This window comes from Gavia stellata, chromosome 7, assembly GCF_030936135.1.
Source record: "Gavia stellata isolate bGavSte3 chromosome 7, bGavSte3.hap2, whole genome shotgun sequence".
Taxonomy (NCBI): Eukaryota; Metazoa; Chordata; class Aves; order Gaviiformes; family Gaviidae; genus Gavia; species Gavia stellata.
This window is the reverse complement of record NC_082600.1, coordinates 25453502-25557820: the sequence shown is the minus strand read 5'-3', so window position 1 is coordinate 25557820 and position 104319 is coordinate 25453502. Positions and strand designations below refer to the sequence as shown.

General features: G+C 47.2%; 1 protein-coding gene across 7 annotated transcripts; it reads left to right on the top strand.

Annotated features, from left to right (window-relative positions):
- Positions 1 to 9549: 9549 nt before the first annotated feature.
- Positions 9550 to 89096, top strand: ADCK1 (aarF domain containing kinase 1). 7 transcript variants are annotated; one of them, XM_059819650.1, is made up of 12 exons: positions 9550 to 9675; positions 14093 to 14176; positions 40599 to 40802; positions 44299 to 44306; positions 54413 to 54501; positions 64228 to 64388; positions 68151 to 68309; positions 71647 to 71763; positions 83013 to 83162; positions 83413 to 83610; positions 87283 to 87476; positions 88921 to 89096. In XM_059819650.1, the coding sequence occupies exons 1-12, from the start codon at positions 9550 to 9552 to the stop codon at positions 89090 to 89092; spliced, it is 1662 nt and encodes a 553-aa protein (XP_059675633.1). In that variant the 3' UTR covers positions 89093 to 89096. The 7 variants fall into 7 exon arrangements, with proteins under 7 accessions (XP_059675633.1, XP_059675634.1, XP_059675637.1 ...); XM_059819651.1 differs by lacking the exons at positions 44299 to 44306; positions 54413 to 54501 and having other exon boundaries at positions 64230 to 64388; XM_059819654.1 differs by lacking the exons at positions 40599 to 40802; positions 44299 to 44306; positions 54413 to 54501 and having other exon boundaries at positions 64230 to 64388.
- The last annotated feature ends 15223 nt before the right edge of the window (positions 89097 to 104319 follow it).

The window sequence follows — 104319 nt, the reverse complement described above, 5'->3', positions numbered from 1 at the left end:
CCTGACCCATGTGCAGGACCTTGCGCTTGGCCTTGTTGAACTTCATGACATTTGCACGGGCCCACCTCTCAAGCCTGTCAAAGTCCCTCTGGATGGCATCCCTTCCCTCCAGTGTGTCAACCGCAGCACACAGCTTGGTGTTGTTGGTAAACTTCCTGAGGGTGCACTCAATCCTACTGTCCATGTCGCTGACAAAGATGTTAAACAGCGTGGGTCCCAATACCGACCCCTGAGGAACACCACTCGTCACTGGTCTCCACTTGGACATGGAGCCGTTGACCACAACTCTTTCAGTGCGACCATCCAGCCAATTTCTTATCCTCTGAGTAGTCCATCCGTCAAATCCATGTCTCTCCAATTTAGAGACAAGGATGTCATGCGGGACAGTGTCAAATGCCTTGCACCAGTCCAGGTAGATGACGTCAGTTGCTGTTCGCTTATCCACCAATGCTGTAACCCTGTCATAGAAGGCCACCAAATATGTTCAGGCATGATCTGCCCTTAGGGAAGCCATGTTGGCTGTCACCAATCACCTCCTTGTTTTCCATGTGCCTTAGTATAGTTTCCAGGTGGATCTGCTCCATGATCATGCTGGGCACAGAGGTGAGACTGACTGGCCTGTAGTTCCCTGGGTCTTCCTTTTTTCCCTTTTTAAAAATGGGGATTATGTTCCCCCTTTTCCAGTCAGTGGGAACTTCACCAGACTGCCATGACTTCTCAGATATGATGGATAGTGGCTTAGCAACTTCATCCACCAGTTCCCTCAGGACCCGCGGATGCATCTCATCAGGTCCCATGGACTTGTGCACCTTCAGATTCCTTAGACAGTCTCAAACCTGATCTTCTCCTACAGTGGGTGGTTCTTCATTCTCCCAGTCCCTGACTTTGCCTCCTGCGACTTGGGCGGTGTCGTCTTCACTTGCTGGTGAAGACTAAGGCAAAAAAGTCATTGAGTACCTCAGCCCTCTCCATATCCCGCGTAACCAGGTTTCCCATTTCCTTCCAGAGAGGGCCCGCTGTTTCCCTAGTCTTCCTTTTATCATCAACATACCTACAGAAGTTTTTCTTGTTGCCCTTAATGTCCCTGGCCAGATTTAATTCTATCAGGGCTTTAGCTTTCCTAACGTGGTCCCTGGCTGCTTGGACAATTTCTCTGTATTCCTCCCGGGTTACCTGTCCTTGCTTCCACCCCCTGTATGCTTCCTTTTTGTGTTTGAGTTTGTCCAGAAGCTCCTTGTTCATCCGTGCAGGCCTCCTGTCATTTTTGCCTGACTTCCTCTTTGTTGGGATGCATCACTCCTGAGTTTAGAGGATGTAATCCTTGAATATTAATCAGCTTTCTTGGGCCCCTCTTCCCTCCAGGGCTTTATCCCATGGTACTGTACCAAGCAAATCCCTGAAGAGGCCAAAGGCTGCTCTCCTGAAGTCCAGGGTAGTGAGCTTGCTGTGTGCCCTCCTCGCTGCCCTAAGGTTCTTAAACTCCACCATTTCATGGTCACTGCAGCCAAGGCTGCCCTTGAGCTTCACATTCCCCACCAGCCCCTCCTTGTTGGTGAGGAAAAGGTCCAGCATAGCACCTCTCCTCATTGGCTTCTCTATCACTTGGAGAAGCAAGTTATCATCAACACATTCCAGGAATCTCCCGGATTGCTTATGCTCTGCTGTGTTGTCCCTCCAACAGATATCAGGGTGGTTGAAGTCCCCCATGAGGACCAGGGCTTGTGAATGTGAGGCTGCTCCTATCTGTCTATAGAGGGCCTCATCTGCTCGGTCTTCCTGGTCGGGTGGCCTGTAGCAAACCCCCACTATAATGTCACCTGTCCCTGCCCTCCCTTTAATCCTGTCCCATAAGCTCTGGGTCAGCTCCTCATCCATCCCCAGGCGGAGCGCCATGTACTCCAGGTGGTCATTGACATAAAGGGCAACACACCCTCCTCATCTCCCCTGCCTGTCCTTCCTAAAGAGCCTGTATCCTTCTATTCCAACACTCCAGTCATAGGAGCCATCCCACCACATCTCCGTGATGCCAGTAGGATCATAGCCCTGCAGGTGTGTACATGTCTCTAACTCCTCTTGTTTATGTGCGGTAGCACAATAGCTTTAAATGGATACCCTACTATTATGCCCAGTATCAGTCTGAGTCATAGAGTTCATGAATTTGCAAACACAAAAATCTATAGCAAAACTTCCACAGGCTGTAGTAGATACAGGAGTAGATATTTTCCCCATATTTCTAAGCTTATTTTATTCTGTGATTCAGAGTGGTTACTTCATGTTCAGCCTGCACTCATTTCTCCCTCATTTTCTCAGTAGTACATCATGTGCACATCTCCCTCACTTTTTATTTTCTTCTTTTAACATCATGTTCTAAACTGTAAAGCTTTCTTTCAACAAATAGTCTTTCCTACACTATTTGTAATGGTCCAAGACTAAGCTGGGATGCTTCACTGCACCCCATCAGTTCAAAAGCTCCCATCTGTCCAAGAAGGGAACGAAACTTATGGGGTTGTAGTCAGTTTTGCCATCATATGGCTGAGGCAGCAACTGGCCATGTGGGCCCTGTGTCCTCAATGTGCTGGCACGGTAATCACCCTTAACTCTGCCCTTCATAACTTGTAGCTGCTTTGTCAGGAAGCCTACCTTGTGCAGGCATTTATGTTAATGTCTGCCACAGGGGACAAGCCCGATGGAAACAAAAGGGGTACCCAGCACAGAATCACAGAATCATTAAGGTTGGAAAAGACCTATAAGATCATCAAGTCCAATCACCAACCCAACACCACCATGCCCACTAAACCACGTCCCACAATGCCATGTCCACATGTTCCTTGAACACCTCCAGTGATGGTGACTTCACCACTTCCCTGGGCAGCCTGTTCCAGTGTTTCACCACTCCCTCAGTAAAGACATTTTTCCTGATATCCAGCCTGAACCTCCCCTGGTGCAACTTGAGGCCATTTCCTCTTGTCCTGTCACTAGTCACTTGGGAGAAGAGACCAACACCCACCTCTCTGCAGCCCCCTTTCAGGTAACTGTAGAGAGTGATGAGGTCTCCCCTCAGCCTCCTCTTCTCCAGACTGAACAACCCCAGTTCCCTCAGCCACTCCTCATAAGACTTGTGCTCCAGACCCCTCACCAGCTTCATCGCCCTTCTCTGGACACACTCCAGCACCTCAATGTCCTTCTTCTAGTGAGGGGCCCAAAACTAAACACAGGATTTGAGGTACGGCCTCACCAGCACCGAGTACAGGGGCACAATCACCTCCCTACTCCTGCTGGCCACACTATTTCTGATACAGGCCAGGATGCCGTTGGCCTTCTTGGCCACCTGGGCACACTGCTGGCTCATCTTCAGCCGGCTGTCAATCAACACCCCCAGGTCCTTTTCTGTGGGGCAGCTTTCCAGCCACTCTTCCCCAAGCCTGTAGTGTTGCCTGGGGTTGTTGTGACCGAAGTGCAGGACCCGGCACTTGGCCTTGTTGAACCGCATACAATTGGCCTCGGCCTATCAATCCAGCCTGTCCAGATCTCTCTGCAGAGCCTTCCTACCCTCGAGCAGATCAATGGTCCTGCCCAACCTGGTGTTGTCTGCAAACTTAATGAGGGAGCACTCAATCCCCTCATCCAGATCACCGCTAAAGATATTAAACAAGACCAGCCCCAAACCTGAGCCCTGGGGGACTCCACTTGTGACCGGCCACCAACTGGATTTGACTCCATTCACCACAACTCTCTGGGCTCGGCCGTCCAGCCAGATTTTACCCAGCAAAGAGTAGACCTGTCTGAGCCACGAGCCGCCAGCTTCTCCAGGAGAATACTGTGGGAGACAGTGCTGAAGGTTTTACTAAAGTCCAGGTAGACAACATCCACAGCCTTTCCCTCACCCACTAAGTGGGTCACCTTGTCATAGAAGGAGATCAGGTTGGTCAAGCAGGACCTGCCTTTCATGAACCCGTGCTGGCTGGGCCTGATCCCTCGGTTGTCCTGCACGTGCCCTGTGAGCGCCCTCAAGATGAACCTCTCCATAATCTTCCCCGGCACCGAGGTCAGGCTGACAGGCCTGTAGTTCCCTGGATCCTCCTTCTGGCCCTTCCTGTAGATGGGCGTCACGTTGGCAAGCCTCCAGTCGTCCAGGACCTTCCCCATTAACCAGGACTGTTGATAAATGATGGAGAGTGGCTTGGCAAGCTCTTCTGTCAGCTCCCTCAGCACCCTTGGGTGGATGCCATCAGGCCCCATAGACTTGTGAGTGTCCAGGTGGCATAGCAGGTCATTAGCTGCTTCCTCCTGGATCATGGGGAGTTTGTTTTGCTCTCCATCCTTGTCTTCCAGCTCAGGGAGCTGAATACCCTGAGGATACCTGGTCTGGCTGTTAAAGACTGAGGCAAAGAAGGCATTAAGTACCTCAGCCTTTTCCTCATCCTCGGTGACAATGTTCCCCCCCCATCCAGTAAAGGATGGAGATTCTCCTTGTCTCTCTTTATTGGCAGATATTCCCAATATTATTTTGATCTTTTAGGAAAACCTTTAATATACCAGTGTCCCACAGCAAGGGAAAAGGTGGAGAGGTTACCTTTACAGCACTTTCTGCAGGGGCTTGGATGAAAAACGTGGACATCCTGGAAGAGAGGCTGGTCATCAGGACCTTTCTTTGAGCACAATGTCCTAGTTTATTATTCCTTCTTCTAGAAGCTGAGACCTTTTGCTTCATAACCTGAGTATTTCTAGGTCGCTTTTTGCCCTGTCTCTACCTTTTTGGGTGCAATTGTATCCCTGCAAATATGAATGGAAACACAGCGTGGTGATGCTTTCCTGGATTTGGTCAGTGTTTCCTGAATCCTGTTGGAAACTTTAACTCTCAAAGAACTACTAAGATCTTTTTGGTCTCATTCTGGTTTTGGTCTCTGGCATCCTTTTAGTGTATTAAGGATTAATTGTGGTAGCTGCGTCCTCAACGTTGTCCCAGATACTTAAAATTTTCCACTATGTGTTCCCTGGTGGTGTTGAATTGCAGGTTCTCTTTATCAGAAAGATACTGACTTGAAAACAACACTGAGTTTCCTTCTGTTCACAATAGGAGAAAAGTTCAACCAGAAAAGCTAAGTTTCAAGTGGGTGACTATCAAACCAGGTATTTGCTCCAGGGAATATGAATCTGTTACATTATTTGTGATGATTCAGCAACATTTTTTCATTCTCTGCTTTGTTCTTTCTCTATTTTGTCATAATCTTTATTGCAAGAAGACTTTGGTGAAGAGATTGGTTTTGCATTGTACCTTGAATACGATAAAATTTATTATAATTTTCATTTCTTATAGTAAGGAGCTAAAGGTTAGCTGCAGAGAAAGCTTTTTTTTCATTCTGCAATTATTTTCCTTGTTGCCAACAGCTCTTTTAGTCTTGATGAACACGGTTGTTGTACTGGATCATTCTCTTGGATGGACAAGAGCAGTTTCTGAGATACTTATGATACACACCTCTTTGGCCTTTGGAATTATACCCTTAAATACAAGCTGATATTAGGCAGCCATGTGTGGATTTCACCGAATGATAAAAGCTAAGTATAGCTGCATCGTTTACGCTATCAATTTAGGCTGCTTGAGGATCTGTCCATCTGTCCATCTGTCCACATGATGGACAGCATTGTTTCATGTTCAACAGGAGCAGGACAAAAGTGTTCAGCTCTATTGCCAAAGTCACTCTGGTGAGAGCATTCCCTTAGCACTGGGAACAGGCACAGTGTTGCCAGCCCGCGTGCTACGGCTGCGTAGGTGGCTGTGCTCACACCTAATCCTGACGTGTTGCAATAGCCATATTCACAAGGTAAAATGTTCATAGTGCCCTGGCCAAACCCACACCCTTCACTAAAGAGCAGTTCTGATTTCTAGTCGATAAAAGCATCTGTACCCCTCCAGCACCTCTCCTAGGTATAGAAAGGGAATGCCCTGAGATCTGAGTTTAGTCTTTCTACCCTCTCTCATAATTTCTGGTATATATATGTATATACACATACATAGATACATATCTTCTCCCTGCTGCAGGGCTTTCAGTGAGCAAGCATTGAAAACCAATTAAAATATAAAGTCTGAGATTTTTTTTTTTGAAAGCACAGAAGATGGCTTTTCTGGGCACTTGGGCCAGGTTGGGAGCCTCACTGATGCAGTGGAGATTGGGTTACCCTGTTGTACACTGAACTGGAGGGTGCTGCCTGTCGACATCCTCTTCTGTAACTCCGAGGGGGAGCAGCGCGCACCCCTGCGGCTGGGGCACAGGCGTTAGAGCAGCCCAGGGGCCGTTGGTGCGGCAGCGCCCGCCCGGCTGCCCCCCCGCCGCTCCCCGGTGGGCTCGCCCAGGGGCCGCCCCTCGCAGTCCCGCCGTGCCCCCGCAGCGCCGAGCGGCCGCAGCCGGAGACTACATGTCCCAGCATGCCGCGCGGGGCAGGACTGTACCACGTGCGAGGCGAAGGGGGAGCAGGCGGCTGGGCGCGCGGGAGTTGAAGTGCCGCGGTGCCGGCGAGGCGGTAAGTGCCGGCTCCCTGCCCCGCTGGAGGGGCCGACGCGGTGCTGGAGGCTGGGGAGCGTCCGGCGGGGAGGGACCCGGACTCTCGCTGCCCTCCCACCCCCCTGCTACGGTTTCGGGCGCCTCGGCCCGGTTCGGCCTTCCCGCGCCCCGGCTGGTGCCGCCGGGTGGGGGGTCCGGGCCCAGGCGGCGGTTGCCCGCCGCGGGCGCAGGCCCCGGGGGCGGAGGCCTGGTTGCCGCAGGGCTCGGCGGGCCGGGGTTGTTTCTGAAGGCGGGAGCGGCGGGGGGCGCGGGCGCTGCTCCGGGAGGCACGGCACGGCACGGCACGCCTGAAGGAGAACCGAAGGCAGCCGGAGCCGGCCCCTCGCGTCCTGCCCAGGGAGACCTCGGGCCCCGCTGGGGCTTTGCGGCGGCGCTCGGGGGTGGTCAGCGCTCCCTGCCGCTCCCTGGGCCTCGGGAGAGCGCGATCTCCCGGGCAGCGCTGCCGCGCCGGGGCGCGGGCCCGGGCAGGTGGCGGTGGTGGGCCTCGAGGGAGTCACCTCCCGGGCGCTGGGAGAAAACTAGTGGCCTCCTGTCCGTCCCGGCTCCCCCGAGTGGGATTCGGAGGGGCATGGCGCCCGCCTGCAAGGAAAGGGCACCTTGCGTGTGCGGAGTCCTGTGAAAGGCAAAGAAGCCAGCTCACCTAGGCAAAAGAAGAGCGGGAGGTGATTCATCAACGCGGGCCTTAATAACGAGAGGCAGTGACACCGTGAAGGCGTATTTCACAGCTGGTAGGGTCTTTGAGATGCCCCTAGGGGTGTTGTAATGGCTCATTTACATGGAAAAGGCTCCTCTACACCTTATGCAAAACGGTGAAATACAGTTGATTTCTGACAATTCCATTTCTGTACCTTATATTGGAGGGGTTTTAACTCTTCCCTTTTTATTGGTACAATGCATTAAGCATGAAAGCAGGACTTTGTTGCTGAAGAGCTCAGCTGCTCTGCCTGTTTATTTGCTGCCTAAAGTTCCCATCTTTTGTTGGTGACATACAACTGATGGATACGGCAATAGATGTGATGTCACGAACTGCAGATTATAGCTTCAGGTAGGAATAAGATGCAAGAACAGATGGACTTGCATCCTGCTTTCGAGAAAATATATTTTTTGTAATAAAGAAGGTGAAGGAAAAAATAATGAAAAAATGAGGCATATTTTCTGTGTTAAAAAATGTCAGTGTTTGCACCTGTCACTTTCCAATAAATGAAATTTTACAAAAACATACAAGGAGCAGAAATGGTTTAATTAAAACACTTCGCAGAAAATGTTTTTTGAAGGTGACAGAGGATACAAGAGATTTCTGTACAAAAGAGATCAGTCCACCAAGAAGAAGCCCCAAAATTCCTAGAATTTCAGTGAGGCAGGGGGAAGAGGGCAGCATTTTTTTGGGAAGCGTAAGTTCATTTGGCCAGGGGGGCAGGTTTATTTTCTCTTGGGTTTGATTGTAGGTTCAGAGGAGTCCTGATCAGCCAGCTACCTCTTCTGACAGGAGAAGTAGGTGGGGTGCTGCAGGCAGCTCTGACTGGCACTAGCACAATATATCTTTGCTTCTGTGCCTCAAAGTTACCTAGGGCTTATAAGGAAATAAAAGGAAATAATAAAGTTTAGCAAAGGTTCATGTACAGAGGTCTCTTGAGTTATATTAGCCTATTTCATTGATGTTGTTCTTGTGAACTGTTTTTGAAAGGTTTGACCTGTGTCACTGCATGTGTTTTTTGGTTACAAGGCTTCCAAGACAAGAGGCACGAACCAGACTGACCCTGTTTAAGGTTCACAGAGAGAAGTAGGAAAGTTTCTCAATCAAGCCTAAGAGTAGGCGGATTAGTGGACTCCCATCTTGATGGGGTAAAAGCCCGTGCTCTGTCACGGGTGCTCCTGAGCGCTCGCAGAATAGGTGAACCATGCCTCTTGATTCGTGGTGTAAGCAGAAAGAATGGTCAATCATATTTTCTATCCAATACCAGACAAAGGGAAAGGAAAGAAAAATATACCTGATTTGTAATTTTTTTTTCAGGTCTGAATCCTCTAAGGTGACATAAAGAATCATAATATGTATATCACATGTAATGAATTACATGTTTCCACTACTTTATATACTGTAAGCAATGAATGCAGTGCTGCAAAGTGCTTAGTGTGGGAAATGCATTTGTTCCCTACCCTAGTCTTCCAGAGGAAAAGTGAGCGAGGAGAGAAGTGTCTCACCCCAGGCCTGTGCTGGGCCTGTGACAGAGCCAGGATTAGGCTGTTGATACTTGCAGATGTCCGTTCTGCCACTGCAGTCCCTGCCTGGCACTTGAACAGGATGGCGATGATGAGAAAACAAGTCTTACTTGGTGATTCTTACAGGTCCCCCATCCCCTACATTGTATGCGGCTGTCTGCCACCAGCCGCTGGAGTTGCACACAGCCTCCAGGGATACATTGCTTCTTCTCCCACCACTCATCAGCAGTGAGGCACTTTCACAACTAGTCTGGATGAGTTTCCAACAAGTTTTGGGTGCTCTTGGTGTTGCAAGAGCTCTTTTTAAACCCCGCTTGTTTGTATCTTCTATTATCCCCTTGCAATCTGCGTATGCTGTGATATCTTCAAAACATTTTCAGTGAAGAGGCAGCCTGTTGCTGTGATCAGAATTGACTTTTGGTGAGCATGTGCTTCCTTGTCTCTGTCCACCTGTTTTTTCTCCTTGTAAAGCCTTTGGGACCATGAACAAATATTTTGCTGTGGGTGCCCAAGGTCTTGCACAGTGAGTTACTTCTCGATTTGTGGCCCGTAGACACTATTGAGTTAGAAATAGCAATGGGGTCAGAGCTTGCGTTCGGTTGCTGAGTGATTGCTTGAGCTCTTGGCTGGGGGCAGTGCTAGCAATGCATCATTAGCAAAGCAGCAATTAAAACTTGGATTGTCAGGTCCCTTGGGGCTGTAGGCATTGGATCACTCTGTCCTTCTCAGATGTTACAGTTACTGTTTTGTGTCTCAGCAGGGTTCATCAGTCATGGCACGAAGGGCCTTGAAACTTGCCTCGTTGGCAGCAGCCACTTCTGGCATCTATCTGTATGGTAACAAGTTCCTGGATCCCAATGATTTTGGAGTTGTTCGTGTGGGACGAGCCATTACTACAGTAAGTTTCATCCTCGTAATGTGCAGGAAGATTCCTAGGTGGGTAAGGGAATTGGAGTTCAGAAGAACTTGGGGTTTCCTGCATTCCCTCTCTTCATTTCCAGTTGGCGGCTGGCTCTGGGAGTCAGAAGCTCAATAGGGAGCTCTTCAGGTTGTTGACAACTGTGTCAGCAGAAAAGAGGAGAAAGCATAGAAGGAATAGAGGTGTCATTCGTATGTTTTGGAAGAAACAGAGATACTCAGCTGCAGAGAACTGTCTCTGCTTCCCTGGATAGGATGGGACCTTCAGAGCAAGGGCTTACTTTGGGCCCACATCTTCATCAGCCACCCTTCAAGGTCAGTCACCCGGGTACGGTATCCTGCTGCCTTTAACAGTGACCTAGTTCAAACTATCTTGTCTGCATATGCCATTTTTTTTGAACATTTTGTTTTAAGGATCGTGGTTGTTGTATTGATATGCTATGGTAGCCATTGCCCTGTGAGCCTTAGTATGAGAGATTTGGGGAGAGGAGGGCAGGTGTTTTGAGGATCGTTCTCAAAGCAAGCATAAAGTGAGGATGGGAGAGGATGTACTTCTGAGATTGGATTGGTTTCCAGATTCGTAAAATAAATGCTACATCTGCCTGGCATCACCGCTATTTGACCCTTGCATTGATCACCGCTCCAGAAAACCTGAGAATGGAGACTGCCAGCCAACCAGGTTGCTGCCTTCTCCTTGAGGATATTCACTGATGAATCCATGAGCAGCCAGGAACAAGGAGAGCAGAGACTCTGGAGGGGGTGTCAGTCTCCCTGTACCTCACTTGCATTCTACATCTGTCACTTCAGGCTACGATGTCCATCATTTACAGACCCCCAGTGGTAAGCAGCTGTCTGTCTGCATATTCTATGACTGTTAAGCACTTCATTAATGAGTTTTACAGGGAGTCAGCTCCTGAGGGCAGATGCAATAAGAAACAAGCTCTGTGGGTTGGCTCAGGTGCCATGCCGTTTATATGTGCAAGTTGCACCATGAACTATTGTGAAAAATGAGTGTTTATTTTGAAAGGGTGAGGGCAGAAATACAAACTGTAATCTTTCCTTCTTAGCTAATAGGTGCTAAATAAGTGCTAAGCTTCGTGCTCTGTCCCTGACCGTAAGGCAGTGCTGCCTGGTGGCAGGGAGCAGCTCTTTTCCTTCTACTGCACAGGAAACTGAGGCATGGAGAGGGAACACAGCTTAGTGGCTGGAGAGGAATCTGCTATCCAGGCTGTTTGGGGTCTCCAGTCTGCCCTTGAGTTCTGCCTGTGTGACCAATGTTTCTCAATCTTAAAGCCAGTGTTTTTAGTGGCTATCTTCTGTTTAAGACAAGAGTAAGTGAGAACTGTGCAGTGATGAAGCTGTGCAGTTGGTCCGTGTTTTGAGCGACGGTGAGAGATTACTTTCCTGATTAATAGGAAGTAGGGGAAAGGAGATTTTCTTTGCTTTAGATGTTGGCAAATCTAAAGACATGCTTGACTTTCACATCCTCTGCCTTCAGGGAAGTCACAAGTCATGGGCTGTAAAGCACTTCACTGGCCCTGCTCTTAAATGCATTAGAGGGTTCTGCACCCATAGCTGCAAGCAGTGACTCCCAAAAACATGCTGCCAGTGTTCTGTGTTTTGTAGGTAATGGCAGCATGTGTTTATATCTGTGTGTCTGTATACGTTTCAAACACAAATTTTCTATCTCTTTGAGTTCTCTGTTCCCTCTGCTATATAGAACTGCATATGGTTCGGTTGCTCCTTTAGTGCTGCACCAGTGACCTCTGCCTTCCTAGCTGGGACCAGGGTCTGCTTCTTGTTGGAAAGCCAGAGGTCAGCTCTCATCTGAGCACTGGCATCCCAGACTGCTCATTCCTTAGCCATAGACTGGGTGAAGCCAATAGAGCAATTAGACGTGTTCATTTCTAAGAAGCTCAGTTTCTTGGGCTTGCTCTTCTTGTAAATGAAAGCTGAGACTCTGTAGCAAACAAGCGACTTTTTGGATATTGGTGTCATTACGTGGACCCAAAGCATCTGTCCTTCAATCTAGCCCTGCCCAGGCTTCTTATCTGGATGCTTGATTCAATCATTGGACCCTAGCCAGGCAAAAGCAGGCTGTAATTAAGAGGCTGTAATCCTTAAGAACTAAGTTCAGCAGCAGCAGACACGAAAATTTAAGACAAGTTATGGTGTAATGAACAAAAAAAAAACCAAAAGAAAAGCCTGGAGAGAAGAACACATGGAGATCAAGAAACCCGACCTAGAACTATAGGACTCTGGACAGATTTAATCCTGAGTTTGATTAGAAAGATTTGAGTCTGCTTGTATTTTAAGCATACTGGTTCAGTAGTCCTTTGCAGACTTTCCTAAGAAACTGGATGAAGGGCACTAGCAGAAAATTTCTTCTTGAGCCTCAGTTTAGGGAACTGGTTCTTGCTTATGTGTGGATAGACACATCCATTCAGATGGAACATTGTGCCATGACCTGGTGAGATCTGAGGATAGTTTAGGCCTGGTGGAAGAGTGTAAGGTGTTGAGAATTCAGTAACACAAAGTGGAAGCCCAAGTCTTTGGGACATTTAACACTGGACTGGATACAAGATCAGTTAAAGAAGTAATCTGGCATTTGTAAGGGGAGGGACTGGTTGATCTTGTAGGTCTTTTTATGTCTCTGAGATTCAGCCTCACACTGTAACATGAATGACAGCACTAGTCTTGGTTGAGAATGAAGTCAGTGGCCTGAACAGCATCATGTTTCAGACTGTTTCTATGTTCTGGTAAAGTTAGAAACCTGGCAGAGCAGTTGTTCATTTGCCGTATTTCTTTGAGGGTATCCCAGTTGTTTTGGGTATGTGGAAGTAATGTTCCGTGCAGTAGCTGGAATACATCTCAGACACTAGCAGGGATTTGGCAGTGTCAGAGTTGCTTATCAGGATCATCATAGTACTAATTTAGTGTTTAAGATTACAATGTAATTAGCAATCGTTTAATTAATTCCCCCTTCCTCTGTAATACAGGCCAATCTGTTAGCTGCTTCTTTTCAAGTTGGAGGTGATAATTACCCTCGTGGACTAGAGATAAAATAAGAACCAACTCAAGCCTTCATGCAAGGCTGATTTGAACCTCCTCCACTTCAAAGTTGTTCTTTGAGGTTGGGAGGATGCTTTGAAAATTTTTCTTCTGAATGTGACTCTGTGTAGCTGTGGAGCTTCTGAGTTCACCAGGGGCAAGAGAGCCTGAAAAGCTCAATTTCCAATCTGGAAAACAGGAAATGTGAGAAACCTAACCTCCAGAAGGAAGGAGCGTGTCCATCTGTAACTGATTCCCAGGCTGATCCCCTCTTTGATGCAAGTCTGAGCTTTTGACTGTTTCCCTATTGTCAGTTCCAGCAACTTTCTCTCAAACCGTGTTTGATCCTCTTGCCTTCCTTGCTTTCATGTTACATCGACTGTGCTTTATACCCTTACTAGGTGTGTTTGCAGTGAAAGGAGGGGGATAGTATCCTCTCCTAGAATGGGATGCTGCCCCGTCAGTAGGGAGGTTTGAGGAAACCTGATTTTAGATCTGAGTTATACAAAAGGTTCTTCATGGACAGGTTCATCTAGGTATACATTCCCTTCTCTCCTCCCAGGTAAACTTTATGAATGTGACTTGTATGTTTCTGTTCTGTTTGCTGACTGTGGAAAGAGAGGAACTTTAGTTGTAGGGTAAAATTGTGAAATACCCTAGATCCATTTTCAGAAATCATTAAGGCACTTAGGAATCCAATTCCATTGTCTGTGGCTATGTCTAGCTAATAAGCTTTAGCTGGATCCCCATATTGTTGTTTTGTAATTGGGTATCTGACCCTTTGGCCCTCTAGTCCTTTGTGCGGTTGGATAGCCCCAAAAGTACCACTGCTTGTGCTGATCGGTGAGCTTGTCTTCAGCCACTCTGCTGCCTGCTGAACCATCTGCCCAGACAGAGCTCACTGTGTACCAGTGTGGTTAGGCAGGTTGGAGGTGTGAAGATGAAGCATGGGATAACTGATGGGGCACAAACAGGGTCTTCATGGCCTCTATTACTAGCAGCAGACCTTATTGTGGAAGCTGACAGAGAATGGGAGTCCGCTGTGCAAGGTGCTGTACAGAGATTATGAAAATGCTTTGAGCTTCTTGAATGAAATATAGTAGAGGAGTGCCAAGCTATATGTCAATAATAGCTATATGTCACTGAGGTCCCTGCACTGCTTTCTATAAATGTTCATTGCGATTTAAGTCTTTTCATTTAATTTCTTATGAGTCTGTTACCATACACTCCACTGTGGAGCCAAAACTTTGGAACCTGAGCTGCATACATTCTCCCTAACAGAAGGGTGGTTGTTGTGATCTAAGATAACTGCAGAGCTTGCTCAACATTTCTGGTTTCATTTGCAGACGGCAGTTATCACCTATGACTACCTCACCTCCCTTCGGAGTGTCCCATACGGATCGGAGGAGTATGACTTCCTCAAATCACAGGTAGGTGATAGCAATGGACTGTGTTCCTTGGAAACTGTAAGGCACGGGTGTGTTGCCAAAGCCATTGCTGTATGGTAAACCATCAAGCTGTCAGCTTAATAATTAAATATGCCTTCTACCAAATTGGTAACAGCAGAGGCAAACTGTGCTGCATATGACATAAGATTCTTGCAGGACCTGCACCACCCAATGGAGAAGATCCCTCATCAAGAGTAGCCTCATGCAACCAGTGCTCACTTATGTCCATTAGAGATTCAGGTTCTCAGTGTATGGGATAAGATGCGTTTGGGCTTGGTCACCGATTCTCTGCTGCCCAGACTGGTTGTGTGGAGGTCAGCTGCTGGGAGGGGACTGGCAGTGGTTTCTTAACCTGCTTATTGGTTGGTAATGGCCATAACATGAAAGCTGATGGATATAAGTAAAAGGAGTGTGTTGGAGGGGAAATAATAGGCATGAATCAGGCTTGCAGATCTCTGAAGATATCAGAATCGGGCAAAGAAAAGTACATGTCATTGCAAAACGTATTGTTGTGTTTGGATATAACTAACATGAATAGAAAAAGTGAGAAGTAAGATAAGCACCCCTATTGCTCCTCTCAGTCCTGTGCTGTGCACCTTTCATTCCAGCCTACAGCCCTGCAATACCTTGAGCTGTGAGTGACACTGAGTTTTAGTTGAGTGCACGTGGTATATGTACGAGGGTCTCTCTGCTATTCCAGCTCAGGGCCTCTTTGGAGTGAGAAATATAGCTTGTGCTGAATTAGGCCAGTCTGCATAGTATGTTTGAAGTAAGGTCTTTTAACCTCATTTTTTTCTTAGTGCATGTAGGATTTAGGCTGCTGGTATGGTTGTGATGCATGGGGTGGTGCTCCCCAAGGACTTCCAGTCTGGGGGGACTCTAACGCTGGAAACAGCAGTGGGCCAGGTAGAAATCTGTGGCACTGGACTCCAGCATGCTTTAGTATTCCTCTGGCAGAAAATCCACATCATCATCAGTATGGTCTTAAGAGTATTTGGGATAGTTTCCAGAGAGGCTTCCTTGGGCTTGTTCTTATCCTCTCCTGTCTAAAGATGCTAAGCTGTTCTGCTGTAGCTCCTCATCCCAGGTGAGTGGCACTGATGCCCTGGCATAATCTGGAGACAGATGTGTTGGAGTCTGGAGTTTCACTTTCCATCTGCCCATGTCTCTGCCACATGCATTTGAAACTTGATTTGCCCAAGGGCTGCTTGTAGCTTTCTTGAGCAACACTCAAGTTATGGAGTTATCAGTGCTGTGGACGGCTTGTCATTTGGCAGCAGTTTGCATCAGCCCTTGCAAATTCCTGACCTTTGCTGTGTCTCTCCATGGCTTCATTAACCTCTGTCACGCAGGTTTTGATGGTTTGTCAATTCATGCCCCAGACAGCCAGAAACGGCCCTGTTTGCTGGTGCTGCACAGAGCTATGCTCTCCCGGCTTGGCAGCCAAGACTAGCTGAGTCAGCCTCTGCACATGGCAGCACCAGTGGCAAGCGCAGCATGTCAGCATGACACAAGATGACTCTGTGGTGTGGCCAGCACTAGCCTTTGGCTGCATGAAGAGGAATGAGCTGGGAGATAGAGAGGAGGAAGTAGGTGCAGGCATAGCATGAGTTAGCAAAACTCATTGGCTTGTGGAGGCCTGTCCTGCAGTTGGCAGGTGTTATGGATGGATGGCCACCATTAAGCCTGACAGTGACAGCCCTCATGGGTTCCTCAGCAACTTCCCTGTAGTGCTTGTGCTGGCAACGCATCACCTTGGCAGGGGAAAATTTTTTTTGGCCTGGGCAATTGCACACCAAACCGTTTATCTCAGTGCAGGTCTAAGTGGATGGCAACCAAGTCTTTACCGTCTTGCAGCTCTTTCAACACTGGGGGAGCTGATTTTGTTGGTCTTGGACTAGCTCAGAATGACTTTTAGGAAGTTTCTTCATCGGAGTTGGTACTAAAGGTTAACCATTGGATGGGTCCAAGAGGATATGAGTGCCCCTCCCAAGTAAGTGTTGTGTGTGAAGGATACTTATCCTGATGTTGCTTCTACTTCTACTGCCTCAGCCCTGGATAGATCTCTGGTGCTCTCAGCCATTCATTGTACTCTCTTGGCTTTCTGTCCTTCGAGTGAGGCCAGCTTAACCTCCTCTTCATATGCTGAGAGTTTGGAATTTTCTTTTAAGCATGTGTATGAATTGGTTACTGATTTCCACCCTCACTTTTGGTGCTGTGCTTAGAACAGAGATTCTGTGAGGCAAGGATTTAGTGGCCCTGGGACTGTAGATAGTGCCAGCAGGTCTGGGTGCAGCTGCTGTGACTCTGTCTTTGGTGAGGGCTTGCAGCTGGGAGTAGAAAATTACTTTTTCCGTGCATCTCCTCCTGGTACTCAACATACTGGTGGGTGCTACTCCAGTGTAAATGACAATGCTTAACTCGTTCTCCACAGTTTCCCAGTCAGCCATTAAACTGGAGCCTCTAAATTACCTGTGGCCTCAGATGAGAGATGGGAAGCCTCAGTGGCAGCACCAGTCCCTGAGCCTGTTGGGGCCAAACAGGGACATAGTCTTTAGGAAACAATTAAATGTAAAGCAGATTAATAAGGAAATGGGTTCCCCAGGGGCTTTTAGCCAGGTTCCCACTTAGCTCCAAGGAATTCTCTTCAATCTTACTCTGTTTTTCTGTCTCTCATGGGCTGCTTTTGATGCTAATGCTCTCAGCCACTCAGTTCTCAGCACCTTTTTATGGCCAGCAGATTGGGGGTGTATTTACTACTCTTCCATGAGGCAGGAAGCAGTAGCTGTAAATTCACTGTGTGTCCCATCCCTGGGGTTGGTTTGCCTCTCTCCAGTTCTCCTGTCAGCCAGGAGATACAAGAATCCGCCTTCCTGATGACACTCACAGCCCTTCCTCAGCAGCAGTCAAGAGAAAAGATGTCACATCTTTTCCATTCCTGTCCTTGCCAGGAGCAGGGATAAACCTGCTTAAGCAGTCAGTCTTTTTGTCCATCCCAGTGGTTGTATCATCTCACCACTGGTGGCTGGACCACATAGGTAACTTGGATCTTTTTCCTGAGTTAAGAATCCTTTCCTGGTGTGTCTGCCCTTTTCCTGCATATGATGATAATGCTAGTGTACTGATGTCAAGGCCAGTGGTAGCCATGGTTAGCCCCAAGATATTGGATGTCTGTAGGTCTAGTGTCAGGAGCATTAGGGGAGATACCAGCTTTCTTCACTTCATGTCTATTTCATTAAATGATTCTGGCCACCCTTGCACATGTAAGCTTGGGCATTTCTTCCCGTTTCTGCCCCTGCTTGTACTGGGTCAGAGGAGGAAGGAGGGCAGCCTGGTCAGTGCCATTTCCTTACCTATTGCTTTCTCAACAAACCATTTTATTCTGTAGAGGGCCGCATTTCTCTGACATTCTTCTGCCTCCTTGAGTGTTTGCCTCCTTGAGTGTTTGTCTCAAGTCAGCCTACCCTGTGACATTGCCAGTGTGCCTCTCATTGTAGCACCTGGATGTGTTCGTTGACACTTTCTGTATTGCTGGCAGTAATTTCTGTTGATACTCCTGTCAGTCAGGAGGTATCTCACAACATGCAGTTTGTTTAAGGGCTGGCATCAATGGGCTTCCAAGTTGTTGTCAGTGTAGTAAGAGGATTGCAGTGGGTTGGTCATCTTGCAGATTTCGGCACTAGTGGCCACAGTTGAAAATCTTGAGCAGAGCATTTTTTTGTTGTTCTGCTATGTAAGACAAAAGATTACTGCTGTGAATATGGATACAGGTACTTTTTTTAACGGAGAGGAGATAGCAAGGAGAGAAATGATCTGTGGTCAGGGTTTCTTGGGAGACTGTGGGAATCCATTCTTGAATTAACTTTTCTGGCTACAGAATTGCTGTGTCAGGGAAACGCCATTTGGGGAGGTTAATTAACTTTCCTCCTTTTGAGAGCAGAATGAGGATGTTCTCATTCAAACTCCTGGTTATTGGGCTGTGAGTATCTGGGCACATATTTGGAAGGTGTAACCTTGTGCCATCATTATACAGAATACTATTTCTTGCTCCTTGGAGGCTATTCCTGGCATTTGTTGTGTTTGCTTCTTATGGTGGGATAGGTGTTTTCAAAACGAGCTGTGTCTCATAGTGAAGTTGCCTGACTGAAGGATCCTGGAAAGAAAATGAGTGGGTGTATGTGTGCATGTGTTTTTAAAATAAACCTACAGTTTCTGGATAGTTCAGACCAACGAAATAGCCTGTGTCTTTGGACTTCCCTCTTGATTCAGTAACAGTGTGCCTTACGTAATAGGTAGTGATGTCCTAAAATAGTTTCTTTATGATGGAGGTGGACTGCATCTGCAGAGAGAAATCCCCAGGAGCTCAATGGCATTCCTTCAAAAAGGCAACTGTGAATGGAGACTGTGGGCTGTTGTACACCACAGCCAGGGCATGCGGTGGTGGCTCTCTTTGCCTGCGCTTCAATCTGTGGTGAACTGGGACAAGAAGAAGCAAATGAGCTTCCCTAGGAGACACAGAATAGCTGTTAGGTGGCAGTGACTTTCTGTCATCAAGCTAAATGGGAACCAGTAATAGAGGTGAAGAGCTTCACAGTCCATCCACAGTCCCTGAGCTGATCATGTTAGGTTGCCCTATTATGTGCTCCCCAGGATAGCTCTTCATCTAAAAGGCATGGTCGACACTAATGCAGTCTAAAAAAGCTACTGGCAGGGCCAGCTGGTGGCTTGATGACTCTGCATTTGAGCACTGCTGTCTAGCAAACTTCCTGCCAACATGTAAAGCATGAAAGCTTTGCGCTGAAAATATATAACAAGCTGTAAAATAAATCTTATAATTATAAGACGCTTCCTTTTCCTCCTTCTGCTTTCTAGAGTGGTGTCAGCTGAACATTATGGCCATAGTATCTCTAGGTTTTAATTTTGTAGCATGAGGAAGATCCATTTTTTTGGGGATGTGTGCCTATAAAACAGGACATTCTTCAGTCCTCTGCAGTGATTTATTCAGAGAGATGGGCCATCTCACTGTGACATTTTTTGAGGAGGAAGGAGGAGAGAAGTGAGGGGAAAGAGGCAGTGCCTCATTTATTGCACTTTTCTTCCTGGCTGTGCACCCTTGTCCCTGAAGTGCTTTACTCCAAGAGCATGAGTTTGAGGTGTCAGGCACACTATTTGCCTGAGTGGTCCTGCATCTTTCTTGCACCTCCCCAGCAGGAGTGAAACTGTGTGCCTTGGGAGCATTTAGCCTTTTCTCCTCCAGGTGGGGCTATCCCTTTTCATTTGAATCCCGGAAGACCTCATTACTTTGCTTCCCTATGCTGCTGTAATAGCCAGAGGAATATCTGAAGAACATCTTGACCAGTACAGTGAGGAAACCATTAGGAAGCCCTTGAAGGATGTAGGCTGCAAGGAGCCTGCACCATGAGGAGCACTATAAAAAGAGCAAATGGAAAGTGAAGAAATAATCTTGTTTTATTTAGTGTTTGGACTACGCCTTGAGTCCCAATGTGAAATGAACACTCAGCAGTGCAAAGTCAAGAAATATGACAAGGATGGTATCTTCTTTGAAGAGCTCATGGTTGAGATTTATTTATTTGCCTAGATTTTCACCCTAGATGTGGGTGGTGCAAATAGATATGTACATAGGATTTCTCAGAGGGTTGAAGGACTGTGTAAAGAGGAAAGGAAACAAAAAGAAAGTGGGAATTGCTTAGGATGCCACTGTAACTTTAGGCTGGTCCCATTGACTTTGGATCAGGCCCTAAGTAGGGATGTTTTACTAATGAAGGACTGTGTAGCCTTGAACTACTGGCCAGTTTATATGACTTGGTTGTTGGAGGTTACCTGTAAAATCAATAGAGCTGACAGGTAGCCAGCACTTTACCTATTTTAGAAATAGGAAGACAGCTGGCTTGAGAATTTAAATAATCTTATCTGAGACTAGGAAAAATAGATACCTAAAACATTCATTTGAGGATAAGGACACATCAGTACTTGCAATGCCAAACTGGGCTTCTCAGATGTTGTTTTGTTTGTCCTTTGAGTCCTTAACAAGACTCATATTGTGGATTCTGTTCCCCTTTCTAAGGTTACTGTAGTCAGCTTGCAATGAAACACCAGCTTGAAGGACCCCAAATTAGGAGTACAGAGATGTAAAAACAGGAGTGAAAAGACTGGTGCAGCGTGCAGAGGATATTTCACATTTCAGGCCAGGCTGGAATTTCAGAGCAGGACTGAATACTGTAGATTTGCTCTGCTAAACCAGTGACCTTATCACATTCTCCCCAAAGTGTATCTGATAAAAGAATGTGCTGGAGGGTAGCACACGATTATCTAACCTGTCAAGCCAGTGTCTTAATTTAGTCTGTTAAGTCAGTGTTGAGGGAATTGCTGTGGTGGGTGGTGTCCTGCAAACACTTTTCTGGACTTCTTGGCAACATTGAAGATGTCTTAGTGGGTTCCAGGCAAACCCTTTTACCTATGTGGTGACCGTTCTGTTAGCATAGTTGAGGGAAAGGTGTCTGTGACGGAAACTATGCTGTCTTCCTCCATCCGGTGCCCGAGGGCCAGACAGGACTCTGCCAGGCTGAGGAAGCCCTGGGGACTAGGAAAAAAGGAAGCTATGTTTCTCTTGAGTTGGAACAGTAGCTGATTTAGTTGAGGAACAAAACAAAATGTAAACTTCAGTGCCAGGTTTGGAAGCTACTCCTTACTTTATTGACTAGGGTGTTAAGGTGCCCTGCCTAGAAATCTGCTCGTGTGAGCACGTCTGTGTTTTTGTACATACAGACAGGCACATCTGTCTGCCTGTAGACATGTGCCTGTGTGTTCAGCATGTGAGTGCTTCTGTTGAAATAGGCACTTCCAAGATAAAGGTTCAAAGATGGCTTTGGAGGGGTGAATCTAAGGTGGTAATCACGTTCACTGCTAGCCTAGTTAAGCCTACTTTTGGTCCCATAGCATTGATTTGGGTGGTGTGGTTTTATTTTTTTTTTTCTTTTTTTAACTTGAGAGTCCTGTCTCAATGGCTGCAAATTCTGCTGATGGTGCATCGTTCAGAGCAGCTTGCTGCTCCTTCCTCTGCAGCAGCATCATCTTGGCAGTTCTGACACCAGCAACAACTTGTTTTTGTCAGCGTACAGAGCTGATGTGACTTGGAAGGGGCCCACAGGGAGCAGATAAACATAGTGACAAGGATCATCTTTCTACAGCCTTCACTCTGTTCTTAGCTCCACTATAACAATGAGACTGCATGTGCGCCTGCACATACACACACATGCACAATGCTTTATGAAATGCCTCCTGCCAAGCCTGGATCCATTTACTGTCTTGCCAGCTTTGCTGAATTTAGAGGTAAATTCACTGAAAAGGTCACTAACAGAATTGATTTTCAAAAAAACTCCAGCTCCTAAAATGTCTTTACTGCCCCTGCAGTCTCTGTTTGAAAGTGTACTTGTTTTGAGTTGCCTGTGAACTCTGTAACTGTGGAGCCTGTTTGTTATTGCAGCGTTGCTCTGAACACAAGTTGATTTTTGCAGGATTGCTGTGGGGCAACAGGCTTTGCACTCCTATTTGTTTATCGCAGGACCATTGTGTGAAGAGAAGTAAGGAAGATACACTTTCCTCCCTTGGGCCTTTTCCTTTGTGTTCACGGTCAGGCTGCACAGCTGGGCATTTCCAGAGCCCAGCAGGAGCTGTTTCATCTCTGGAGTGCTCTGGTATCGCCTGTTCTGTCTCTTCTCTTCCCCTCCAGGACAGCTTTCCTGCTTCTATTTCTTGCAGTAAGCTGAGGTTTTGCTGTGGCAGTCTGAATTGGGAATTATTCACTGCCAATATACAGAGTGGTGATCCTTGACTGGGGAGCATTGTTATAATGAAATGATGGCTCCTGAGCGATGGGGAGTGAGAAACAGCAAGGCTTTTAACTGGAACCGTGCTTTCCTCACTCTGAGCTGGTGCTTGTACTGGGCTATGTGCTTGAAGACAAGAGCTGTCTGCAACCTGATGCATGTGAACAGCTCCCAAGAGATATACCAGCTCCTGCCTCCCTGACTGGCAGGGTTAGATCAACTGCAACTTTCCTCAACCTCCACTGGCTCCAGAGGCCACAGGCTAGGGACTGAGTCGGTACTAGGAGTGAGGATGATGTTTGATTCTTTTAAACCTATGTTTTGATTTTAGGGTAGCAAGTGCTTGGTAATGTGGTTCAGGACTGAGCAAAATGCAGGCAGAAGCAGCGTCATGCATGCACCTCTTCTGGTATATCCCCATCTGAATGCATGCAGCTTCACTTGCTAGCTCTGCACAGCTGACCTCTCTGTTCACTTGCACTGCCATCCTGTACCAGGCCTGAATCAGCTTCCGTCTCTCCTGATTCTCCTGCAGCCTGCCCCAGCTCTGCCCTTACTTCTCCCGCTGATGCCTCAGCCATGGCTGCCACCTCCCTGGCTTCTGTCGTGCTGCTGTCAGATTGGATACAGACTTCCCCTGCCAGGTCTCACATTCATTAGCAACTCATGTGGCAAAGATTCTTGGTTTTCTGAGAAAACTGAGATGCAGGTGCTGGGTAGATTCATCGCCAGCTCCGGGCAGGACAGCTCTCCCAGGCTGTGGCTTTGCACACCTGTGTCAATGTCAGCCGAGCCAGCAGGTTTCCCCATCCCAGTCTCTTTCTGGAGTAGGATTCCCAGCACTGGCAGAGCTTGGTCGTCACCTGGAGAGACGATCTCCACATTGTGCGTGCCTTAGCTTCGTTCCTGGAAATCTCACTTTAGAAACAGATGTCGGGTTCTGTAACATGCTGAAATCCAATGAGCTCACAGCCCAAGGTATTCTTCCATTTACAAACAGCCTAGAAACCCATTATATTTCATATTAGTATTGAAAGACTAATGCAGGCATGTGGTTTTTATTTGAAGGATACTATATTTAAATAAAGCAACAGCAAAGAAGTCAAGCTGTGCCTTTTGGCAAAATCTTTGAAATGGTGGGACATATGTGTAGCTAATGAAGAAAGGTTCCTTTAAATATTTTTAAAAAGTGTTCACTGCTTATAATTGTTGGATGTATGTGTAGTAAAATAAAGAAGCAATGTATAGATAAGACCACTTCCCCACACAACCCCCATCGCAGTGGCAGATGCCCCTCCTTCCACCTGCATTGCTCAATAAATTTCATCTCAAGAGGGGAAATGAATTCTCAATTGCAACATGCCTAGTAATTAACCGCACTGTAATTCTGATGTGCAGTGCTGTCACCCGCCATCGGGTGGGAGTGGAAAAGGCACTGCATTTTGTTGATGGTTGAACATTTGTTTTCCTCATCATTTTGACACCAGAGGTAATTGCCATTCCTGAAATATTCTCTCGCTACCATTACAAAGCAACTGTTAGGGACAAATTAATTATGAAGAATCTCGTTATGACAGATTAATAGGCCAACAGAGGAGATTTCTTTTTCTTCTTTCAGACAACTGAATAGTAAAATCTAACAGCTCCTGTATAACTGCTAGAAACACGTGCTTCTCTGTAAGCCAACATATATTTTGTTGGAGATGGGGGATTTGCAAAACTAGGACTAGAGTATAGAGTGGGTTTCCAAGCTTGCTTTTACTGAGCTTTTGGTTTCCCAATATCACGTGCAAAAATGAGCTTGAGTCTGGGCATTGCCATGTGGAGGGGAGGTCTTCATGGTTGGTATTGAACCAATGTCTTTTGTCTGGGTCATGGTTGAGCAGCATCATGAAGGCTTGGAAGTGAAGAATGCTGGACTTGCGGATTTGATGGATTTTAGGACAAGACATAAAGTCATTATCTGGACTGCTTTATGGCCACTAAGGGTTCCCTGTTTCAGGGAGGTCAGATCTGATGTGCTGGTTGAGTTCCAAGTGGCCAATGATATTCTGCCTGCCTTTGTTCCCCTGGAAGTTGCAGACTAGCCGCCCCAAATTATTCTTGAGGGGTGCTCTCTGGGGACTGTTGTGATGTGGCCCATAGATCGCTGCCTTCCTGTAGTGGAGGTGATTGAGGCACCCTGTCTCCCTGTGACTGAAGCATTCTGTCAAAGCTCAGGGGAGGAGGAGTTTGATTGCTCATGGCTGTGTTTAGAAATTCACCCAACTTACAGTGTAGTCAGGACAGCAGTTTATGTAGACTTGGTAATTGTGCTTTCAAAGAGGCAGTTAGATATGTATCTCATAGTTGACTGGCTACTATGGGATGCTAGTGAATCCCAGGTGCTGGTGAGCACACTGTTAAAAAGTAGTCTATTTTAGGCTCCAGAATAGGCATAATCTAGATTTAAATAAGCCTCCTGGAGGAGGCCTGTTCACATTCTCAGCTTTACCTTCTTTGAAATCTCACTCAAGTTGTCAGGCAGACGTTTAAACAGTTTATCACCTCCAGCCAAGTGCTTGTACATACAGAGCTCTCTGTCCCTGCCCAGGAAAGGAACACATCCTCTGTGGTAATCAATGCACAGCACCCTTTCATGCCATGATCTTCTTAATGAGAGAACAGTGAAGCACCACTCTTTTCCAGAGATGAAACCAAGACCATGTTTATCCCATTTTCCATCTTCCCCTGCTTGCAGATATCAACTCCCTGTTTCACTGTGACTTTATCCTTCTTCATGGGATTTCTGTATCTCTGTGTGGAGTATGTAAATGCTTTAATAAAATAATTATATGAGGCTGGAAGTCATAGATAGCATTACTTTTGGATTATTAGCATCTGATTTCTTTTCATTGCTTTGCTTCACACTCATCTTGTGTAGTGCTAATTATCTATGGTCCTTTTTGGCGTGCAAATTTTGTCTTTGGGACTATCCACAGTGATTGCATTTTGCCAGCAAGGGCTGATTCTTTGGAGGATCTTTGTCAATATTATTTGTCTGCCAGGTTTTGTACTGATTGCCTTTGTGATAGGCCTTTAGTCTTGAGTTTACTATTTACCTTCTAGTCAACATTAGAAATTGGCTGTGTTTGACTAGCGTGTTGATGGAGATTGTCTCTTGTCTATTATCTCCACTGCAGTGTTATCTTTGTTTTCTCTTGTCCAGTGTTAGCCTCTTATACCAGATTCTCCCCCTTTTGACAAAGAACCTTGACTTTTGCTCACATGAGATTCAAACTGAAGCCTCTGGATTCCTAGATGGCACTTTCTTTTTTAAATTGCTGTAAGCACTGTCCAGTTTGCAGGTTTTTCCACAAAGAAATTGTAACTGGGTAGTGATGGACCAGGCTTTCCTTACCCTGCCCCTTAGGATACTTGCACAGGTGATCTGTGGTAATCAGCTTCTCATATATCAAGAAAAAATGCACCCTAGATTTCCACCTGATAAAGTCCATTTTCTGCTATTTGTAGTTGCTTCTCTGGAAGGGTGGGTGATAAGGGTGGGGATGTTCCTCCACAGGCAACTGAGCAGGAATCTATTTTGTAATTTCCTAGGCTGAGCCACTCTTAAAGACTATTGACTGGTCACTTTGATCCTGGATGGGATAGGTAACCTGGAGGTGGAGGCTTTCCACTCCTTTTCTTCTTGGCTCAACTCCTCCATGCACTGATAATGTTTCCTGTTGCACACAATTGCTTGTAAATAAAATAATGGCTGACAGTGAGTCTGCAGGTGGAGGGAAACTCCATTTTCTTTAAATTAGAATGAGACAAGACATCCAACAGCTTTACTGACTATTTTACTCTAGGTTCTTATAATATGTTTGACATTTACAAATGCAGCATCCCTGCCTTGTGGATGCTCATTCATCACTTAGATGAGAGGGAAAACTCAACAACTGGCAATGGAAAGGGCAAAACATTGAATATGTAATTGTAGATAAAGACGATCTCAGTTTTATTCCCTTCACAACCTTGGTGAGCCACAGCCAAGTGCAGGAGAGACATGTACAATATTGTTCAATGTGATACCAGCTGCAGTAAAGGCAATCACCTCTGGTACTGCTGGGGGAAATTCCTTCTGCTTATTGTGGGAGAAAAAGTAATCTAGTCTGGATAAACAGTCTGAATAACCAACATGTGGCCTCACCTGGGCTCTCCTTTTGTTCATCTCAGTGTGGTGCCATTCAAATATTCTTATGTTTTACTTTCTAAAACTGCTATCTCATGCTATTTTTAAGTGGCACCCTCAAAGCCAATATAGGTTCTCTCTGTTGTTTGTGTTCCTAGCAGCTGTAAGGATTCAGTAGACCAAATGCTACCTTCACTGGCACCCACATAAGCCCATTTTTTCCAAATTTTGCTTCCATTGGCACCTGCACAAACCTATTGTTTTCAGTGAGAAAGCAAAGGAGTGGCTGCAAGGAAGGATCTGACCTTCTAATTGCAGCTTAACAAGTCTGTTGATTGTGCATGAATCAGAAGAGACACCAGCTCAGTCTCCCATAGTGGTGACATTGCTGGGATGCTAATGGACACCAGCTGCCTTTCTTGGTGTGGAGCTGTGTGGTGTTAACTGGATGTAAAAGCTGGAGTAATTTTTCTATATATATATTTCACAGAAGTCAGCAACTCTGATATCCGGAAGGGAACAGACCTACTGAGTAACAAGGGGACATTTCTTTGGGTGTTGTTTTTTTTTTTTCCCCCAGCATAGGCACTTTTTAAAGTAGAACTGTACTTTGCCATTGATGATGACTAACTGGCACTGCAGCCACTCTCTATCTGTTGGATGAAGTGCTATGACAGTCACTGCAGTTTTTTGGAATTGACAGCATAATCCCATGGTTGTTATCTTTCCTGACTTCCTCGTCAATCCAATTTAATCACTTCTAGGTATTTCATGTGTACTGTCTCTCTTCTTCAGGCATCCTGTTCCTATGGGAAGACGTCTGTACTTTAAAGGTCAGAGCTTCTCAGATAAAATAAGGGGAAAGGAGTCTGCCTCTGACAGTTTGGTAAGGGGATGTATTGAGATCTCTAGAGAGACTGCAGTGGAAACCCTTCTTTTTGGGTTCTGTGACCAAGCTAAATGCTGGTGCCCATTTGCATGGCTGTAACAGAGGGAGCCTGCTTGCTCTGCTCCCCTGGCCATTGGAGTGACCTACTAGGAGAGAAGTTGCATATGTGCAAGAGGGAGAAGCTGCTGTTGCACACTTTAATTGCCTGACGTTAACTCAGATAGGTCCTGGCTGGACATCAGCTGTGACGTGCAGCTGGTGGGGTGGGATTTGACTGTTGGGAAGAGAAAAATGTCAGCTCAGATTCTTTGGCATTGACAAAGTGGATGTGACGATTTCTCCCCTCCAGCGGCAACGGCTGCCTCTGTGCTTCCTTCTTCCCTGCACACCCACACTAGGAGATCAGACTGTGTGAAGCTACCCTTTTTTGACCCTCAGCTGCTGAACTAGATGAGACTTAACATTGAGCTTTCTCCATCTTTCTGTGCTTGGGCCATGCATCCCAATAAACCTCACCTTTCAGTGTGTCTTTCAGCGTATCTTCTGTCTGGCGGTGCTTCCTGTGGACTCCATGGCTTTTCCAGTTCCCATTTTATTGCAGGATCGGGTGTGGGAACTAAGGGAAGAGACTGTCAGATGTCCATCCTCATCTCTGCTGCTAGGATCCTTCACTTTGCTTTGAAGGCCAGGAATATTCAGCATTGAACAGATTCCCTTGATACTGATTTCATCTCATCTTCCACCTCTTCACTAACTCTAGCAACACCCGGTATCTTTCCTTTCCTTTTACAGTGTCTGACCTCTTGAGTAGTTGGAAAATATTACCAGGTCTGCCTTCTTGGCACCATCTGTTTTTTTTTATTATTGAGAACAAATCATGAAACTCTCTCTCATTTATACCCTACTGGTTCATTTTTGTTGCAGTAGCTCCTGATGTACATTTCCTTGTTTTGCTCTCTCTACCCTATTTGGGACTTCGGAGCTTTTTTTAAGCGAAGAGACCATCTCTACACCCTTCCCTGATGCAAAGCCTCCCTATGCATAGCCATACCTATGTGAGCTTCAGTGACAGCTAATTCCTACTGTGGCCTTGTTTGAGCTCTTCCTCCCACCCTCCCCATGGCCCAGGACCAGCCCTCACTTCCCATGTTACTGCCTTCCCAGGGTCTCCTTACATGGACTTAGTTGTCTGGGGCGTGTTCTCCCTTCAGGTCATTTTTACTGCACAATGTCATCTCTTGCTGTTCAGTCTATAGTCTACAGTTTCTGTAGGGTGTGTCAGTAGCTCCTGCTTAGGGAACACTCGAATGTAACACAGATCTCAGTTGATCTTGTTCCTGATAGCAACTGAAAACAGCAAATAAAACAGAGCTTAATAGGACTGATGGCTGGGAGACCCTCACCAAAGCTAAACACAAGGCCATATAAGATGGTGTCTTTACAGCCCTCACCTTGTTTTCACTGCCATCCCACATGGTCTGATCCAAGCTGAACTGAATTAATTTTGTTGGCAAGATTTTGAGAGATGCTGTATCAAATTTATTATCATTTCACCTGCCTCTGTAATAGGAGCTGCAGGCACTGTGATCAATGGATCGAGACACGTGCCTAATTTCACTGCGGCTTCTGTAAAAGTCTCTGTGCCTTCTGCAGCCGTGCTATTGAATTACTTCCTATCCTCCATGGGTGCTCTGTAACAAAGCACAGGACAGATCTCTTTATATACCAACCCTATCAGGGCAACAAGGCACTGAGGGCACTTTTGGGAGCCTGCTGACTTTGCAAGTATTACACGTCTGTGTATGCATAGGTCTGGTCCTTCCTTCTCATGCAAATCTGATCTTATCTTCATGTGTAAGTACCATTCACATAAGTGTACATGCTCCAAAAGAGAGCCTGTGTGAAGTACCTGTTGTGCAGTCACAGGTATTGCCTTCTGGAGAGGTGTCCCCTCAGGGTAAAACAGCTTCAAGAGCAGAACCTTGTTCACTGGAGGTGATGACTGTAGGTGTAAAGGACTCAGCTTGACTCTCAGATTCCCATATTCAGCACTTTGATCTGGAACTGTTAGTGGGAGAGCATAGGCAGGTAATGCCATAGCCATAGAAGTGCTATGTCCCAGTTATTTTAGCATGTTATTTTCCCCTTGTCTCTGACCATCCCTTCCCTGGGCTCCTTGTTCTCCCTGCTCAGGAGACTTAGACGGAATAGTGCATTATATCACAGAGGTGTCTAGAGGGGAAACAGCTGCTCCCTTCTGATTTTTCTCCTGAACTGCCCCACAGATAACTAATTGCAGCCCAGTTGCTTCTATTAGCTATTTACCTAAAATTGAGCTGGCTAATGAAAATGTTTCTAATTAATACGAGGCAGATTAAAACTCATTACAGCAAGGTCGTCAGTAATGAGAGATAATCAGAGCACAAATGACTGAGCTTGGAGGAAAATGAAGATGGAACACGAGCAGGCTATGGGCGCTGGTTGTGCATGCACCAGCCAGCAAGGGCAGGGTTCAGCAAGGTGACTGCTGGTGCTCCACACTGCAGTCGAGGAACACTGCTTCCACCTCTCAGAGCAGCTTGGAAAGTGACTGGCTGAAGAAATGCACCTCAGCCCAGTGTAAATGTTTCCTGAATCAAGTAGCATCTCAAACTAGGGGTTTGTTGCTAGACTACCCCTTAGTCACCTGTACAGATTGTTAGGAACCATGTTGTGAATCAGGGTATTAGCAGGAAAAGCATGGGAGTACATGTAGCGTAGGTGGGAGGTCCATGTCTGTGTGTGCTTGTGCGTGAAATTCAGAGGCCTGATGGCTTGGAGGGTGGTAGCTTGCACGTCTGTTCAGCGTGAAGTGGGCTGGCCTAGGTTTGGAAAAGTCCCTCCTGATTTCCAGGGAAGATTTGCACAGATCATGAAACGTGTTTGCTTTATTTTCAGCTGTCTTTAGCACTGGTGATACAAGGCCCCAGCACCAACACCAGATTTCAGCTGTCTGATGCAGGCTCACTGTATATATCCTTCCATTTATACAGAGTTCACTGGCCATCCTGCTAGTTGTGTGACTCCTTGTTCCCGTGTTTGTGAAACTGAGAAGCTAAGAAATTGTCTCTTTAATCTAGGGGATCGTTTCCGTCCTTTATCCTTTGGAAGCTATAAAACCCTCTTTCTCACTTCCTGGCTGTCCCACTGGCAACATACTGTTGTGCCAGCATTTCTGAAGGATTTTGTTATCTGCTAGGACTATTTTGAGCTATGGAAGTCAAAACTGAGAGTTAGGGGGATGCCTTTTTAACCAGGGTTTGCACCAAGGGGAACTAACTAAAAAGTATATGTCTGAAAAGGTAACAATGTACCTGCCTAAGTGGGAACATATGGAATACCCTACTCTCATATGGGCAGGCAGAGATCCATAGGTAACTCTTTAGGAATGTTAACTTGCACAAATGGTGAATTATTAGATAGTGGGGTACATTGAACCAGGAGTTATTCCAATTCCAAAGGCATGGATCTGTCCATGATCAGCAGTATGATCAGTTAGTTTTGGTATAAGGAAGGACTTGAATGGGAAATATCCAGCGTGCATAGGAATGAGATCTTGTAGGCAGGAAAGGTAGTACAAAAAGGAGGCAATAACAATTCCATTTGGAGTTGTGTGTCTCCTTGCAGTACCCCTGCTGTCAGTCAGTTTGATTACCAGGCTGACAGTGTTACTGAAGGCTATAGTAGTTTATATTAACTGTATGCTTATTCAGATTTGTTGAAAGAGGAGGTAATAGCCCCTTGGACACAACTACACTGTCATTGCAATGGGTTGTAGGTTTTCTATTGCTGTTTTTAAAGCACCCAAGTACCCTATTCACTTCACCAGTAGCTGTATCCTCCCTAAACATCTTCACAGATCTTTTGGCCTGGCACGTGATTTCAGTTTCTCACTGTGTTAAATTGAGGTTGACATCCTTTCATTCCTCTATGGTTTGTGCTGTCCTGTGTCATCTAAAGCTGTTCCGTAGTTTTACCAGTTATGTGCATATAGTTCTGTCATTATCAGGAGTGGAAGAGGAAAGGACTGTGGGCAGATTCCTTTCCTATCTTTTCTGACATGTCTTTTCTCCCTCCCTGACTTACTGTGTTTTGGGGATACCCATTACAGAGGTGTGATGACATCCTCTCTTCCCTCTGTATGGAGTCCAAGGGACAGCCTGGTTCTTGCAGTCCAGTCTCCTGCAACTGCAGGCATCCCTGGAAGAGCTGTCTTGTCCAGGACGGCTGACAACATATATCCCTGGGACGGTCCCACACACTGTGTGCCACAAGATACTTCCCAGCATCCCAAAGGCTTAATATGAAAGACCATAAGCAGCAATTCTGCTGTGCTGTGGGAAGAAAGCAAGACTCCATCACCAATGTCCCAAGTCCTTGCAATGGCAAGTAATTTAGTAAATACAGAAGATCCTTGGGAGAAGGTTGAACCCCAGGAGAAGGGGTGACTCATTTAACTGGAAAGTGGGAGCTGGATACACCAAATAGATTATTTAAAGATTTTAATGATGCTGGGAGCATCAGTGTACCCTGTTTGCATTCTGTCTCTCACTGTGGCAAATCGATAGGGTAATTTTTGTCTTGATGCCTTGAGCAAGAGTGTTTAAAGCCCTTTAGACATTTTATTACATATAATGTTCTTATGAGTCCGTAGAATGGGGGATAGCGATCCTGAGTTTTGTAAAGAGCTTTGTAAAAGCACTTTTAGAGATGAAAAGCTCCATACAAAATCAGGTATGCTTGCTTTATCATAAATGTCTAAAGCCTTTCTGAATTCCATTAAGCTCTTGGCTTCTCTATACTCTGACAGTGAGTGCCACTGGTTAATGCCGTACTGTGCAAAATGGGATGTAAAAAAAAACTTAAAAAAGGTTGTTGCTTTGTGGAATGCCCTATTATTTGCTGTTTTGTAAGAGCTGGAAATAGGAATGGGAGATTTCCTTTTTATTATTTCATATAACTCCTCTCTTATGTATCAACTCTCTTTAATCTAAACAGTCCCCTAACATTTCAGATCTCTTTTTTTATAGACTCTTTTCAAGTCCATGATAATTTTCAAGTCCATGATAATTTTTCTCTGTCCTCTTCTTCTTCCTCTGTACCTCTTTTTGTGATGCGATGTCCAGAATCCAAGGTGAGGTTGTGCTTTCAATTTATACAATGGCATTTTGATATTTTTAATGTTTTTTCTCTCTTCCTTTCTTAAAACAGTCAAACAGTTTGTTTAGGTTTTCCTGAACCACACTGTGCATTGAGCAGGTGCCTTCACTGAGCCCTCCACAACAATGTGATGCAAATGTTGGGTGGTTACAGTTAATTTAGAGCCCATCAGTGTGTGTGGGCAGGGTAAATTGCACCTTCCAATATGTGTAACCTTGCAGCCATCTATGCAGAGGGTGATCTGCCAGTCTATTGATTGTTCACCTGTCTTTGGTAGGGACTTGGCAGGGCTTATTTTTCTGTAGTGGTCAACAATGTCTGTTGCATCTCATGGAATTTTTGTCACTGCACCGTTCTCTCCTTTGCCAGATCACTAGCAGGGAAATAAAATGTTGGTCTAAGAATGGGTGTAATGAGACACTGTGCTGTTTGTTTTTGACAGTGATGCGGGCCAACCCATTTATAGTATAGATCCCCTTCTGACTTGTGGGTGCTACCTGTACCTGTTTCCCTTTTCACCACATTTCTCAGTGTTTCCAGTGCTAGTTCAGCCTCACTGGAAGTAACAATGTTGCAGGTGCTAATGTAGACAGGACTTCCGCAGTATCACATCGTCTAAAAGAATTCAGAGCAGGTTGAAATGAAGCTGTGGGAAAAATATCACTAAATGTTGCAGCCTTGTCATAACTAGAGAGTACCCCACTGCTGCTGTCTGTAGTGCTGGGCTTGGTGTTGCAAAGAGGGAATTTTGAGTCAGGAATGGGGTAAAATGAGCAAGTGATGTAGAGGAGCATTCTTGCATCTTCTCCAATAATTACTCAGTTTTCTTTTCACTCTTTGTGAGGGAATTTATTGAAAGGCTCTTGAAAGTCCCAATAAATATCTCCTTTTTCTCTTCTATTGACCATTGCATTAACATGCTCAGAATATTTTAGTGGACTGGTGAAGAATGATTTTTTTTCCTCTCAAAATCCCTGTTGGCTTTTTTCAGTCGTATCACATTTAGCTAGATGATTTTTAGTACTCTCTATAATTATTGTCTCAACTAATTTAGTTGATACAGAGAAAAAGCTTGCAGGACTACAATTTCCCAGATTACTCTGGATTTTTCTTAAATACAGGGCAACATTTGTTTGCCTTCAGCCCTCTGGAAGCTAATGGTTTTAATGTGCAATCCCCTTTTTATTATGATTATTAGCATCTCAGCTACTTTTGAATTAATCTGTAATTTTTATATGATTGAAGTTTTCAAGGTATTTTCTGGAGACATCTTTCTTGAAATATTGTCCTGGAGAGTGTATCTCCATTGTAAGAAGTGACGGGCAGGCTCTTCCTCAGCATCCTGCCCCATGCAGGGAATTGCCTGCAGCAGGAGAAGGCACCTTCTTTCCCTTGCTCAAGTTGGGAGTAGGTGGGATGCAAATGGGCGCCAGCTGGTGTGGAGCTGTTCCCGCTCACCTGTACAAGAGTGCTCTCCAGTATGAAGGTGAGAGGAGGAGCAGCCCTTCCAGTCCTGTCCTCTGGCCGAAATCCAGCCTGAAGTCCTTTGTGAGATGTCTGTGTTTGCAGTGTTCCTGGAGGCAGCACTCATCACTAGGAGTTTCTGGTGACTTGTTTGTTATGTCTTTGACTAATTGCATTTCAAATTTTCTCTCTGCATTCCTAATCCTCATTTCACGTTTTGCCAGCTATAAGTACGCCCTTCAGGGTTGGAATGACTTTTCTGAAGAATTTTTCATATGAGGAATGGCTTCCACCACTTACCTTCTGGTCTTCAGTGGCCTTTCTGAGCCCTTTTTTTACCAGGTCTGTCACCAGATGATACCAGATACTCAAATTTTCACCAGTGTATTTTAACTTCGGTATTTATTTTCTGCTAAATTAATTCCTTTTTTTTTAAGACCAGATTAGCATTTGCCAATTTGTGACACCTTGCACATCTGATGCTCTTTGCACATCTGAGCAGTTCTTTGCCAAGGTCTCTGTGAGAAAAGGCTCCTTCAAAAGCATCAGAATTACTTGAGGTCTGCTTGTACATCAAGGGTAAATTAAAAAATGTCCCTTTGCAGCTCTGCTTGCTGAGTATGTGTTTCATCCCAGAGGTGCCTCCTCTCCATACCTGATAGTTATTACTTTCATTATGGCCCATGTGGAACAATTGTAGTAATCAGTGTTAATCCCAATCTACCCAGGATTTAGGTAAACCACAAGTCTGATAAGCACGCCGTGGTCCAGTGGAGAATTTGTCTTGCCGAAATTCAGGGAAGGGGTTTGAGACAGAAAGATGCCCATGTGGGCTGAGGAAAGAACAATATACACACTCAGACAGCATTTGTGATCTGAAGTGCTTCCTGAGTGAGGCTTATTCTTGGTAATCCTTGGTACATGAAATGCTTCCTTTCTCTGCAGTGTGCTCCTAGGCATGATGCATACAAGCAGCTCCCTGTCTAACTAGCTGCTGTTCTCAGCTGTTTTCCGTGATAAGAAGAATCTTCAAGGTATTGCTTGTGCAACAGAGGAATATCTTGTGAGATTCTTGGAAAAAAGCTCTGAGCCATTCTGGGGGTTTCCATTTACCCTGCAGTTTCTTCAAGGTAGGACAGAAACGTGGGTCAACAGTATTGGACATTGTAGTAGGAATGTGGCACTCTTACTTTGCCTATAATTAGAAGGTGGTCATCTATCAGAGAAACAAGTGCTGCACCTGGACCATGACCTAGCTTGGGGAGATCCAGGCAATTAACAGATAGCATTATGAACATTTTTCTGCTAAAAATCCTGACCTGGTTGATAAGAAAAGAGACCTTGGAAGCTGCATTCACAGTCCTGCTTCATTCTCACTGTACTTCTGCCTCTAATGTGGACTGGAGTTTTGTAAAATGTAGGGCTACAGATAGAGTTCCTTCTTCTGAGACAAGCTGCCTGGTCATATTCTGTCTCTCTAGCAGGGGCAGGAGATGGCAATCCCTGGTCTGGACAGCCAGCCAGGGCAGCTGTCTCTTAGGAGTTCTAGCCAAGCCAGTTGTGAGAGCATGGTGGAGGATGCTATGCACGGGGGTTTTGTTCTGTTTCGTTCCTGGAGCCCTCTATTAGGATGCTGTTGTCTCTCTTGGCCAGGACTGCTGTGTCCATGAAGCCAACTGGGTTCTCTACAGGGGGGTAAGTTTGGGAGGGCCAAAATTTCCTCTCTCCTTGTGCTAGAGGAAAGAGTGTCTATTTCTGCCTCCTCCTCAGCAGCGACCAAAATGAAGATACACCCTGCATCCAAGTGTGTCTACAATCAGTTGCGTTTTCAGCTACATGAGTTTTCCATCCTGTTTTTTCCATGTCCCTTGGCGATCCCTGTGGGGCAGGTAGGTGCATTGAAGCCAGCACCTCTACCCTGAGCTGGCTGCCCGGCCTCATCCCCAGCACTGTGCTACAGCCCCAGGGGTGCTGCTGCTCTGCCCTGAGCCATGCTGCAGCCTGGAGTCATTTGATGGGCTCCTGCTGTGCCTGTGGGAGGTCGCAGTGCCCTATGCTGGCCTGTGCTCAGTGCTGGGGTTTTTAGAGCACAACTGCAAGGAGCCTTGCCACTGTTTCTCGCCTGTGCCCTGGGCTATGGCTGCCTGATGCCTCGGGGCAGCGGCCGGCCAATGCTTCCCTTTCCCTTCGCTGCTGGCAGGGGGTTTCCTCCACAGCTGGAGGCAGCAGGCAGAGGATAATTATCAGAGCTGCATAAAAGCTGTTTCCCTGTAAAGGGCTGCACTCCTGGTGCTGTGACAAACTACCCAGCTGCTCTGGCTCCCTCCCTCCCACTGCCTTTCTCTTTCATCCCATTACTCCCTCACTGCTTTTCTTGCTCTCTCGTCCTCTTTCACAGCTTCCTTTCCTTGTCCCCTTCTGGCCTGCTTTTGCCCCTACTGCACACAGGGAAGGAGAACAGGGAAACAGCCAGGGCGGAGGTTGCTTGTTTCAGCAGGAGGTTTAAAGCTGGTGTGTAAAATGCAGCACAATAATGTGGGGACTTCAGGCATGCTCGTGGATGTTATTTTCTGCCTATGTATTTGCAAGTGCTTTTGAGCAGGCAGTATGCTGGGGGAAGCTCACTCTTCATCACAGAAACATGGTGGGATGACTTGCACAACTGGAGTGCTGCACTGGAAGGCTACAAACTCTTCAGAAAGGACAGGCAAGGAAGGAGAGGCGGTGGGGTAGCCCTGTATGTCAAGGAGTGATTTGATTGTCTAGAGGTTAACAAAGGTGACGATAAGGTTGAGTGTCTGTGGGTAAGAATCAGGGGGAAGGCCTACAAGGTGGATATCATGGTGTGAGTCTGTAATAAACCACCCAACTAGGTTGAGGAGGCAGACAAAATATTCTATAAGCAGCTGGGAGAAGTCTCACAATTGCTAGCCCTTGTTCTCATGGGGGACTTCAAATTACCAGATGTCTGCTGGAAATACAATATGGCAGAGAAGAAACAGTCTAGGACGTTCCTGGAGTACATGGAAGATAACTTCCTGGCATGGATGGTGAGTGAGCCAACGAGGGAAGGCGCCCCGCTGGACCTGTTGTTTGTGAACAGAGAAGGCCTTGTGGGGGATGAGACGGTGGGAGGCCGTCTTGGGCATAGTGATTGTGAAATGATAGAGTTTTTGATTCTCAGAGAAGTAAGGAGGGGGGTCAGCAGAACTGCTACCTTGGACTTCTGTAGGGCTGACTTTGGCCTGTTTAGGAACCTGGTGAACAGAGTCCCTTGGGAGGCAGTCCTGAAAGGCAAAGGAGTCCAGGAAGGCTGGACACTCTTCCAGAAGGAAGTCTTAAAGGTGCAGGAGCATGCCGTCCCCATGTGCCGGAAGATAAGCCGGCGGGGAAGAAGACCGGCCTGGCTGAACAGAGAGCTTTGGATGGAACTCAGGAAAAAAAGAAAAGGGTTTATGACCTTTGGAAGAAGGGGCAGGCGACTCAGGAGGACTACAAGGATGTTGTGAGGTTTTGCAGGGAGAAAAATTAGAAGGGCCAAAGCTCAGCCAGGGCTTAATCTGGTGACTACCATAAAAGACAACAAAAAATGTTTCTATAAATACATAGGCAACAAAAGGAGAGCTAAGGAGAATCTTCATCCCTTACTGGATGTGGAGGGAAACATAGTGACAAAGGATGAGGAAAAGGCTGAGGTACTTAATGCCTTCTTTGCCTCAGTCTTTAATAGTAAGACCAGTTTTCTCTGGGTACCCAGTGCCCTGAGCTGGAAGATAGGGATGGGGAGCAGAATGAAGCCCCACAAACCAAGGGGAAATGGTTAGTGACCTGCTACGCCACATAGACATACACAAGTCTATGGGACCAGATGGGATCCACCCCAGGGTACTGAGGGAGCTGGAGGAAGTGCTCACCAAGCCACTTTCCGTCATTTATCAGCAGTCCCAGTTGTCTGGAGGTTAGCAAATGGGATGCCTGTTCTTCAAGAAGGGCCGGAAGGAGGATCTGGGGAACTACAGGCCTGTCAGTCTGACCTTGGTGCTGGGGAAGATTATGGAGCAGATCATCTTGAGTGCCATCATGTGGCACGTACAGGAGAACCAGGCGATCAGGCCCAGTCAGCATGGGTTTATGAAAGGCAGGTCTTGCTTGACTAACCTGATCTCTTTCTATGACAAACTGACCCGCTTAGTGCATGAAGGAAGGCTGTTGATATAGCCTACCTAGACTTTACTAAAACCTTTTACACTGTTTCCCACAGCATTCTCCTGGAGAAACTGGCTGCTCATGGCTTGGACAGGTGCACTCTTTGCTGGGTAAAAAACTGGCTGGATGGCCGGGCCCAAATTGTTGTGGTGAATGGACTTAAATCCAGTTGGTGGCCGATCACAAGTGGTGTTCCCCAGGGCTCAGTATTGGGTCCAGTTCTGTTTAATATCTTTATCAATGGTCTTGACGAGGGGTTCGAGTGCACTCTCAGTAAGTTTGCAGACAACACCAAGTTGGGAGCCTGTGTTGATCTGCTTGAGGATAGGAAGGCTCTGCGGAGGGATCGGGACAGGCTGGATCGATGGGCCAAGGCCAATTGTATGAGGGTCAACAATGCCAAGTGCCGGGTCCTGCACTTGGGTCACAACAACTCCGTGCAGTGCTATAGGCCTGGGGACAAGTGGCTGGAAAGCTGCCCCGCAGAAAAGGACCTGGGGGTGTTGATCAACAGCCAGCTGAATATGAGCCAGCAGTGTGCCCAGGTGACCAAGAAGGGCAACGGCATCCTGGCCTGTATCAGAAATAGTGTGGGCAGCAGGAGTAGGGAGGTGATTGTACCTTGGTACTTGGTACTGGTGAGGCCGCACCTCGAATCCTGTGTTCAGTTTTGGGCCCCTCACTACAAGAAAGACACTGAGGTGCTGGAGCGTGTCCAGAGAAGGGCGATGAAGCTGGTGAGGGATCTAGAGTGCAAGTCGTATGAGGAGCGGTTGAGAGAGCTGGGGCTGTTTAGCCTGGAGAAGAGGATGCTGAAGGGTGACCTTATTGCTCTCTACAACTACCTGAAAGGAGGTTGTAGTGAGGTGGGTGTGGTCTCTTCTCCCAAGTGACAAGTGATAGGACAAGAGGAAATGGCCTCAAGTTGTGCCAGGGGAGGTTTAGATTGGATATTAGGAAAAAGTCTTCACTGAAAGGGCTGTCAGACATTGGAATGGGCTGCCCAGGGAGGTGGTTGAGTTACCATCCCTGGAGGTATTTAAAAGACTGTGTGGATGAGGCGTTTAGGGTCATGGTTTAATGGTGGGCTTAGCAGTGTTAGGTTAACGGTTGGACTTGATGATCTTAAAGGTCTTTTCCAACCTAAACAATTCTAAGACTCCTCGCGCGAGTTATGCTTGCCTGTGCACGCCCACTTAGGGAAGTGCATGTGTGTGTGCATGTGTGCATCAAGCTGTCAAGTCTCACATGCTGAGTATGAGACTTGCACATTAGGCTTTCTCCTAACAGTCCCCTAGGCCTGTGTTTCATGCACTTGCAGCTCAGCACCCAGTCTGTCACCGGACGTGTTCCCAAATGCAAGACACTTGCGCTGTCCTGTGATGTGACCCAGCACTGCTTTGCATGGAGGGCTAAGATAGCCACTACCTGTGGTGGGTGTGTGAGTGTGTGTGGTGTTCATGCATGTTTGTGTTGTTGTTCCTTTCTGCCACGTACTTTGAGGCTTTTGGTGGAGTCCCTCACCACAGGATCTTGGGCAGATGAGGTCTGCAGACACAGGATTTGACCTTCCATGACTTCTGACACAGAAGCCAGAGAAATTAGGAGCCTCCATGCAGATAGGTGTCAGGCATTAACAGGAGATGGGTGCGGAGTTACTTTTTGCCATTGATTTGCTTAGATGTTATTAATGTATCTGGGTAAACTTATCTGAAGTTTATTAAAGAATATTGAGTCCTTGGCAGCAGGCTTTTCTAGTGAGAGTAATAAAAGCAGAATAAATCATTGTCACTGAAGGATGTTATGGCTGGTCGGTTCTTGAGAAGTGAAATGAACCTCAGGAGCTGAAATCCAAACCAAACAAGTGGTTGGTGATGGGTTTTGTCTTTTAGTGGCTGCATTTTAGTCAATATGTGAGCAAAGCTGGCAGGTCTTCTAATTCTTAGTTTCTAAAACCACTGTCACTGTGGACGTTGGTGGCAGTGTAAACAGTAAGACCAAGAACTGCCTGGACTGGAGGGATGTAATTTCCCCTTGCGGTGTGTCAGAGTGAGCTGAGGAGGATGAAGGTCTGCCCACGTACTGTCTTTCTCACTGCCAAATAGACATCTGTAGTTTTGATTTTTAAGAGACACTTTTTCCAAGTTCCTGGAAGGTTCTGGGATGGTATCTGTAGTTTTCTTCTCACTTTAATTCGTCTCACTCACACTAAGAGTCTAACGTACATGGTTGTGATCTTGACTTTTGTCTTTCAACAGGGGTTCCTAAACTGTGTATCGTAGCGGTGGATCACAGTGACACGCTAATGCTGCTGTATGGCTAGACATCTTATTCTGTGCAAGGATGTAGCCCTGGACAAAGCCAAAAACTAATGTGCTGTCACTGATCATGATGTCTGTGCAAAGAAGTGTCAGAGCCCCTTATACTCTGGAGCATCTTGTCCTCTGGTTCAGCCCCTCTAAATCAAGATAGAATCCTAATACTTAGCTGACACATTAGATGAAGATGCCCAAAATCAAGAAGAGAAATCACTGGTCTGTTTAAATACTGGACAAATAAAAAGTATGTATGTGGGTGTGTAACAGACAGCAAAAGGGCTTGGCTGATGTTCTGGTCTATCTGCAGGTGCACCTGCGCTCTGCTGAGCGCCTCCGGGAGCTGTGCTGCGCCAACCGAGGCACCTTCATCAAGGTGGGACAGCACCTGGGAGCGCTTGACTACCTGCTGCCTGAGGAGTACACCCGCACCCTCAAAGTGCTGCACAGCCAAGCCCCACAGAGCACCAGGCAGGAGATTGAGCAAGTCATCCGCGAGGATCTGGGCAAAGAGGTAGGGGCAGCCATAGCCTGTGTTGGCTTCTCAGGCCTCAGCAAGCCCTGGGCAGCTAGAAGAAGGAGAACAGGAGCAAGGAGGTCTCTGGTGGTTCTCAGTTGCAAGACATACCAAGGGGACATATATCCTCCTTGCCCCTGGGAGAATGCCATACGAATTTTCCCTGTCCATTGATGGGCACTATTGGTAAGCTTAGGAAAGGAGAAGGTAACAGGGGATTAAGGGTGTGAGGGCTGCTAGGTGGAAATGGCAGGGCTCAGCAGAGCAGTGTACTCCAGAGGTTATGCCAAGACTAACAGGATTGCTGGAGGTCAGGATGGAGGGCTGTCTGCCACACTGAGGGGTGGGAGCTGGACGTACTGATGTTCAGGACAAAGATATATTAGCAGGGCTCTGTGAGGGATGACTGCTCTCCTCTGGCTGCACTAGACCAATTCCAGCTAGCACTGACAGCCTTTTGCTTTCTTGAGCCCCTAATTAACCCCCAAAGAAAATAATAGCATAAATCACTTTTGGTGCTTACAGTCAGGTAATACAGTAGCCCAGGAGTCTGTGTCACCATTAACCCTCAGCAGCCCACAGCACTGAGATCAGAGGTGGGTGCCTGTGTTCATTAGATAGAAGGGAAGTAACCGCAATATTTAGAGAGGGTGTTCTGCTACTTTGCATCTTGCAAGAAGAGGTCCCCTCACACTCCAGCTCGGGTTGAGGAAAGGCATTTCAAGGATCACAACTGACATGGTGAGAGGGAGGCGGGAGGCAGGAGGCAACAGTGTGCAAAGGCAGTGAAAGAGAAGGTGAGTGTGAGGGAGAGGAAGACAGGAGGCTGAAGAATGGAAGCAATGTGCACGTGTGTTTTGGAGTGTTCTGGGATGTGTGACTGTGTGGTGAGGAGGTATGGGGGTAACATGATGGGGTAAGTAAAGCATTTGCACCTAGTAGAGTATATTATGGGCAGATTTGGATGGGGTGGGTCTGCCTATGTGTAGTTTTAGGGTCTAGGTATTCTCTAGTCAGGAATGACAACCAATATTTCCCTGCAGTTTAATGGCAGGGTTAATGTCAGCCCCTGACCTGCAAGATGTTCCCTCTCTCAGTGCTGCATCTTTGTAGCATGGCTGGTACCAGCTGTGCTTCAGAGCTTAGTGGATAGATGGAACAGGGCAGGCTGGCTGCTCCCTGCAGACCCCTGCTGCTCCATGGATCTCCATCCAGCAATTTCCCCTCTGCAGAAGCCATGGAAAACCACCCTGAGGTTAGCCCCCATTAAAGGAGCACAGCCCTGGCTCAGTTTGTGTGGCATCTCTAAGGCTGAGCCAGATGCTCGGAGGTGGGCCCCCTTCTTGCTTCTCAAGTGCATGTTCAGCTGCCACTGATATGCTCTGGTTTCTTTCAGCTTTTTGGGGGGTAGATGAGCCCTCCATGCCTCATTGATTCTGAGCGAGGCAGCTCAAATCCAGTCTCCACAGCAGCCTTCCCCTTTAGCATTCACTTCACCCACATGGGCGGTGCTGGGCAATACTTAATTTTAAAGAGACAGAGAGAGGGAGAAAAAAAAGGTGGAAATGGGAAGAAAGGGATAGAGAGGAAATGGTGATGAGAGAAAGACAGCGATGATAAAAGAGAGAAATGAAGAGAATGACATGTATAAAAATAAAGCAGCTGGTGAAACTGGGCAGTATTAAAAGCAGAGGTAAATGCCCATTTCCATTAGTTACAAGGTACCAGATCAAGGTATTTAAAAGCAAAAAGGATATCGGGAACCTAATGCACCAAAGTTGTCTTTGCTGGAGCCCAGAGGATTTAATAGGGTTACTTCAGGAACAAATTTAATTCCAGTCTAGCTACGTCCTCAGTACATTTTAAATACAATATACTTAGCTGAAATATAGATGGCAGAAGGGCAAGGTGGAGTGTCAGAGCAGAGGGGAGTGCAAAGTGGGATCCTGAAACCTTTCCCCTTGGGGCCAGCATCACACCTGGGAACTTGCAGATGAATTCAAATAGAAGAGAAAATGACAGTGAGGTAACCTTCCCAGGACGCCTAGGCCTAACCCTGCTGGTCTCAGATGCAGTGGTAAAACTTCCAGTTCCCCCATCACGCACAAGAGCAGGCTCCTCGGATGAATCTCAGGTGTAGGCAAGAAGTAATTACATACAGCTTGGATAAGTGCAAAACAAATGGGGGAAATAGCAACTGGAAATACAGAAATACCTAGGGAGGAATGTGACAAGCTGACAAATTAGGCAAGAGCTTGCAAAAGGGCATGAAGATCAAAAAAAGCCAATTTCATGTGTAGATGCATTGTATCTTCGGTCAGTTAGAAATAGTCTGTCTTCTGATGTGACCTACTCCTGAGAATCTTATCAGAGGCTTGGATGTTTGACAAATGGAGATGTTTTGTGGGAAAACTGGTGTAAATGGAGAGCATGCCAATGGGACTGATCTTCGAGCAAAGGCAGAGGGCTTGTAAGGTGGGTTTACAGCAGTTCGACATAGCTCTGTTGTCATCACGCAAACTTGCATGACACCCTGCTGATGGGGGATCTCCCATTCCCGGCCAGCATCATGCCTGGAGACTGGGAGCTGCAGCATGTAGCTCTGCTGCATGAGCTAATGAACTGATTTAAAGGCAAATGGCATGTGTGCTGATCTGACACAGAAGAAGCATCATACATGCTGACTAGTGGGTTGCCCTGTCAAACCCTGTTTTAAGTCTAGGGTGAATCTATGTACCTATCAGGGATCGTTGGGATAAAAATAATGAGTAGTGAGCAGATGCTGGCTTTCTAATCTCAGCCATAGTGGTTTGGCTAAGTGATGGTGAGAGGTGATCATTCTCTTGAGTGTTGTATGCAAGAGGTTGAGGTGGGGTGGGATTCTCAGGACAACATGAGTAGTAGCAGTAGGAGAGGCTGCACAAAGAAATCTTTACAATGACTCCTGGAAACGCTAACCATAAAGATCATAGAGGAGGAGTCTTTTGGGGAGACAGTGGAGATACCACAGGTAGGGCTTGTTCTGGATGGATTCCTTGGATCAGTTGGGAAAAGCTGCGTGCATAAGAATGGGTGATGAGATATGAATGAACGAGTCTCTCCTACCTCTATTCTCATCTTCCCTGCTTGAACAAGGTTCTGAAAGTGAAAATGTGTCAGGTGTGGAAAATGAATTCAAAATGAGTATGTTCCCTACCCCACAAATGTCATTTTCTCTGCAGGGCTATTAACAACACAGGGAAAGATAGCTGGTTCAGCTAAGCTCTCTAACTCAACAAGGTGCATGCAGAGCAGAGCCAAGCAACTTCTGGTGAAATTTGGACACCAGACATTTAGGCAGAAAGACTGATGAGAGCTCTGGAAGATGAATATTTTGGAGTGGCTGCACCTTAAAAGCGCAAAATCATTGTGCTTAGAAACTAGAAATGATGGAAGAAATGTTTTGCCAGCACTGGGATTAGGGGCATTTCTTCCTTCTGGCCGGTGTGGAGAGACTGGCTCGTGGCTGTGGGATATAGGGATACTGGGGAGGTGATGCCAGTTTGGTCCCAGAGCAGAGGTGCAGAACCCAGGGCATCTCTGAGTTTGGCCAAGCCAGTTCCACCTGACAGCTCTTCGGTGTCTGTCAGAAAGGCTTCTTGTAGGTCTTTCTGTGTGTGATTTCCATGGACAAGGTGCTCAGAGGAGCTTATTGCTCATTGCTAAGACTGATTAGACTATTGTGAAACTTGCCCCTTTCAAAAATAAACCTGCTTCTCTCTGCTCTGATCAAGGCCATTCCAGAGTACCCCTCCTCACAGGACTGAGTGGCTGCAGAATGACTTGGCAGCTTTTACAACCCTGCTTTTCCACATATCCTTGGTGTCTTTCTCTTGTCTGGCTCCAATACTGTTCAGTGCGGTCCCTAATGTGGCTCTGTGGGTTGTGCTTCTCTGCCACTGGGCAATGATAACGAGTTTAGATATTATGACATCTGCTGACTTCATTGTGTACTCCTATCTATGCCAACACACCCTTTTACCTCTTTCGAGACCTAAAATACCTCCTGGTTTGCAGTCACCCATCTGATCTGCACATCCCAGTAGGCCACAGCATAGCTCTACCCACTCAGCACCACTGTAATCCCTCTCCTGTGTGCAGCAAGATGTCACTTTCCAGAGCCCATTGCTCATCAGTTCCCATCAGTTCTCATTGGCATTTTGTAATCAACTTTCTGACCTTTTCCCCAAGACTCTTTATTCTCCCTCTTGGTGTGTTTGTGTACTCCATACTCTACCCAGGCTTTTACTCATGTTGGAGGTAATTTTTCTTGGTGGGAGACATTCCCTCCCCACCCATCTCTCACCACTGTCCTTTCAGAAATATCCCAGTGCTACTTTCTGGCAGGTTCCCATCAGGCTGGTTTTCTTGCTCCTATGTCTGATCTGAGGTTGCGCAGTTAGGAGTTAGGGCAAGGATAAAGTTAGCAACCCCATGAGGCCAGCATGGTCTCAGCTAGGGTTTTTCCCATGCTGGTGGGGCACTTGTGCTGCCCAGGTGCTCTGTATCCAGGCTGCGTCTTTGTCTGGGGGGTGTGAGGGGCTGGTGTAGGGCACAGGGCCTGCCTCACTTGCCGTGGGAGTGAAGGTGTTTCCTTCCTCCTTGCCCCTTGACTTATCCTGATGTCTCTGGCCTCTTGCTAACAGTTGTTGAAGCTGTCACAGAGATGAGTGGAAATTGCTGAAGCTGAGCAGTCTCAGATGCTATTAAGTGAGGCATCCCAAGAAATCCTGACCAGCTCTCTGCTTGGACCCCAGGTATCCACATCTGCACGCACACTTACACCACTGCTGGTGAGTTTGCTGTGCTCCAGGAAGGCTGAGAGGCAAAACAGGCTCTATAGGGAGAACACACCAGTGACTGAATGTGTTGCTTACAGTGCTTGCTTTGTTCAAAGCTGGGAGAAGGGTCTGGGGAGAGCCCAGAGGTCGAGGCTTGTCTCTGCTGAAGCTAAATCATATAAAGGGCTTAAACTGATGGAAAGACAGTCATTTGGAAGGTTGTCAGTCCAGCTTTGCTTTGTGGGAGTGCAGGTAATGGGAAGTAGTTTCTAATTGCATGATTAGCCAGCACCTCTGAGGAGACCATCCTTTTCATCCACAGTTAATTGCGGCTTTTACCTGTTGTGTAAGGACTATTTTGCCATTTGCAAGAAGCCTCCTGCAGCCATACAATAATGGAGCTCACTGATTGAGCAGAGCAGGATGCGTCAGCGAGTTGACTGTGATTTGTAAGCAAAACACGTGTGGTAGAGGAACCTCCTGTGCTGTGGTTTGTGAAGCAGGAATGCATTTTTACAGATAGTGATGCTTGGGGAACCCAGCCTTCTGTTAAAGGGCTTTGCTCTCCTTGGATTCATACCCTTTTACCTGGCATGGCACCAGCGCTGTGCAGTAAGAAACAGGTACTCCTCATCTGAGAAGTCATTGTCCCTGCAGCAAAACTGTGGCTAAGAAGGATGCTGCCCTTTATCCCTCTACCTTAAATTGCTCCCAAAGTCCCAGAAGTGTTTTCTAGGTTGGGTACATGAACTTTATTCATCCACTGTTGAAATGTACCCATATACACCTGGGAGCACGGTCACTGCAATGATGCACAGCAATGCCACATGGCCATTTGACAGGGAGGGACAAAAATCATATGCCCGTGTGAACCTGCTGTGGGAAAGATTTAGAATGAGACCGCAGCAAGGTGCTAATGCCCATAGCAAGGGACTTCCCTGCCCTCGAACTGTTGGAGTCTGAGAAAAGACAGAGAGAGTAGAAGAGACTCTTCTTTTTACTCCTATTTCTGTACTCAGTCTTGGTACAGCATGGCAGCCTTTGCTGTGTCAGTGACAGAGAGGATGGACTGATTCCCTTCCTTCTGGAAGTGTTGATTAGCTTTTTAAGCTCTGGTGAGACATATCCTTACTTCTGATTTGCAGAACTATCGAAGCAGTGCTCAGCCCTGTGGGAGAGCAGCTAGGCCTTCGAAAGGCTGTTGGGTATTATACTGCATGTCCTACAGCATCCAAGTTGTTCCCAAGGGAATATGAGCCACTTTCTATAGCTGGCTGCATATATTGCCCTAGAGAAGGTTTATTTACACTGCTAGATCACAAGGTCTTCAGGTCACGATCCTGCAGATCCTGTTATGGCCCCAGGAAGCCTCTTCCAAGGCTGGCAGTGTGGTCTAACCCATCCAGGATGCCAGGACACATGCCTGCTTCCTGTGGTGTTGGACAGCCTTGTAGTTGACTGTTCTGCCCGAAAGCGCTGATGTGTGGCACAGTCAGTGCATGGTCACTCTCATGGTTGCTTGGGGCTGTGGGACTGATGCTGAATGGCTCTGCTGAACACCCAGGTCTCCTGTAGCTTGTGACTCTGGTTCTGTCCTTAAGTACCCCGCTCCAGCAATGCTGTGCTGAGGCGCTCTGTGAAGTCAGCCCTCGCATACATCACTAACAGACACGGGGAAACTAGATTTAGGTCAGCAAGAGCCTCTTCTGCTTGCTATAGGTGTTATGTCCATCACAGGAAATCTCCTCTTCCTGCATGACATTACTCACTGTCCGTTACCCACCAGAGTGGAGGCTGGGCTGTGGCCATTACTCTAACAGTCTGAGGGGCTGGGAAGTCGTACGGGAGGATTTGGCCCTTCTCCCACACCTCTGAGCCTCTCTCAGTAGGCCCGTCAGGACTTCCAAGCAGCCGTCAATAAAAAAGACATTTGTATTAAAACTATAATGAGGAATAAAAAAACTTCGCATTTTTTTCAATAACTTGGGATATAAAAAAGAGATTTTTATCAATTATGAAAAGGATTTTGGCTATAAAAAGGTAATTTACAGAGTCTGAGATGGATGGCAAATAGCATTAATGTCACCCAGAACAAATGAGCCTGCATTACTCAGCTGAAAGGCAGGAGCGGCTGCCTTTGCAGGTCCCGCTGCTGCTGCAGCCTCTGCCATCGTCTCCCTGCCCTGTCTCTGGGAAGAGGCCCCATTCGCTGGCCGATCTCGGTGTGGCTGCCTTTATGCGGAGCCCTCATGTGGGCAGCAGTTGCCCAGAACCACTGCTCCACTGCCAAGTGCAGATGGAGAAAGCAAACAGGGAGCTTTGTGTGGCTCAGGTGGTCCACCTTGCTTTGTTCCTTGTGTCCCTTCTCACTCTGTTTGCAAGTTCGTGTTACTGACCCTTAGTGTCATGCCAAGGACAACCTGGTGTCCTTATTGCCAGGGGAGCTTTGGGACAGGGTACTCCCTCCTTCCATGGGTTTTTTCTCCGTTCACAGCTCCTGGGAGAGGATTTGGCTGAGTCCTGCGCATGGCAGCCTTTTCCTGGGTGCTTTAAGCCCCATTGCCTAAGAGACGGCAGGTTTTGTGGATAGGTTAGAGGATAATCTCCTTTGGCTTCCTAAAAGTTATTAAGATTTACAATACAGGAGGTTGGACAGTGGATTTTCTGAAGGATTTTTTGTGGGGTCTTCTGCAAGGAAGTGAAAGATTTGAGATCAGAAAATGCAATGGGGAATGGCGTGGTAAGGAGTAGTTCTGATCTGCATTCTTACTGGCATTTTTTTCTTTAATTTACAAATTTTTCGGGTGCCTGGGGGTTAGCGTATGACATACCTGCACAGAATTTGTTGGCTCACAGTGTCTTGTGTGCAGATGATAATCTCTCTTCAGTATGGTTTTCTCAGAGTTTTGATGACACCTGAAGCGTTGCTCTGATGCAAATAAATCTTGGCTGGCAATGGACACCACAGCTGTGTTGGGCTGTGTTCAGTGTCCACATCCTGCGGAGGTGGCGGATGTGCTGCACAGCAGTGCTCTAGCCATCGGCACAAACCACCTCTCAGCCCATGGGTAACCCTTCCGCTTCCAAACAATCACTGGAAATTGCTATCTGTAATGGGGATTAATAGTCCTTGTATGGCCTTCTTGCGTATGGAGACTTTCTTTTTTCAAACATGGTGTGCATCTCATTTGCTCAGCAGTCTGTATGCATTTATGACACAGCAGGATCTGGTTGGGGCAGAAACACTGAGCTGCCATGCGGAGGGACTGGCTTCTGTTTCAAAGCCTGCTGCTGATACACTCAGAAATATTCTTACTTGATTCTCTGATCTAGACTGGGTTTATGTATGCCTGATTTTTCTCTAAAGGAGCAGGGAATCCTGTCATCTGCCTGCCCACTGATCTTTAAATATCCTACTTGATTCTCCCTGGTTAGCATCTCCTGTTTTCTTTCAGAATTTTACGTCTGCCCAGTTATTTGACCCATTAAGAACATGAAAACATGATGCGGTGAGCCTGGTGACTTTTGGCAACAGGTTATTTGTAGATGAAACGAATGACATAAGATGAAATAAGGAGTTATAGGGCCTGACCTTGACATATCTGCATTTTCCTAACTCAGAGAATGGACATGTAGCATTTTCCTGAATTTTTAAGATGTACAGTGATCTAATAAGCTCTGTTTTGTGGCACTTCTGGGCTCTGTCTGAGAGACAGCTCCTGAATCCATGGAAGGATGCTGAGCTATAGAAAGCAGTTCAACCCTGCCTGCAGGTTTTCCTTCCTGTGAAAAAGCTGCTATGGGTGAGAACATTTGAAATTCTTCTCATGGGAAGCCTCACACTCAACATGTTTTTGTGTTTTGAGAATTGAAGCAAAAATTGGGATCTCAGGGGTCTCAAAGGTTTTTCCACCATTAGTCAGCATAGTGTGTCAGTCTCCAGTAGGCAGGTCAGCCCGAGAGAGAGGAAGTTTTCTTATGTTCCCTTTGGAAATCAATTAATATTTGTGAACATTAAGCATATTTTGCACTTATTTTCTGTAAGCTTTGCAGTGCTTTGGTTTTACAGGATGCATGGTTCAGAGCCAAACCTGTGAAGCTGTCTGTGGTAACTGAAGCAATAAACTCACATGACCTATTGCTTGTGCCAGGAGAGCTCAGCTGAAGCAAACCCACGAGTTTCTCCCTTACAAAGCAGACATAACCACTCCATCTCAAATTGGGGAGTTCTTGGAAGAGGCTGTTCAGCACCAACCCTTCCAGATTTCAAATGATTAATAGAAAATATACATTATTTGGCTCATTTCAGATAAGGAATGAAACTGAGGTAATATCAGTTGTGAGCGGAGAACAAAGCTAATTTTGCCAAACACTTTATTGGATGTAACTGATTGGTTCAGGTCTATTAACTGTTATTCCTATTTGTCAAGAAAGGCTAGAGCAATGAAAATTACCAGGCTTGTTAAGAGGCATTATACTAAAGAAGTCTCTCCATGTAACTTCTGCTGCTCTGTCGTTTGTGAATTGCTAGTGTCTTTGCCCTGGCTGTCAAGAAAACCTCTAAGCCCACTCCTCCTGTCCCAGTTTGTCTTTTGGCCTTTGGACCGTAACCTAACCTCTTCCTCTTCTTTAATTTGTTTTCTTTTTGTTTGAAAGACCTGTGAGGCTGATTCTTAATGGGATATCCTATCAAAGGCCTTTGCCAATCGCTTGCAATCATCAGGACCAGCTCAGGAATTACAGGTTGGCTGCTCCAAGCTAAACATTTGAGACACTGGGTGGTTCTCAGTGAGTGAACAGGGAGGAAGGGAAGGGTATGGACTGTACTGGTTCTGTGGGCCTTATCTCTCTGTTGACTACACAACCATAGCACGCTGATGACAGTGTGTTGGGTTGAGCATCTCCAGTGACTTAGTGTCCTGTACCCAATGAAGGAGGAGGTGCAGCCTGACCAGTAGCAGGCTCTAGGCTGCTCTCTCCCTGCTCTGCTCTCCACGGGTCATGTCTAGAGTGGATCACAGTCCTCAGCCCTTCTTTGGTGAGGTAGCTCCCCAGGTTATGATGATGTGTTTTTTGAGATGGGGGGCACCTGCTTACATTAGATAGAATCCACAAAACTGCGTTACCTCATCCACTGGAGCCAAATGATTTTGAATTATAGCCAGCAGAGCTAGATACCAGTCAGTGTTTAGAGGCTCCCTGTCCTGTTCCTATTCCATGGTCTGACTCTGTTTCTTCATCTGTTTTTGAGCTGCATCAGCCCTAGGGCGGGAAGTAGGGCAATTGGATTCTGGCTCTAGAATAGTGGGTTGCTGGATTGCTTGGAAATGCATGTGAATTAAACAAAATTAACCCCGTACCTTTGTTTCCTTAGCCCACTTTTCTCCTTGTAACAACCTCTAGCAGTACACCCTGGGGGTGCCAGAGGAGAACTTACGTTCAAGGTGGAAGACAAATGAGCTGTTTCCCACTGCATCCCAGATTGGCAGCCCTTCCCTTTGCAACGCTTGTCACCCTGCAGTGGCAGCAGCAATGCTAGGCCTCTAAGTGTTGTTGATTTATGTTAACTGTTAAAACGATAATGTTTAATCTGTAAAGTGCTAATCTATTTTTTATGTTGATTATGAATAGGCCAGCTGTGCCTGCTTTCCTATTCATAGAGTTTAGCGAACAAGCCCATTTCACAGGCTGGGTTTGGAGGGTGATTTACATGAGAGCAGACACTGCTTTAAGGAGAGTAAATCAGCTGAGTTATACCACTGAACCAGGGACCTGGCAGCCCAACAAGAAGATCTGGGGGCAAGGGAAAAAACATGGGAGGAAGAGGAGGAAGAGAGAGATAATAAATAAATAAACTGTAGAAGGAGCAGATGGATCAGAGCAGAGACATGAAAAGTAGGGGAAAGATGGGCAGGAGAAGAAAGGAGAGGTTGATGTTCAGAGGAGAGATTGACAAGAGAGATTGCCGTGCCGTTGTCTCTCTTGAATGACTGTTCTGGATCTCTGTACATTTTTTCTCAGAGTAGGCTGCAAATGATACAAACTCCAGGGTCCCATCCAGATCTCTTTGTAAGTTATTCTACCTCAACTTCTCTTTGGTCCCTGCACCTTGTTCTTTGTGGTGTGGACTACTGTAGAGCTGTGCCTCTTGCATTGACTGGCCTGCCAGGTGTGCAGGTGTTTCAGTATTCCATCAAGACACAGTCAGCACCAGTAACTGGCTTATGAGCTTTACATCTTCAGCAGGGCTTTACTACCTTTTTAGCATCTTTCTTTTAATGTAGTGACCTCATTATATCCCTTTCTTGATACGAATTCAATTCAGGCAGAGCTGCCCACATCTGCCAGGCTACATGTATTTCCATGTCCACCTCAGATCCTCACTCCTACTTCCCTGTCCTATTACTCTGGGGCAGTGCTGTGCCTCAATAAAACTTTATCACACTTGCATTGATGTAACTATGACCAAAGCCTGAGGAAGGGACGTAGCTGGGCAGAATCTGGCAGGAACTGGGCTTTGCCCTCTGCGTGTTTTCATTGTACTGTGCCTCTGTCCACCCTGGTGACAGGTTGCTGGATTGTGCAATGCTGCTTCTGTCATTCCTGCTCTTTGTCCCAGGCCTAGAAACACTTTTCCCTCATCCCTTTCTGAGGAGACACATAAAAGTATTCTACATAGTACTCACGGGACTATGCCTCCCTCTCTTAATTTTAGGAGCTGGAAGGGTAGAAGGGTCTGTCAGTGTGGCTTATACTCACATATATGCACTGCTGTCCTGCCAGATATGTACCCTGCAACGTAGCCTTCCACTCCCCCTGCACACCCGGCCTCTGCATATACACACAAATACCTGTCCTGGCTCTGTTCTTTACTTGCCTCTCTGTGGATGGAGGATTTTGCCTACCGTTCCCCATACAAGCTATGCATACAAATGCACTGCCCCATGCCTCCTCCTTAACTCTCTGTGCAAGCACTGTCACAGCTTTGCTTGCTGATCAGATGCTTGTAGCCACCTCTTCCAAACATATACCCCCAGACATCCCCTCACCACTCCCTGTATAGTCACATAAACCTGCTCATAGACATTTCTCCCCCACCATCCTTTCTCTTATACACTTCTCAAAGCCCCCAGGCTTTCAAAGCTGAATCAGAGGCATTTGAGATGAAGCACAGGTGATGTGTGTTCCCGAAGGTCCCTATATATCCTCAGGCTCTGGCAGCTGTTTATTTCTCACAGGACTGCTGCTCTTGTGGAGGCTTACTGTTGACAGGGCCCTCGGGGCATCTCTGCAGTCCTCGGCAGAGCCTCCCTCTGCCTGGCTGTGACCATTGACCGTTTCCTAGTCGGGTTTCAGCCAGTGCATGGCAGGGATGTGTTTACGCCTAGAGTCAAAATGGTCTTGGAAATACATTTGCTTCTGGGTACTTTCTTAAATCTTCCCTTCTTGTTTAATGTGCCAACTGGCCCCATTGCTCTGGCACTTCTTCTCTGTGACATTTCTGGAGAGGTTTCATCTTGATATAAGAAAGAAATTTTTTACTTTGAGAACTATCAATTACAGGAACAACCTCACCAGGGGCGTGTAGAGTCCCCATCACTGGAGGTTTTCAGGATGTGATAATCTCATCTAGGCTCTCTTTCCCATTAAAAGTTGGACCAGATGATCTTTTGAGGTTCCTTCTAGCCTGGGCTGTTCTATGATTTGATGATTCTTTCCAAATGTGCTGTCTTTGCAGCAGGCTGCTGGCATCTGGTGGGGTGATATGTCATTTGGTAGTATGTCTGCAGGAATTTGATCAAGAGGTTCTGGGTATGTTGGGGACCCCCATGTGTCTTACTACATGTGTGGACAGAGGGAGAACAGTTGCATTGTTGTCACCTGTCACTTACGAGCACTAGTACTTGATGTCTAGTAGTAGATTCAGACCTGGCCTGGAAGTGAGATCTGGAGGGAGGTCAATGTTGATGACAAGGCCAAGGCTGCAGGCATGCTTGGAAGTTGGTGACATTGTCTGTTGTGATGGGAAAGGAGACAGGAGGGATGGTTTGAGTGAGGAGCCTAGGAACTGTGCTTTAGCTTTGTTGAATGTGAACAGAGGGATGATTATCTGAAAGAAGATGTCTGAGAGACAGGCTGAAATTGTAGTTTGGCTAGAAGCAGGCTGATCTAGAGTACAGAGGTAGAACTAAGAGTCACCAGAAAGGAGGTGGGAATTTTGTGTGAGCTATTGTCAAGTTGCAGTGGTGGGGGCAGGGGCTGTAAACAGAGCTTTGTGGAACATCTCCAGGAAGCTGGGAAAGGGATAAGGAAGCTGCTCAGACACGCTAACAGAGTCGCTAGAAGAGTAGAAGGCTGAGGAGACTGCTTCCTTCCTTAGGAACTACAGGGATGTCCCTGCTATGTTAGCACTTCCAGCTGTATTGGTTGGGAGCTGAAGAGCTGCAGAGAACACAGTAAGCCTCAAAGATCTCAGCAGAAAGGGGCCACTACTGCTCCTCCTGAACCATGGAATAAGAGTCTCTTTGGGCAGATGGGATGCAGAAGGAAGTTTATTGGCAGCAGAGAGTTGTCTTCTGCCGTGCTCTCACTGCACACTGCTATAACAGGTGAGAGCCTCCTTTATTAGCAAGGGGAGAAAGAAAGAGGGAGAGTGCTTTCAATTAAAACACAAAAAATGGCTGGGAGTGGAGAAGTTGTGTGCTCGTGAAGGACTGTGATTCCAATCTGTCTGAACAATTGACAAGTGTGGCTCTGTCCTCACCGACAGAGGAGATGCAGGTTAAGTAATATTTCTCCAAAAAGACAGAGAGAAAAGAATGGATTTAATGAGCATTGTCCAAGTGGGAGACAGCTCAAGATGAAAGAGCAAATTAAGATAAAGGGAAGCATTTGTATGTGCAAGGGGAGGATGGGGAACATGGGACAGATTGGAGCATCTGCCCCATAGCCTGCACTATTGGAGGGAATAAGTAGTTTATGAGTCACTACTTTCTTTTTCAGCATGATATACATGCCTCAGCTTTACTCTGCTTTGGTCTGTGCATTTTGCATAGACTATAAGGTGCTTATATCATGCAAAATAGAGTGCACAGTGACACTGTTTAATGTGCACTTTGAGAGATTATCGTTTTCCACATTCTCTCTGCACACAAGCATAGTTGCTGGTGGACTCTGGCTTGACTTTCTGGATCAGGAAACACTGGCTGCTGTTGAAGGCCAGTCACAGACAGACTGGGTTATGGAAGTGGTTTAGGATAGCAGTGAGGTGACTAGCTGCACAAGATGTTTATTCTGAGATGGAAAGAAGTGGGATGCTGAACAAGCCAGGTCATTGTGCTGATTAACTGCATCTGTAAACAGGAGATGAGCATTTTCCCAATGGCCACATCAGGGTTAGAGAGACTGGTAATTTGTCGCCCGCTGTCACTCAGGGGGATCTTGAGGAAATCATTGATTTCAGTGGTGCAAGGTTCTTCCACCTTCCAGCTTCTCTACGGGGAAGTGAACTGGACTTGCAGCTTAACATGATGATGCAGCTTCCAACAGCAAAATCTTTCCTTTGGTAATGGACATTTCGGAAAGAAATTGCTTCTTGGAATTTAATTCTGAGCATGGGATTACAGGCGTGGGGGAAAGCTATCTGCATTGTCTGAAATGGAGTACTTTGACCAGGAGTAATGTTCACACCGGTGGATGGGTTAGAGACTTGTTCTGAGACATCCCTGCTTTGGGGTTTCCTCTCTCTGGTTTGCCATATGTGCTTGTGCTACTGAAGACATTATGCTAGCCCTGCAGGTAATGTGTGGACTCTGCTTACCTACTATCCAGCTTGATATCTGCCTTATGTCAGAAGTCTAATGCAGTCTCTCTGCTTTCAGAGTGCTTTGTGAAACCAGCACCTGGACAAAGAACAGCTGAATGAACCTATGTATGGAAGAGGCTGTGGTGATGCTAGTGGAAAACCTGTAGAGCTCACACTGTTGAATGCATTGACTCTCAGGGTGCTGAGCTAGTCTGTTAATCTTAGCATCCTGTGTTTCTGGAAAGTAGTAGGACACCCAACAGCTTTATTGATGAAAAGCATTTATCTGCTTATGCCAGTCAGGAGGATGTTCCTAAGCCAGTTAGATTCCAGTCTGGCTGTGACAATCCTTGCTTTTATTGGACTGAATATTGTTTGTTTGTTTGTGGGAGCCATGGGTAAGTGACTCACCTTTTGGAGAGATGGGAGATGAGGTCCACTTCACAGATGGGGTCTCAGGAGATGTACATCAGCTCTGTCTGCTCCTTGCTGTTACTGCCTGTTGTAGCTGTCACCACTGAGATTGGTTTCGATCCAGGATGAGTGATATTCTCAGACAGTTCTGCCTTGTCTTAAGAATCTGACTTTACTCAGGAAAATAAATGAAGATACCATGTCTGTGTCTGCGCACAGACTGTTAAGCAGGAGTCATCAGGGATGGAATAAAAGACACTTTTTCTCAAAGTATGGCTCTGTAACAATTAAAGGTACTATAGCAAGTAGACTGATACTGTTGCTCTACAGCTCAATGGATGGATGAGATGAAAGCAAGGGTGGCTTCATGTAGGCTTCCCCCCTGCTTTTCTAGCCAGAAGACACTACAGAAAGAGGAGGGTAGGTGAGCAGAACAGGGAATAGCCAGGATCCTAGGTATCAGGCAGTGAATGAGTGAGCCAGCTTTGGTCTCCAGATGATGGGATCAAGGACTCTTCCTTTAGCAGAGTTCATTTTCTGTAACGTTCCTGGCTTTGTGACTGGGAAATGCCGTTGGTAGGATCCCAGAAAAGATTCTCAGTGGTATAAGCTGGTAGTGGGCTGCAGAGTATCAAAGTGGTACCAGGTAGAAATAACAGAATAAGATGAACTTCATACCCCAGCTGGCTCACAACCCTTTCCCAGAAGAAAGGCTGATGGTTAATGGAAAGCCCTGTTTTTGTGCTATTGTGGTGCAATGTTAGCAGTGAGTAACCAAGTTAGCAGTGATCAGCATGCCAGGAGCAAATGTATACCATTGGCAGATGAAGCTACATGTCTGTGGCTCTGTGTGTATTAACTGCTGTATATGTATTATACAGGTAGGTTTTCAGAAAGATACTAAAGTTACAAATTTGGTCCTGAGAAATTAAATCCGGGCAGATTTATAGCTGACTGGACAGCCCTAATTCTGGTGATACATGCATGAGCTCTGTGGCATGGTGTGGCCCAGCATCACATGGGATATCAGGGAGAGCCAATGTTAGAGCACAGCTCTTCCAAATTCTAGGCAGGCACTCTAACGCACAGCTCCCCTTGAAATGGACCACATTGCTTTGCTGTTATGTGCACTGAAAGATGCAGGAATTCTGTGTAACAAGCCAAATGTAATTGTTTCAGTGCATCAGAATACACACATACCTTTTAACTATATTCATTTGGATGCAGTGTATACCTCTATATACATGCACACTTACATGTATATGTAATATGAACACCAGGGAATCCATTCAAAAGAAAACCACTGTTCTGTATATATCTACAATATTATTATTAAAAATACTGAGTTAATAAATACATGTTCTTGACAGATGCATTTAGGAACCATCAATTAGGCTTGGCATTCATTAGGTGGGGAGAAGTCCAATCAGATTTCACTGACTCAACAAAGCCGCCTATAAATTGTGGGCTGTTTGTTCTGACATTTGATGAATTATTCTTCATAATCCACTGTCTGCTGCGATAAATCTAATCTTTCAGTTTTTGCTGTCTTAATAATTCTGGAGCAACACTGTGACATTTTGTTTTCATAGAGGGGATAGAAGGGCTGGGACAATGGAAAAAACCCTCATTTGCTGTCTGGGAAGCAGATTGCTCTACTCTAGGGTAACATTTTTTCACACCTAGAACTCTGGTCGTGCAGACTTGCAGGGATCAGTGAGTCCTTGGTGCCATGGACAGTTAACGTGTATGTTCTTGAAAAGATGACCAGCCTACGATGAGGTTCACATCCCTTAAACCTAGTTCAGGAAAGGCATTCAGACTTTTGAGAGCAATAGGGTCCTAGTGTCAATAAAGTAAATTCCAAAAGTTCTGGGAGCCACAAGCCTTAGAAATGCTGTATCAGACATAGAACTGAGTAACTCTTCAGCTATTCTGCCACATGAAATGGAGGGGACATTGTACTAGGCAGTGTTAAGATGACAACTGCAGCCCCCAAAACTTCCCTGGGAAACCTGCTCTTTTCTCAGAGTTGTAGTGTGTTGGTCTGTTGTCCAGCAAGCTCACAAATCCCGTTATCACAGTGCTCCGCGCTGTCTTGGCTGGAAGGCTGCAGACAGCGTGATCCCTGTGTAAATCTCAGAAAGCTCCTGCAGACTGAGCTCACCTTAGCAAATTGCCATCCATGGAGCCATGATTAAGAGGGGACTGTTCAGTGCTGTCTCTATCAGGAATGGAAAAAACAGATGAATTGAGTCACCTCGTCAAGGGAATTCCAGCTTGGAGAACCACAGCACAAGGAGATGTGCAAAATTTACCTACCTTAATCACTTTCTTGCTGTCAGCCTCCACCATGGACCGGTCTCCCAGCTGTATGATCCCTTTTGTCCTGAATGGATTTATACCAACTTCCGCATGTGCATCTTCCTGTGCTGCTGCATGGCATCAAAATGCTAGGAGACTGCAAGCTGCTCCTGGCCATCACAACACAATACTGTTGTTAATGGAGCTCTGTTGTATCATGGCCTGTGATGAGTATCCTGGAGGCGAGAAGTTCAAGTTAATCGTGTGTTGCCTAGTCGGCACCTTCTGAAATAGCAGGACATCTCATAGATTGCTATCTCCAAATACAAAATGCGAGACTCAGGAGCAATTACAGTATCCTGTGATCAGAAGAGATCTGCTGTGAAATTGTGGTTGAGATTTGAATGTTTCAGTTTGCGTTGCTTTTTGGTGATTGATAAGAGAATAGCATCATCCCTGTTGGGCCCTTTTTTGTGAATTATTTTGAGCGGCTGTGATTGGTGAAGCTGTGGAGCACAGTGAAGTGTCTGGAGACGGCCTCTGTCTGAGATGGTCTCAGCTCCTGCTGCATGTTCCCCGGATGTGCCAGACTCTGTCAGAGTCCCCTGACATGGGCATATATTTACACTCAGTTCCGGCATATTTACCATACTTTTGGTAACAGAAGCAACTTTATTGTCTGAAAGTTACATGACAGATATTTCATGAAGATGCACTGTTACCAGAGCTCAGGCTTTACCCTGGAGGCTGGGCCACTTTCAGCTGTGGTTCCCTCATACCCTTTGCACTCTCAGAAACTTACAGGGTCTATCAGTAACTTTCTAGGCTGTCTAACAGCAACTGAGTCCCAGGCTACCAGCAGGTGAAACAATTCCTCCATTGTCCATCCTGCTGTCATCGAGACTGGTCAGTCTGGTGGGAAGAGCTTCTGAAGAACATAAGGACAACTGTACAGATCAGACCAAAAGCTGAAGCCTGCCACTCTGCCTGCAACTGTAGCCAGTGTTGGCTGAGAGACAAAGGCTATAAAAGCATGGATGGCATACAGTTAAGCTTTACCTGGTATGATCTTCCAGCTTCCAGTAATCTGAAGGTTAGAGATTTCCTGGGCCAGAGATTGTATCTTGGTGTTTAATAACTTGTGATGGATTTTCTTCATTGATTTATCTACCCAGCTGGACTTCTGGTATTCATAACATCCTGTGGCAATGAGTTCCACAGTTTAATTGGTGTGGGGAAAAATACTTCTTTTTGCTTGTTTTAATCCTGCCATCTGGTAATGCAGTGTGCTAATCGACAATATGCTGCTCCCAAATTACTCTACAAAGTGAATGAGCATTCCCAATCCCATTCTCCATGACAGAAGTGATTTTATGGAGCTCTGTGACATTCCCTCCCCATTGTCTCTCTTTCCAGGCTGAAGAGTCCTTTGAAGTCCTGGGAAATATTTGAAGGCAGTTTTGAAATGCTTTGGTGAAGGACACTCTTTCTTTGGGAAATGCTGAGCATTTGAAAGTCTCCTCACTGACACCACCTGTACTGGACTGGTTCAACCCTGGCAGAGTTGAGGAAAGGTTCTTTGTAAGTGGTTGTGGAAAACCAGGATTTTCAAAACTGTCCTGGACTCTGCTGGAAACCTCTTGAATAGGACTTTTAATGCAAAACATTCTTACTTAGACCCCACAGTGGCCTCGTTCTAGCTGCACCACATACAGCGGTCTGGAGCACTGTGCTGGAAGGGGTTCAGCCTGCCAGCTAAACAGGGCTGGGCTTTTGAGACACCTTCTGTTAGTGATCCTGCATCCCACTGCACCCTAAATTTGTCTTGAACAGACTGCTGACACACGGCCGCTGTTCATCTGCTATGGTCACTATGGCAGAGCAGAGCCACCACATCCCACTTGGGATGGTGTTAATGTAGTGCTGGACCAGGAAGGGGCTCCATGACTTAGGCTCCTGCGCCAGGGTACCTTGTTAGCAGCCTTTCTGGAGAGGGAAAGGAACATACCTCTCTGTGGAGTGGGCAGGTTGAAACCAGGCGGTGATACTTGATCATTTGTTGCAGCACATGGATATAAAAAGGTTGGGATTAAGAGGCAGTATATTTCAAAATAAATTAGCTAGCAAGACATGCACATTTAATGTTTATGGTTTGGAGATTAAGACATCAGGCTGGAACTTGGGATATCTGGGTTAAATCCCAGCTCTGTCAAAGACTTCTCAGAACATGCTGGGCAGGTTGTGTAAGGCAATACCTTCACAAAGGACTCAGGATTTGGGAGCTTAAATCCAATTGACTTCCAGTAACTTCCTAAGTGTTTAAGGACAGGATTCACAAAAAAACCTGAGGCATTCTGATGCTCAGTACTGCGGCATCGGCTGGTGTGCACCACAGACCTTGGGCAGAGCAGTGTGTGCTTTGGGAAGGCACTTCAGCATGTGAGTAGACCTGTAGGTGATAACTGGGGACTCCTGGAAAGCATGAGTTTGTGCAGGGCCTGCGGTGGCTGTGCACCTTGTACAATGGCACTCTGGGCTTAATGACGGTCTCTAGGTGCAACCTCAGCACAAATACATACTAATAAGTGTCTAAGTAGATAGATCCTGTAAGAGCTTTTATATCAGCTCCCTGAGGTGTGAATACTAATACCAACAACCACGAAAAGATTTTGCATATTTAAAATTAAACGAGCTTCATGCTTTAGAATTAAACAGTTAGGGCTGTATTTCCAGACAGTAAAGTACAGTGACACATTCATTTGCAGGTTGAGCACGTGCCCAATGGGGAGCTGGCTGTGTAGAAGGCTAGTGAGGGAAATCACTGCGTGCAGGGACACCGTGTGCCTGTACAGCTGTAAACCTGCAGCTGGCTGTCCTGCTCCTTTGAAAGAGCAGCCCTGAAGTTCCTTTTCTCTCTTTTAAACCTTTATTAAACCTGTCTGGAAACTATGCTTGTTTCATCTCCTGTCAAGATTACAGATGGTTAACAGGCCCTTTGAGACCAGCTGTGGCCTGAAAGAAAAAGAAGCTTGAGACTTCCTTAAGTACCATGTCAGGTGGGCTCTGAGACTGTCCCAGACCTTTGCTTACTAATTATCCATCCTGGAAATGGTGGTTAGAGTTTTTGTTAAGGGTGCTTATTAGCTGGGTGCTTGTGAGCAGTGAGAGTCTGCAGCCTGCTCCAAGAACTCCCACCTTGCATGAAATGGGTGCATGAAATGTCCTTCCCTTGGGAAGGACACCACTCTCTGGTAGGCAGTGTGGGAGCCTGGCTCACCTCTTCTCTGCTTCCATGTCATACAGCCTCTTGCTTGCTTTTGCCTGTCTGGGACACACAGCCTGCATCAGAGGCATTAGCTGCCTCTAGCAAGCTGTAAAAGGACAATTTCGTAATGAATGAGGGTGATTTGCTAAGTGTGGGGTCCTGGAGCCCAGCCGTAATTATGCTGCTGCTTTATCTCAGCCTCACACCTGCTCATGTAATGGCCAGGCTGTGATCCGCTCGCTCTCCCATGTGCAAGCTCTACCCTCCTGCTCCTGGAGGAGCTATCAATTCTCTGGCCCTGTTGCAGTCCCTCACCTTGCTGCCCTTGCCTGCAGCCTGTGGGTGTGCACAGATTCCCCCTTGAATTGCAGCAGGGCGACTGGGCTGGCTCTAATGGACATGACTGCTAACCTGGCTTTCATGTCCTAAATAACAGGTTTTTAAATGAAATCCTTCTGCCAAAAAGAACTCCTAGAGACAGCTTTCTTCAAATGATGTTTCCTTAGAAAACTTAGTCACACAAGAATATTGTATATATTATGCCTGCCAGAGGGAACACGTGCAGCTTTTTTTTTTCCCCCTGCATGCATTTGATTCTGGTGAAAATGGTTGGATTGACAGTGTAGGCAATTAAAAGCTTTTGAAATCCAGAGCAGACGGAATTTTATCCAATTTATACGTGGTCTTACTATAAATGTACCTTACGGTATTCAGGCCAGTGAACTCCCAATTCTGTGCTTTAGCCTTTGGAGGATGTTACCACCCTTATGACAGTTGGACTAGTAATATTGGCTGCTACTCTGTTAAGGGTACATCCCTTTAATATGAGGAGGTAGGGTAGTGAGAGTGTTGAAGAAAGCCCCAGCTCGACCTCGTGTGGCAAGTTCTCTGTTTGCATTTTTTCCTTCCTTACAGGATCTTGTAGCCCAACATGCTCCTGGCCACCTTAAGTCTCTTCCCCTTAACAGGTCCTCTCTTCAGCTGATAGACAAACTTCACATAAAGATAAAAGCCCCTGTGTCTTGAACATGTCCCCTGAGCCATCTGTCATCCTGTAGGTGCTTCTTTCTTTATACTAATCTGAAACAAGAATCTCAAAATCCAGAATTGAGAGAGAAAAGAAAGGGTGGAGGGGAAAAAGAGAAAACCCTTTTTTCTCTTGAGACACAAATGTCAATAGGTTTGGATTGTGGACTTGCTGTAATTAAAAACCACGTAGCTAGTTGTTTTAAAATGCAGTTGTTTTACTTAATTGATTTTGCCGCCAGGACCGAAGGTAATTAATTAAATAAATAAAAGGTACCTTCCTAGTGAATTACTGGAGGCAGCTGGGTCTCTGTTGGAATCTAATTGTTGCAAATGCTCCAATTTGTTGGTATCAGTAGTTTTCTGTGGAAGGGACTGGGAGAGAAGGGGTAGGGTGGTGTGGGAGGGGGCTCATTCCCTGGCAGCTGCAGGAGGGAACAGGCTGCTCCTTGTATAGTTTTTCTTCCTTGTCAGCAAAATGAACATTCATTTAACGCTTTGCATGAAGACTTTGCTTAGAAGGTCTTTATTCATATTTAATTACTAGCTTGCTGCAGCTCCCATCTTTAATTACCTTTTAAAAAGCAGGTTATAAAAATGCACTGACATTCTTTCTTTTTTGCTACTGCATAAATTACAGGCTTCTCAACTGCTCACCCGAAATAAGTCCAGCCCACGGGAAGGGTGGGACAGGTTCCCTTTGCTGACTTCTGGATACCTCAGAGCTTGTCTGCACCTTGCTCTACAGAGCAGGACAGAAACCCTCAACTAGCATTACATGAACTAGCTCTGTGCCTGAGGCCACATAACCATGTTGGCACGCCTTCTGAGCTAGTTAACTGTGCGGAGGGGCCTGGCTAGTCAGCCAGGCTGATGTCACATTACCATGATAATGTTTCCAGGGCCTGAGCTGCCTGGTGCTGCACTGAGGGTCTCTAGCAAGGTGCTGTATTATGCAGGGCAGACAGGCCTTTGCCCGTCTCCCATTGCCTCACCAATGTCTGTCTAGGTTTTTGCTTCCTGGACATTCCCCTGGTAAATCTACTTCTTCATCTGCAACTTTCCTTATAGTCTAGTCCTGAGTTTCAGTACCAGAACTGCTAATAATTGCCTCTTCTGCCCACACGGTGCTTTGCTGTCCCCACCTGGTGCTTTTTCTGAGCTGAGAGCACTGGTTACTTTTATTGGAGGTGTGAGAAAGACCATCACATAAAACATGTTTTCAGGCCAAGTCATCAGAGGTGCAAACTGCAATTTTTGTCCCCCTGCCCAGAATCCAACCCTTACTGCTGCTCCTGGTGGTGTGCTGGCTTTCACCAAGTAAGCTAGCTGATGCTGCTGTAATGCATGGGAATATGCACTGTCAGGTTCCAGGAGGTGATGGTGAGTGTTAATAAATATCTGCAAAAGAAATACATGCAAAGGGACAGCTGTTGTCTTCTGCACCCAGTAACTACCAAGGATGCTGACCATAATCGCTCCAGCCCATTTTTAGGACAGCTTGAAGGGGTACCTCACATGCTGCCTGGCCACTCCATGTCCTAGATGAAATGCACTGCTGGGGCTCTACTGCAGGTTTCCATAAGCAGAGTATCTCCAGGGCACTTCTCTTCTTGGCAGGCTTCACTGGGAGGCCAAGCAGTGACAAGGGTCAGGCAGGGGACAGAGGAAGGGTGAAAGCGCTGAGTCTGCCCACCTTTGGCACACGCTGTCTCTGGCCTGTGGGCAGGACTTTCCTTAGGATAGTTTCTGGCACCCCAAGCTGATGCCTCTTTCTTTTCTCCTGGCAGATAAAAGAGCTCTTCTTGAGTTTTGAGGACACTCCCTTGGGAGCAGCATCGCTAGCCCAGGTGCACAAGGCAGTGTTGCAGGATGGGAGAACGGTGGCAGTGAAAATCCAGCACCCAAAGGTCCGAGCTCAGAGCTCCAAGGATATTTTGCTCATGGAGGTAAAACTGCCTGTTGACTTTGACTTACAGAGCAATTGCCATTGAAACATGTGGGGGCCACATTCACCCATGTTGTAAGCAGGTATAACAACACTATCCTGTAGCTTTGAGATCTCCACAGAGATAAATGCTGTCTTATGGGAATAATACAGAAAGCTGGTGAGGATTGCAGTGTGGGCGATCATGTGGATGGAGAGACTGAACAAGAGAGTAAGAGTGAAGGAGGGCAAAAGGAGAAGACAGGTAAACATGAATGACATCAGAGTAAGTCCATATTAGATCTAAAAACTAGAGAGCGAGTCCTGAAGTCTCTTCAGCCTGTGTGCCCATTAACTGGTTGATTAAACCAGTTTCAGTTCCCTTTGCAGTCAGGGCTGTGTGGCCAAGGAAAAATCATTCTCCATGATTAGCATGTTTTTTTCAGTCAAATTCTAATGTGGATTCAACAGTGGCTGAGGTTGCTGTGATTCAGTTTTGTTTCTTGATCAGCTCCTTAATGCTGAGCTGATTCATTCTGGAAACAAAACCACTGAAATATGGAGAGGGTCACCTAACAGGATCAGAGACACAAATGAGCGATGCACCTAGGAAAAAAGTTTCATTGCCTGTTTCTTGTTTCTCTTTGGAATGGTGGGTACCACTCATGTTCCCAGTGCAATGCTGTTGCTTCTCCCAAACTTCTAAGTCTAGCCCATTGAAGGGAGGAACTGGAGAAAAGCTGTGGCACTGCGCTGCATTGCAATAGTCAAACATGCCAGCAGTATGGTAGGGAACAGGAAATGGAGACGTGGCTGAGGTGGTGGAAAGGGGAAAGATTAGGTCTGTAAATGGTAACACTAAAGCTTTTAGCTCTCCTAATAAGCATATATCTGCATGTATAGTACAGTAATGTGCACATCCATTGGCAGCCAGGTATATCCATGGGGCTGAAGAGGGGAAGATTAAGCTGAGGGGGTCTGATAAGTGTTTAGAGGGTACTGCTGATGCAATGACACACAGTTCTCAAAGATACTGCCAGCACCCTCTCAGAGGAGCACATAACTAAAGCTTTTTTAGGCAGCTAAAACACCCTGCTTTGAGCAATCCTGGCTAGTCTGCAAAAAAGCACAGCTGGTTCCAGCTGGAGCACATCAGTTTGCAGCTGAATATTTATTTTGAACTCGTCGTGAAAGAAATTTTTGGGTTCAATAAAGATACCCCAGTAAGATGGGATATATCTTTTTTGGTGCTGGTTTGAGAACAGAGAACTGTTTGAAGTGGCTTCGGGTCCAGCTGTAGATTTGGATTTGATTCAGGTCCTTTCCAGGACTGACTGCAGTGGTCTGCCCGATGAGTTTGCTTTTGTGAGTCATCACATGCACAGCGGTTTTCAGGGGCCTTATGGCATCCTTCACTCCTGCCCAGGACAGGATGGCGGAAACCAAGCAGTCAAGGAAGAAGGATGGGCAGATAATGAAAGACTGTGAGACCAGGGCAATAAGAGGATTGTGTATGAATGAGCCAAGACCTAGATCCATCTTGGGACATTTGCCCTTTTAACAGTGGGTATCACAGAAAAAAATCTCCCCTCACACTATGTTGCTGTGATTGCTAGTTATGCTGGTAAGAGACATTTAAACAAATAATTTTAGAATGATTCTTGTCTTTTCTGGTTTTAGACTAATCCTCCTGGGAAACTTGAAACTAAACCACTGCATTTCCTTTTGGCAATTTAGTATTGGCCTCGCTCTACAGACAGTCTAGTTTGTCATCCTCAAGATATGTTGTGTACACACAACTCTGGGAAAGTAGCTCACAACATGATACATACCGTCTTGTTTTTAAAGGGTCTCTTGTGGAGTGTTGGCTTACGTGCATCATCATATCCTTGTGTGGGACTATTTTTGTGTAGGTTGCACTGAAAGCCAGATTATGTGCACTGAGGTTCTGGTCCTTTAAGAATCCGACAGGCATTGCAGCTAGGTAGGAGATTGATTTAAATATTGATGGAGATGGTCTTATTTAGAGTCTGATGGGAAGGCATCTGAACGGGAAAAGCTTGATGGAAAATTCCTAAATTCACCTGAGGTTTCATAGCATCAGTGCTGACTCTTTAAAAATCAGTACAGCATCTGATAAATCGAGAGAGAGGTATCTCATCTCTCTTCTTATATCACAACTTATTTCAAGACAATATGTTAGACAGATGTTGGAAAAGGGACGGGTCAAATACTTGTTAAGTATGTCCCTGCTGATGGTCAAGTTGGCAAATTGATTCAAAAGAACGTTTGAAGAAAGCAAAAAACAATGCATGAATTTTCTCACATCAGGCACCAATGAAATAATCCTGCAACCCCTATAAAGTTTATGTACACGTTCATGAAGATCGCTGGTTACATTTCATTTGGGTGACATAAATTTGAAAGGATTTATGCCTCTAGATATAACAGTAGAAAAATCATTCAACAGTGTCTGGAACCTGGTGATTACGTTTTTAAAGGAACATTGAGTTTGGAACTGACATTTAGATAAGAGAAGTAGAGACAGGGGTGGAGAACAAACGTTTTCACACAGCTGAACAGGAGCAGTGATGGTTCATGAATTTATTTTTTGTCATACATTTAAATGATAGCAGCTTTCTCTGTGTACTTTAAATGTTCCTCCTGCAGTGCAGGAATTCCCACCTCAACAGTGGAGATCTAGAAAGGGAAACTGTCCAGGAACACACACTGACAAGTCTGTTTGCATTTACAGATGGATGTACAGAACAAGTAAGATAAAGAAGGACAGCAAAATGGATTGCATTTTTATGTTTTATTCTTGTTTTATGACTCAAGTAGTTAAAAAAAGCCAAACAACTTATTTTCCTTAAGATGTGGTCCAAATTGTCAGCTTGTGTAAATTTGTGACACTGGTAGAGAAACTGGCCCATCATTTGAACAGAGAGCATGCTTGGCTGCTGTGCAGCTTTGATTATGCCATGCTACTGCATAATCTTAGTTTTCTTCAGAAAGGACTGCCCATCACTTGCCCCTTAAATGCTGCTTTAAGCAAACGTTTCCAGGAACTTTTCAGCTGGGCTTTTCAAGGCCCTGTGCAGCTGATTACCTAATCCCATTTAAGAAGAAGGGGATGCCAGGTGGTGGATATATGATACTTAGAAAACATCAAGTCAGCATTGCTGAGGATGGTTGTGACTGACACTGAGGAGCAACTCGCCATCTGATCCCCACCAGAATTGTCCGTTAAAGATCTGTAGCCTACTACCTGTATCCAAACTCCACTGTATTCTCTAAACTGCCCAGTGGATTTTTTGTGCTAGCAAAATTCTTGCTCAGCAGTGGGAGAAGTAACATAGAGGTGACAAGTCTTACTTTAGATCTTCCTCTTCTGCATTATCTGAGGGCTGTTCGAATAAAGCCAAACAGTGACTTGTAGTATTATAGGACTCAGAAGAGAGTCGCTTCTGGACCATGCCCTTGGCCAGATCTGGCCATGTGGTCTATTCTTCAGGGCTTTGTTCTCTTACTTCTAGGCAGCAGGCAGCTGGGTTCCCTTTGGTGTCTGTGCCATCATTTAACTCCTAGATGTGCCTGTGTGGAAGGGCAAGCCAAAATTTGTCTTGCACGACCAAGGCATGCAAGAACCCTACAAGCACTTGGGGTGCAGGTTGGGTTTTTTTGTCTGTAAGTTAGAGGGAATGATCCTATCAAAACAGCACTGTGTGTAGCTGCGTGGCTTTGGAGCCAGGATGCAGCTGATTGTCTATTTCCTTGCTCTCAGGTTCTTCTCTTGGTTGTGAAGCAGATCTTTCCGGATTTTGAGTTCATGTGGCTGGTGGAAGAAGCTAAGAAGAATCTGCCCTTGGAGCTGGATTTCCTCAATGAAGGCAGAAATGCTGAGAAGGTTGCTCATATGCTCAAGAACTTTGAGTTTCTGAAGGTGAGGGAACACATATTTTCGTGTATGTATGTGCACTAATAGTCTTACTTTATGCGTCTTGTGCACCTCATTCAACACCTGGAGGAACCATGCAGAGGGAGGATGGAGTTCAGTCCCTCTGTGTTGTTCATCCTAGACTGCTCTGCTGATATGGAGAAACTGCTCTGAGGCATGCTTCCTCCTTGTGTTTCCTACTGTAGACATGGTATATTGGATGAGGAGTGATGGCTTGGGGCCAGCAGTCTCTGGAGCCTGCTACTCATTTTCCCAAACACTTTCTGAACTTGTCCAGAGACCTGTGAATTTGTCATTCTTTGCTGAGCCATCCGATGGTACCTTTTCCTGGGCTTTATCTCAATTGAGGTCAGGAAATGGACATAAACCAGAAAAGCTAGACTGAAGCCAATGATGTCAAGTAGGATTGGGGACACTGTGTAGCTCAGGAGGAAGCATGTTCACATGAATCCTTCCTCCTGCTAAAAAGCACATTCTCACCCTGGAATTGAGCGTACATCCTTTGTACACATCCAAGGCTAATGCATTCATGTTACCTTCATACACAAACTCAACTGCACCCATATTGTGCTCTTCCCCACTGACACTCTTACCCCACCTTCCCTGCTACACACTGACTAAGGTCACTGACAAATGTCTCAAGTATAACCAGAGATGTACACATCTCATTCTTGGAAAGACATAAGCTCACATCTTCAAACTCTCATGTGCACAAATCCTTTGGGGACATACAAGAGGCACAAGCCTCCACTGTGTGCATTCTGAAAGTCCACAAGTATGGTCAAACACACATAGTGCTGTGGGCACAGTCACTGACGTAACTGCATTTGCACATACACAAAGGCAGCAAAAAATGCACCCTCCTTTGGAATGTCCGGCATACACACATCAAAATCACAGAATGATAGGGGTTGGAAGGGACCTCTGGAGATCATCTAGTCCAGCCCCCCTGCCAGAGCAGGTTCACCTAGAGCAAGTGAGGTTTTCACCTCGTTTATGTAGAAGTCCCAAGGTGGAAGTGACAGGTGTCTGAAATGAGGTGAGTTTTTGTTAGACTTTACAGGCTGATGCATCCATTTTTTCCTTGCTTCCTCCATGCAAGGGCTATAATTCCTTGTCACCTGACTCTAGGTTTGGGGCAGTCCTTTTGGAGCCCAGTGGCAGCAGTGGCCTTCCCATAGACACAGATAGCTAAAAGCCACCAAGGCTACAGAAGGCCAAAGGCCAATGATTTTGCTGAGTGGGCGCTTATCAGAAGTGATACACCTTGGAGAGCTGTATCCGTTGCAGCTGTAACTAGGATACTGTGAAGTAAATCCCCATGGAGACAACCGATCACCCTCTTGCTGGGTTAAGGAGCTATCATGATATTAATATGTGTAACAATGACAAATGGCTTGAGATGGCTAAATAATGGGTCCTCCCATCTGACCTGCCAATTCAGAGATGTGTTCATCACCCAAAGGCAATGGAAGAATTGGGCTCCTGTATCATTAATTTTCCTAAACACGCTAGAAAGCTGAGAAGTAGATTTTGTGCTGTGAATCTGTTTGAGCTTTTAAAGCCAGAGATAAATTGTTTCCATGCACTAGCATTACAGCCAAACATCTGTGAGTAATTAAAAAAAAATCACTGAAGAATTTGGCTGTGAGTGAGAGAGACATCTCTGAGAGCATGGATAGTGCTTTACAAGCCCACTGACTTGCCCCTGTAAATCTTGACACAAGAATGAGTGTCATCTGAAATGATCTAAGGCAGCAGGGATCAATGAGCTAGATGGGCTGGGGAACTGTTAGTTTTGGAGTTGGTTTGCTTTCTCACCAATCTTAACTGCAAAGAATGGTCATCCAGATAAGCTGGGAAGGCTGCGAGTAACTGAATCCCCCTTGCCGATAGTGGATCCCTGGCATCAACATCTACACAAGGTTAACATGCAAAGTATGCCAGGAGTGTTGAATGGTGGGCACTGGAATTGCTGAGCAAGGGAGTCTTTGATCTAAAGCGGCACACACATGGCAAGGTCGAAGTGGGTGACATTGGGAAAGTGGTCTCTCTAGGACAGGAACAGTGGGGGAGGCAGACAGTTTGTGAGGGACTGAGACACTGCCAGTAGTTAGAAGCAGAGTATAAACCAAATACTGCTTGTTCAGGAGTTATGATGAGCTACAGTGGCCTGGCTGGTTCCCCTGGCTTTGGTCACACTGGATGGACAGCACCTCTTACCTCTTCCTGTCCTGCGCCAAGGTGCTGGACCCTTGCAGTGTGCGAGTCCTGAGTCCATGGCTGAGTCAGGAGGGTGAGGAGAGGGGTCTGCACAGCTGGCTCTCTCTTTACAGGATCCAAAAGGTGTATCTCTGTACTGGGGCACAGTAATGGGAATGGGTGGAGCTCCCTTACATGTTTGGCAAAATATATCTGTGTGGCTTCACCCATGCACAAAGGTAAATCTGGACAGCTTGGGAGACTGGTCAGCACAGTGACGTGAGGAATATCCAAAGGGAACTTCAGCAAAAGGGCTCTTGACAATAGGGACTTCAGCATAGAAAGAATTTGACTGGAGAGAGAGGCTGGAAAAGGGGGAGCCAGCCTGAGTGACACCTTCATCACTGCCTCCCTGGGTGACACCGGGCCTCTTACCGGTACCTCACTCAGCTTGATTTACTGCAGATTGAATGAAAAGTGCTTTGACATTTTACACTTGTCACTGTATCACGTTGGCAATAAGATAGTTAAGGGTCTCCCAGGGTTTCTTTGATAAGCCCTGTATTTGTGACACTTGATTTTTCTCCCAGTTCAACTGCAGATGCAAGTATGCAGGGTTTGTCAGCTCAAAGGCATTTGTGTTCCAAGGGGCACTGCGGAGATACAATTTATGACGAAGGCTTATCATTTTTAGAGCTGTATAATTGGGCCCTGTGCGTAGCAAACGAGATACAGTTCCTGTCTAAAGGAGCTGAGTGGATGATTCAGAAACTTGCAATAGGTACTAGTTAAACAGCCCAGCTAGAGGAGCTGCAGAGCAGATAAGAAAGCTCTCAGACATCAGTGGGAGTAGAAGGTGGTCAAAATCTTGTAGAGCGTGGCCAGAATTGTTGCACAAGGACAGATCCTGCTGCTGTTGAATTGGTGTGTTGTCCTTGCGCTCATTGCTGCTGTCTTGGGGAAGAGTCCGGTAGATGGATTTACCTCCCTTGTGCTCAGGAAAAAAACAAGTCCTCACTTTATCTTCTTCCATTTTTACTCCTTTTCTGGGTTGTGTGTGATATATTCTCCTTGCTTTCCCAGCCTGTTGTTTGACCTAACCCATCTGTTCCTGTTTCAGGTCCCCAGGATCTACTGGGAGCTCTCAACAAGGCGTGTCCTCCTCATGGAGTTTATGGAAGGGGGACAGGTGAACGACAGGGCCTACATGGAGAGGAATGGTATCAATGTCAATGAGGTAGCTTCTCAGCCATCTCTGAATTGGGCGTGGTGGGTGATGTTGACATCAACTGACGTTGATGCAAAATGGAGACTGACAGGACAGGAGGGGGCAGAAAAGGGAGCACATACAGATATGAATAGAGCAATCAATGAGACATCTCAGTTCTTGTGCTTCTGGGAAAAGTGCATAACCCCTTTTGGGGAACACTCTCCTGTGAGCTGCACAGCTAGAGAGATCTTCAAGGAGACAGATAGTGAAAGATGACCCTGCTCTTACATTGCATACACCCATGGTTTGTTCCAAGATGGTAGTTCCTGTTATCCTAAAAGAACAACTTCAGCTTCTGATTCTTTTTTTGTTCTTTCCCTCTCTTTCTTCTGCATTAACTTTCTCCTGGACAAATGCATGGGATGTAGCTTTTATATCCCAACAGTATCACTTTATGCAGGAGATATAAATCATAGGTCTTATATGATCACAGTTATTAGAGCGCTGGAGCCTCAGCCATGGTGCTTTGCATAATATTCTGACATGGGTTGTTTTCTTCTGCTTTCCAAAATCTCCCTTTTTCTTCTGGATGCAACAGTTTTCTTCTTTGCTTCTTGGTCCTACATTACTGTGTAGTTTTGCAGTCCTTCATTAAACAGCTGCCAGATTTCATCCCTACAGAGAAGTTACATTTCCCTGACGAGTGAAATAGTTTGTATGTGTGGCGTGAAGTCGGGAGAGCACTTTGGATTCTCTGTGGCTGAGAGATTCTTGAGGAAAAGAAGGTATTACTTCCAAGAAGGGCTGAGAAGATGCCGGGGGAAAGGGTTTGGAGCCATTGGACAGTGTGTCAAGCTACCCCTCACAGTCAGTGAGTGCTGATTGAGGCACTGCTCCTTGCTTTTCCCCTTGTGCCCTATCAATGAGCCTCAAAGCCGCACTTGGTTGACTGGCTATCAAAAAGCTATGTCAGAAAATCAATTGTACTTAATCTATCCATCCACTTACCTCTGAAATCTGAACGCTTCCTCTCTCTCTGCTCTTCCTCCTCTCTGCTCCCTTTCTATCCATGGCAAAGTTCATGTGGCATCAGTTAGAGACATGGCAAAGACCTCTCAAGGGAGCGGAAATGTGAGTTTGGTATGCCCCACAAGGAGAGAACATTTAAGTGTATCTTCTCAGCTGCCTCCTTAAGTCAGCATGCAGGTCTTTCTCTGCCTAAAGAGCTCAGCCAAATTAGAGGTGGAGGGCTGAGTAACTTGCCTGTTCACCTTTTCCTCTGCTCTTGCACCTCACAGAAGTCAATGAGATATTTTCTAGTAACCTCTGCAGGCAGATAGGCAGGCATCTTTTCATGTGTTTCTCCACTGGAATACAGGAAAGGAAGGTCTAAGGTTAAAGTAGTTTTTGAGACTGTCTTTCCATTGTAGTTGTGACAAGCAAGCCAACATCAATGGGTAATAGTGAATGATGCTCTCTTCCCTGCTAGATGTCTGGCCCATTTTTATTCAAGGGACTTCTTAAACGAATACAACCTCATCTGTAGATAGTGCAGTCTCTCTCCTTTCATGTCTCCATCAGGAAGTATTTGGAGCGTTTGGGTCACTGGTTTTCCTCCTCTGTCTCATGAGGGCATCACAGAGGTAATTGTCAGCTGCTCAGAGGTAGACACAATTCCTTCTCTGTGTCTGTTTTGTGCTGATGATCTTTCTTTGTATTTACCAAGGTCAGTGCCTCAATGATGCATCTGGTCTGCGAAGAGCACCATAGTGTGACTCTTGAGAACATGGTAGTTCATGGACTTTGCTATCAAGAGAGATTTTAAAAGCCTCGTCCATGGCAGAACACCCAGTCAGCTCCATTCACCTGGACAAGTCAACTGGTCAATAGCGAGAAAGTTGTTTCTTTGAGTGAGTTTATGCTATCCTTCTGCTATAAAGGTAGAGGTCAAATCTAGCCCGCAGCGCTCAGATGCAACAGTGAATATTCCTCAAGTCTTGAAACAGTTAGTCAGAAAGGCTTGTTTTGATACATTAGCAGGAGGACTCTTGAGCAATATACACATTCAGATTTTGAGCTGGGCTTCCTCACAGTCCTTGTACAGCAGATCCATTCTGAGATCAAGGTAGCTAGCATAGTGTAGCTCCCTGGGACTTTGGTTGCTTCTTCAATTTTCCCAGGCTGCTGGAGATAGCAAAGTTGTCTGGAGAAGCCAGGGGAAAAACATTCTTTGCAGTCTTCCATAGCTTTTTCCAGCCAGTCAGGGTGGAAAATTCAATGACTTCAGCCTTTCAGTGGGATATTTTGCTGCCAGTATGTGCCAAAATGAAGTAGAGAAGCAGCTAATTCCAGTTTTTCTAACTTGCAGAGGCTTTTGCTTGCAATAGGAGAGACTTAGTGTGAAAATTCAGCTCATTTTTTTGTTCTTCCGTGCCTTTGGGAAGGTCATTTTGTGATGTCTTGGCACAATAGGTTCCATGCAGCAATGAAACCACGTATTTTGCTGATTCTGAGCTGGTCTCTAGATGGCTAAGATGTAATTTTAAAAAAGTTGTCAACAGACTTCTACTACTGCAAAGTATAAGCCTCAGAGGTTTCTGGCAATCTGTCAGGTATAGGGTGTTACTCAGCTCAGTGGCAGGACTGAGTTTCTGCTAACTCTCTCAGTGCCCACGCTGAGCTGTTCTTTCTTCCTTTTCTCTCCCCACCCCCTGAAATTGATAATTAACTTTTACTGCTTGCCAATAAAGCAACAGTAGAAAGGAGGGAATACCAAGACTGTCAGAATCATGTGGTGGGGAATGAGGTCTTTTATTATGGCTGCAGTAAGATGAGGTAGGAGCAGTGCACACCCCAGACCTCTCCTCTGGCAAGGTGCAGCAGATGGGGACAAATATGACCAAGGTCCATTATCAGCTCCTGCTGTTGATGCCCTGGGTCAAGAACTGCATGGCATGGTGATGAAGTGAGCAAAAGGCAGCAGACACTGAAGGGAGCATGAGAAAGGGGTGGCAACCCAGGTTTCAAAACTATGACATGGCTTATAATATACAGCAGTTCTGGCTTTCAAGGATGCATTAGCTCCTTATAAATCACCTCAATCTATCTATCTATCAACCCCTCTATCAATCCCTCTATCGTCATACTCCATTTTGTTTTACTGGGCAGAGGAAGAGGATCACTAAGCAGGATTTCTCTTGTGTGATAATGCAGCCTTGAAAAGCAAGTTGAGCCTCTCTCCTCTAAATGGAAAGGATCCCTGAGGTGAAAGCTCCCTTCAAACCAGGTTACTGACATTTACTTAATACCATCTGTAGCAGGATTATCATTAAAGCTGCCCAAAAGCACATTAATCTCTCTGGATCCGTCCAAGCGCTGGATTGTAATGGCATTTAATCAGAGAAGCCTTTGATTTCTAAAGACAAGTGCAAACACTGAAATATCTGCCTGTGGAACAGTTACTTATTCATGTGCAAGTGTAGCTGAGGATGAGCATGCAGCTAGGATATTGACAGTGGGAGGGAAGCCTGGAGAGGGGACTTATCAAGAAACGAGCTGGCATGAATTTTGAGGGAAGACCAGGCCATGTTAGGGTTAAGAAGGGGACCACCTGGAAACTGGACTGTTCCTGTTTCAAGACACAAGAGCATTTACAGTCTTGATTGGGAAGATATATTTGGAAGAGGTAGGTAGAGCAGGGAAGGGGGGAAAAATAGACTGAGGGGCTCTCAAGATGTTTGTAGCATACTGTGTGCAGGAGGGAAGGAAGGATATCAAGGCTACTTAGAACATGGAATTTTAAAGAAGATGCCAAATGGCACAAATGCTCCTTTTGCACCCATTCTGATTTTACCTGATTCGTTTAGAGAGACCTTGTCTGTATACAAATCTTAATATTATCTCTGATCTGTTGCACGGGTCCTCCCTGTCCCTCCTTGTGGATGCTCTGCCTGTCTCCACAGAGGCTGCTGGATCAGCAGGCTGTGGGAGCTGCGGAGCTTACAGATGCACTCGTGGCATGTGCTGTATTGCCTCCAACTAACCAGCCAGCTCAGGTAGCCAAGTGGAGAGTCCCCCATCGATCACCCTGGCTTGGACTTGAGTCAGGGAAAGGAAATGGTGCCATGTACTTCAGCTCACTAAGAGCCTGGTCATGAGCCGTGGATGATTCAGAAGTCAGGAAAGTGTTTTGTCCAGCTGAGAAGTGAAAGCAAACTGCTAAGGTACTTAAGATGAGCTACTGTGCGCAATTATTGCCGTCTGTCACCCCATCCTACTGTGGCTTTTTGCTTCCTTCTGTTACTAAATGGGTTCTGCACTGGAACGGTACCTCTTAGGTCGATAAAGAGCCCAGCTACCTCCTCATGGTTGACAGCTTTGCACCTTGAAATATGCTTTCAGTGTGGGATTTACCCTTCTGCTAAGAGTCAGGAGCTTCTGCCTTGTAGCTGCTAAGATTTAAGTGGGATTTCCCAGGGTGGGATCCCTTTGTCAGCACAAGTATGGAAACCTCTGATGTCTCAAGTATTTGTGCTTATAACACTCAAATGTTAGATGAAATGGAGTATGGGGAAGAACACTGTTTCTGGGGAAAATGGCTATTCTTGCTCTTTGAACCTGCTGATTTAGTCTGGGGAGAGGTTTCCTTGAAGATTCTCCTACATTTCCTCTTGTCTGAAGCTTAATGAAAATTCACAAGGCACTGGTAAGCAAGGATAGTGACCTCCAGCATTTCTAGCTCCTGAACTGTGCAAAGACACCAGGTAAAAGAGTTAAATTACACACGAACCCATTTCTTACTGAAAGTCAGTCTCAAGCATCAGTGTCAATCAATTGCTTAAGTCTCAGCAAGGAAATAAGACTACATTTAAAGCCAAGGGAAAATGATATCCATGGCCATTTTGGGTCTGACAGAGATGCAAGAAACAATTAAATAAACAACGACTGATCTTCTCTACCTGTGTCCTTTTGAGAATCTGTAAAAACTTACCAAATTAGTCCCTCAGTTCCTTGGGCAGATGAGTCAGAATATTTCTCCCCACTTAAATGCTGTGGAAGATGGGGCATTGAGCAGGAACATAATTTCCTCAGTCCCCAATAGAGAGTACGGGCCATGCTAGGAGTACACTCCAGGAGTTCTAAAAACTATTCCTGTATCTTAATGACATCGTGTGTGTCCAGACATCACCTTGCTGTGACACTAGATCAGTGCATAGTGATAGTACTGCATTACAGAGCACTGTGTTTTGATCCTCACAACTGGATCACAGAGGGCAGAGTGTGAAATCGGATCTTGTGTGTGACTGTCCTAATCAGCTATGGACAAGAGCTATTTCAGAGCAGAGACAGAGAGCAGGCTCCAAATTGTAGCTGTCCTCCATCCACACCCTTTGCTAATTTGACACCAGTTTAATTGGGCAGGATTGCCCTAGCAGGATTAAGCAAACCCTTAGATGATGGCTGTAATAACAACAATGAAAGAAAGCAAAACCCCAATACACTCTTCAATCCAATTAACCTTCGATTAAGGTTCCAAAATCAATGCTATTATTTTGGCCTGAGGAGGTAATATTGAGCCCTGAGAAATGAGCTGCACAATGACCTTTACTTTTAATGAGATCACTAGAAGTTAGTGTCGCCATCTCTTAAAATAATTGGCAAATATTACAGCCAAATTAAGGCCAGAGACTAGTATCTGCTCCTGATCTAAAGAGACAGTCACAGGTGGAGGTGGGACAGGAAGGGATGATGCCCTATCAGGCAGTTTCATCTGGGATTTATCAGGGGCAGGTGGTGAAATCAGTGCTACCAGACCATGTCACAGGATTTTTTTCTTTGCCTTTCTTCTTCATGTCAGTTGGAGGCATGGTGCTAGGACCACTCCAGCTTCCTCACAAGGCCAGGAAGGTATCAGTTACTTTCCCTGGATAACTCAGGCTGGTTTGTTACATTCAGCGACCCATGTACATGGTATATGTGCTATCTTTTTACTGTAGAAGTGCTCCTAGGCTCAAATTTGCATGCATTCTTTCTTTTCTGAGAGGTTTCTTACTAACTCTTGTGTATTGGTGTTTGTAAAGATACTAATTTGTGATGGACTTTCCAGTGTTTTGTTATTGTCAGGTTACTCTGTCAGCTGGGTGTGCTGATTTGTTAAGAGGAGATACATACAGGGGCTGGTGTGTGCCTAGGAGTTGCTGCTATGGGGGTGTATGCCAGGGAATATAATATGGGTTCATCAAATGTAGCTCCTAGTGGATCATGCGAGCGTAACAGGTTGTCTAGGCTTTCAAAACTGATGGCAGCAACAGTTTGCAGCTGTGTATGTGTACAAGAAGAAATATATCACTGCTGCTGCCTATGCTACAGCTTGGAATCCTCTGAATTAGATGACAGAAATACAGCAGGTGTACTTGGTAAAATACTTGGTACAATGGATATGAGTAGGTTAACTAGAAAAGGTGGGGATTAGTAGGGAAACTGCAAAGTAGGTAAGAAAGTGATAGAGGCAATGGTGGAGAGATATTACCATAGTGGAGTTTTGTGAAGTTTGCTTTTGAAACTGATCGTATTTAATAAATTCAGTGATGACCTCGACATAAACAGAACTGTGTGAAGGAGGCTGTTGATGACATCAAGTTGGGAGGTTCTGTCATTGTAGAGGAGGACCAGAGTAGCAATAGCACTTGGTGGCCTTGAGGACTGAAGTGATAGAAGGGAATAAAAATGAGCAATACCAAGTGAAAAGCCATAGGCTTAGAAACTAGTAAGAAGAGTTTCTTAAATACGCTGGGAATTATCAGAGGGAAGTGACATATTTGAATTAACTTTGGAATATTAGTCAATCGCAGGGTAAGTGTACAGTTTTTACACAGTACGGTGACTGTGTAAAAGGCAGGTTGACTCCTAGGATGCATCAGATAAAGGAGCATCCTGTAGAAATGGGGCAGTATTTATGCTGAAAATTATTACTGGTGAACACATTGGAGTAGTAAATACTGGAGAGGGAAGGAACTAGTTAAACTGGAGGGTTATGTTAGCTAAGGAAATGATTTAAACTGGACATCATTAAAATTAGGCTGGGATTTAGGGGAAAGGTTCTGACCGTCTAAGGAGTGACTTTTTGGAACAGCCTCCAAAGTCATGCTTTCTGTCTTACTTATTTCCAGTGAACTTGACCAGTTTATAGAGAGACTATGTGATACTGTACAATAACAATCCTAATGTCTGCACTGCATTCTTAGTTTCTTCTGTATTGGCTTGTAACTCACGTAGGATGGTTTGTGACATGTAGCATCCTTGCCATATCGAGTACGTAAAATGAACTTCATGTTCTTGGGTTGGTGAAGAGTTACTCCAGGTCTGGCTGTTATATGTGTATCTATCACTCCATTGTTTTTGCCCAGGCTGCTGACTCTCCATTTTGTTGTCTGCAATCTGCTTATTCCTTAGCTACAGTTTTTTCAAAATGAAAACATTGGGCTGAGAATGTGCGGTTTGCCTGACACAGTGTCATGGTCATGTCACGTAATGTGGCAATGGCAGGTTGCTATTTGCATTGACTGGTGAGGCCACAGGCTCACTTGGTGACTGTAGTCGTCATATTCTGCTGCAGCACAGACAGATGAATTGAACTTCTTTTAGGCAATAACACACCTTCTGGCAATAGGCAAGGACATGCCTCTGGCCAGAGCCAGAGTCTGGTGTCATCCTGACATACCAAGTTCAGTTCTGCTTGCTGACTAGCATGGGTTTTTTTCTTATGTGTTATGCCTACATTATGCTATTCTTGATAACACCCCCTTCTGCCTAGTTGTATTTCTTGTAGCACATCCAATGCTACAAGTGCTTCTGCTTCCTTGCTATTCAGCCCTTCTAACATTGGTAGACTGCTCCTCCTCTGCCATTCCTTAGCCAACTTCAGAATCTTCAGCTCTTTTAATCTTTTTCCCAAGTAAATTGCTCCTAGATTCTGCTCATTTATTTGCTTTCTCTGAAATCACGCTGTGTAGTCTGCATCTCTCTGTTAATGAGGTGTCTGGATTCCAAGGTTGATTATTATTTTTTTTACGATGTGCAGCAGAACAATGCTGGGGGACCCTGGTGATGATAAGGTCCTCATTGTATCAGATGATAAACAGGGAAAGGAATGATGACCTCTCCATGTCATAACAAAATGCCTGTGTGTTTACTTTGGTCTTTGCTTCCGTAAATCACTGCAACCTTTTGTCTAATTTGTGATGCACCTTCACCCTGAGGTCTTGCACAGCCTAAACGCATGCTGAATTCCTGCCTTCTCCTGAGCAGGGGTTTTCACATGTTTGTTTTCTCATTTCACTTAACTGCATTCTTCCAAAGTGAATTCTGTATATGTTATTTATCCAGTGGCCTTCTCAATAAGGGTGGAATAAAGGCCCATAGTGATGAGGCACAGTACTGGAGAATTAATGTATATAAAGGTTTCATGTTTATTTCCTAAACTTTTTCTCTAGAAACATGAACACCTTTTGTCTGAATCATAATGGTAGGTCGCTATTCACATATTACTTTCTAAGCCCTAGAAATAACCTTCCTTTTTTGTTTAGAATTCGGCAGTATTGGTGCTTTCTGTCTTAATTTATTTTTTATCCTATTTTTAAGGTATGTCAACAGACAAAATATGCAAAAATACTTTAGTGTGTGGCACATTTCCATCTCTTACACTGGGTAATTTTTTTTTCTGAAAGTAAAAACTGTTTATATGCTTATATCATAAATCCCTGTAACATTCTGTATGCTAACTAAATTATACAGAATGCGTTCCTCTTTCTTAAAGAAGCCGTAAAGTCTAGTTTCAATTAATTAACTACTGCAGATACTCAAGGTTGCATGCTGGGGAAGAGGTAAATATAAGTACAGCAGGGAAGGAAGAGAAGATGGGGATCTTGCAGTGAAGATTGTCTTGTACCCATGACCCAGCCTGTGGATCTGAACAGGGCTGTGACCCCTCTGTTTTCATGGTAAGATAGGAAGATGAATCCTGAGCTGCTCTTGGGTTGCATCATGGGCTGCAAAAGGCTATGACCACAGATCTGTTTAGTAGCCTGTCTGCTGATGGTGACTCAGGAGGGGAGACCTTCCCTGCACTTGGCACCTACAGCCATGCCAAAAGATGCTGTTATGAGGGTGGCATGGATAACTTGGTGAGAGGTGTTTTTGTAGGATCCTTGGATATTTGACATTGGAAGGGACCTCAGGAGGTCTCGTATCAAACCTCCAGCTAAGGCAGGGTCAGCTATGAGGTCAGACCAGCTTATTCAGGGTGTTACCCAGTCAGGTCTTTAAAACCTCCAAGGATGGAGATTGCGCAACCTCTCTGGGCAACTTGTTCCACTGCTTGACTTTCCCAACCTATGCCATTACCACAGCACAGAAGGAGAATCTGCTCTCTTTGAAGCAGCCCATACTCCGGTGCCGCAAATTAATAGCTTTCCAGGCTTTAGCCATGACCAAGCAACAGGTTTGTAGAACTGTTAGCCCCTGTCTGGACTTGTGTTTAATGGGTATGAGGCATCACGCTGTGCCCCAGATTGTCCCCAAGTCCTCATCTTCAATAATTCTGTGCTCTTCCAGGTCCCTGGAGGGCAAACAGCTGAGACAGAGAGGGTGAAAAGTGGTTTGCTCAGTGTGTGCACAGGTGTTGTGGTTGATGATACAATCAGTCATGATGTCCAAGTCCATTCCTCCTGGTGTGCAGGTCCCTGGCAAGCTGTGTGAATGAGTGGCTGACTTAAAACAGAGTATCTGGCACGTCCTTGGACTGTCAGCAAGTGCTGCTCAGCTCTTCTAGGAGGTCACAGCACCTGGTACTTTGGTCCTATCCAATTTTAGAGCTTGTCGATGTAGGAGACCTTTAAGGGTCACTTCATTGCTCCAGTGATCTCTGCTGGTGATTCAGAAGGGAAACATCATTCCCCTCAGTCAGTACTTAAAATAATGCCAGTGTGACATTAGGGGAGCTGCACTACAGAAGACCACAGGGCTGTGCTACGCCACCTGTGTGAGTGATTCATCATGGGGGCAGCATTCTCCATGATTCGCAGTGGCTCCAGGTCCCACTTGAGGGACTGAGGGTTCTCCCACTTGGTCCTACAGCTGTCCCTGTCGGTGTGCTGCAGGTAGGGTTCCTGTTCTTTCTCCTCGTTTGTAGTTACTTGGGCACTATTCATAACGAACGCTCTTCTCGGAGGTGGCCGCATTTCAGAGGTGGGTAAAGCAAGCCCTTCCCTGGCTGTCTGTTTTTTTCAGGACGAGCTGTCATTAGTATCCCTGTTACCTCTTCTACCACCTCTGCTTATGGGGACAGCTGCCTGTTTACTGCTTACACTGTGTGTCTGGAGACATGCTTGGAATCATTTGTAATGATTGTTTTTTAATTGCTTGTTCAAGTACTCCACTGTGGAGCACCACACCGCTCTCCGATGGCAGGGAGGGCTGCCAGTGAGATGTCAGGGTGAGGCTGCTATGTTAGTGCATGGCGAGGGATTGATCCTAGACCCTGGGGATGTTTGCTTGCTCCTAGGAGGTTTTTAACTTTAATAACATCTCTTGGTGATAAGGAGCAGCAGCACGGAGGGACACAGCAGTGACAGGATTATTTAATCAGCCTTTCTGTGCTGCTTCATCTTCACAGACATCGCAAATCAGATTAGCATGGGTCTGAGGAAAGGAAGGGGGAAAGTGGGGGACAGTGTGATGGAGGGAGGGGAGAGGGAACCCATGTTCATTCTGGTAAGCAGATGGACAGGCTGAGTCTCCTCCCACCCCTTCTCCGCTGGGTCCTGCTGCCATCCATGGATGGAAACACCTGAGTCTTCCTCAAAGCCATCTCTCACCCACCCCAGGAACTCTTTCCATGCCTTCCCTGTGAATGCCTGTCTGCCCCTATCTGCTGTCTCACTTTCGTCCTCAATACCAGAAACCCCATTCCTACCAACAGGTATTTGCTCTTTTTTAGGCCAGGCAAGTGTCCTTAAATAACCCCTGACCCCACAAACACCTACATGGTGCCCTCTGCATGGATCCTTCCCTGAATGCACTGGGTCACCCTGCAGTAGATGCCAGCAGCTACCCTGTGGATTTGTCAGTGTGAGGAGCTGCAAGAGCTCTGCATGGGGACATTGGCACGTACCAGACCCTTGCTCCCTGCAGTGTGGGCATGCGGGGGCTGCTGAGCCTCCCCCGGCAGGCACCCTGCTGTGAGTGGCAGTGTGCGACTATCTCCTGTCTCCTTACAGATCTCTCGCAACCTGGGGAAGCTCTACAGTGAAATGATCTTTGTGAATGGCTTTGTGCACTGTGATCCGCACCCAGGCAACGTGCTAGTAAAGAAATGCCCAGCTTCTGGCAAGGCCCACATTATCCTCCTGGACCATGGGCTCTACCAGGTACGTAGCTATGGGGGGCTTCCAGGGCCTCGTGAGGCTGCCTGTGGGCATCAGGCTGAAAGAGCACAGCCGGCTGCAGCCGTGCCCCCCTAAACCCATATGAATACATTTTTCCTTATTACTCCCGTAACCCTCCAAGGATATTTCCTGGCGCTGAAATGGGGGATAGGGCACAGCTAGGGGGTACAAGGCTTTCCCCCCCGGTTCCGTGTCCTCTGTGGACTTCTGGGGACCATGTCTTCCTCTCCAGGTGCTGAGCGAGTCATTTCGCATGGACTACTGTCGCCTTTGGCAGGCCCTCATCAAGGCTGATATGAAGAGGGTGCAGAAGTACAGCCGGCGGCTCGGGGCAGGGGATTTGTACCCTCTCTTCGCCTGCATGCTGACTGCCAGGTCCTGGGAGTCAGTCAACAGGGGCATTGACCGGTCACCAGTCTCAGCCAGCGAGGTAGGTCCTGTGTGCCCTTCCTTCTCCTCAGGTGCCTTTCTTTGTTGTAACCATTTGCACCACTGGTATTGCAGCAATGCTGGGCAACATCTGGCAGCTCTGTAGCAAATTCTGCATTGATAGCTGAGCTAGAAAAAGCCAGGACTCCTTCTGCAATGTGTTTTGTAGTGGCTGAACTTAATTTCCCAGTATCACTTGTCATGGGCTGCTTAAATTATGTATAATATTTTAATGGTTAATGGGAAACATTTGTACATCAGCCTTTTCTTGAAAAAAGTGTTGAATGCAGCTGTGCAGGGAACCATCAAGGAGGATAGGTTAAGGTAGAGGAGACATAAAGGCTTAGTGGGAAGACATGAGAAGGATAATGCATTACCACTATTCATGTAAATGACTAGCAGCACTGATACAAACTCCTAAAATCTCTTGGAAATTACCTCCCAATCAGAAACCCTATTAACTTGGAGTCAAGGTTGCTTAACTGCAGATCCTGTCAACTCAATCACTACAAATCTAGGAAATTGCCACTTTCGTTCTCCACCCTTTCCTATCCACACATGCTGGGATCCTTTTCACGCCTCCTCGCACTCCTGACATGCACACACTGCCTTAAGAATAGTAGCAGCCCCTGCCAACAGTGCTGTTTTTAGAGATGAGCATACAGTGATGTGATTTCAGCCAATGGACTAGTGTCTGTAGGTAGAAACGTGTTGCATCCTATGGTTTGTTTTTATCTGCATGCATTTGTAGTAGAGAGGATGAAATTCATTTAAGTAGCATTATAATATTGTCCTGTGACATTCTCTTCTGGAAATTCCTTCGAGTTGGCGTTTCATTTTGATGGATGTGGTGGAATTTGCTGCACTGGCTTGCCATTATCCATAGCAATGAGTAGGTCAGATACCTTGGGTAATGGACCGCCCCCACCCCCAGTAATTTGATTGCTTCCTACCTAAGTTAACTTTCTGCATATCAGAAATAATACAGTGACTGTCTAGCAGATCTGTGCTTGATCTGGTGAGTTCTGGAGCTGGTAGCTGCAATAAAAAATTCAGAGGCACCAAAGCAAATCAACACAGAGCTGGCTCCACTTCTACAAGGCCAGTTTTGAATCGGAGCTATTAAGTGATGTTTATCCTGAACTGGCTTGTGAAGGTTATGCCAGAGGTACCACTGCACCTGCATGGTACCTTGTGTGGGCAAATGAACTTTGTCATTGAGTTGAATTGCTTGTATGGAGCCAGGTCTGTTGTCTTTGCCTACATGACACAATTAATGCTGAAACTGGATAATCCTGCAGCAGATAATGGGGAGCTGAGCAGATTTGCCGTGGCATTAGGAAATTAGCTGCTGCTTGCCCTTAGTTTAGAGGTGAATTTGAAAGATTGTATCAGCAGCATGAGCCAAGCGCTGTGTAGGGAGGTACTATCAGCGCAGAGCTCCAGAGAGTGTGCTTGAGGATGTTTTGACCTGAGAGTAGCCTGTGAAACAAGGAAGCAACCCTCCTGAAACAAAATCTTATCTGTAGTGCTACGTCCAGTCTGGAGCACTGCATTTTGAGAAAGGTTTGATGAAACTGAGGAGAGTTCAGTAGGAAGCTACAAGGACTAGTGGTCAAGCAGATGCAAGCTATGAAGTAAGCCTGAGCAAGTTAGGGCAGAAAAAGTCTAGAAAAGCATGGGTTGAAAAGAGTTGTAGTGATTTTCAAATCTGTTAAAGACTGCTGTGAACAGGACAAGAAGTAATGGGTTTAAATTCAACTAAGGAGATTGGGGTTAAACATGAGAAAAGCCAGATCTAATGGCAAGGCCAATGAAACACTGGTGCGGATGGTCTGGGGAGGTTGTGAGTCACATCACCGGAGAGTTTTAGGAGCAGGGTAGGCAAATGTGTGAGGATTGCCATAGGTGTAGTTGTTCCTGCCTTAAGACAAGGCCAGGCGGCAGACCGCTCAGGGTGGCTGCTAGCCTCATCTCATCTGATTTTATGATTGTGTTTTGCTGCAGCCTCAGCGATTGCAGCCAAGGGGCTTTTCTCAGGTCCTGTGGCATAGCTCATTTCTTCCTCTGCACACAGGCTTCACCCTTGACAGAAAATGACAGTTCTGATGACAGATCATGTGGTTGTTTTGTGATGTGGACAAGCAGCTGGAGCTAAAAATAAAAAGAAATGAAATAGAAAATAAAGTAGACTCTGCAGTGATGCTGGCTAGGATAAGGGATAAGAGATAATCAGGGAAGAATTTTCTGCCCACAAATAATGGAACAAAGCGTTTAACGTTTAGGAGAGCTAAGCGTCTTCTTGCTGAAGCTTTGTCTATTTGGTCAGTGACGAGGCAGGAGGTCACAAAGATTTATTTGTCAGCAGCAAAGCAACCATGGTGGTGTGTGAGCTGTATACATCTCTGACCATCATGACCTGCACACTCGATTTGTGCAGGTCTGTTCCTTTATAATAAGTCTGAAGTTCACAAAGAGTGCGTGTGAGATCCATGAAATATAGGCCAGCCATCCCTCATTCCAGAGGAGAGAAGGTTTTAGAGCTGTCCTTTCCCACAAAGGACCCTCCCTCCTGTAAGAAGTCCTTTACTGTCCTCTGCATGTGTCCTCCTGGATTCTGGAGATTTCATATGTTCCAGGGACTTCTTCTGTTTGGATTTGCTGATTCATGTCATGGCCTCTGTAGGAAGAGGTAGGGACCTGGTTAAGCGTATGGGATCAGCTCCACACCACACTGTCCTACATTTACTGGGATGGTGGGGGAACTCTCAGATCTAAAAAGAGGCAGAAGAGTTGAGACTGGCTGTCTTGGATGCTTTGGTGGCTCACGTTTGGAGGGGAGCCCATCTTAACTGGCTTAGGCTGTAACCCATCAGCTATCACTGGGACCTTACCGTGGGCAGTGTATTTGTTAGAAGCTGGGGAACCAAGGAACATGAAGGATCACTCTGTGTCTGCCTTGGTCTTACACTTTTTCCTTAAGCGTCTGCTACTGGTGGCTGCCAGACAGGGTAGATAGATAGACCCTTAGTCTGACAGATGACAGTTTTTGATCTTTTGGGTTAGCATGACACTTAACTGCATAATTGCTTTCTCACCTCTGCTGAGTTGTGTTGAGGACAGAGGACTAAACCAGGCCTTGGAAACAGCTTCATCAGTATAGCGTAAAGCCATCAGCTGCATGGGACAGCAAGACAAGGAGCAGCCTGGTTGTCCCTGGAGCATGCCTCCACCTTCCTGAGGAGTCCTGGGCAACCTGCAGCTCTGCCAGCTTTGGGGTTGGTGAGGTGAGACTCAGTCAGAACGCTGCAAGGGCAGTAATGAGACATGGTTGCTGCAGGCCAAGAACTGAGATAGCAGTGAGTGCCCTGTTCTGCTGAGAGGCTATTAATCCTGCCGCTGAGAGGCTATTAATCCTGCCACTGAGAGGACAGGGCCTTATCTCACTGAGGGGCAGGTGGGACATGGCAAGAGTGGTCTCTGCTGTGAGTGCTTGGGACAGCCAGGTGTCTGCAGTAAAGCAGGACAAAGAGCTCTTTAGCTTCTGGCCAAGAGTCATAGCCTGAAAAAACACTGTCTCCTCCTGCCAAATCTCAGCTGCATCTGGATCTGGGTTTCCCATGCACTCTCACTTCTCTTTCCTTTCTCTCTGACATGACCCGGCTGGCTGCAGGATGTGGAGATCCGGTCCAACGCTGCTGCTTACCTACCCCAGATCACCCAGCTCCTCAACAACGTCCCCCGCCAGATGTTGCTGCTGCTGAAGACCAATGACTTGTTAAGGGGCATTGAGTCAGCCCTGCACACGCGGGCCAGTGCCAGCTCCTTCCTCAACATGTCTCGCTGCTGCATCAGAGCTGTTTCCACGTGAGTCTCTTCTCCAGGCACCAGAGGCCAGACATGGAGCAGCAGAGGCTGGTTGTCCCTGGGGGCCAGGAGCTGGAGGGGATTCCAGGGCCAGCCAGGGCCCAGTCCCACAGTAGCTGAGCAAGGCAACCAGGGCAGACCCTGAGATGGTGATCAGGTCCAATCAAAAGTCCATATCATAATGCATGTCATGGTAACAGGGCAGGTCCAAGGTCAAACCAGAAAGTCAATCTGTAGATCAGGTCCAGTGGTTTTCAGGCAGGTCCATGGTGACAAGACAGGACTGAGGTCAAGCCAAGAGGTCAGTATGTGAGTTGAGGTCCAGGTCAAGGGGCTTCACAGCAGAGCATGAGCTGGGGACCATTCCCCCTCCAGTGTAGCTCAGGCAGGGACTGAAGGTGCAGGCCTGAGATTAACAGGAGCTCCTGGGCCTATGAGCAGAGGGTTGGGGGAGGTCTCAGGCTAGTCAGGACCATTAAGGCTTATTAGAGCCCCCCACTCAGGGCCCTGACAAGGCCTAACTTGACCTCTTACTCTTAGCTGTGGACCTCTCTCTCTCATGAGCACATCTGCTGTGGTCCTACCCCTGATCAGTTACATGTCTCAGCTTCTATCTGTGCTGTTCTCGCGCCCATCAGCCTCTCCAAAGGACAAGTGTCACCCTGGGGTTGGGAACAGGGATGGAGTTGGAGCCCTAAGGTAAACGTTTAGGGTTTGGCCCCTCCAGAGGAGGGGAAGGGGCTTCCTGCCTGTTACAGGCATCACCACTGGGAAGTATTTATGGGTAGGAAAGATGTGCAAGTTCACTGCTGCCAGTTTCTGCAGCGTGACTGAGGGGCTAGGGCTGACTGTGAAGATCAGGCTGATGTGTAAAAGCCAGGAACAGGAGTCGTGCAAGTGATTTCCATCTGTGAGTCATACGAGTCAATGCACTTCTGCCTCAGCTTCCTCCTCCCTGCAGAAGAAATAACAGTTATTTCTCTGGCTGATGAGGGACCTATGAAGCCCAGTTAACCTCTGCTTCTAATGAAAGGTGGAAAATTACTTTTCCTGGAATCAGTGTGTCAGGCTTGCTGGACTCTTACAAGTGTGCTACCAGGAAGGGCTATAGGGGTGTGCACCTGTCCCTGTTAGCTGAAGTGAAGCTGGGCATAGAAGCAGAGGATGCCATGGCCCAGGGTCACTACACACAGTGGGGAGAGAACAGGACTCGCAAGGCTGTTTCTTCTGCCAGATTTGTGCTAGGAAGGCAGTCCCCAGCTCCTCAGGAACATTACTTGGAGAAAATACCTACTGCCAGGGGGTCTCCACTGATGATGACTCTCCAGAGGTTGGGTGTTCCCCTTCCCTGGGGCGGGTCAGTTGTATTGAAGATGTAGGACAGGCCTCCTTCCCACCGGGCTGCATCATGCTGAATCTAATGCAGCTGTTTCTCTCATTCTAGGTACCAGAGGAGCAAGAGTCACTCGCTTTACAGGAGGGCCCAGATCTCACTCACAGAAGCCCTGAGCCTGTGGCAGATCAACTTGTATGAACTCTTCCTGTGGCTGAAGGGGTCCCAGCTGGGGAACTGGGTCATTGCTCTCCTGAGCCAGATGCACCATTCCATGTACTGACATGAACTGGTGGGAGAGGCCTGGGTGCTCCCTCCATCCCTTCTGCTCTCCATGGCACATTTGCCTTTCTGACTATTTCTGTCTATTCTGTGGGCTATTTTTGGGTCTTGTTCCATGTTACACGCTGCACTGTCCTTGCTTGTTACAGCATTAGCTTTCTCTGTGGCGCTGAGAGGTGGAGTTGGTGCTGGAGCTCTGCCATTTCATGGTTTAGGAAAAGGAGGTGCGGGATACCATGTGGCTGGAAGGGCAGGGTACTTTCTTTCGCCATCTGAGCAGGGGAAATTCCACTCCGATTCCAGTGGGACTGCACTGGAAACAAAAGCCTCTCCTTGGCTCTTTCTTAAACAATCTTACAGAATTTAAGAGAATCCCAACCCTGCCTAGAATGCCCCAAAGCATTTCTCAGACCCTCAGGGAGAGGTGGTAAGTCCCTTTAAAATCCAGTAGGGTTTATATTAGTTTTTGCAGTCTCCTCAGTCTGATTTCTGTTCAGGTGTGCAGAGAGTTTTTCAGAGGAGTGAGATCTTGTGGAGAGTTGGCACTAGGGCTTCCTCTCCCAGCACCAGGGAAAGGGGACCCTAATGGTGAGAGTGGTGCACTGGGAGTCTGGCTTTCTGAGGTTTGTCTCCAGTCCTGTCAGCAAGTGCCTGTGTGTTTTTGGACTTTTCCTGGCCTGTTTCCTTGCAGGTGAAATGGGGGAAGGGGACAGTGGTCCTGCCTCTTTCCTGAAATTCATAGAAGGCAGGAAGAATGACAACTCAGGGCTCTGAAACTGCTGTTAATGTATGTGTACTGTACAGTACTGCCACACAGCAAAATAAATGTTGTATCAAAGACCTTTGGGGGAGGGATGCCTGACTGTGCACTCAGGGTGTTGTTTGGGCCTCTCACCTCAGTCCTGTTTCCATTTCTCCACTGAGTAATTGATGCCAGGCAGCACTGTTAACTCCTTGCAGGCCAAATGAAATGGCCTCTTGGTCTTTCCTCTTCCCAAGAGGTTTGTTCCACACCTGGGTCCTCTGGTGCTGCGTCAGATGTGTGTTGGGATGGGATGGAGGAGCGGGTGTCATCCTGCTGGGAGGGTGCACCACTCCTTGCCACCCAGATCCACACTAGGCCTGCCTCCTCCCTGCCTGCGGGAGCACGCTGCAGCACATCTGTGAGACATAACCATCCCTGTGCCACGCACTGAGCATTTCACCTCGTCACCGCCTGTGGCGTTTCACTGCTCCTGTCTCGGACGAAAACCTGCCACTTGCTCAGTGGTGCAAGTGACAGGTCTGATGACTCTGACTCTGCAGCTATGGGACAGCTACCAGGAAGTCTTACCCAGAGGCCTCATCTACATGTGACATATTTGGGATCCTGGGAGATGTCCCTGCTGCTTGTGAGGATTCCTATAGCCAGGAAGGGTGGATGGAGGTGACTGCTCAGATCATTTCAGCTTTCTCAAAAACTGTCTTGGTGAAAGGGGACACGAAGGACAGGATGGGAACATCCCTCTACTGCCAGCAAGCTTGCTAAGCTGAGGGTAGTTACTCAGGCACCAGGCTGTGCCTGAGAGCAAGCCACAAGACGACGTGCACTCTCCCAGTTTGCGTGCAGTTTCCCAGCTTGCATCAGTGCGAAACCCCACCTTGCAGTGAGTCCATTTACATGGGAATGGAAGCAGGGGGCAGAGTGCGGGTGAGTGCCTGTGTCAGCCCCTGAGGAACAGATTCTCTTACTGGCTGTGTGGGAGAGGGAAGGAATGTAATCCAGAAAAGGTACCTGACTACAGGTGTGCTTGGGCATGATGAGTTAGTGACTGCAGATGTGTGGCTTATGACAGCGACTATGTACATGCTCAAGAGTGAAGGCACAGCTGGCTGGCTCAGGACTGTCAAGAAGTGGTGTGTGATTGATGGAGTTGTGGATGGGGAATTACTGAACTTGGGTTTTTGGTCTCCTCTGCAGTCAGTCGTGTCACCCTGGTGTTAGGTCTCTGAGCCCTTCCTACTGTGGGGACAGCAGCAGGAGTGAGGTACTCTCTCCCATCTTTGCTAAGAGCAAAAAAAGAAACCCTGAATGTCCTCGCACAGCTTGTCCCCAACCTGTGCAATGACAGGTCAGAGATTCCCCTGACTTCTGGGTTGTGTGATGGCGTCAGGGAATGGAGTGGTGGTAATTGCAGTGACGAGACTTCTGAGTCGACATGGAGTCATAGGGGCCCTGGAGTACTGGTCCTGCAGCCTGTACGTGAGCAATCTTTGCTCATGCGATCAGCCTGGCTGAATCAGTGCCTTGCTTAGGCCCACCCACACTGGCCAGCCTACAAGCTGTAAGTGCCTGTCTTGTTCTCCTCAGTAGTAGAGCTCTGCTCAAAAAATTGGCCTGGTGCACCCAGTGAAGTCCAGGAGACCCTCTAGCAATGGTCACCAACTGCACATCCTCATCTTACAGCTGCCCCTGCAAATGCCTTTGCCTCTCCATGTCTAGATATACCAACCAGAGCACTGTCTGGGTCTCGCCAACATCTGTGCGTGACAGCTCATCACACAGACCCTGGTCGTACCCCTCATTTCCAGAGGATCCTGCATCATGGAGGGGCTCCCCGCAGCTGACGTTTGTGTTGACTTGCCAAGCCCTCAGCCTGCTCTCAGCTGCCATGCCTGTTCTTCCTCCCTCCCCCAAAATCCAGCCATGTGCTGCTAGTCCTGCTGCCTGAGGAAGGTACTGGCCCTAAAAGTGGTAGGGAACCAGCAGTGCCTCAGACTGTTGTTTTTGGCAGCAGGCAGAGAGCCGCGTGTATTTGGAAGAGCTTTGTCTATTGACATTACTCTCTGCTGGGAGGCTGCGTGCTTCGGTGTTAGCAGTGGGACTCCTCCATCAGTTGTGCTCAGCTTTCACCCTTCCCACAGTTAATCAATGAGGGTTTGCCTGAGGAAAGAACAAGCAAACACCCGGAGTTTGACCCTTTAACATTCCTGCCTTGTCTTTTTGCTGAAAGCCCTCAAAGGTGAATGTGTTAAAAGGGTTTTGAAAAGACACTTTCTCATCCCAATTTCTGGTTGTCAAACACGGGTAACCTGGATCAGCTCCATGCACTTGGCCTCTCCTTCCAACCTGCATTTATTGGCGTTTTCACCACCAGCAAACACAGCCTGTGCTGCTCTGCTTGCAGGCGGCACGCGGGCTGCTGTCTGCCCAGCTTCAGCTGCGAGCGAACTGAAGTTTGGTGCAGGCTCTAAACATTGACCTTGTAGCAGGCTCCTGAGCCCACCGACTCTTTCTCAGGACTGACAAGTGGAGGGTAGGAGCTGGGGCCAGAAGTGCAAAACTGATGGGCATCTTTCAGCCCCTGTAATGTGAAATACTACATTGTAGCCTTGTAGCATCTCCCATTCTAAAGGCTCTCAGTACTCTCGAAGTGTTGGGGAGCCAGCAGTCCTTTTTGTCTAGCATTTAAATGTACTGTCATTAGGTTGGCTGGAGGTGGAAAATGGGGCGGTCAGGGTAAATGACGTTGCCATGCAAAACTGCAAGAATTTAGGGTATGAAGTGAACGTGCTTTTTCATATCCAGCTGAAGAAAAAGCCAAAGAGAGCATTAGCCCATGCTGAACACCATAGCCTTTACCTAGCACATCCAGTGAACTTCAGTGATGACAAGTGGGTGGCATATAGATTTGCAGATCGAGGCTGCGTAGTGGCCTCTGCCATCTTGCAGGGGTGTGTGAACCTCGTGCAGTCGCAGCGTAGAAGCTTTCCAAATTAATCACTCCCTGCTTCCCATAGCAAATGAACTGTGACCGGCATGAAGCCTGGTCTGTGCCAAAGTCATTCCCCTCACAAATTACTTCCCGTGGGTCACTGGGGCTGTCTTCTAATGCATCGCTTGGCAGGGCTCTTCCCCCACCACCGCTGCATATCTCCATGTCCTCCAGCACCATTCTCCCCCCCCGTACCCCGAGTCCAAAGGGGTGTGGGTAGGCTGCTGGGTCCTGGAGCATGCAAGGAGCCGTCACGCATGGTGGGCTGTGCCAGGACACCCGGCATTCAGGTGGGAGCAGAGAGATGGATGTCTGGAGGGCCACAGCCCTCAGGGCAGCCAGTGCCTTCCCCCTTCATCCCCTGACAACTGGATGGCTAGAAAGGTGGGGACAGACATTTCTTCCTCCTTGGCTCCTCTCTAGAAGCAAGAGGGTGGGGCTGGCTCCTGCCCCTGCAGCCCGAGTTCTGGCCGTCCCCATCTCACCCAGGGGATGTGCTTGTCCTGGGTGATTGCAGCTTTCAAATGGCACAGAGCAAACAAACAGCACTGAGATCAGGAGGGTGCAGGCTGGCATGCCCTGCACTGGGAGGGGCGGTTTGGCACTGCTGAGCTGGGAGGGATACTTCAGAGGCTCCCAGCCCTCTGGGTAAATCCAGGTCTGCTTGGGGCTGCTGATCCTCTGACAGCTTGGAGCAGGGGCTGTAGGGAAGGAGCAAATGGAGTCTCTGAGTTTGCTCATCACCTCCCTCTTAATGTCTGCAGCAAAGCAGCAGAAGGGCTGCTCTCTGCTCCGCACCAAAGAGTCATCTCCTGCCTCAAGGCTTAGCTGAAGATCTTGATTGCTGTAGGAGTGCGGCAGCCCCCAGGGGGTCCTGCTGTGCCCCTGCTGCCCCCGCTTCGGGCTCCCGGGCCACACACCTCTGCAGCTTCCCACCTTGGGCAGGGCTGCAGCAGTGCTGGGGGCCGGGACCTCCAAAACTCCCCAGGGGGGAGTGCCCTGGACAGCGAGGTGCCAGCAGCTGATGTCTCTGGGGGCAAGCTGCTGCCACCACTCCGTGCTCGCTGCCTCACCCTGTGCTGTGTGGAGTGAGTCTGCAAGGCCCAAAGGCTTTCCGTTCTTTCCCATCTCCAGTCCTCATGTGATTGACATCCTACCCCTGTTGTTTGCGAGGGGACTCGGCCTTTTCTGCTTTGCTGCAGTGTGGCAATGGCCGGTGGTTAGGAGCAGCATTGGCGCTCCACCCGGGCAGCAAACTGCTCTTTGAGGAGCAGCAGGAGAATGCATGTGATGCTGTGTGTTTGCAGCAATTAATTTTTGCTAGTGAGGACTGGGGGTTTGCGGATGGGAGGTGAGGAGGGTTGAGAGAAGGGCAGAGGTGTCCCCCACCTTTTGGGGGTAAATACCAAAACCCACCATGGCTCTGAATGGATTTGTTATCTCTAAATGCTTCTGGACTGCACTTTATGCTTTTTGTTTCACAGGTTGCCCAGACGCTGTGACAGGCAAGTCACCATTGCTGGCACAATGAAGGGTTCCCCCTTCCTCGTGCCACCCCATGCACCAGAGCAGCGTAGTGTGTTACTTGCTGAGGCGAAGCTGCCTCTGGGAGGTGGTTCAGAGCCTTTTTTTGGCTCTGTCTCCGTGGAGCTCGCCTGTGGCTGTTTCCCTCCCTCCCCCAGGTGGGATTCAATTGTTGTTCCAGCTGGTCAGCCAGCAGCTATCACTCTGCTGGGGATGACAGGCTGGCGGGTGCAAAGTCCCTGGTCAGGAGGCAGCCCGGGTCCCCACTGCACCAGGGCACCGGGGCCACCAGGCTCCCGCTGGCATGGGGCTGGCCCTCTGTCAGCCCTGCCAAGGTACCTGCGGGGGGGTCATCCTCCTTCCTCCAGCAGTTGCTCGAGTGCTGCCCAGGACTGTGAAAGAGCTGGACAGTGAGAGAATGACATTTGTAATTAATTAATTACCCTTCTGAGAAAAATTATCCTTTCCAAGCACCATACAGGTGATAGTGATGTCCCCTTAACATCTAATTCCATGAGGTATCACTAGGACCTTTCAGGTGAAAAGAAAACCTACTAGCAGAGTAGCAGCCCTGCTGAAAAGGAGCAGGAAGGGATTACGGGGAACCCCAGGTAAACGTGAGCTCGCAGTGGAAACCATGTCCTAGGCTACATCAGGAGGAGTGTGGCTGGCGAGGCTGCTTGTTCTCCTTCTCTGCTTGGTGCTGCTGAGTCCACACCTGAAACAGTGTTCTCTTTTGGTTCTCTCAGTTTAAGGGGGATGTTGAAAAACTGGATTGGGTCCAGTGGAGGGCACGCGACATGGCCAGGACCTACTGCCCATCCTGCCTGTGAGGGAGATGCGCTTGTTTAGTCTGGCAAGGAAGAAGCAAAGGCATGAGCTGATAATGGCCAGCGACTCTTTGAAAGGGAGTTAGAGAGGCAATAGAGCTAAACTCTTTCTGGTAGTGCCAGTCAACTTAGCAAGGGCCGATGGCCACAAGTTACAGCTTGGATAGTTAGATTGGGCACAGGGATGAACTACTTCATCAGGAGGGTGGTGCAGAGCTAGGACATGTCACCCAGAGAGGGTCTCCATCCCAGGGGGCTTCAAGGACCTGGCCAGCCAAAGCATGGCTCAGTGGGTCTCCTGTTGACGAGAGTCTTCTTCGGAGTGGGAGGGCAGACAGACAAATGCCCCACGGCCCCTTCCAGCCAGCCTGCCAGTGAAGCCATGCAACCACTGCCATCGAGTCAGCGCTGTGGGATGAAGTTGGCTCTGGGTTTCACCCTTCCCATCTCTCCCTCTGTGTCAGTGTCTGTGCTCAGACATGAGATAATGTCCCTGCCCAGGACTCATCTTTGCTCTGAAGCCCAGGCCAGAGCTTGCTGGCTGTTTTTGTTTGGTTCGGTTGTGGAGCCAGGGCTGTGAGCCTGCCTGTCCCAGCAAATGCCAGCCTGGATAGCTCGCCTTGCAGTTTGAATCAACCAGCCACTTCTCAGGTTGTTCTTGGGCAAAACCTGCACGTCGCGGTGCCTTCCTGAGAAGAGGCAGTGTGTGCCCTTCCAGGGTCCTGCTATGGCTGCCTTGGGCTTTAATCAGACTTTAAACCAGGAGTAAATTCTACTTATACCCAGCTGAAGGCTTCTTGAGCAGACTGGACGGATGCTAAGTGCCTCTATGTGATGGTAATCAGGTCCCATAGAGACAGTGCTGAGTGTTTCCCTGGCTGAGGGCAGTCAGCACACAGCACGTGGGGTGGTGGGAAGCTACACCCAGCTGAGAGATCTTCCCCATGCCAACTTGGAAAGCTGCTGCCGCTTCTCTGCAGGGTAGCGATCCGCGTCTCTGTTCCCTGCAGGGATTATTGCTGTGCATTTGCCCACAGCTGTGCCTGAGGGAGCCCTGGGCAGGACGTGACTGTGCACTTACCTGGGTGCCTCCGGCCGACCCTGTGACACATTTGGCAGCACCGGCCTCCCCCAGGAGTCCCCATGCAGCTCAAGGTGACCTTGTCAAAGGGTAATGGCCTTTCTAGGTTGGCTTGTGTGGCCCAGGGAGCATGCCTCTGCTTGCCATCCTCCGTGGCACTCCAGATCAGCCACGGTGTCAGATCACTGGCTGCTCTTTGCACAGCTTCCCTCTTGAGCCGCTTGCTGTAAGCCAGGTACTTTGATTTCTGATGGTCTTGTAAAAACTGTTCACCCAGACTGCATGAGCAGTGAGGAGTAGGGAAGAGCTTTGGTATTTATTTTCATTTTATTCATATTCTTTTTTGCTGAGGCTACTTTTCCCTACTCTGATACATATGAGCATAAGCCTCTTCCTATAACTAGAAAACTGCAAAGAAAGGAACAAGACTTGGGTCTGAGCTAGCAGGATGTGTCTGCATGTAAAATGCATGTTAGCTGCTGGTGGTTTGCAGCCCTGCAGCTCCAGCGTCAACGTGGATGTAAGCGAGGAAGTGAGTGTCTCCCCAGGGTGGCTGCCCCATGGGCCTCTGCTCTCCTCCCAGCCTGCAGCCTAACAGCACCTCCAACTTTAATAAAGCAAAGATGGAAGAGATTACTAAATGATAGCTAATAAACAAAGTGACATGCACGAAGCCTGGTCATATCATGTTGCTCTTAAAATATGAAAAATAGTAATCATGGTCATAGTTTTTACTATCTTGTCCTTCACCATGCCTAAACTATCCATCATGCTGATAAGGCTGAAAGGAAAACCCAGCGATATAAGATGCGTATATCACAGGGCAGCCAGTCCCACGGCTGCCTGTGCTGCACCCAGTCTGCACTAGGACTGTGGTTGCTCCTTGGCGTCATGAGACCATGCAGTTTGCTCTTCAGCCCTGGTCTTGCCTTGGTTACATGGTTCATGCAACTCCTTTAGTTTGGAGACTGCTCCATGGTCTCGCTCTCGGGATCTCCATCCAAGAAGAAGACCTCCCCGTAGTTTCCTTTGGTTGCTGGGTTCATACTTTCTGCCAAGCAGTCCCGGATGAGGGATCAGACCCAGGGGAGCTCCCGCGGGAGGCCACAGGGCTGCGAAGCTGCTCGGGTGCTCCCATGCCATGTGTCCGGTCTCCAGCAGCACCTGAATTTTGCTATGGGAGCAGTGCTCTTGTGGCCCCTCTCCCAGAGCCTCCTGCCAAGGCTGGGCTGGGGGGTGCCACCCTGGTGATGCAGGTGGCTCTGGGTGTGCTGTGTAAGCTCCCTCTGCAGCCTGTCTTCTGCTGGGAAGGGTTATTTGCTGTATTGTACTACCAGTGGAAAAATCAGGACTGCATGTGCATTGGGCAGGCGGCAGAGCACAGTGCTGGCTTTTATTATTGGCAGTTACCCCCTTCACTTGCTTAGGGGCCTACGGATGTCGGAGTGCGGCTGCTGAAATGAAATGTTGTTAAACCTGGGACATAAATCATGGGCAGCCACGGACTGCTGCGCAAAGGCTTCCCCTTGGGTTTAGCTCAGCCTCATCATTCCATCGCCATAACAGAGACGGTCTTCTGCCCGGGGACCCCGCTGGGCTGGGTCACGCTCTGTGTCCTGGGTGGCCCCATGCAAATGTGTCCTGTGGCAGCGGCAGCTGAGCAGAGCCCAAACAATGGCTCTCCTCCTCTTTCTCTTCCCTGCCTCCTTCCCTCCAGGCTGGGCTCCTGCACCCCCCATCTCTGGCTATTGGGGGGGGAATTTCAGGAGGAGATGGGGCACCTCCTAGGAGAGAGGTGTTTTGGACTGCAGTGGTGCACATTGATAAAAACCAAGGAAGACATAAAGAAAGGCCTTGGGAATGGCCCAAAGCAAACTGATGCATTGTGCCCCTCAGACCGTGGCACAACGGTGCTATCTGATGCCAGGGTCATCGTCGGCTTGCACCAGGACAATGCCCGTCCCAGGGCATGTCTGAGACACCCAGGTCAGTCGGGAGCACAATGTGACGGAGCTGCCTTCTGACCTCTGGATCGGGGCATGGGGATGGGGTGGCAAGTGGGGGCAGGAGAGGGGCTTGCCAGGCTGCCCAGCTTGGAAATCAGCGGCACTGCTATCTCTGGGGCTGCCCATCACCAAAAGGAACCATATACCACAAATGCCAAAGGTTGGGGCTATCCCTGGACAGCTCAGGCCTGGTTTTTTGCTTACACTCCTCAGCCCTCGCACGTCCCTATGCCCCCTTTCTCATCTTGCTCCCATTCCTATAAGCTCCCAGCAGGCCAGCGGAGCTGCGGCCACGGAGCAGACACAGGGACCCCGCTGCTGTCTGCGCAGACCCGGGCCCCTTGTGGGGAGCATTGGGCCCCGCCAGAGCCGTCCCCATGGGCTCAGCTGCCACCGTCCGGCTCAGGCGATGCCTTTCTCCCCCACGCAGCAGGCTTTTGGTGCTGGCCGCCACTCGGGGACACCCAGCTGGTCCCCCTCAGGCAGTGACAAAGGCAATTACCTTGCCCCCAAGCGCAGTGAGCCCCATCCAGCTCCCCTGGCCAGCCACCGAGACACTTACCTGAAATTAGCTGCGGCCGGTGCGTTGCGGAGGTGAACGCGGCTGCGATTATGAATGCACTTCTTGTTTGTCTTTTCAGTGCCGAAATCCTGTCAGCGAGGAGAAACGATAATAACATGCTATTAAGTTCTTTCTGGATAATGTAATTCAGGAGTCAGGAGGCAGTTTGGTCATTTATGCCTTTGAAAAGCTCAGAATAATTTTCAGTGTCATTATCTTCCATTTTAAAGAGCCCGTTTCAAACATCAATACTGAGAGCCCCTCTCCTTGCCGCCTCACCCTTGCTTGTGTGGTTTTCTCCCACCTTTTGTTCCTGTTTTCTCCGAGTTTTCAGGGATTTGGGATTTGTTTCCAGTCATTTGTACACCCTGAAACACACACTGCACCCAACCCTTTCTTGTTCCCTTTCTCTTTTTATAGTGGGTTTGGGACCTTGCTGCTATTTTATTTAGCATCTCTAAGTCATGGCTGGTGAAATAGCAGCTCACGAGACTGCGGAACACCGCTCGGGCCTCTGTGGCAGGGAGAGGAGGGTGGATGTGATGTGGATTCGGGTCCCCAGGGAAGGAGCAGGACTGCAGGGCATGCGGCAGCGCACACCCCTCTGGGGTCAGCTGGCAGGCAGGGAGAGCCGCCCGGCAAGCTCAGCCCCCTCTGGAATGGGGCTGCGTGGGGGCACCACACACGCTGGAGATTTCAGGTGGGTTGCGATGCCCGAGGAGCAAACTGGGCCGCCCAGGCCATGGCGCAGGCATGGTGCTGGGGAGCCCATGCGGCCCGGCCACCACGGCTCAAGCAGCCACACTGCTCTGGAGCACTGCTCCCTCCATCTCTCTGGGCATGGCCGCAGCTGATGAGTTATATGTGGAGCTTGATGCATCATTATGTTCTTTGCTCATGCTTTTGTCAAGTGTGTGCTTCAGAGTAAGTGGTTAATGGATATTTTTGCCCTGAAATAGCCCCCAGGATAGGGAGCAGAGAGGCTCCTCAGCAGATGCAACTTGAACACCAGCTTACACTGCAGGCATGAAAACAGACAGATGTCTCCGAGTGAATGCAGCAAAAATTACTATCCAGAACTGGGGCAGGAAAACAATCTGGCTCCTCTCCTGCATGCACAGAGCATGGCTGAAGAGGAGAATTTTATTCAGTAAGTTAATTGGCAACAATCCCTGAAATGTCAGCCTTGGCCTTAAGTTTGTTTCTAGTCTTGGAAAGCATCCTAGCCCTTCTTGTTTTTAAAAGAGGAAGGTATATGTCTCCTTCCATTTTTTATGTGTGCTGGCACTGCCAATGTTTCAGTGCGAATAGGAAGGATAATGCCTGTCCATTTGCTGCCTTCTTCCTTCAGAGGGTGAAATGGGATCTCCTCTGTACAGAGTACAGAAAATCCGCAGGGAGCAGGCAAGAGTTGCATCCATCATTAAGCCTGGTTCATATTGTTCAGCAGCTTCTGAAGGAAGTGGTGGGCACTCACGTGCCAGCAAAGTCAGCGGTGGAGTCAGGCTATGACCTGGCAGGAGCTTATTTGCGGAGAGGGTGTGGGAAGACTCGCACAGGGAGCAGGCTCATTGGCCTCGCTCTGCCTAGAGGATGCAGGAGCATTAGCGGCGCAGTGCAGCTTCATTACAGAGCTGGGCCAGCATCGTTAGCACAGAGGATACAGTCTCCTTGGGACAGGTGTGACTAGGGATGAGGATGCTCTTTCCTTCATGAGAGATGGAGAAGCCTTTTAAACACCTTTGGCAGTTCCAGACGTTAATGCACAGCTCAGTGCTAGCCAATGATGCCGGGAAGGGAAACCACACGATAGCAGACCAGGTGCAAGAGAAGCATCTGCTCCCGGACAGCCGTGCCCTCCATCTGTGCAGAGGCCACAGGAACAGGGACCTGCTGCTCATCCAGGCACGACGGGCTGTGCCTGCCTCCATTGCATGTTGACTCCCTGCTCCGTGTTCAGCTGCAAGTGCCCTTCCGGGCGCAGAGGTGGATTAAATGTGTTTCCTGTAGTGTGGGGTACTTACATGGTTTCTCCCATGACGGTTTTCTGGTGCTTGGTATTTTAGCTCATGCTCCAATTTCTACCACAGTGGGGGTGCTCAGGGAGTCCTCTCTCCTCTATCCACCTACCTATTTTCATTAAATCTAAAGGACTTTCATTATCTCTGGGATCTCTATGCCTCTCTGTTGGTTGAAATTGGAGAAGGATTTGAATAAATGCCTGTCAGTAGGGAACTGGTAGAGGGTCAAACAGCCCAGTCCCTCCTTTCAGGACAGCTTCACGGGATAAGCTGTCTGCCCTTAAAAAAATTACTAACAAGGGAAAAATAAAGGAAAGAAGGGAAAAAAAAGATAGTGAAAAGCAGAGGAAACTTGACTTCTTAAATGGCTTGTTATGTCAGCTAGATCTCCATTCACTTTGCCAGCAGCCTGGCCAGCTTAGCTCCGCTCGCAGCAAGGAGCCTGCACCTGGCTGTACAGCCTCTCTTCTTGCATATCTGTCCCACTTGCAGCTGGTTTCTCAGCCTGATTTTTCCCCAGTTTCTGCTGCACTGACAGCCCTTGCGCTATCACCTCGCAGCACAGCTGGCTGGTGCTAGGGGCATGGCAAATGGGGCACAGGGAGGGAACGCCAGCTGGCACGGGGCACAGCTTCCCTTCGGTCTGTGCTCCAGCCACGAGGCAGGTGTTGCCCCATCTCAGCTGCATGAAGCTGGTAGGGCCGTGCCCAGCTGCCCAGAGCAGACTGCGTGATGCATCCACGTGCCGAGTCATTTCGCTCTTGCTTTTCTTGCTGGAACGTGCCTTCAAAACCCACTCTGCAGTGATGTTTCTGTCACTCTTGGTTTGCCTCTCCAAGACATCTTGGAGGGCTGAAGGAGGTCTGGCTGTGGTTTGGGCCAATCGATGTTGCTTATCAGTGGTCCTTATTGTAGGGGGATGTTGAGTGCATTTTAGATCACTCCAAAGATCAGTAGTTTGGTCTTAAATAGTGACATAACTCAGACCTCAGCTCAGCCTGGGTGGGTGGCTGGGACAGACACAGTGGCCAAGCTGGAGGTATTTTGGCAGGACTATGTGGAGAGCCAGGTCTGCAGCGGCATCAGCAGGCCAGGAGGCACCATCCCACATTTCATGAAAGGAAGGCCTGGGCTCTGTGTGCAGAAGGACTGTTAGCAGGGAAAAGGAAATGCTGTGCTAACCATGGCATGCTGAAGCCCGTCAGCCACTCTGCAGGAGCACCAGCTCTGGCAGGGAGATCTGGCAGCACTGCAGGAACAGGGCTCAAGGCACCCTCTGTGCTCAGCATGGGCATGATGTTCAGCTCCAGTTCACTTTTGCATTTGCTTCAGATAGCACTGTGCAGGGTCCATAAGTCACCTGAAAATCCTACCTGGTTCTTGGTAAGGAGAGTTCCCCCTTCTGATTTAAAGGGAGGTCTCTGCAGTGTGAGAGCAGGCAAGATGTCTTCTGATGGCTAATTCATTCCTGGGCTCTTCTGGCCATCTCCCGAGATTTGAGGCTGTGGGACTGCTCGTATGAACATGCATTTGTGTACTCATGTCGATGTGTCTTGGCTGGAACACTAAACTCCAGCCCGTGCTGGTTTTGCTCCCGGTGCACTGCCTTCTCCACACTCCACCGGCCGTGCAGCCAGAGAGACCTTCCAGTATGAGTGCCAAAGGACTGTGTCAGACCCCTGGGTGGCAGCTGGCCACGTGGTTGATGGATTATCCACTCTGAACACGAGACATTAATCTTCAGAGGGACAGACCCAGAGGAAGTGACAGAGTTAATCGCTTTGAGCATGGACAGCAGTCGGAGAGGGAGACAGTGGGCAACTCTAAGAGAGCAGTGTGCTTTGGAGGGGAAGAGGAAGCAAAAGGGAAAATAGAAGCATAGAGCAAAAAGTCAAGGGCTCTTGCTTGGCTAGGAGGGACAGAAGAGGACTGGGTGTTTTACAGCAGGACAGGACTCAGCCTCCACCAGCACCCTCATTTTTTCATTGATTTCTCATGTGTCTGATGGAAAACAGCTGCCCAGGATCTCTCCACAGTGGGACAGTGCAGCCTCTGCCCAGAAATACATGCCACATGGTTGCAAATGGAAGAAGCGGAGAGCAGAGAGGGCTGTTTAATCTCTGTTCCCATTGCCTTTATTGGGATGGCAATGCGAAGTGCTCAGGCAGGTATTTTATGCCCTACAGAATCAAACAACAGATTCTGCTGGAGACTATACTTCTTAGAAGCAGGTGAATTTAACTCAGAAAGGCAGCTCTGTGTTACTACAATATTCACAGAAAGTTGTTTTCAAACTCCACACTACCTTACTCCTGGGAAGCCATTCTGGGCTTCACACCAAACCAACTGCATGTTGGGCAGAGGGTTTTGTCACTTTTCTGTACATCTTGAGCTGGGTCAATGAGTATATTAACCACTATTACCAAATCTTAACAGGTTATCTTTAGGCTCCTACCAGCCTACGCAGTATCACTCTTTCCTCAGAAGTGCTTTGATATATATGGATTAAAAGTGTTACAAGTGCTGAGTATTAATGCCTCAATTAAAAAATGTGTAACTATTGTCAAGAGACAGGATATGTTTATATTATTAAGGCATATGCCAATGGATGATCCCACGACACATAGTCTTTCAAGTTATTTTTCTTATGTTTGGCCATGGAGGGATACGATGTAGCATGGGGGTTTTGCAAGTCTTGGGGTAGAGCCAGGAGCCCTAAAGAGACAGCCTTGTAAGCACCACTGTTCAGCTCTGGTCTTTTAATAATGTCAGTTCAAGGGGAAATCCACACCAGTCCTGGGCTGAGGTCCCCAACAGAGCCCTTGCAGGATCTTTACCACCTCTGCTCCGGGGCTGCACATATAGAGAAAATGTGTAGAATATTTCCAGGCACAAATCTCCTAGTTCTCCTTTGATGGAAGGACGAACCACATGACCTGAACATCTGGCATTACACAGACTGAAGGGCAATGGTGATGTCTGAATGGAAAAAAGTCATTAAAGTATTAACACTAGTCATAATTAAAAGCCGCCATTTCTAACATCAAACTGGAATCTTAATGGCCAGATTAGACCAATGCTCCATCTAGTCCAGACTACAACCTCCAAAAGTAGTTCATCCTGGCTGGCCCAGAGGGCGGTGGAAAAGCCACACAAATGGACAATACTTAAGACTTGCCAATTGGAGAAGTTTCTTCCTACTCCATACTTGCTTATCGCAGGTCTAAACTTTTAACAGGAAAGTTTCTGTCTCTTCTGTTAACATATATAAATATATGTATGTATGTATTTACATATAATGCAACTGTGCCTGTTTTCAATAATTACTGAGTACCTTGAAACCTTTATCTTTATAACCAGTGCAGGGCACAGTGACTAACCAATTGACTGTGTCTATCTGGGCCCAGCCATTCCCTGTGACACAACGGTGGCAAAGACTGAGTCACAGG

Coding starts and splice junctions, on each gene's coding strand:
- ADCK1 (XM_059819650.1), top strand. CDS start 9,550: ATGGCACGAAGGGCCTTGAAACTTGCCTCGTTGGCAGCAGCCACTTCT. Junction 14,177..40,598: donor ATGACTTCCTCAAATCACAG/GTAGGTGATAGC, acceptor GTCTATCTGCAG/GTGCACCTGCGCTCTGCTGA. Junction 87,477..88,920: donor TGCATCAGAGCTGTTTCCAC/GTGAGTCTCTTC, acceptor CTCTCATTCTAG/GTACCAGAGGAGCAAGAGTC.